Below are 144,179 nucleotides of genomic sequence, written 5' to 3'. Positions count from 1 at the left end.
TGTGTGTGTGTGTGTGTGTGTGTGTGTGTGTGTGTGTGTGTGACTAAACAAATTCTTACCATAACCATTTTTGTCACCTATTCACAAAATCCATCACTTGCATTCTTTGCATATTGTAAGCATATACACAAATATAACCAATATATTGTATTGCTATTAAAATAATGATAATTCTAAAACAACAACAACAGCAATAATACTACTACTACTGTGTGTGTGTGTGTGTGTGTGTGTGTGTGTGTGTGTGTGTGTGTGTGTGTGTGTGTGTGTGTGTGTGTGTGTGTGTGTGTGTGTGTGTGTGCGTGTGTGTGTTTCAGGCTTTATATGGTTAAATATTATTTTTTGTCTATTTATTTATTTGGTTATTTATCTTCCTCTTTCCAATTCCTAATATTTACTTGTTTGTAAAACACAAATAGTTAAAATCTTAACTGAATGGAGATTTATATAGTTTATTAGTAGTATTATTGCTGTTGTTGTTGTTTTAGAATTATCATTATTTTAATAGCAATACAATACATTGGTTATATTTGTGTCTATGCTTACAATATGGAAAGAATGCAAGTGATGGATTTTGTGAATAGGTGCAAAAAAAATGGTTATGGTAAGAATTTGATATATTTTGACCATATGCAATTGCTGTCACATATAGTTTTCCAATTGGGGTATAGATGTTGTTATATCCTCCCCGCCTCGTCTTAAAATCAGAGGGAGGTTTTAGGGGTTTTATGATAACCACATCTTGTTAACCACAACCTTGCAATTAGTATCATAATACCGTTATATAAATACACTAAGAATGTGAACCACACCTTAAAACACTTTGCAGTTATCCAATAGAGATATGTTCAACTCATAGGACACTTTGATGCTGCCTAAACCTACATCAATCATTATTTCAATGTAATCGCTATTAAAACAAGTTTAGCAAACATTTGGGCACAGTAACGCTGAGTGCAAGTGGGTTTAATGAACTGGCTTTCTCATGAGGTCAACCTTTCAACAAAAGCTGAAGAAAAGTTGTTAGTGTTCTGTTAATGCCTACTATGGTATTTTTGTGTTGTATCTCATTATGCTAGTAAGGTAATGGCTAAAATCTGAACAATACATTGATTTTTAGATACAAGCAGAGGGTGGCACTATTTATGATGCAGTCCCATGATAAAAAAATGACTTTGGGAGGAATCATGCAAAATTTCACGTATTCTTGCTCTACACAACCAATAGATCTGGGACTGTTTTGTCTGCTGTGTTTTTATGTGTTTCATTTCTCATTGCTGTAAACTCTTAAACTCAGACTCTTGTATATTTCCGGGACCAATCTCTCTTTGCCATCTATGTACTCAAATATGAGTGATGCTTGTTTAATGCAATGAGAAAAGCTGGTGAGCAGATAACCAGGCTTCTTTTGTAGTTCCACTGTGGGAGCGTAAATCAGATGTGGTGATTTCGTAGGTCAATGCTATCAGCTTTGGACACACAGGGACTTGGCCCAAAGTCATGAACCCAGCGATCACAGATTGCAACAAAACAGAGCACCATAGGACGTCAGCTGACCTTTATCAGCAAAAGAGTTTGCATGGTCAGGCATGACCCTAAGGTCAAAGCAGGGCTCACCCAAACATATGGGAGAGAAGGGAGTAGAGATTTATTGCTTTCTGTCACTGATTTTGACTTCTGTTATGAGTCTGGATACATTTTTGGTAACACTTTACAGTGTCCATGTAACACATTTTACATGTAAAAGTGAACTACACAAGTATATCAAAGGGGCCGTTCAGATAGAACACATTCTTCAAATTAGACGCAGAGCAACAAATGGAACAGAATGCAGGTGTCTTGAGATGCATTTTTAAAAGTATAAGTACTTTTAAATTGGCACAGCCTCTTAAAATCTTGCTGCCCCTGCATAGATGCTGAAAAAACAGCAAGATGCAGTGCAACAGCCAAAGACATCCCATCTAGCACAAGTTTACATGGAAAAACATTTAAAAACTGCACAGCTAGAGGCACAAATGATTTCAGTGTGAACAGCACCAATGGAAAATAATGGCGCTTGACCAAAATAACAAGGAAAAATCAGTGGGAGCAACAGTAAGCTGACTCTTTTTAAAACAAGACTGCTTTCTATTTATTTAATGTATTCATTTGAATGCATACTTGTTTTATATAAATGTGATAAGATGAACAAATACGATGAATGAAACAAATAAACTAAGCGAACACACAAGGAAAGTCATATTTTGAATGCATCTCTAGTTAAATATAGCTCAAACTGATCTCACAGTGAAATCTGAAACAGTAGGTTGACTTTTCTTTAGCTAAAATCGGTCTGTGCTTACCGAAATGTGAAACAGTGCCTCAAGAGGTGAAAGCGGTAAGTGTTGGGTGTATGAGCTAAATTTTCCAGGGAAATGTCCACAGAAGGGCGCCAAAAGCGAGTACAGGCTGTAATACAGTTTAGAGGAATGCTTGTTTTATAAAACTATATTCCCTGACCCAAACACCACATCTAAATCTAACTATCAGTGGAGTAAGATTTTAATGCTAGAGGGAAAATGCAACCTCCAAATTGCGCTAATTACTGCTTATGTGAATGCGATTACATCCTGGTTTCAACACAGGATCAGAACCCGGTTTTCTCAAGCTGCTGAGGCACCCTGCTTCCGGACGCACCACTGGGGAAGGTAAGCACACTGGAGACAATGCAAAAATGTCTGATAGGAGATGCCACTTATCGATGTGTCAGCATAATATGGCCAATCCTAATGTACCAGAACTCTCGGAAACAATATACCGACTTCCTGTGTGAGCATGTTGCAATAGTAGTAGGCTAGCAATTTTAGAGAAAGAGAGGAAGCACACACTTTGATGTAACAGTAATAGAAAGTATCACTACTTTCCATAAAAAGTAACAATATAACATAATGCATTAATTAAATGTTAGTTTTAAACATTCCCCAACACTGCTAACAAAATCCACAAAATAATAGCATATTATGTAACATGTTATACTGTATGTATATTATACAATGTAAAGTTTCCATTCCTTTTTTCTTCTAAGCCTCTTCAGCTGCAAATGTGAATATCACAGCTGCCTTCTGACAGAGATATAGGATTTTGCATTGTAGGTACATTTTCACTCAGGCAACTGGAGAGTTATGTTTGTGTTATTTTAAGTGCTGTTTATCTTGGGGAAGAGTGAGCTTTAATTTAAGCTTCTATACTTAATGATATTACATTCTTAAGTGAACGTTTGTAGACTCTGCGACTTCTAGTTAATGCTTCGTTACCGATGTGGTGTCCATGCTGTAATTGTCAGACCCCCAAAATTAGAAAGTAAAGCTACAGTCAGCCACTGAAAACTCTTCATATGATGGGGCAGCCATCTTCGAGGGGAGAGAGTCTCCAATGTTTATGTTTGCCACAAAACGAGGGGAACGATTTTGTGGTTTGCACAGCTATTTGGAAAATGTTAAATACATGAGGGAGGGTATTTCTCAACTTCACTCGGGAGTGTGTGTACGTGAGTGATGAATGATGTGTGGATTGCTTCTCGACAAACTTCTTCGTTGTTCGTGCATTAACAACATTAAACTTTTTTTTTTTTTTTTAAGTTCACACTTTGGATATGCCCAATAAAAAGCCATTGTAAAATGATTATAAATGCACACCTGTGACTGTAAGTAGCTATGTTGCTTGGCAACTGCAAACAACCTACAGTTAGGCTAATTAACTATTTTAGTTAGCGGTATAATGGTTTATTTTGATTCACTATATTATTAATAATTGCTATTATTATTATTCATAAATTTAACTGTTGATTGAGCATTAGTGTCATTTGTCATATTGCTGTTGTCACCAACAGGGGGGTTTATGTTTCAAGTTGTTTCGTGCAAAATAGGCTTTGGCAGAAGTCATGATTTTTCACAATAAATTGGTTACATTTTGGCCATCATATGGCTTCAGATAACTTGGAATATGATGAAATGATTTGATGGACTACTTTTATGACACTTTTTAAGCTTTAAAGTGAGCCACTATTAACTTTGTATTGTAATCGGCGAACGGACATCCTTTAAAAATTTTTACTTTTGTGTTTTGCAAAAGAAAGCACAACATTCAGGTATGAAACGGCATGACCGTGGGTAAATAATGACAGAATTTTAATATTTGGGTGAACTATTTCTTTAGGAATACCAATTACCAGTGATAAAATCACTGTAATATATGGCTTCTTGTAGCATATTGCTTTCCTATAAGATCTGTAAGTGACTGCAATTGTGAAATGGTTTTAGAGTAAGCAGAATATATGAGTCTATTTTAAGTGTGTGTGTGTGTGTGTGTGTGTTTGTGTATACTTTGGTTTGGTAACGGACAAGCCACATGGCTCCAGAGGGGGGTAAACAAAGCGTCTCCCCAACAATTAGCTTTAAATATAGACCTTAACTGGCACAGCTAACACTCATGCTGTCCTGGAGCAGTGTTAACACACTAACAGATATAGACACACACTTGTGAAATTAGGCTTTAAACATAGAGAGGGTACCATCACACACAGACACAACTGGGTGCACACAAAAATACTGGTCATGCACTGTTTGGGGACTTTGCTGTGCTGGCCAGTGGCTGGTTTGTTTGGTTGTGGGGACATCAGGGCAGAGAAAGTGCAGAGGGGCCACACACATTCACAGGAGGCCTTTGCAACCATGAAAGCACATAGACACCAAACACTGCTGAGTCAGCAGTTCAGTACAGCAGGGAAAATGCATTTGCGTAGTAAAACTACACTCACAAACAAAAAAGCACACAGTCACCACAGAGAAGAGAATAAAGCCACTGTGGATGAGTGTTTGGCGTGTTAAAAGAGCCCATTAGACATTGGGAATGGCCTCTTGCGGGCCTATACATTGGGAATGGCCTCTTGTGGGCCTATATGTGTGCGTGTTTATGTGTGAGCACGGACCTGGCACCCGGCATGCCTTCTCTCTGGAGAGAGAGGTCGAACTATGCTCTGAGATGTTTCTGGGAATTGTGCTGATGCTGGTATGGCTGTGCATGTGTGTGTGTGTGTGTGTGTGTGTGTTTGTGTGCCTGTGTAATAACATTGTTTTCCTGGACGATAAATGCAGACTTTTAGCTGTCACTTAACAGAATTTACTGAACAGTTGCCCCACTTTTGCTCATGTTTTTTAAAGTGATAACTAAAATGCAACAGGGTCATGCACAGTATGCAAATATTCTATATACAGTATTTGCAATAAACTTTTTACAGAAATTGCTTAATTTTACTGGTATATTACTGCATCATGCTAATTTAAATTAAGTAATTGTCTTTCTTTTCAGCATAAACACACCTCCTGCCTATGTAAATTAGTCTTATTTTATATAATAATGTAAATAAAACTTAAAAAAATTGTAGGTATAAGGTGAGGTTGTGATTTCCGTAGCCTCAAACAACTGTCAAGTCAGGCCAACCAGGATAGGGATTTCCCCTTGTGTGTTTCACCATCCGAATAAAAGGGGGGTGATATGGCTGATGATTATATCTTGATACTTTCAACCTGTTGACGATATTCCATATATATCGTGATAAATTTTAGAGTAATAAAAATTCATTTTTAGAAAACACATTTTTTTATTTAATATGTGCTTAAGTGTCCTAAAATATAATGTTACAATGCAGAAAATATTAATGGTCCTAAATGTAAGCTTTTTTTTTCATAATTCAAAATATAGCTGCATTTGTTTTGATAGGTGTGGGTGAGAAACAGATCAATACAAAGACGAATTTACTTTACATTCTCCTCCCTGCCCAGTAGGTAACAATATGCATGAAGAATGTGAATTGCCAAAAACAAGAGAAGTATATGAAAATGTACTTTTGTAATTTTTTGAAACAGTAATTTTATTTATAATAAAAAATGAATTCAATATTGATCTGTTTCTCACCCACGGCCATCATTTCGCATCTGAAGATATAGATTTAACCACTGGAGTTTTATGTTAACTTTATGCGATTTTTGGAGCTTCAAAGTTTTGGCCACCATTCACTTGCACTGTATGATCCTACAGATCTGAAAAATCCATCTAAAAATCTTTATTTGTGTTCAGTAAAAGAAAGAAAGTCATACACATCTGGGATGGAATAAGGGTGAGTAAATGATGAGAGAAATGTCATTTTTGGGTGAATGACCCCTGTATGTATTACCAGGACATTTCTAGACAGGTTTCATAAGAATTTTCCAGTCATATATCCAGACATGCAGCGTAGTCAAGCACACTCTCAGCATTTTGCGAGAGTCCTTTTTGGCATGCTTTTTCAGCCTGTAAAGACATCACATGACATGTCACATGACCTCATTACACTGCATATGATTGCATCAAGTTATCGTCTACAGCATCCCTCTCAAATTATCAGAATTTCACCAGCAAGTTCTTCTCGCTTGGAAAATGTGTTACTCTCACAATTTCTCTCCTCACACCTCCTTCTTTTGGAACAATTCTAATATAACTATTGCAAATAAATCTTTATTTTTAAGAAATGGTTTAACAGAGACATTATTCATATTATAAAAATGTTTGACAATTATGGTAATCTTTTAACTTACGAACAATTCATGATTAATCACAGTTTCCCTGTACATTTTAACACTGTAATATCTATATATGTATAAAATATTCATGTGCTATGCTATTTTTGGTTCTATATGCTAATAAAAAATAATAATAATAATAATAAACATAATGAAAAAAAAAAGTTTTTCAGTTTTAATGACATTTTATGTTAAAATGACCTAATTTAGCAGTCTGATCAAATAATTAATTGAAACAGTGATATTAAAAATTGGGACTTCCATTTCATTCATTACACTTGAAATGAAAGGTCAAGATTCAAGGTCAAACTACATAGCCTACTATATACTGCAGACAAGTGTGAGTAGTATGTTAGTATGCTATTGAGAACACATTGATGTTACCTCAAGGATCTATTTCTACTTGATCTAATCCATATAAATGTCTTTCATTGGTGCAACCTAATTTGTCATGTAAATTTAGTCAGAATAATTATTTTTTTTTTTATTAAATTAAACCAGTAAATGTATATGTTACCAAATGAAGCATATTTTTAGGTTATCTGATTAAAATGTTTTTGCAGTACCATAGCCAAATACACAAACACGCACTTAAGCATATTCGAAGATCCAGTTAAGGCCATGGCCTTAATCCAACCAGCGCACGAATAACGTCACACAAGCTCACACACTCCCAGGAGGCCTTTCAAAAACAATACCATAGTGACATGCCACAAGACCTCGAACAATGTGTGCAGGCATGCTGAAATATATAACGGCCACATGTCTCCGGGCTTCGCTCCTTGCAGCATCTGTCAGTTACTCCAAAAACCCTCCCAGAGTCAGACTGAATCAAAGTGCAGTGAGATCACGAGATACATCATTCGAAATATTTCACACAGTGCTGAGAGTTCCCATACTTTGAGATTCTTGTGAGCAGATCTGGTCGTTGGTGAATCCAGAAAGGCTGATGGATGAATCTCTGTGGTGTTGATCAGTATGGGTGGAGATGAATGCAAAGAATAAGTGCCTTCACTTAAGTAAAAATAAAACAGCATGGGGTTGGATGTGGATCATAAACAATATGAAAACAATTCATAACGAGATGGATTACAGATTTATCTTCCCAGTTACCTTTCCAAGATATGAATGTGCCATGGCACCAGATCTAGAACAGATAAAGAATACGAACTAGGTTTAGGTGGGTTTTTAAGAGTAAATAGGACAATTTGGTAATATTTTAATGAAACCTGTATAAATATTGCATTATAAAGGTAATCATAATTAATTCATCAGTGAGCATGTTTAAATGCACGTTCTTACTTAATGCTTAATAAGCCGACATAGCTTGTGGTCATAAACGCAATAAACGGCGTTCCTTTATCGGTGTAATGTCATAAACGGCGTAAGAATAAACCGGTCAACCGTTTTTCCTAAACCGGTAGATTTTTGCCCATCACGCCAATTTCGCGTGGCATGCAAACACCTTTACCAGTGTTCTCAAGCTTATCCAATGTTTTTTCACAGTTTAACGTCAAAAGCAGAAAATAACGTGTTTATTTAATATTCTTTTTGTATAATACTCCAAAAAACTAATCCACTACAAATTACTAATTAAATCTCTAAAATTGTAACCAGATTACTGACTTTACTGATTATTTTATTGAAAAAGTACTCGCGTTGATAAATACTTGTAAGTTATTTTCTAAAAGAGACTTTTTTTCTACTCAACTACAGTAATCAAAATAATGTCTATATTTCCTCCATGTTCATTGTCGCATGCAAGTCATACACACATTACAATGAACTCTGAACCTCTCTTACAATAACTCATTATGGGGCACATACTCTTCAGCTGTCACAGAAACACAAACAGACATCATTTCAATTGTGAAGAATTTATACATCACAGAAATGTAAGCGCAGCGTAGTTCTAGCGGAAAGACTATCAGCTGTAGTCTTCGCACCATTAACTGGGTAATTCCCACCAATCACATGTAAGCCGTTGCTTTATAAGTCTGCTCAAAATCTATCACATTGCTGTTTCAGTGTGCAAGGCACACAGTAACCTCCACCACCCCACCACCACCAGTTGAGTCCCGTCCTGCACGGGGATAGGCTCCTCGCCCCTGTCTCCTATCTCCGGCAGGATATGACGGTTCCAAGTACAAGTTCTTCGGACCACCAGACGTGGCCTACGCCAAAGAGAGACATTCATTTTCTGTTTTATATTCATCAAATAAATGTCATCTTAAATTTCACTCAAGTCTGCAGATCTCCCTGATTGAAATACTCCCTTGGTACTGATGTTAATTTTTGCTGACTTTGTACTGCAGCATTGTTTTAACTATATTAAATTGAAAAATTACTGTGTTGAGGTAATTAAAATGATCATTGAAAACAATGGGAATAATACAAGTAAAACATTGTGACTTGCTGCGTTAATGAGAAATATGTGTATCTCTAATAATGTACTAAAATGGGCTTAATTTAAATATAATGTTTTACACAATTTTTTGTAAGGGGTGGCATGGTGGCTCAGTGAATACTGTGTAGCAGTGTTGCCACACAGCAAGAAGGTCCCCAGATTGCTGTGTGGAGTTTCAAGTTCTTCTTGTGTTCTTGTGGGTTTCCTCCTGGTGTTCTGGTTTCCTCCACAGTCCAAAAAAATGCAGGTCAAGTGAATTGGGTACTCTCTTTTTTTAATTGTTTGTAGGAAAGAGTGAGAGTGTGAATGTATCTGTGTGTGTTAGCCCTGTAATGGACTGGCCACCTGCCCAGGGTCTTTCCTTGCCTTTGGCCCGAGACATCTGGGATAGGCTCCTGCACTACCCATGACACAACAGAGGACAATGGCTATAGAAAATGGATGGATGGATAGATTTATGTAATTAATTACTTTATAATTAAATTTGAAATTAATCCTTTCATTCATACCTTCACACATATGCATTTCTGCACCAGCTTATTATGTTACAAGCGGCATTCACACCGACACAGGCTGCGCTGTTCAAGCATCTGTAATTTATATTCGCTCAAACAGCTACTCATACAGTCTTTTAAACCACAGAATACGTTTATTTTATATACATATATCCCCAACTCATCACCAAAGTACCAGGATAAAAAGTTTACAGCTCTTATACACACAGTCAATACATCAAACGTGATCTTCCTCTGATGCGTGCTGCCATTTGTTTACATTAGTAGCGACATTTGTCAAACAAACAGCTACTCAAAGAGTCTTTTCAGGCATATAATATGTTTGTTTTCCTGAAAAATGTTGTGATTTTCAGCAAAAATCACAAAATCACCACGATAATAGTTTAAAACATGTATACTCAAAGTGAAAACATGCTGATCGAACGTGATTATCTGATGCACGCAGCCAAGTCTGTTTACATTAGCTCGTCACACACACACACACACACACACACACACACACACATGTAGTGTTTCCATGTTTTATGGGGACTTTCCATAGACATAATGGTTTTTATACTGTACAAACTTTATATTCTATCCCCTAAACCTAACCCTACCCCTAAACCTAAACCTCACAGAAAACTTTCTGCATTTTTACCTTTTCAAAAAACATAATTTAGTATGATTTATAAGCTGTTTTCCTCATGGGGACCGACAAAATGTTCCCATAAGGTCAAAAATTTCAGGTTTTACTATCCTTATGGGGACATTTGGTCCCCACAAAGTGATAAATACACGCTCACACACACACACTGTCTGAGAAGTCAAACAGAGCATATAAGAAAACCAGACAGCTGATCGTTACGGACTCAATACACAAGCTTTGTTTTGAAACCAGGTGTGAGATAGTTTAATGAAAGCACACAGGATAAACAGGGTATGTATGGTGAGATGAAGACACAGATGAGATGACACAAGTAATCGGTACAATGGAGGATACATACAGGTAGGTAAACAGGTAAGTTACGGTAAGTAGACTTCTCTGGGTAATGAGGGAACAACAAAGGTGAGTATCCAGGTAAATATAATCCACAATACTTAGGAGGAAGAATCAAGCAGAGAAACTGGTCACAATAAAACAAGCAATAAGGTAAAACTTTGAAGCACTGCATATATGAGCAATGCAGTCAAACAATAGTCCTAAGTAAGACTTGACCTTGAAATGAAGTGAAAGTGACATATTTAAGCAGTCCTTGATGAGTGAGCTGATTGTGTACAGGTGTGGTGAATTGGAAGTCAGGAGAAGAGGAGCGGGACACTGAGGGGGATGGAGAGCCTGAGGGAGGCGTGACACTGATATTATTTGTTCATTTGTTTTTACATCTATAAAAATGAAATAAATAAAACAAATACAGTACATCAGACATAACCCATTTGTTCACATGTTTACTATATCATATACAGTATATTTTTTTTTATGACAAGAAATCACAAATTTAAATAAAATATATAATACAGTACACTCTGCCCACCCCTACCGGATGTGCAGCGTCACGTGCAAAAATTACTCACCCCCAGAAGGCAGAGGAGAGGAAACCCTACTCATGAAAACGTTAAATTACACTGTTCATAATGCCTTACAATACACCCTATAATCAGTTCTCATATATACATGCAGTAGCAGTTATAATACACAACAATATTTTCCTACTCATGAAGAAAACCTAATTTTATTCTTGAATCATGTATTTCAATGGCTATGTTTACGTGCATTAATTTTCGTCAATCTGAATAAATTCAGTCTGATTGCAGATTCCGAATGTACTGTTTATATGCCCCCTAAACTTTGTAATCCGATACAAATATTCCTTTACATGTGCAAGCGGAGAAAGGCTGAGAAAGTGAGAATGGCTCTAAAAAACGTAATTGGTGTATTTGCTTTGTTGAAATATGTAAAAAAAACAAATATGCCAGAAGAGCTTTCTTCTTATGTTACTCACTCTACTTTGCAAATGAAGAATTAGAAGCAGCGTCTAATATACCCTGTCTGACTTGACCATGTATTCCTCCAATGATCGGCAGGCATCTCTGGATGCAAGTCCGAAGTTAAGACAGGTGGGTGAGAGTTGTCCTTAGAGTTTACAGATGTGGAATGGAAGCAAAATAATAGGAACTTCAAGTAACATCAGCAGACAGGATGCAACAAAAAATCACTAAGCAATAATGATGATACAAACATACATTCGCACCACATATGTGCGCATGAGCACAAGGTATTTTCAATACGATTGAGAAAGTATTCCTATCAATTATAATGTATTATACATGTTTATAAAGAACTTTAATAAAACTATGCAAGTATAAAGAATTATATGAAAAATATGAAGAATTTGCCCAAGCAAGAACTCGCTACCACAGTGAGGTGTTGTTGGTTGCCAGCCTGTTGCTATGCAGTTGCTAAGGTGTTTTGAGTGTTTTTTATTGCATTGCTAAATTGTTTTTAGTGTGTTCTGTGTGGTTGCTTGGTGGATGCTTATTGGCCCAAGTCAAAAGAGCCCACCCCTATGTTTCTATGATACTCTAGTCCCTTTATATAAATGAACTCAATTATATCTTTTTTTTTACTCCATTTTTGTTTGTTTTGTTGTTCCTCCCGGTGGAAAATGTTATGTCTGATCAAAAGTAATAGCACAACTAAGTAAGGCACTAATAATTAAGACCAGTGTCGATTGGTATGGCTATCCTTATGAGGACACTACACAGACTTAATTATTTTTATACTGTATGAACTAGATTCTGTCCCCTAACCTCACAAAAAACGTTCTGCATTTTTACATTAAAAAAAAACATTGTTCAGTAGTAAGTGATTTCAATTATGAGGACACTAGAAAGGTCCTCATAAACCACATTTATAGCATAATACCCTTATAATAACCAGTTTGTAACCTAAATAAATGTCCTCGTAAACCACCCAAACCCGCCACCACACACACACACACACACACACACACTAGCACACTAAAACTCAGTTACTGATATAAAGCAATTTCTCCAAATTTCATAAACGCAGATCAATTGTCATCTTGTTAATATTTTAAACTCATTTATAATTTAATATAATCTATTTTCATTACAAATTATATTATCAGCATAACAATTTCAGTACAAATTTTGTCTTGCAGAAATGTACCTCTGAAAACTCAATTTAACCCCAGCCTCCAAAATCCCAAGACCTTAAATTCCACATAATCATATTGCCAAAACACCTTTCTTTTTCTTTAACCCCAAACAGCCCCTATTGCCCCCAATCCAGTAGCAAAACAACTCTCATCCTCTGTGTTTAATCTTTCACCTCTTTTCTACTGCCATGCCACCCCCTTAAACACCCACCCTAATCTCTTCTCCTCCCACAAGAATCAGCTAAAACACTCCCTCTCTCTTATCTAACCGCACCAGGCGCGAGGCCACATAAGGGCCAGAGTGGCACAAGTCCACCCAGATTGATGGCTGGTCCACCCAATAAGAACTGCAGAAACAGTTTGCAAGTAAAAAAAAAACTACATTTTTTCGCACACAAAATAGCTCACATGCAAGATAATCATCATATTCCTGTTATAAATATTGTTAGAATTGTATTTTTAATTTTTAAATAAGAAGTTTGATTTGAATATGGTGAACTGAAATGGGTTGCACATGTTATCTGCACTGCGCTTTCTACAGTCATGCCTGTAAACAGATCCACTTACTGCGCTTAGGAACAAGATAACATATCCACGCTTTGTCTCTCTTAATTTATTATTATTATTATTTTGTGTGGGAGTGTGGTAGATGTTTCTGTAGATGGCATGGCAGGGTATAAAATTAGCAGATAATTTTGCTCGTCATCTTCCCGCAATTGTGTGGCAGGCGACATTTACGACTTCTCGGAGTGACAAATGACAAGAAACGCTGTTAGACACAAATACGCATGTTTGAAGAAACACATCTGTTCATATTTTAGAAAACAGACAAAAGAGAAGCCGTAGGAACTGATTTGCTGTGTGTTTAGAGGTTTATTGCCATTTTTCCGCTCACGGTTGCTGAACGCACATATGACGAGTTTTCACTATTTCTTCCCTGTTCGTAATTTGGGAACAATTTGCAGGAATGGAAGCGCAACGTAGTTCTAGCAGGAAGACTAGCATCTGTACATCATCACATCATTAGCTGGGTAATTCCTAGCCAATCACATGTAAGCCAATGCTTTATAAGTCTGCTCACAATCTATCACATTGCTGTTTCAGTGTGCTAACACAGGCAACCTCCACCACCCCACCACCACCAGTTGAGCCCTGTCCCGCACGGGGGTAGGCTCCTTGCCCCTGCCTCCTATCTCCGGCGGGACATGGCGGTTCCGGGTACAACTCCCTCGGGCCGCCGGACGGGGCCTACGCCAAAGATAGAGACATTACTTCCTGTTTTACATTTATCAAATAAATGGCATCTTAAACTTCACTTAAGCCTGCGTGTATTCCCGATAGAAATAGTGTCCTTTATGAGAACACTGAATATGATCTCAGACCATCTCAGAATGCAAGGACATTGGGACGACAGGTGAATTGTCATTTGTGTCATAATTCAGTAGCTACATTCCCAGAAATGGTTCTTGAACAATAAGTTTCTCTTCTGTGCTTGTCTACTCTTTAGCCTCCATCTGAATGTAAAATTCCTCAACTCTATAGGACAACAGTTAAATAGAACGTCGGATTCACTCGCTTTTTTCACCAGACCTCTTATTTTACATAGACTACTAATCAAAAGAAATATTTGGCGACATTGCAGCAGCTCCAGGAAGCCCAGAACAGCTAAAGGAGAGTTGTTAGGTTTTAAAGATTCGATCTTTGGGGAAATAGCCAACTCTGGGTTTCCCGATAATTGCGAGTTTACACTACACGATTTTAGCCCTGATTTTCCACTCGCCCACATTTAATGGAGATTAAAGTTTCTATCATCAGAATAAATTTGCATACACATAAGCTTTTCAGTTGTTTGAATCCAAATCAAGTCCTTGTCTAGCCACAACACCAGCAGGCAGCTACCTGGTTTTTGCTGCAAATCAGCATACAAACAACTTGAATCTCAAGCATCTTGCGGACCACCATTTTTGAGGGAAGAACTCCTGTCTTGCGTGAGAACTCCTGTCTCACTCGTGATCTTACGTTATTTCCCGTATTGTGTGCGTTTTGTTGTGAAATGTAGCCTGTGTTGTTTCTTTGGCTGGAAACTGAACAGATACATAAAGAACAGGTTTAAAATGACAGACATCTGTACTGAACTACTAATAGACCTTTCTACACAGAATGAAGGGAATCTCTCATTGCACACTCACTCTAACCTCCTATGAGAAACTTATTTTATTAATTTATTTAGGCCTATTTCTTTACGTTTTATACTACAGGGTTTACTCTCATATGTCTAAAGAAATCTGTTATGATTATCAAATAATGTCAATAACACTTTATACTGTATTAAGTGTTTAGACCTAATTTATACCCATCACATTGCATGCACAGAGTGTGGCGTCTTCCAGCTGATTTCAATGTGAATTTTTTATCCTATAAAACAGTGTACATTGGCTTTCCAAAGATCAATATGTATGACAATAATTTATTTAATGTCCCTTTGTCTCTGATAAACTGTGAAAGATGCAAGAAAGATACATTTAAGTTGCACTTAATGGACTTAAGAGTGGTTAAATGCACTCGTTAATTTACAAAAGTTTTTTTTATATAGAAGCTACACTCTCCACCCATTGGCTGGTGCTGTGTAGTGAACTGGTTCCGGCTGGGTCATTAAGATTCGTGCCAGCCAAGAGTGTTGTGGTGGGTAAGTGGTCCCTGAAAAACTATTGTACTTAATTTTATCTTATTTTTGGGGGGTTAATATCAACATATATTTTGTTTTGCCATGTATTGTATGCTTTCTTCTCAAGCTACCATGTTTTATTTGTAGTAATGTTTTATTTAATTTCATCCTCATTATACAACATACGTGAGCATGATTATTGGGACTGACCACCGCTTTTTAATGTGTTTAAACAGGTTCATACTTTATATTTTAAATAATATGTGTAATTATTGTATACCTGTCCTATATACATACATAAAGATTAAGATTTGCACCAGCCGAGAGAGTGGTTGTGGTGGAACATGTGTGAGCATGATTATTGGGACTGGCCACCGCTTTTTAATGTGTTTAAACAGAATAAAACCCACCAAAGGTGTGAGATGGTGTCAATTGAGTGCTTTATACAACACTATGCAGATACAAACCCATTACAATTGCATCAATATGACCTATTAAGGTAAATTTCTAATAATAAGATTAATAATTGTAAAAAACACAACAAATAGTTATTGTTATTGTTATTGTTTTAGGTAAATGAGCGAATATTCATAAAGGCTGAGGAAATGGGTGTGGTTCATTATATTTATGATATGAAATTAGGCACAGAAAAGAGGTCCACCCTGTTTTCAACAAGGTCCACTCATTTGGAGATTTCATGTCGATTCTGATTCACAAGCACTTTATGCGATTAGATTCGAAACGTTATCGATTTATATGGGTATACACTCACCTAAAGGATTATTAGGAACACCATACTAATACTGTGTTTGACCCCCTTTTGCCTTCAGAACTGCCTTAATTCTACGTGGAATTGATTCAACAAGGTGCTGAAAGCATTCTTTAGAAATGTTGGCCCATATTGATAGGATAGCATCTTGCAGTTGATGGAGATTTGTGGGATGCACATCCAGGGCACGAAGCTCCCGTTCCATCACATCCCAAAGATGCTCTATTGGGTTGAGATCTGGTGACTGTGGGGGCCATTTTAGTACAGTGAACTCATTGTCATGTTCAAGAAACCAATTTGAAATGATTCGAGCTTTGTGACATGGTGCATTATCCTGCTGGAAGTAGCCATCAGAGGATGGGTACATGGTGGCCATAAAGGGATGGATATGGTCAGAAACAATGCTCAGGTAGGCCGTGGCATATAAACGATGCCCAATTGGCACTAAGGGGCCTAAAGTGTGCCAAGAAAACATCCCCCACACCATTACACCACCACCAGCCTGCACAGTGGTAACAAGGCATGATGGATCCATGTTCTCATTCTGTTTACGCCAAATTCTGACTCTACCATCTGAATGTCTCAACAGAAATCGAGACTCAGACCAGGCAACATTTTTCCAGTCTTCAACTGTCCAATTTTGTTGAGCGCTTGCAAATTGTAGCCTCTTTTTCCTATTTGTAGTGGAGATGAGTGGTACCCGGTGGGGTCTTCTGCTGTTGTAGCCCATCCGCCTCAAGGTTGTGCGTGTTGTGGCTTCACAAATGCTTTGCTGCATACCTCGGTTGTAACGAGTGGTTATTTCAGGCAAAGTTGCTCTTCTATCAGCTTGAATCAGTCGGCCCATTCTCCTCTGACCTCTAGCATCAACAAGGCATTTTCGCCCACAGGACTGCCGCATACTGGATGTTTTTCCCTTTTCACACCATTCTTTGTAAACCCTAGAAATGGTTGTGCGTGAAAATCCCAGTAACTGAGCAGATTGTGAAATACTCAGACTGGCCCGTCTGGCACCAACAACCATGCCACGCTCAAAATTGCTTAAATCACCTTTCTTTCCCATTCTGACATTCAGTTTGGAGTTCAGGAGATTGTCTTGACCAGGACCACACCCCTAAATGCATTGAAGCAACTGCCATGTGATTGGTTGATTAGAAAATTGCATTAATGAGAAATTGAACAGGTGTTCCTAATAATCCTTTAGGTGAGTGTATTTCAGTTATAATGTCCATTTTGCATACATATGAAAGAAATTAACTCCGAGTTAAAGCTGATAATCATATAGGGAACCTTCTAACTTGGTACATTACGAAAATAATAATATAAAAAAATATATAAATTATAATTGTTTTTTATTATTTTGGTAAAATTTTAGCTTTTTTTAAATGTACAAATCCATGTATTTAATCAATAAATGTGATATTATATTCCATATGTTACATTTTGTTACATGTTTTTGTGTTTAATAAATCATTTAAACTTTTTAAAATATTTATATTGATTTGTATAACACTTGCTAAAAATCTGTACTGTCACTTTAAGAAAACAATCAGTTCTTTGTAAAGAGCATCTGAAAATATGGGCATATTAAAAACAGAGGACTCTTTACCTCAACATACTACTTGAATTACATTTTTATGTTTCTTCTTTTGTTTTTGATCAACAATTGACTAAAAACAAAATGGATGTTAAAAGAGATTTGCGTGGATCTTGTCTTTGGACACATTAAAGGTGCTGTGAGCAATTTTTTCATGGAAAGGTATGCAACAAATTTTCCTACTCCCTGAAAGATATTACTGAAATAAGTGTCATGAGATATCTCACCGGTCTCTATGACATCTCTAGACTTTGTAAACAGCAATCAAAAATGTGTCCCCGGTCTCTGACGCTTTCTGCCTGTCGATCATTTTGCGCATTCTCATAGTGTTGTAGTTGCAGCGAATTATTGATTCTTAATGCCATGTTCTGATTTATAATTATTTCAGATGAGGATGCCATTTTGCAACTGTTGTGTTTGACAACCATGGGAACATGCTTTGTGTCTGTCTCAGCGGTATCAGTGCTGTGTTTTGGAAAGAGGGGTCGTGGCTAAATCAACATCTCAGTCTTGTGGAAGTTAGAACGGCTAAAATCGCTTACAGCACCTTTAAATGGAACGAGTCAAACTTAACTTTTACTCTCAACACGCTGTGAAAGGATGCTGAACTTCTTTGTCATTATACTACTGAATCATTACTGAACTAAATCTAAACATTTGTGGCTAATCCCATGATTTTAAGTTGCATAGTGCGAAATTTAGTTGCAAAACGTGTGAGGGTTTTATTTGCATTGTAGAGAGTCGTGCATTTAATAAAAGATCAATCTTGGGATTTAAGAATCGAGATTGTTCAAATGAATATTGTGATATTCTCACACAGTCCTAGCACTGACACCTCCAATCCCCTTCCCATTTATCCAAAGCCCTTTTACTATCACACCACCTTCAAATCACTGACCCATTTCAGCTTAAGACACCCCCCACCCTTCCCCACCATCAAGACCACCAACAGCCTCCATCTGAAGAGCCCCTCCCCTCTCTCTCTTGCCCAGCCTTGACCTGCACTGTCAGGGGAATTGAGTGCTTCCCCTCAGCCTGTCTCAGCAGGGTTACCATGCTGCTGTGCGGCAGGGCGCTGTGTGGGAAGCCATCAGCTCTTTCACTCTCACACGCACCTCAGCGCTCTTCCCGTTGAGCATTTCCTCCTGCTGCCTGCCTGCCATCGCACTCACACATGCATTTATTGTTTTTTTTGTTGTTGGTTTTTTTGCGCTTGTTTTGTTCTGTTCTCTTTTTTCATGTCTCTTGCTCACTCCTCTCTCCTGTGGGATTGGCAAAAGAATAGGGGGGACAGTAAACCTGAGATGTGCGCATTTCCTCTGCTAGCGCTGGCAAAATTAGGCCTTCGGTTGTTTCAGCATCACACCCTGTGTCCCAATCTGCACCCAATCCACCTTATCTGAGATTAGAATTAGGGTGTCCCAAATCATAGTACAGTTGCTCAGATGGTCTACTGTTTCCACAGATGGTCTATCTGTAAACACTTTTTCGGCTAATATTGCTCACAATCCCTTGCTCAACAGAAAAGGAGTTTGAGTGGTTGCATCAGAACTAAAATTGTCATCCGTGAAAAACTACAAACATGGCAGTGAGACCGACAGCGCATCATCAGTACATCATGTTTTTACAATATAAAATCAACATTAAATGTTATGTAAGTCTGGTTGAACACAGTGAAGAGAAACTACTTTGTTCTCGCTGTAGGGCGAAGATGCTGATCGGCTCATTGAATTGCGAATGCTCAAGCGACTCCATTTACAGTGATCGGAAAAGGGTGTTTAATAATCCTCACCTTACCATCATGCATTTTTTATGTCCATCTTCTTTATTTTTACTGCTTATTATGGATGTTCTTTTGTTTCCTTAAGAGCTTCTTTCTTCAAAATAATCTTTAAGGAAAAATGTCAGCTACATATCGATTTAAAATGGGATTATGACAAACAGAAAATGAACCAAATTAACACAATTGTCAGTTCTCATTTTTTTTCGGTTTAACATTCAAGTTAAGTAGATAATCCTAGATTTTTACTTTAGTTGATGATGACTCATGAGATCACATCTTTAAATTAAAATTTAAATGTTATCTGTGTTTTATTTAATCTGCAACACATTGTGAAGATTGCATATTAAATAGAGATAACGATAGGAAAAGAGATAAGGGGCCCTGTTTTAAGAGTGCAAGTGTTACGTGCAATGCCTTAAGTCATAAGTGCAAAGTCAATGGGCATGGCCATGAAGTTTCGGTATTTTCGTGCAAGCGTGCGCTAGGTCTAAGCGCAAGTGGGTTTGGTGAAATCATGTGTGCAACTAGCAAAAGGCTGGACCAAGTGCAATTTAATTGTGAGGCTTTATTTCAGCATCTGCGTCCTATTATAAAGTCCATTCCCTAAAGGACCAAAGATTTAAACAAAGACAGCACATTCATAATAAGTAGGTAGTGTAAATGGACTGTATACAATTAAGTAAAATAATAGAAATATGGATTTTTGTTCTTCTGTGGATTAACTGCATCCTTGATGAATGTCAGGCATATTTCTATGACAGTTACACACATGCTCCTTTTATATTAATTGAAAATGTGATTCTCATTAGAATTTGGATGTATGCACCATTAAATTATAGAGAATTTAAATATTACTTTTTTTCTTTCCCCTTTTCTCCACAATTTGTAAATGCCTAATTCCCAATGCACTCTTAAATCCTTGTGGTGGCGTAGTGACTCGCCTCAATCTGGGTGGTGGAGGATGAATCTCAGTTGCCTCCGCATCTGAGACCGTCAATCCACACATCTTATCACGTGGCTTGTTGAGCACCTATAGGTTCACGCTATTCTCCGCGGCATCCATGTACAACTCACCACACGCCCCACCGAGAACCACATTATGGAGACCACGAGGAGGTTAAACCAACTTGACTCTAGTCACTCAGCACGCCTGGATTCAAACTTAAGACTCCAGGTGTGGTAGTCAGCATCTTAACTTGCTGAGCTACCCGAGTACTATCATTTTAAAAAGAATGTTATTAACTGTCCTTTTATTTTGTTCTAACCAGTAGCCATTTAAAAAGTAGATAAAAGTAGACACTCAAAAGTAGACACTTTTCCATTACAAACGAGTACACTTTTTTAAAAGCATAGTAAAAGTAGGCGAATTGGGTCTGCTGTTACACTCGCTGTTGGCATGATGTCACAGACATGATCTAATTGACGATCTAATTGACATGATAATGATAATGTTTTCATAATGCTTTGCATACACATTGTAATTAGTGCTTATACATTTGTTTCCAGAACACCTCAGTAACCACCAGACAATGCCCTAGCAACCACCATGAACACCCTTGCTACCACATAGCAACAGACCAAAAACATTCATAGTACATTAGCAACCCACCCTGGCAACACACCCAAAAACACTCAGAACCCCTTAGCAACCACATAGAAACACACAAAACCCACTCAGAACACCTTAGTACAGTAACTGCAGTGAATCACACTAAAAACCACTCAAAACAATTTAGCAACACACCCTAGCAACACACTAAAAACACTCAGAACTCCTTAGCAACTGCATAGCAACACACCAAAAACCAAAAAATGTTAATTACATTAACATTTACAATTACAATTAAGCTATTACAGGCAAGCACCAATAATTTTTTTTTTCTTTTAAAAACAAACAAGAAATTCATGGGAGGCTTTTCTTTTCTAACTCTAAACTGTCATCATTTTATATTATAATTGAAGCAATTAATTATTTTCTAAAAATCTTATTTTGTGCTCTGCAGAAAAAAAGAAAGTCATACACATCTGGGATGGCATGAGGGTGAGTAAGTGATGAGAGAATTTTTATTGTTTTGATCAACTATGCTTTTTTAAAAAAACTTAACAACTCCTTCATGCCAGTTTAATAAAACAATACAAAAATAAACATTTCACAATGAAACTTAGCCAGAGATATTATTCATACACTAAAAGTGGTTAATGTAAATATATTATTGTATCATTAATAATGTTTTATTTAAAGCTACTTATCCATTATTACATTAGCTATTATTTTAGTTCATATTATTATTAACTACACTGTAGCATTTGGTTACATTAGATTTTGTGTTTTCTCAGACCTGATTAACTTAATATACATACAGTATAACATTCATCCTTCCCACTCTTTTGGCTTCTAGCTGGTGAGGAGGCATTTCAAACAGAAAGATACATGAGATGAGCCGATGGCAGGGAACTAGTACAGGGAGCGACAGTGTTACTCACTAGGACAGTATATTTTTAATAAAAGGAGCAAGATCTGCCACTGACTTGGCAACATCTGCACAACGGGTGGCATGAAACAACTAATGTTCAGCGAAAATTCAAATGAAGATTGTGATGTGTGTATTTGGACTAGGCCTATATCAGATTCTATTAATTAACAGTAACAGCAACTCTTTGCGGGTGCTTTTTTTGCCAACATATTTAGACACACTTTGATTTCTGTTGACCTATCAGAATTCATGCAAACAGGTGTACGAAAGATTTCAATTCGGTATGCAAATATATCAAATCATTAATAAAATGTCATGTTTTGGGTGGTGGCCAGGGTGTTACTATGCAGTTACTAGGTGGTTTCTAGGGTGTTCTGAATGATTACTGGTTGGCCAGTCCAAGCCAAAAGATATCATTCAAGTCTGTAGCGTAAAGGTGCGGCACAAGTTATGCATCAACTTTTATTATTTAGGGTTAGGGTTTTGAAAAAGAGAATCAACTCCACTCTTTTGCTTTGATAGTATTTCAGGATGAAACTGATCGGAGCAGACCAGCAGAACTCTGACTGCTTATACGGTGTTCTGCAGATCACCGCTGGCCTCAGTTCCCTTTCCCAGCACATAAAGAGCATGCCTGGGGCTGTTCCTGCAGTCCTACAGACACTGTTTTATGTGTTCAGATACATGTGTTAAAAATCATGAACATGCATTTTCCTTGCAGACAGAGAGGACCCCTGACAGAGAAAAGGAGAATGCTTCTTTGTCTCTAACAAGATCTTGGATGATATTCAGTCCCCCTCTCCCTTTTATGTAACTCATCATTCGCTTCTACCAGGCTCACATGTTTTACAGTATCTCACTGAATGAGGGACTGCCTGAGAGTGGAACACACCATGAAAAATTACTCCATACGTTAAATATGGCATAGACTAGAGTTTGTTATCTTATTGAGGATGGCCAGAAAAAGATACATTTGTTACAATAGTCATACGAGAGCACAGTTCAGCAACAACAATGCAAAAATGCTACAGGGAGAAAAGGAAACAAATGGAAAACACAGCACAGAGCTAAATAAACACAATTAGCTCTCATTTAGGTCAAGCAGATATGCTGCATCTTGCCATTCGAGTTGGAGCCTGAGATACTCTTTCATGTCTGACTCTGCCAGGGCGATCTTGCATCAATTGTTCATAATAAACACATGCCAACATGCTTACAGAAACAGTGCAGCACATACAGGTATGATCTTACAAGACCTGTCCTTTTGCCAGAGCTGTGCAATTACACAAAGGCTTGTTGTAAAGGACACTTGACTACATTGGACAGGTCACACTCACTCTTGTGTTTTTAAATATACCATGTGACTGTAAAAGAGGATGTAGGTTTAGGACTAGAAGTGGTCAGCATCTGATTTCAATTTTAAAGTACTTACTGACAGAATGATCTGTTTAAACTCAACACACATGATATTGCCTGCATGAGATGTCATGTCACTCTCTCTCTCTCTCTCTCTCTCTCTCTCTCTCTCTCTCTCTCTCTCTATTACAAAAAATTCAGCCCTGTTCCCCTGTGTGCAATAGACAGAGCGAAACAAATGTACACTGTATGAAAAGGAGTCTAGGAAGAAGTGTATTACTTGCATGTCAATGTCCAAGGAAGTACATAAACATACATTTACTATATTATTTCCATGGTGTAGGCTGCTCAAATAAGGTATATTTGAAGTTAAATGATAAAACCACATCAGTTACATTGATAATATACTCTTATCTTTGTATGTTCGAAAATGAAATGAACTTCAAAAAATGAAAACACTTGAATTTATTTCTTAAAGGGATAGTTTACACAAAAACAAAAATGATGTCATGTTGTTCCAAACCTTAATGACTTTCTTTCTTTGCATCAAACACAAAGGGAAATATTATGCAGAATGTTAACATCAGTCACCATCAGTGTTGGGTAAGTTACTCAAAGAAAGAATTCCACTACAAATTACTGTTTATTTCTCTGAAATTTTTATAAGATTACACCACTTATTACTTTATAGAAAAAAGTAATTTCATTACTAATGACTTTACTTTTAACCTACTCTAAATCTTGTTTCGCAGAAGAGAAAAATTCTGCTTAACAAATTCTAATTAATGTCTATTTATTTGTCACATGTTAGGGGGGACACACTCTCCAGCAGTCATAGAAACGCAAATATACATACATATTAAATTCAAGTTTAAATCTGTATTACATTATTATTATTATTTAGAAATACGTCCAACCTAAATAATGTACTTAAAAGTAATTAACCTCCATACAATGAATGTGAATAACGTTTGACTTCTTTAACAGCAAGACAGAATTTTTAGAGCATCTTGTTTGATTGGCAAAAATGTACTTGTTGAGAAATATAAAACAAATGTTTATAATAATAGTCAAAATTGTTAAAATAATGTTGTTGATAACAGCTGCTTAAAGAGATAGTTCACCCAAAAATGAAAACTCTTTCATCATTTCCTCTCTCTCATGTCATCCGAGATGTGTATAACTTTCTTTCTTCTCCTGAACACAAACAAAGATTTTTAGGAGAATGTCTCAGCTCTGTAGGTTCATACAATTCAAGTGAATGGTGGCCAGAACTTTGAAGGTTCAAAAAGCACATATAGGCAGAATAAAAGTAATCCATAACACTCAAATGGTTAAATCTGCATCTTCAGAAGCGATATGATAGGTGTGGGTGAGTGCTTTTTTACTATACATTTTCATTCCAGCCCATTAGGTGGCGATATGCACAAATAATGTGAATCGCCAAAAACAAAAGAATGTGAAAGTGGAGATTTATTGTAAAAAAAAAAAAGTACTTATATATTGATCAGTTTCTCATCCTCATCATATTGCTCAATTTGTATGCTTTTGGGATATTCAAAGTTCTGGCAACCATTCACATTCACTTAAGAAAAAACTTGAAATTGTAAAAAAAACTTTTACAATTTACAATTTTAAAAAATGTTAGTATGTAAATTCCCATTTAAAATCAGTTTGACACAATGTCTTTTAATAATAGATTAATGTAGGACCACAGCCTCACACTGATAAACAGAGTGAAATAAATCACATCATACACACTTATGTCAATCAGCACAATTTTGAACCAGACTAAAAGTCTAAACTATAGTAAGAATGGCAACGCCTCTATAAAGGGAATGTATGGCAGGAACAGGGAATGTTTAGCGAGCCGTCCGGGCTGACTCAGCCTGGTCCAGTTATAATCAGAGATGACCTCAGCAAGGTATTGAAGATGGAGTTTCCTGCCTGAGTGAGTGAGACCTGAGCTGGCCATTTAGGGGACTTTCCCCCCTTCCTAATGCATTCACTTATGGCTGAGGTGGGGTTTCCTAAGAACAAGCCATGCTGTCACCCTCACTCACATGTACGAGCTTCACTTCCTGCATGTGCAGATGCTGTGTGTATTTGGGGGTCTGTTTACGGGTCAATTAGGGGTCATATATTCTCAGAGATGATTGGATAATTTAGCACATCACTGTTGTCTGCATGTCACGTGACATGATTGAATCTGAATCAAACGGATGAGCATTAAATAATATATGAAGGACAAAATTCTGCATACTATGCACAGCAGTCCAAAGAATACGGGAGTGTAGTATTTCTTGTATTTGTATACAGTTTTTCTTGTCTTACATTACATTTTTGTCTGTCAAAAGTCTGTCAAAACAAGTATTGTAAACTCACTGATAAAGAAAAACAAATATACTCACCTTGAACCATACTCAAAAATGTACAGAAGAATAAGTTCAGGATTTTGATCATTTGGAACCAATCTGATAGAAACAAATTAGAACCTTTAAGAATCAAATGAGCTATTTAAATTGAAAATAGATTATTCTTATTATGAATCATGTACTTTTAGTTCATATTCCTTTTAGATTATATGAATAGGAGCATTTCTTCCTATGTTTACTTGTATACTTCATTGTCATTCAATAAGCCTTTACTATGTGTTGAACGCGATAAATATATTAACACTCTTTAAGGTGTGTTACAATGATGCCCTCTACTGATTGATCCAGTAAAACACCTCACAACAAAATGCTGCCAAATAATCTCAGCATCAGTATCTGCCAACTGTCTGTCCCCATTTAGCAGTTTCATAGAGTGAACAGATTGATGTTTGACTGTCGTTATCTCCACATGTAGGCCTATGCCTTACATTTACTTTACATTTACTAAGTGAAAGGGAATTCAAATCATTAGCTAAACATATGTGGTTGATATTAAATCGTTTTTCCCTTATAGGGATGAAACTGATCCAGAAAAGTTTTATATCTTTGGGATGTCATAATTTTTCTATCACTAAACATGGTGAGGAGAAATATTAAAGGTAAACAAAATGCTTAGTTGGAATATTGCAAAACTTGATCTAAAACAGCTGGAAGGCTAGTTGTGGCTTTTGCATTCAGGGTGATTAAAATTGTTAATATTTTCCTGCCAAAATATGTATTATGATACATTGCAGACTGTGAGCTGCTGCTGTATGTCATTTTTACCAATATTTACCCAAAATAAAAAAGGTATTATTATTGCTATAAACCACTGTCACAATTTTAGCATTGTGTTTTTCCTGAGGGTTAAAGGAAAAGTCCATCTAAAGATGAAAAATAAAAAATTTAAATCAAATTAATAATTTCTTAATTAAACTTAATTTCTTAAGTTAATTTCTCATAATTAACTTTCTTTCCTATGTGGAACAAAAAATATACTGGTGAATCTTCATGCAGGTCTTCTACACACAATTCGATTAAGGCTGTTAAAGCTTAAATATGTCATTTCTGCGCCACCAGCGCCACCAAACGGAATTGCAAAAATGTTATATTTTTTCAAACCAGTTTTCTGAATAAACTCGTCAGCCATTGATCAAACAAAGATATCGTCCTGCCCCCGACTCACGCCATTGATTGAGTAACGCTATTGGGGCGGGTCTAAGCAGGTCACTCAAAACAAAAAATACTTTTTATAGCGCCACAGAGACACAGTGTTTACAGTTTTAGAGAAAATGTACCTATGAATGGATTACTTTCAGTTGCCTCTGCATATTAAGCTGGGATAGAAGAAAGTGATTTTACACCTAAAAAGTAGGCACTTTTTTTTTTTTTTTTTACATACTTCAGCTTTAAGCTCCAAAATGACAGAAAATGTTTTGTTAACATTTCATGTGTCCCGCCTCTGCGGTGGGACACATGAACTTCACTTCCCATAATGCCGTGCTTCACAACAGTCCAGAGTGTACAGAAAGGCAGTGGATTCTCTCTCACACTGCCTGTGAAAGAGACAGACGCGTTTTCACGCATAAATGGAGGCTCGATCTTAGGGCTCAACCAAACAGCCCTAAAGCCCAGAACATGGTGAAGGACCAAGAAGTGGAGCGCATTGCTAAGAAGCTGGACAAAATGGTGCATAAGAAAAACACAGTAAGTGTGATGCTATATCCTATAACATCGGGGGGGGAAACAGCTAGTAGGGAAATGCAACACTCCGTTATGGAGGAAAATTCCAGAAATGAATGCATGCATGTGTTAATTTGTCATGCACTAAAACACAAATCGCCATCTGTTGCCTAGAAATCGTATGTGCACCAATGCACTGCTGTCCCATCAGTAAAATGCAACATGTAATGTAAACAGATATGTTTGGGTGATAACATCAAAAGTGACTTTATTCCTGTAACTCTTTTATGGCAGATCGTTTAATGACAGCTTAAGACTTATTTCACGCTTTTAAATATTGATGTATTACTACTTAGGAGCGCGAGGCCGATTTATTTTTATTTTTTTATCCACACGCAGTTCTTTTCATTAAACAATCATGAGTTGTAGTAACTCGACATCATTATCGCCTGTTTCATGCAGACGGGCAACCTGCTTGGCTGCACAATCACATGTGACTTTTGCTCTCGTGTTTGAAGCGTTTGTGTGCTGTGATGATGAGCTAGCAGCTGGTTATTCTCCAAATTTCTCCAGCGCTAACAAAAGACTCTTTTATCTAACACTTTGCACGAGTCAGTCCCTGTTTTGTACCCAAAACACAACATTCAGGTGCAATTAGGCTGTATTTTTCCTCTCAACCGAACCTAATGTTTAGCAGTGCATTTGATAAGTTGTTTGCCTGTGACCTTTTTCTAATTAAAGTGTTTTAATCTTTAGGATGGTGCCATTGACCTGCTTCAGGAGCTGAAGAACATGAAAATGTCTTTGGAGACCCTACAGGTAGCTCAGTTGGACTGGACACTGGTTCTGCTGGCTGAGCGTGTGTTGAATTGCATAATAGTTTTTGTTTTTATTTTCATTTTCGAGACCACAGGTTGGCACTCACAGCATTAAACATGCAATATAGTGAGGGAATGTGACCAATGGAGCATACTGCTGTTTAAAATTGAATTGCATACTGTTTCCCATACTTTTGAAAATAGAAGCCTGTATGCATTGGACACTATGCAATAAGCCAAATTCTAATATTCCATTCCGAGCATAGACAGTGTCTTACTTGAGATGTGTTCATGTGGAGACATCAAAATGGAAATGTGCTCCGACTGAAATGGTGTAATCAGTGGGCCTGATGGAAAGCATCATAACTGACATTTACGACAAATCGTTGTTTCTTGCCTGGGCATAACAGTATCACTGATGCACCACTGCTTATGCTACTGTGCTATGAGGTGTGATGGAAAACCCATATGAAAGATTCTCTGTCAATCTTTCCCTTTTAATAAGTCATAGTCTGGCTCAAAATTGATTTCTGACTGTATCTAGATGGCTCGTTTAGCAGATATTTTTTCTTTGGAAAATTAGAATGCACAGACATTTATTTCAAATGCTTTGTGTACATTTATTCATAATAACTGTGTTATTTACATTGACATGTGATGTGTCTGTATTGATATTGTAGTTGGGTGGATTCAGTCATTATGGGTGGAGAAGATGGACAAACAGACAGTCTTTCTTGATACCTGAGGGGAATTTCAGACACAATAGAACAGAAGAAAAAGTAATACATGTAGAGCAAGACAGGACATATCCCAGAGATCAATGCCTGAGCATATTCAACATGAGTAAATGGTTTAAAAAATCTGTCAAGCACTGGAGATCATTAAGAATTGGGCTGCATACAGTAAATAAAATAAAATAGGTGAACTTCTGAACTTCCTAATTTCTTCCCCTCCCTTTATTCATGTATTGTGATAATTTTTAGTGCAGAAGAGTGAATAGTTAGTGAAGTCAGTGCTTAGTTGTCGGGTTGCTCTGGGGATAGTGTACTGGTGCAAATCCATTACAATTGTGTCTGACATTGCAGTTTCATGCTCATAGTTCGTCTAAGGTAGGGCTGCACGTTAATGACGAAAATCACAATTGACAATTATGCTTGTTGTAAATGCGATTATTCATTTAGATTAAAATACTTTTTGTGGGGAAACTGCTTTCCATATTCTTTATGTAGGCTACATGTCCAAAAAAAGCTGAGAATTGTTCCTGAATTGCTTTATTGCATAAAAAAATAAGTTTTTTCACATTTAGTTTGTTTTGAATAAATTATACACCGAAAGTGTATATACAATACTATAAAATACAGTACAATACTAGAATACTAGGTTGTTGTTTCTGAGATGCTGATATCCTAATTTAAACAGATTTTCTGATCATCTAATATTGTATTCATGCACACAATGGACCAAAAACGTTTGTAAATAAAAATATTGACACAACAGATGCTGCAATAGATTAGACATTACAACAGATCTAAATTACCCTTTTTTGTAATTTACCCTTTTTTACAATTTCTTGATTGCAACAGCTGTCATTTTAATATTGATAATTTTTTCGATTAACTGTACAGCCCTAGTCGATGGGCTTTGCCTTCAGACAGTATCATGGGAAAAGTTTGTCCAATTTGTGTCATAAGTCGCATTTTTCCGATGGTAAATTCAGAATTATTGTGTGAGTAGTGCAGTGTAGCACTTATTTGTAATGAATATGTTTTATCCCTTGTTCCCATCCTCTGTACGGTGCAGTCCACACGGATCGGGATGTCTGTAAACGCCGTGCGGAAACAGAGTTCTGATGAGGAGGTGCAAATTCTGGCAAAATCACTCATCAAGGCCTGGAAGAAATTACTGGGTACAGTTCGTACATTCCCATTTGCAATAGGATAGCTTAAAAAAACCTAATAATTTTATTGTTTATTCCTTAATATTGAATGGTGAAGAATCGTATAAATGTTGTATTATAAAAGACAAGGCAGCTGTTTCTGTTCCTGCCATTATTGACTTTAGGGTGTTATGAGTGGACTTTATGATAGTGAATTTATCCCTGTATTTCTGCATGAATATGAAGTGAAAGTGGAATTAGGAATAAACCGGTACCGTTTTTTAAAACTGATTACGAGTACTGATACTTACTTTTTGCTACTCGCCAATACAGATACCTGTATTGTAGTAATGCCGTCATTTCCAAGTATAGTAAAATTATAACCATATATTGGGTATAATGATGTGTAACGCTGCTGCTTGGAGGTGGAGAATTGTATCGAGTACATGAGTGAAGAATCAGATCCTATACCAAACCAGTAGTGAAAAGGAGTATGTGCTGGAGTGATAAAGCTGGACTTAAATGTTCTTGTTTCTATAGATGGTGCTGAGGGTAAGTCAGAGGACAAGAAGAAAGTAGGATCTCCTCTCCAGTCTTCCTCTAAAGACTGCCCTGGATCCAGTGACACCAGGTTTGTGGGATCTAACCATTGATATATATGTTACAAAAACAGTGGCTAATTGTTTAATTAAAAACAATTCCGGGTTGAATACAAATTTAGCTTAATCAACAGCATTTGAGATATAAAGGTGATTACCACAAAAAAAATTATAATAATTTTAACTCATCCCTCCCTTGTTTGAAAAAAGCAGAAATATTGGTTACAGTGAGGCACTGACAATGGAATTGAATGGGGCCAATTTTTTTGAGGGTTTTAAGGCAGAAATCTGAACTTGTAATTTTATTGCATTAATTCTTCTGTTAACACTTGTGTATTATTTGAAATGTAAAGTTGTTAAAATAGTCATTTTTGCGATTGTTTTAGGGCTTACGGCATTACGTCTTCACGGCAACAGTTATATCCAATTTTACAACTTTACGCAGAAAAGGTTAGTAAGTGACTTTATCACACTAAAATCATGTTAACGTGCATGTTGTTTAGTCTTGGGGCTATAATTTTGAAACGGTAAGGATTTAACATTTATGAGTTTCCCCCATTCACTTTCATATTAAGTGCTTCACTGTAATCCAGATTTTTTCTTAAAGAAAAAAAAAAAGGGACAAATTAAAATTAGTTTTTGGGGTAATCAACATTATGCCACAAATGCTGTTGATTAAGCTTAACTTTTTTTGAACCCAGTATACTCCTTTAAATAGTTGTTATTTTTGTTGTTGTCTAGTAACAAACCGGAGATACCAAAAACTCCCACCACCCCTGTAACCCCCAAATTGACCACCTTCCCACCTGCACCCATCACAACTGATAGCGTGCGTACTAAATGCAGAGAGCTGCTGGTGTCAGCCCTACAGACTGATGGTAAGCATTGAGCAGATTTAAAGTTAGAAAAGAAAATAGAAAATGGTAATAATACACCGCTCAGCCACAGCATTAAAACCAACTGCCTAATATTGTGTAGGGCCCCCTTGTGCCACCAAATCAGCGCTAACCCACTATTCTTGCTATTGATATTCTTCTCACCACTATTTTACAGACCGTTTATCTGAGTTACCATAGACTGGCACCAACAATCATGCCAGGGTCCAAATCACGGAGATCACATTTTTTCCCAATTTTGATGGTTGATGTGAATTAATTGATTAACAGAAGCTCCTGACCCGTATCTGCATTATTTTATGCACTGCACATCTGCCACACAATTGGCTGATTAGATAATCGCATGGATGATTGTTGATGCCAGATGGGCTGGTTTGAGTATTTCTGAAACTGCTGATCTCCTGGGATTTTCACACACAACAGTCTCTAGAGTTTACTCAGAATGGTGCCAAAAACATCAAGTGAGCTGCAGTTCTTTGGATGGAAACGCCTTGTTGTTGAGAGAGGTCAACAGATAATGACCAGACTGGTTCAAACTGACAAAGTCTACGGTAACTCAGATAACCGATCAGTACAATTGTGGGGAGAAGAATTTCACCTCATAATGATATTCTGAGATGCGGGTTGGTGCTGTTTTGGTGGCACGAGGGGGACCTACACACTATTAGGCAGGTAGTTTTATTGTAGTGGCTGATCAGTGTGTAATATTAATAACATAATAATTAGAAGTGTGCAATCTTTGCACCACCAAAATGATTGTTTTAAAACAGGGTTCCTAACATCACCTTCCTACACTTCAGTACCGCCCCTGTCTGCCATTATTTGCAAAACAATTAAATTCTCCGCAAAACAATTAAATTCTCCACAAAACAGATTACAAGTACGGTGCCTATAGAAAATCATCATACCCCTTAGGAATAGTCACTTTTTTGTCTTACAGCCTGAAACCAAAACCAAGTTTTGTTGTTGTTTTTAAATATTTTCTTTTATTTAAAAATGTTGCCTTACAATATTCAAGTAACGAAAAAAAAAAAGCCAAAAGGTTCCAAAAAAGTTGAAAAACTAGAATAACATTGTTCGAAAAGTGATCATACCCTTGGATTAAATACTTGGTAGAGGAACCTTTTGCTTAAATGACAGCCATCAGTCTCTACAACCTTCACACACCCAGATTGGGAGATGTATGCCCATTCATCCTTGCAGAATTGAATGAATTCAGTGATCGGTGATTGATTGCTCATTCCATCCACTGGTTTTCTATTGGATTTAGATCAGGGCTCTGACTTGGTCTCTCAAGGACTTTGACCTACCTATCCTGAACCCACTGTGTGATTTTTGGTGGTGTGTATAGGGTCATCATTATGCTGAAAGGTAAAACACCTGCCCATCTTCAGTTGTCGAGCATAGGGCCACAAAGATTCCCAAAAATGTGGGTGTACATGGGAGCATCCTTTTTCCTTTCAATCCTGAGCAATTTCCCAGTCCCAGCTGAAGAGAAACACCCCCATAACATGATGTTGCCACCACCATGCATCACTATAGGTATTGTATGTTCTGGGTGGTGTGCTGTTTGGTTTTCTCCAAAATTTCACTTGGTAGTTCATTTTACGATCTCATCTGACTAAAATAAAACCTTTTTCCTTTGTGGCATCTGAATCCTCCAAGTGTTTTTTGCAAATGAGACTTGGTGTGGCACTTTTTCAGAAGAGGCTTCTTTCTTGCCACCCTGCCATACAGGCCAGCTTTGTGTAAAGCTTGGGAGATTGTTGTCATATGCACAGGCCAATCTCATCCTTAAGGGCTTGTAAATCCTTCAAAGTTGCCTTTGACCTCTTGATAGCTTCCCTGAACAATATACTCCTGGCACAGTCATCTAGTTTGGAGAATGGCCCGATCTAGGCATGGTTTTGGTGGTTTCATGCATTTTCCACTTCTAAATAACGGTACTCACAGGGATAGAAACCTTTGAAATCTTTTTGTATCCACAATTTTATCCCGGAGCCCTTTTGAAAGCACCTTTCCAACCATTGTGAATTCTTGAATTCATTACCATGCACTACAAGTAATGGAATCCTCATGGAGCAGCCGGTTTTATTCTTACATAATCAAAACCACTACAATTGATGTCAGGTGGGGTCAATTAGCCAGGTATGTGATTTTTTTTTTTTTTTTTAAATGTTTTTATGTTTTATTACCTTCTTTGTGTTGTATTGTTTGTGCACTGGAAGCTTCTGTCACCAAGAAAAAAAAAATCCAAGCATACTTGGCAATAAAGCTCTTTCTGATTCTGAAATGCGAGTGGTTTCACCTGAGCAGGTTGTAATGGTTACTCTTTAGGGGTCTGATCTTTTTTACATGTTATTTTCACTTTGATGTAGAAGGTTATAATGTGTACATACAGCTGGAAAAGATTATATTGAATGTATTTACATTGCCAGGGTGTAATGTGACAAATAAGGATTTTTACATGGTATGATGACTTTTTAAAGGCACTTTAGTCCCACCCAAATGCATGCTATTTGTTAAGCTTTAAGTTGACATGCGAGACTGCTGAAATAAACAGAGCACTATTTGTATAGCACCAGTGTTTACACACTTCAGTAAAGTCGACCTACAGTAGGAAGGGCTTACTTGCAGTTGTCTGCATATTATAACTAAAATGAGAAAGTATAACATGAAAACATTTTACACAGTTTATACTGAATAGGTTGGATTTTCCTTTCTTTATTTGTACTCTTTTGAAGGAAATTACCCTCTTGTGTATTTTTCAGGTGATTTTCAAACAATCGGTGCAGACTGTGAACACTTGGCAGCACAGATTGAAGATTATATCCTTCTCATCACCAAATACTACATTTTGTTAGCTTTGCTTACATTCTGGTGCTGAACTAAATTAAACCTGATCTTGTGCTCTGTAACATCGTGCCTTTCCTTAGTTATTTATACTGTAGTATATTTGTTCTAATCACGTTTGAAGAGTAAGTATGTAGGATTGCAGATTTGTCACTTGGACTGTGTATTTTCTTACCATTCCATTTGTGGTTTAAATGAGAATATACAATGATAAATTTGAGTCTTATTGGTTGAGTCGATGCTTTTACATCCTTGACTGGACTGCATGATACACGTATCTACCAAGAATTCAAGTCCACTGACATGAAGTATAAATCCAGACTGAGGAGTCGCATCTCCAACCTAAAGGACCAGAAAAACCCAGACTTGCGCCGGAACGTTTTGTGCGGCAACATCTCGGCAGACCGCATTTCCAACATGACTGCAGAAGTATGTGGGTTAAGTGGGTCAAAAATAAAACTGTATAAATGCATATTTTGTATAAAATGTATACTTTTTACATGAGAATCATGGCAAAATCACTTTGTAGTTTACAGTATTTTATGATAGTCTGAAATTTGATTGGATTTGGTCAGAGATGTTTAAAGTGGTAGATTCTCTACAAGATGTGAAGTGTGTTTGTGTTAATTGGAATGTGTTGCAGGAGATGGCTAGTGCGGAGCTGAAAGAGATCAGGAAAGCACTGACCAAGGAGTCAATTCGAGAGCACCAGTTGTCTAAAGTGGGTGGCACAGAGACTGACATGTTCATCTGTGGGAAGTGCAAGGGCAAGAACTGTACCTACACTCAGGTACATGCAAGCTCTTATAAAATCTTATCTGCACTAACAGATTTTAATAATCAGTTTAGACATGACTGTTCTATCTATGCCCCTTTTTACAAGATGTAATGTAAGTCTTAGTGTCCTCAGAAAGTGTCTGTGAAGTTTCAGCTGAAGTTTATTATACCATGTTTTAAATGCCTCTTTTTTTTCTTTTTTTTTTTTCTTTTTTTTGGGTGGAATCAAAAACATGCTGTTTTCTTGTGTCTCTTTAAATGCAAATGAGCTGTTACTTCCCACCCCGACATAGCTCTGGTCTCCGTGAATACAATCAGAGACAATGGTAACTTTAGCTGTATTAGCCATGGAATCAGCTGGAAGCACATTCGGAAAGGCAATTTGGAAACATTCACAAAATATAAAGTGCGATACTTACATCTTCAGGATATACAGCTGGAACACGAACTGTTGGTACTGATCCATGCTTGAGAATAAAAAAAATTGAAATTCCTTTATATTGACACATTCACAAAGCAGTCCTGTGTAAAATGATTTGCACAAACATACACACATTTTTGTATGTTTTGGGGGCACATTTCCTTCAAAAGCCAAACTTGTCCACAGCATCTTCAGTGGCTCTGATGCCCGGGAGTACACGAAGACTAATATGTTCACTTTTACAGCCAACAACAGAACACTTATGACGCTTACGAAGCTGAGACATTATTCTACTCACTGTATCTGTTCCAGCATGGGGAAAAAATGGCGGACTGTGTGTAGATCACTCGAGAGGATCTATGATAATAGGGTGGAGTCCGTTACCAGTTGTGGTTGAGGCCTGCTCTAATATGACGTCACTTTAGAGCAGAAATGTAAAACATTCATTTTGACACACAATTTTTTATTAATAGAAATATAAGAAAGAAGAGTGGGAGGACTTTTGTAGGGTGGTAATTTACACACACTGCCAACACCCATTTATGTACAAACTTCATGTAAAAGTGAATTTTGCATAAAATATTATAATGGATGTAATGTTATAAAGTGGGTATGTTTGGTCATAGAGGACTAGATCTGCTACACTGCTGCAGTTGAGTATGTAAGTCATGCTACTTCTGCTGCTGTTGAACAATTGGAGCTGCATACAGTCCCCTTGAAGCAGATCTAGACAAGTGTTGCTGAGGTGGAGGATGGTTTCAGAGGAAAATCACTTGTAGCATGCTGCATTGAAAGTGGTGTATCTGCAAAAAAACTAAGGCAATTTAAATGATAGACAAAGAGAGAGTACGCAAGTGAATTGTCTAACAGATTACAATGGACCTATCAGATGCACCATGCAAGCTGATTGGCTTAAAAACTACATGTCAAGGACATATTAGCTTGGACAATGGAGTGTGTCAGCTTACTGGCATGCAAATTACATGTGCAAAGTAGCTGTCAGCATGCACAATGTAGAGTTTCATGACTGAACCTAATATCATTTATGGAAGTGTTTATGCTTGCCATCATTATAAAAAACATTTTTTTTTTGTATTTTAGTGTGAGACAGCAATTATTTACACATACAGTGGGCCCAAAAACTTTTTGGCACTTAAATGGCACATACAATGTATGAATTATTAGCATTATATGCAAAATATCAAACCAAGTGGCATCTGCAAACAATAGATGCTTTTCACAACTGCCTTTTCTGAGCCATTTTTACAATTACTTTAAAGCAACTAGGGTCAAGGTGAGTTTTAGTGAATGTATGAAGTATGTTCCCTTCAATTCTATGGACATGTGCCAATAACATATAACAACCAGAAAGTGTCCAAATACTTTTTTTATTTTTTTCTTTTTTTTTTTTTTATTTTGAACAGTATAGAGTCTACATTATTTAAATAAACTCAGCAAAAAATAAACATCCTCTTTCTTTCAACTGCTTTTATGTTCAGCAAACATAACGTGTAAATATTTGTATGAACATAAAAAAGATTCAACAAATTTCACAGACGTGTGACTAATAGAAATGGATTAATGTGTCCCTGAACAAAGGGGGTTCAAAATCAAAAGCAACAGTCAGTATCTGGTGGGGCCACCAGCTGCATTCAGTACTGCAGTGCATCTCCTCCTCATGGACTGCACCAGATTTGCCAGTTCTTGTTGTGAGATGTTATCCCACTCTTCCACCAAGGCACTTGAAAGTTCCCAGACATTTCTGGGAGGTAATGGCCCTAGTCCTCACCCTCTGATCCAACAGGTCCCAGATGTGCTCAATGGGATTGAGATCCGGGCTCTTTGCTGGCCATGGCAGAACACTGACATTCCTTTCTTGCAGGAAATCATGCACAGAACGAGCAGTATGGCTGGTGGCATTGTCATGCTGGAGGGTCATGTCAGGATGAACCTGCAGGAAGGGTACCACATGAGGGAGGAGTATGTCTCCCCTATAAGACACAGCATTGAGATTGCCTGCAATGACAACAAGCTCAGTCCGATGATGCTGGGACACATCGCCCCAGACCATGACGGACCCTCCACCTACAAATCGATCCCGCTCCAGAGTACAGGCCTCATTCCTTCGATGCTAAATGCGAGTCCGACCATCACCCCTGGTGAGACAAAACCTCGACTTGTCAGTGAAGAGCACTTTTTGCCAGTCCTGTCTGGTCCAGAGAATGTGGGTTTGTGCCCATAGGTGACAATGTTGCCAGAAAGGACCTGCCTTACAACAGGCCTACAAGCCCTCAGTCCAGCCTCTCTCAGCCTATTGTGGACAGTCTGAGCACTGATGGAGGGATTGTGCATTCCTGGTGTATCTTGGGCAGTTGTTGTTGCCATCCTGTACCTGTCCCGCAGGTGTGATATTTGGATGTACCGATCATGTTCAGGTGTTGTTACACGTAGTCTGACACTGAGGAAGATCAGCTGTCCTTCCTACAGTCTCCCTGTAGCACTGTCTTAGGCAACTCGCAGTATGGATATTGCAACTTATAACCCTGGTCACATCTGCAGTTCTCATGCCTCCGTGTGGCATGCCTAAGACATGTTCACGGAGATGAGGTGTTTTTCTGAGTCAGTAGGTCTCTATAGTGTCGTACGTTTTTATAACTGTGACCTTAAAATGTAGAAAACATTTCCTGTCTTACGTCAGTTAGGATACTACTTTATTTTAAGGTTGTGACATGTCAGAATAATAGTAGAGATAATTTGATATTTCAGCTTTTATTTCTTTAATCACATTCCAAGTGGGTCACAAGTTTACACACTTTGTTAGTATTTGGTAGCATTGCCATTAAATTGTGAAACTTTGAGTAGCCTTCCACAAGCTTCTCACAATAAGTTGCTGGAATTTTGGCCCATTCCCTCCAGACAGAACTGGTGTAACTGAGTCAGGTTTGTAGGCCTCCTTGCTCGCACATGTCTTTTCAGTTCTGCCCACAACTTTTCTATTGGATTGAGGTTAGGGCTTTGTGATGGCCACTCCAATACCCTGACTTTGTTGTGCTTAAGCCATTTTGCCAAAACTTTGGAGGTATGCTTGGGGTCATTGTCCATTTTGAAGACCAGTTTTTGACTTTAACTTCCTGACTGATGTCTTGTGATGTTGCTTCAATATATCCACATAATTTCCTTTCCTCATGATGCCATCTATTTTGTGAAGTGCACAAGTCCCTCCAGCAGCAAAGCACCCTCACAACATGATGCTGCCACCCCATTCTTCACAGTTTTGATTGTGATATTCAGCTTGCAACCTCACCCTTTTTCCTCCAAACATAACAATAGTCATTATGCCAAACAGTTAAATGTTTGTTTCATCAGACCAGAGGACATTTTTCCAAAAAGTAAGATCTTTGTTCCCATGTGCACTTGCAAACTGTAGTCTGGCTTTTTTATGGCCGTTTTGTAGCGGTGGATTCTTCCTTGCTGAGCAGCCTTTCAGGTTATGACGATATAGGTCTCGTTTTACTGTGGATATAGATACTTGTCTACCTGTTTCATCCAGTATCTTTACAAGTTCCCTTTCTGTGTTCTGGGATTGATTTGCATTTTTCGTACCAAACTACATTCATCTCTAGGAGACTGAATGCGTCTCCTTGAGCGGTATGATGGCTGCATGGTCCCATGGTGTTTATACTTGTGTACTATTGTTTGTACAGATAAACATGGTACCTTCAGGCATTTGGAAATTGCTACCAAGAATGAACCAGACTCATAATTTTTTTTCTGATGTCTTGGCATGTTTTTTTTATTTTTATTTTCCCATGACGTCATGCAAAGAGGCACTGAGTTTGAAGGTAGGCCTTAAAATACATCCACAGATACACCTCCAGTAGACTCCAATTAGCCTTGCCTAAAGGCTTGACATAATTTTCTGGAATTTTGCAAGCTGCATAAAGGCACTGATAACTTGGTGTATGTTAACTACTGACCCATTGTAATTGTGATTGTAGTCAATTGAATGTGAAACAATTTGTCTGTAAACAATTGTTGGAAAAAGTACTCATGTCATGCACAAAGTAGGTGTCCTAAACAACTTGCCAAAACTATAGTTTGCTAATATGAAATCTGTGCAGTGGTTAAGTCTTTCTTTAGAATAAATGCCGCTTGGTTTATAGTTTATTTAATGCAGTGACATTCATACATTTTAAAGTGTTTTAAATTTTTATAGTGGATTAAATTTTTTTACCCCATACTCTAATTGTGCTCAGTACAAATTTTGCCCAAGTCCTGAACACACTTGTGTCATAACCATGACTGTCTGGAGGGTGAAATGGAGTTTGAAACGAGCAGGAATGTTGTGTTTGTAATGCACAATCTCTCTGCAGGTCCAGACACGCAGCGCTGATGAACCTATGACCACCTTTGTGCTGTGCAACGAGTGTGGAAACCGTTGGAAGGTAAGATTTCTTTCACATACCTACCAGCAAAAAAGCCATTGGTTGACTTCAGTAATTGCAGGGTTACAGACAACCTTCGTTAGGAATCTCAAATCCATTATATGACCGTGATACATGTACATTGTGTCTTCATGCCATAATGAAGCCACACGGGGGCAATATTTACTTACTGTACTTGAACATCAGAGGAGTTTATTAGAAAAGTTTACCAGCATGACAGACTGTACTGCAAAAAAATTAGTAAATAATTGTTGTACATTGAGCTAAATCTCATTATAATTGTTAGCATTGGTTTAATTAGTTGGTTTTAAACAGCTTCTCGGGTAAATGTATTTTGGTTTGGAGACAAAACAAGTTTCTTAAAGAGAACTTTGCTAGTTGTTAAGAAATGTTGCTTGATTTATTTTTGTTGTTTCTCCTTTTTCTGCATAGTTTTGTTAAAGACTCAATTGACCAGGATTCTTCATATTAAGAGATGACCTGAAATCATGGTGTAAGAAAGTACTTTTGTTTTTTTCTTTTGAGGAAAAAAAAGTCAGACTTTTTATATACATTAATTTTCATAGCTTTGCAATGTATAATGTAGTGTTGCTACTTCAAAAAGCAGTTTCTGTAATTTTTTTTTCTTTTTTACTTGTGTTATATCTTTGCCTTTCATACACTGCAGATAACTTAGTAAGTCAGCTCGCTTGTTCTTGCTTTTGCCTTTGATATAGCGCTTGTGCCTTTAAATTGCTATATGAGTGCTGAGTTATTGCTGAAAGAATTTTTACACATCCATACTGATTTTCTTTGAACATGTGCTTTCATATATGTATATGTGGTTGATGCATTTCGCAGGTGATTTATTTAACCAAATTGTGATGGGTTGGTTGAATTGCCAGAGTTTAAACAGTCTTAAAGGATTTATAGATAGTCTTTGATAGGTGTTATATTTCTTCCTTTAGACAGTTAGATAAGGAAAAATAACAATGTGGTACATAATTGAAGGTTCATATGTATTATATGAATATCTGGACTGTTTTGTCTCAGTAAATTTGAAACAAACAAAAAATTGTGGTTTGAGTTTTTTACCTTGTGTAATAGAATTGTAAAATCAATAGATGGGACAATTGCTAGTTTAAAAGTATATTCCAGGTTCAATGCAAGTTAAGCTCAATCGACAGCATTTGTGGCATAGTATTGAATACAACAAAAAATTTATTTTGATTTGTCCCTCCTTTTCTTAATAAAGCAAAACAAATCTGTGTTCCAGTGAGGCATTTAAAATGAAAGTTCATCTGGCCAATCTGTAAGTGTTAAAATACTCACCATTTAAAAAAATATAGCCACAAGACAAACAATATGTGTGGTAACAGATTTTAGTGTGATACAATCGCAAATGAACCTTTTCTGTTTAAAGTTATAGCCAATTTTACAATTTCATGTCAAAAAACACTAAATGACTAAAGATTATGATTTAAACAACTTTACAGGTCAGTTTTAACAGAAGAATTAATGTAAGTGCCTTTCTAAAATTATAAGCTTCCCATTTCTGCCTTTTTAAACCCTCCAAAAATTGGCCCAAATCACATCCATTGTACAGCAAACGCGTTACTGCAACTTTGACTTTATACTGCCAAAAAGTTTGTGGACACCATATGTGCTTCATGAACATTTGATTTCAAAACCTTTGGCATCAATTTCCCCCATTGCTGTAACAGGTTCCACTCTTTTGGGAAGGCTTTCCACTATACTGTATGTAGTAACATGGCTGCAAGGATTTGCTCTCATTCAGAAACAAGGCTATCAGTGATGTCAGGAACTGCTGTTGGTTGATGGGGCCTGACTTACCAGTTGCTGTTCCAATTCACCTCAAAAGTGATCAGTGGGGTTCAGGTATGGGCTTTGTGCAGGCCAGTACATTTCTTTATAGACCTCACTTAGTTCACAGGGGCATTTTCATGCTGGAACAGAAAAGAGCTATCCCCAAACAGTTGCCACAAATTTGGAAGCACACAATGCCCAAACCAAAAATGTAATGTTATGCAGAGTGTCAGTCTCAGTCATACAAGTGAATGATGACTGAGTGTAAAATTTTGTAACTGTAAAAAAAACAAAAAGGTTACATGGTTTAGAATCACTCGGGTATGAATAAAAGACATTTTAATGGCCACATTTGCCATTTCTTTGTGTTTCACATGTTTTCCACTAGAGGGAGCAATAAGCCAATCAGCCAATTGTCACTCACCTCACTTATGTAAGAGAACTCCTAGGGGACAACTGTGTTTTAGTTACATAATTTGAGTTAATTGTTAGCTAAACATAATATGGTGTTGTACTGCTACCCCACAAGAGCTGATGTTTGACCCCCCCTTTTTTTTTTCTTCCATGGAGCAATTACGCAGAACTGGACATATCTTCTGTTTCATAACCTCATATTCCAAAGCTAAACTTAATCAAATCTGAGAATAGATCTGACCCTTTTTGACTCGCGTACGACACAGGTGCTAAAATGTGTCAGGCTTTTGCCTGAGCAGTAATTTGCTCTGAGCTGTCACAACATTACTTAATTGTGGCCCAAAAATAAATGCTGTCAAATCTGGTTTTGGATTTAGGACACCACTGCAGGCATTCTTGGATGCTCCTAAAGAACACCACCTTTGAGTTCAGCACCCACCAGATCATTGAGAAATAAAGGGCTTTGAACCTATGATGGATTGAAGAGAATATGGTGGGAATCTCCCAAACAACTGTCTCCAAGACTTCATAGAGTTAGTTAAGAGGACAAAACAGCCCCCAGTCATTGGGGAAATAAAGGGTCACTAAGCAAAGTGTTTTGATCTGGTGATTTCAAATGATTGACTGGGTTATTTATAAATGTTCCAGGACCTTCAAAGGAATAAACCACTGAGCTAAGACCCTCAGGTAAAGAAGAAAGTCAAGGAGGATTGTTGTAATATTTTTTTTTTTTTTTTTTTTTTAGTGGTTGATACATCACTGAAAAATACCCACAGGTCAACTGAGATGAGATAGCCATCTAAAATGTAATTTTCACTATAACTGTATAACTTTTTTCACTATATTAATACTAAATATATACCTTAGTTCTTGGTAATCTTGTTTAGTCTGTCCCATTGCAGCATTGTCTGGCCAAGACTGGAAGAGACAGACATGACTCATGATAAATAAACAAGTTTATTTTGTAGGAAAGAAGTTCAACCAAAAATAAAAATTATGTTGTTTATGATTTTTTGCAGGGGTTTTCAAAGTCTTAAACAATAAACCCCTCCCCCACTAGATAGCCTACGATAAATATTAAAAAATATATATATTTCTTGCACTAACAACAGCAGTACATTCTGGCCACTTATTTGAAGTTTTATCAGGCATTGTCCTCTAGTGTTGTATGATCAAAATACATAATATTTCAAGCATTGGAGCATTTCACCAGTATTATCAATAAACTTACATTAAGTTTGAAAGACTAATTTGGCAATGCATCATTCAATGGTGCAATATTAATGGCTATAAATGTTAATATAATTTTTTTTTTATTCATATTATTGCCACATTTGTATTAAAAATAAGTTTTTCCTAATGACCATAGGAATAATGAACTGATTTTAGCCTATATTTGTGATAAACACACATGAGCACATGAATACATGAAGACACGTCGACCCGATATAATGTTACATTCGTTATAATGGACACATTGTGATTTTGTGTTTGTGCTGCCACATGAGTTCTGGAAAATCTTTTATGCTTCTAGATTAACTTGTGCAGTTGTTTTCCACTGAGGTGAAAGTCGTAAGAAGACTTAAGTCGCAACAGATGTTCTTAATTGACGGTTTATATGTCATTTGATATGCTCACATCTCTTACATCGTTAGAGAGCATCAGAATATCATTCTTTCAAAGCAAATTTAAACATGTATTATACTGCAGTTCCTAAAAAAAGTTTCTGGCCAAATGGCATGGCCCATCATTTTTCCTCTGTCAGAAACGCTCGGTTTTGGTGCTGCTTCTCCTTAAAGACCTGACAGTAAACACCCACTGTTATGATTGGCTCTCTGCTCTTGACTGACCTGGTCTCTCTTTGCCATCTCACTGCTCATCATTACTGGGCAGGCTACGGAAGTGATAAGGTGAAGTATGTGTTGCTGTGGAGGTGGACAGATGCAAATGTCTACCACAGCGTGACATCACAATGTGGAGGAAGTAGAGAACGAGTCGTGTTGGCAGCTTGGTTTCAACAAATGCTCTTTTTGCAGTGGAGGAAGTTTTGAGTTCTGAAACTTACAGTATGTTTTTATAGTACAATGACCTCTTAAATGTCAAAAGATCAAGGAAAATGTTAAATATTTTGTCAGCCAATTTGATTTTTCATGTCATGAACCCTTTATGATATTCATTTTCATAAATCTTCACAATACATTTTATTGTATCTTTTGGTTTTACGTGGTGAATTTATCACCATTTTATGCACCTCCCCTGACATGCTCTGGCACCCTCCAGTTTGAAAACTGCAGCTTTAGTTAATATGGCAGACTGTCTTTTCAAGGCTTTGTTTCCAGATGAACCGAATATGTGCGCTCTTCTGGAAATTGCATAAAGCCAGCCAATCAGATTAAAATGGCAATTTTCAACCAGTTCTTGCCATTGTTCTGTACAATATGCATCTTGAGAATGACTTTCTTAAATGTATTGGTCTAATAAGGGGTCTGTTGTGATCTCTTTTGTTGTGATATCACTCAGACTGTTTCTGTTAATAATATCTGCCCAGGTAAGGGGTCACTCAGCCTTTATCACTGCAACCATCTACCTCCAAATTCTTGTTGGAATGGCAACATCAACTGAGCCTCTTGTTCGATTCTAGGAATGTGTGTGAAGGGGGGATGGGAGAAAAGTCTCTCTGTTAGTGGTATTTTTATCTCACATTTTTTGCCATTTGTTTTTTTTCCTTCATACATTCAAACTTTATGCAACACAGATGTTGTAACAGTGGTTGTCAGATGCTAATACACAGAGCTTTGCTAATGTACAGTGTTCACTGTTCACGGCGTAGAACCGCCTGACTGGTGCCGTGTTTGTTTTGGCAATATGGAGTATTTCCATCCAAGTTCTCAGCGATGGCATTGAGAATGATAAAACTGGAGACAATCCCTCAGGGTTTCCCTGTTGAAAGGTTGGTCAACTCAATCCTAGTAGTCCTATCTGAAGTGGTCTTGGCCCAGGATGTTTATGACTTAACAAAAAATAAATTCAGTTTTTTTAACTGTAGTACAAGTGTGGTAAATTGGACGCAGTATTACTGAAATACTGGAAACTACAGAATTGATGCGTCCAAATAACACACTTGTACTGCAATACAGGAAACTGCAGGAATACTGCATCCAAATTACAACACTTGTACCTCAGTTCTACTGTTGTTCTCTAGAACTGTACTATGAACTCCCACACTTAATATATTTGCTGTACTACCCTAAATAATTAAAAAGTTTGACCTGACCAATGACTGCAAATACAATTCAGGTTATTATCAATCAGCAATTTATTGACATTCAAATGTTTAAAATGTTTTAACCGCTTTTAAAGACGTGCCTGGCCATTAAACATTCACTAGCAAATATAAAAGCATAAAATAAACATGAAAAAATGGCAATGTTAAAGGTATCCATTTTCACAAAATATCAGAGCAAGTGTCATGAACATGTGATGCAGTACATGCAGCACACAGTACAGTACATTACCTCTAAAGTGCAGTACTGTAATGTATAGAACAATAGCAATGTTAATTGCATGATTAAATATTTAGAAAATGCTGACATATGACTTATATATATATATATATATATATATATATATATATATATATATATTTATTTTCCTGTCAAAATGCATTTAGTACTTAAAAAGAAAAGAAAACAGGGGGTCTGGGTAGCTCAATGAGTATTGATGCTGACTACCACCCCTGGAGTCGTGAGTTCAAATCCAGGGTGTGCTGAGTGACTCCAGCCAGGTCTCCTAAGCAACCAAATTGGCCCGGTTGCTAGGGAGGGTAGAGTCACATGGGGTAACCTCCTAGTGGTCGCGATTAGTGGTTCTCACTATCAATGGGGAATGTAGTAAGTTGTGCATGGATCACGGAGAGTAGCATGAGCCTCTGCATGCTGGGAGTCTCTGTGGTGTCATGCACAACAAGGCACATGATAAGATGCACTGATTGATTGTCTCAGAAGCGTATGCAACTGAGGCTTGTCCTCCACCACCTGGATTGTGAGAGTAACTGTGCCACCATGAGGACCTACTAAGTAGTAGGAGTTGGGCATACCAAAGTGGGAGAAAAGGGGATTACATTTTATAAATATATATGCAACAATGTTTTATTAATATTTTCCAAACAAAGCCTTTCACAGTATTAAGATAAAAAAGTACTAAAATAGTAACATTATAGTAGCATTAAAGGTTTCCAAATGTCTAATTGGAAGGTTGACTGATTGAAAGAATTAGACCCTCATTCTCCAAAACATTAATCATCTGACAGGGTGTGGTGGTCCACTTTGCTACTGCAGATGTGAAGTCACTCGCATTCAAATGATTCACGCTGCTTTGAACTCCACATGAAAAGTGCTGCATCTTGAGCCTTATTTCGGCAGTAATTGTTTTACAGTGGGATGTAAGGTAATTCCAGCATTTACAGGGGCTAGTCAGTGATTTTATTGCCACCCGAATCCAAAACGTCTGTGTTTTTCTCCTATCATCCGCAAGAAAATTCCCAGCCTTATTACCTAATGTTTTTTTTTTATTTAATTTCCATCCAAATCCACACTTCTGTTTAAAAGCAGAAATCAATCCAAAAGCCTTTTTAGAAAACCTTTTTGGACCTCTGCCAAGTGCCAATGGTTAGTAATTGTCAAGATGTATGGTAATGTGCATGTGTAGAAATGTTGTAAATTATTTACATTTATAAAGTTATGTCCCCACCCCACTATACTGAGTATGTGGTTGTGAGAGGTTGTGCTAACCTTTTTTTCCAGACATTTTCCACATCTTCTTTACTGTACGTGGAATATGTGCAGCTTTTCTCTCTCTCCTTACGCACATGTGTGTGTGTGTGTGTGCATAGAGAGAAACACTAACAGCACTTGCCCCTACAGTCTGTTAAGGCTAAATGGGGGATCTTTGTTGTGCATAGAGAGAGAGAGTGGACATGAAACTTATGACCACTCCATGTTCACTCTCTTTACACTTTAGCGTAATTCAAAATAAATTTTCATAGATTTGAACATTTATTTTCACAAAATACACAGAACGTAGTTTGTGGTCAAAGGAATTTTCCTCTCACTATCACCATATGTAACAATTGCAACTGAATTCATGTGATCCTCGACTAGTAAACACCAACCCAACATGTTGACTAGTAGGAGAACTAACAGTCTAGTCAACTAAACTGTACACCCTGTGACAACCCTGAGATCGCGTTGCAGTTTGTGCTCCCCTTGTCGTTGCGATTGGTTTCGTCCAAATTGCTTCATTGCACACACCTGGATAATGTAATTTAGGCCCTTTAAAAAGACTGTGAGACTGCTTGGAAGGGGGCTGCTCTTGGTGTTTTTTTTTTTTTTTTTGACCTTTTCTTTGTTGTTTATTTTGTGCATCCGTTTTTAATTGAAGCTCCATTTATTCTGCATACAGCTGTTTAACTTCACTGAACTGCAGGTGAACTACACAAGCTACAGCTCTACTGCAGTGATTTTAAATTGTACTACACTGAACTAATATTATTTTGCAACGTATGGCATTTATACCAGTGTGGAATGCAGGTATATTTGACTGAACTGTAGTACTACACTGACCTCCAATTTTACTACAGTGAACTATATCAGTACTGCAGTTAAAAGGCATTGTACTGTACAGTGACATACATTTTGTGTTTTGCAGTTTGCTGCCTCAGTATTTGTAGATTCTTTTTTCACATGTTTCTATGGTATACAATGATGAGTGTTTCATAAGTTTTAAAGGCTTGTATTGGCAAAAACACTCAATTTATGAAAAGAGTCAGTATTTAGTGTTGACCCTTGTTCTTCATAACCTCTGCAATTCACTCTGGCATGCTGGATATCAGCTTCTGGGCCAAATCCTGACTGATGGCGATCCATTCTTGACTTATTAGTGCTCGGGAGTTGATCACAATTTGTGGGCTTCTGTTTGTCCACTCGCCTTTTGAGGATTGACCACAGGTTCTCTATGGGATTAAGATCTGGGGAGTTGCCTGGACACAGATCCAAAATTTCAATGTAATGATCTCCGAGCCACTTTATTATCACTCTTGCCTTGTGACATGGTGCCCCATCATGCTGGAAAATGCACAGATCACCAAATTGCTCCTGGATCGTTGGGAGAAGTTGCTCTTGCAGGATGTTTTGATGCCATTCTTTAATCATGGCAGTGTTTTGGGCAGAATTGTGAGAGAGTCCACTCCCTTGGATGAAAAGCAACCCCACACGGATGGTCTCAGGATGTTTCACTCTTGGCACAACACAGGATTCTTGGTAGCGTTCACCTTTTCTTCTCTGGACTATCGATTTTCCAGATGTCCCAAAAAGTCGGAAGGGGGCTTCATCAGAGAAAATATCTTTGCACCAGTCTTCTGCTGTCCAATCCTTGTACTTCCTGCAGAATTTCAGTCTATACTTTATGTTTTTCTTGGAGGGAAGTGGCTTCTTTGCTGCCATTCTTGTCACCAGGCCATTGTCCAAGTCTTCGACTCACTGTGCGTGCAAATGCACTCACACCAACCTGCTGCCAATATTGAGCAATCTCTGCACTGGTGGTGACACGATTCCATTGCTGACTCCTCAGGAGGAGAAGGTACTGGCACTTGCTGGACACTCTGGGACATCCTGAAGCCGTCTTCACTGCAGTTGAACCTCTCTCCTTGAAGTTCTTGATGATCCGGTAAATGGTTCTTTCAGGTGCAATATTCTTTGCAGCAATTTACTTGCATGTGAGGCCATTTTGATGCAAATCGATGATGGCTGAATGTCTTTCTTTAGAGGTAACCGTTGCTAACAAGAACACAATGATTGGAAGCTCTTATTCCCTAATTTATAGCAATCAGTCTGCTCTTATAATCCAATCAGAATGAGAGAGTGATTTCACTAGACTAGTACTCTTCACATTTTTCCAGGTGCTGCTGATATGATTAATGAAATTATGTTGGCTGGTCATTTTCTGCCAGGACCAAAAAAACAGTGAAATTTGGGTTTTTGTGAAAGTTGGCCAATGAGCTTCAAAGGCCAATTAAGCATTTTGCAATTATTTAAAATGTTTCTGATCACTCTGCACAATAATCTAGAAACAATGTGAATCAACACCACAACAAATGAAGCAGAAAAAGTTGCAAAACACAATTTATGTCACTGCCAGTACTTTTAGCCACGGCTGTAGGTGCAGTACAGCATCACTGTACTACATAAAACTGCACTTTTTACTACATAGATTGCAGTAATACTGCTTTCAGACAGCAGTTCATTTTTGTAAGGGGAGTGAGCTGAAATCAGTGCCTTAACTACACATACTGTACAGGATTAAGGCGGACCACACGTTTAAGAATTGGTCATTGGAAAATCCTATATCGGTTGAGTAATAATCTGAATCTAAAGATGTGTATGGTTACGTACTTAGGTGAAATCAAGAAAGTAATATGAAGACAATTTTGAACAAAAAAAATTCAGTACTAGCAAAACAAAAAGACAAAAGCTCCTTGCATTTCAGATAACTATTGCTCAAAGTAAAGCCAGATTTAGTTATAGAATTTGGGGTATTTAGGTTTTGAGATTTCACACTGTACATTTGTAAAGCCTAGTTTAACGTTCTTATTTGCATATTTACAAGAGCAGCAACATTGATTGAACAAGTACAGCACGCAACCTTTAAATTCGAAAGTTATACAAGTTATATAACTTTACACAGGAAAGGTTAGTAAGTGACTTTATCACACTAAAATCATGTTAACACACATATTGTTTGTCTTGTGGCTATACTTTTGAAATGATTTACAGATTGGCCACATTCACTTCAATAGTAAGTGCCCCACTGTAACCCTGATTTTTGCTTTTTTAAAGAAAAGTCGAGTCAACTCGAAATAATTTTCTTTTGGTAATCAGTATTATATCACAAATGCTAAAAAGCTAAACTTGTCTTGAACTTGTCTGGAATATTCCTTTAATGCAGGGTTTAAAATGTATCCTTAGCATGGGGTTTAAAAATATGTTAAGCGTAGTGTAGAAAGTTCTTTTGAAGGATTTACAGTAAATATCTTTAAAAGTTGTGAATGAATAACACAAACATCTTTATTATTATCATTATAGACATGTTCTCTTAAAAAAAATTCTGCAACCAAGTCAGAGGTTATGGAATTTTACAGATGAGTTCATGAATAAATCCTCTTTGAATTCCAGTAGTGAGCTGGCCTGTGTTAAAGGGGACCTTAAGTCCATCCCAACCACAACCTGAAGAGGGCGCCCTGCTATGGCACCTAAATGTGAAGAGAGGTTACACAGTAATGGTCACAGACTTCAGGAAACAAAAAATTGGTCCAGACAGCCAGAAGCATACTCCTTTTAAAACACAACTTGATTTATTTTAATACAAAATATAATGATAATGTCAATAAATAAATGTCCATAGAAGTCCATGAGTCAGGGATCGATCTCACTGCTGTATGGCACGACACTGCAAATCTCATGAGAATATGTGACTAAGAGAGGAGGATCTCACAAAGTGACCAGAGAGAAAATAAGAATGAAATAAAATGATGGACGGTAAATGAGTGAAAATGAGACGGCTAGAAATTGAGGCTGGCACGTGATGTGCACACTTAGATATATTGATTTGTTTTAAACACTAAAACCAAAATATTATACAAAAAGGGAAAAAGTTGGACTATTTGGTGACAGTATGTTGCGATATGTTGAAACTATGATTCCATGGAAACACATCACACACTGAGACAGACTAGCTCTTGCATTTATGCATCCACACAAATGTCCTTAGTTTGAGACTGTAAGAAGGCTAGATCAATTTGGCACCTTAAAGAAATCTATGTAAACATAAGCAGCACTAGGTCACAGTCCCTGTCTCCGATCAATTACAAGTTAGAAGTCTGTCTGTTATTTCAGTTGACAGAGAATGTGGATAATATGGGAAACGATGCCTCCTACAGTTCGACAGTTTCTACACTGCGATAAATTCGAACACACCCATTATAATTAACAAAGCGGTCCACACTGAAAGAGATGTATACATTTTAAACGTTTCGCACTTGGAGCGTAGACAGGTCTGTTGGGACAAATCAGAATGCAACTATTATAAATAACAAAGCTGTCCATAATGCAAGAATGCTTTTGCCTTCTCAAAGCTTGCAGCGTACACAGCTTCATTTATTATAATAAGTGTCCGAATTGTATGTTCCACTGACAGCGATTTGCAGCGATAAAGCAACATGAAGTCATTGATTTTTGATGAGTTGGCAATTTGAGGTCACATGAGCGATGGTAACCATTGAGGATGTGACAGAGTTTAACAGAGTTTAACATTATATAAAGTACCTATTATAGTCAGCAAAACTATTCACATTGCAAGCGTGCTTTTCAATGTACCGTTTTTGCTTACTAAATTTTTCACATTGCCGTATAGACAGCTTTGTAGATTATAATATATTGTCATTTACAGTGTAATGCATTCACAGTGACAGTGATTTGCAGCAACAAATCCATAGGAAGTCATTCATTTTGACGAGTTTGCAATTTGAGGCAACCGTTACCATTGAGGATGCGACAAATTTTAACGTTATGCAATTGAGCAGTGACTACCAATGGGAGTGGAGACAGTGTGACCATGTGATCCGCCTTCTGATACAATTGGATGCTATGGTTGTACAGTACAGTGACTTGGCGACCCTCCAGCAATTTAATTGCGTTCCGTGTGAACGCAAATTGCACATGCAATGTGAAATGCTGAGAGGTCCACCAGCACACTTCCCTCTTGTACGTGTTTTAAAGTGTATATTATTTAAAGAATTGGATTGTATTTAACTGTGCGTATCCTTGTGTAATATCATATTGAGAGTGTGCTTCCAAAGGCCCTAATGATACTGACATCTCTCTCCCATTTTCTTACTACAGTTAACTTAACCTTATACATAACTGTTTGACCAGACACGCATTTCCACACATTCAGAAATCTGGCTTAAGTTAGACTGGTCACATCGTGTCAGACAACAAGAGCAATACTAAATATATGTTCATGTACATATATACCCATATACACACATATATTACACAAATATTCAAAAATGTACATATTCATGCATACTGCAACCAATGAAATAAAAAAATAAAATAAAGGCAACACACTTATTTTTTTTTAGGTACTACAGTACGTAAAGTTCCTCTAAATTATGTTTGGCAAAAATGCCAAATAACTAAATCTCATACATTGTCACTGTCTGAAAGTCTGTGTTTTAAGCTTCCTTATTTGAATATAGATTTGTATATTTTGCTCTAATGTGTATATTTACAAATAACTAAATCCTGAAAGTACCAGGCAGATGTGGATGCTTTTATCCCATTTCAATGTGAAATGAGAGTTCTCCCAACTACTGGTCTCAGATCAGTTTGCTCAAACTACATGGAGCATGAAACCACCACTGTTTAAGGATCAATGCTCATAGCAAATACTAACCTCCAGTGAATGAGGACACGAGATTCTTCACACATACTATTCATTAATCAATATTTAGATAAGTGCTAACATAAGACAAATGATATAATAAAATCCACACTGGAAATTCTCTGCTATTGTGTGGACCCACTTACAGAACTGATTGGGTTTCAGATTCACATTATGAAATGTTTAGAAAAAAATATTTGAGAGGTAACGCAGCTCACAGTGTTAACACAAATTCAACCAATTCCACTATCATTTCCCTCTCACTATATTCTTAATATCTAGCTGGTTAAAAGGAATAGTTAACCCAAAAATGAAAATTGTTATAAACTAAGCCTCATGTTGTTCCAAACCTTGATTTCCTTGCATTCGTGGAACACAAAATGAGATGTAAGGCAGAATGACACTCTCAGTCACCATTAATTTTTAAACAATGAAAGTTAATGGTGACTGATGGTAACTTTCAGCAAATTTCTTCTTGTGTGTTCCATGGAAAAAAGGAAGTCATACAGGTTTGTTTTTATTCTGGGATGAACAATCCCTTTAAAAGTCACTGAATGTCAACTTTGAAGTCATTCTATTAAGGAAACAAGTTTTAGCATGAATGCATGTGTAACACTGAAATTGTTTCACAAACTGAGCATTAAACTTGAAATGTTTGGACCTTTGTGACATCACATAAATGAAATGTTCCTAAGTGAAATTGATACGTGCTTTGTATTTTGCCCAGAAAACATTTAAAATCAGCATTTTCATAATGCAGCATAATACCAGTAACTGTGTGAATAAACGAACAAAGACTATTTTGATTTCTTGTCTTAAAATTGGGTTTTTATAGTAGTTAATGGCTTCTTTGTAAGGGTACCTATATAATACTGTATATAAAACTCAAACAGTGCTTTTTCTTATTTGCTAATGCTGACAACTATTGTAGGAGAAAGTCCCCTTAAAAACACATACAGAGTTTAAAGAAAAAGGTGTAGAAAAAACAACTTTCTTATGTATTTTACCATGATAAAAAGATGTATATTAATGGTATACCTGTGACGCAGGAGGAAATCAGGATCACATTATGGACATATATCTTGTCAAATTGAACAGACAGTGAAATGAAAGAGCCTGGCTACATTCTGTATACATCAGAAATAGTAAGTGTATTATGGTAGCATGCGATTTCAAATTTAGCCCTTCTCTCTATCTGAGCAGGGCATTTCCGACATTTTCGACATTTAAATGACATTTCGGTGCTGATGTGAGAATGGTAGCAAAACAAATAAAATATGAAAAGCTATTGCATGTGTAAATGGCAGGTATGATACATTTATCGGTAAAGGTAAATCCAGCAAATTTACTGCAAATCATCAGGTGTCCTGTATAAAAGTGGCTATAGATTCTCTTGTGTTTCAGAGAACTGCTCTTTTTATTTAGCCAAAAAACATTATAATGTGCATAATCTTTTACAGGTGCACTCAGTAACTTTTGTCTATGTGTTATCTTGGACTTACACCGACACCTAGCGGCTTGGTAACAGCATTATTTAAAATCAATATTTTTCAGTTTCAGATGCCTTTGTAGAAATTTTGTAATTTACAGTCAGCCATGATTACTTTAATCAATGAGTGAAAGTGTCAAATAACAGTACGGCTAGCAGTATTTGGCTGGTCATGTGATTCTAACATGACAGACCCCATATGCAGACCCTCTCCATGTAGAATAAAACATCTTTTATATATATATATATATATATGAGTGGTTTTCCTACATAAATTGCAAAATGACAATTCATGTCTTTAGGAGTTAAACTTTTTTAATGAGGAAAAATTACTAAGTGCACCTTTAAATTGTACATCTTGTGCCTGTGATTCCTAAAAACTATTGATACTTTAGTGTCTCACAAATACAGCTAAGATTTTGTGTCTCTGATTTTGCTGCTCAAAAATCTCTAAGTATTTCTGAGATAAACAGACATAAACACAGAAATCACAATTTAATAAAAAAATAAATAACATTAAAAATACTCATTTTGAAATGTATTTGAGTGACCAGTCTAATTAAGACCTTGGCATTCTCTCATGTTTCTTTTTTTAAATTATTATTATTTATTTATCTAAATTTGGTGGTCCTCCCCTTTCTCATCTTATTGATATCAATTATTAGAAATTATCGGAACGTCCATCATGTATAAAATTTTACACATCTGCTGCCCATACATTTTTGTTTGTTAAATTATTTAGCTAATATGAAATGCATTCAGCTACCAATAAGAATATAGTACTCTATTTAACACATTTTACCATTTTTTAATTCAATAAAGAAAATACAAAAAAGGTCATCAGATTCTGCCTGGGTCTGTAAATTTATTAGTATTCTAACTATTATTTTATAGCTAATTGTTTTGCACCTGGAAAAAGTGCTGTTCCTCTCTTTACAATCAGCCAGCCAATCACCACTCAGCCCCTCACCTCAGAGACCCAATCAGAGCACAGAGATAGTGGACAGGATTGAGGAGAGAGGAGCAGATTGGTCAGGCCACTCCAGTGTTTCTTATTGCAGATGCTCTTTCAGCTCTCTTCAACTAGAGATGCCAGAAGACAAGTAAAATGTGTTTGACGGAAAAAATAAAGTCAAAAGATGGCTGGGTAAATCAGTAGTTGATGCTGTTGCCACATACACTTGAAATGATGGTACAGGGAAAAAGGAGGAAAAAAACAAACCCAAAAAACTGCATTTTCAACCCTGTGTCTTCAAGTTTCAGTCTGTGCAGATTCAGGAGAAACACCAAAAAATTAGGGATTCCCTCAAAAATGAAAGAGGACAATTGACTAACGGAAAAAAAAGATCCAACCATAATGACACACAAAAAAGGAGTACTTTCTCCTTGAGTGATTGTGCAATGGAGAGAGATCGAGAGAAATGGGGAGAAATGTATGGACAGTTGAAGAGAATGTGAGACAGAGGGAGAGAAGGATGGGAAAGCGAGGGGGTCTATGACTCAGACGAAGAGCGTGACCCCCCCTGCACCAGTGATCTGTAGATGGAGGAGTTGAGAAAACGTGGGTAGGAGTCTCTGTGCATAAGGGTGTAGATCTGCAGCTGTGCATCCTCAAATATGTGAGGGGTTGGATCCTGCATCCTCCTGTTGATCACTTCCCTCACTCGAGAGTCCAGACTCACCTTAAAGACAGAGGGAGAAAAAGAACTGTGAATACTGAGCAACATAGTCAGGTAGTCATTAGGGCTGGGTAAAACAATACATTTTCTGATTAATCGCAAACTTCATTTGACAGTAACAAGTTGCACTTACATGATGACTTTGAATTCCTAGACATTAGTATGATATCCATTAAGGCTTCAAGATTGATTGAGTTAAGACTGAAATCGCAATATGGACTTGTGCGATTAATGAACCTTGAAAGCTTAAAATTAGACTGCATTCAGCAAATCAGTCAGCATTGTGTAAGCAAGTGGAGCCCTCAATTATTTTTCCATGATGTAGTTGAACATATGCATAATAAGAATTTGTGACGTTCTATTATATACAGTGCAAACATGTCAAATGTGAATTCTGTTGTTTTGATCAGCAAAAATAGAAGTACACATTTTTTTTTAGAAATACAAATAATCTTTTTCCACATCATTTATCTTATCATATATACGTTAGTTATTTTTCAAAATAAATATTTTTTAATCTTTTTATCTTCTATTTATCTTTCATTGTGTCTCTCTTTAAATTTTGAGTTCAACAGATCCAATCCATGTTTAATGGGAATTATTTATTTTTAGAATAATAAAAAGCTTTTGTACCTCTTAATGCATTTTGAAAAAAATAATTTCTGAGCAAAAAAGTGATCTAATGACAAAATATGGTAAGTAGCAAAATATTGGTATCGGTATGGACCAATAGTTTTTTGTTGTTGTTAAAAAGGTATTAGAAGAGGCCCAACATTTTCAATTTGGTGCTTCCTTAATCTTATTAATTGAGTTTCAATGAAAATTGTTGATTTGAGGCAACAAGCCTGACAGCGACCACTGGCGATGCGATAAAGTTGAACTTTATGCAAATGAGTCTTCAGTGACGCAGTGCAGGAAGTGTTCTTCCTTAGAAGTACTCCTTGTAGTGATGGGAGGTCGATTCTTTTCTGCGAACCGATTCTTTCGGACAGTTCGTTTCAATTAACCGATTTACCAGTTCATTTACGTTATCACGTAATTACATTACTGTACATAATGCTAATACACCAGCGTCGTAGAATACACACTCAAACACATTCAATAAAGCCATATGTAAGCGCATATTGCCGATCATTACATTTTATTTAATTAAGTTATACTAATAAGTATACTTTTTTTCATCAGTGTTACATTCAGTGATCTTACAATACATTACATTAAAGTTTTACACCTAAAACACTCAATACTGACTCTGATATACAAATGTGGATGTTCTACACATGTCTAAAGCATTTCAAGTGATTAATGTAGTTTTAGTCAACTCACCCTTTTTTACAGAAAACCATGATCCAGCTCATAACAAATACAAATATTATCTGCAAACACAATACTCAATAGTAAAATTCATTTTCATCCCTCGATTGAAAAGTTTCAACCCTTGTTCACGTCCTCAGTTCAGCAGCTCACTGATCAGCAGTTCTTAGTATCATATCCGAAAGAGGCGATTCTCAGTTCAGTTTACTGGTGACTGAAGAACTGCTGTAATCGACTCGATGTACTGTTGACTCGAGAACTGCTGTGCTGTCCCTGGATCAGTGTACTGTTGAATTGAGTACTGTAGACTGGATCGTCTTCATACATTGATAAAATGGTAATACAATCAAGTCATAAACATATGTCCAGTAAGTTTTATTTGTTATACTTTCTGCTGTTCAGCAAAATACACCTGAAACATACATCCATCCATCCATCCATCCTCCATCCATCCATGTATGAAACATACATTTCGCCCCTTAATCACACGCACGCTCAATGTCAGCAGCTCATCAGTTCTCAGTATTCTCAGTTCAGTGTACTGTTGACTCGAGAACTGTTACGAGCGGAACATTCAGTCCGATTTGTGAACCTTTTTGAGTGGTTCATTGCAAAGAAGAGTTAGGAAAAGTGGTTATCACCAGTTCTAGGATTATACAGTATTACTTCCGGTTATCTGCTCATTTCGTGTCGGAGTGTCATACATGTCCAAGAAACATGTTAAGACATCAGTGTTGAAATCGAAATGCTAACGATTCAGTCCGAATTGGTGAATTGGTTCAACAAAGTTCACTAAAAAGTACCGGTTAAAAAGAATGCATCGTTCGTGAACTGGACATCACTAACTCATTGTAGCAGCTGACTTGTAAACATAACTTTTCTGCTTAGCAGACTAATAAAAACATGTGCATCCCAACTCACGGAAGTTGTGTAGCAATCAGAATGGAAATAATGAATTTTGCAAACTCTTGCCATTTTAGGGCCCGTTAACACCGAACGCATGTCCAGGACCACAAATAGAGCAGAGCGCAGGTGTCTTTTAAACAGTTTTTAACTTGACACAGTGTCTAAACTTGCCACTCCTGGCAAAATGCTGAAAAAAAACAGCAAGAGGCACAACGGTCAAAAATGTCTGCATAATCCATGTTTATATATGAAAACAATTGAAAAACACTACGGAGAGATGAAAAAACATGTTTGGTGTCAACGGTTCGTTAGATGGTTCAGGGCACTGACCTCACTGGTTTACTTCAAAGACTTCTTTTACAGATTCCTTTTGAAAACATTTTCGTATTAGATCCACAAGTGTGTAAGAGTACTGCGAGCTGAGTGGCTCACAGCAACATAAATCAAACACTGGGCTGATAGAGGGGCCCATCCATCTAAACCTTATTCACTCCCTCTCTCACACTACAGCCTATTTATATAAATGCCCTATGTAAGGAAGGCCAGCTGGGATCAATTTATAGTTTCCTGTGGTCAACCTTAGTTCCTTAATTTAATCCAAGAAACTAAAGTAGTTTGAAGATTCGAGAGTGGTGTACACACAGATCAAAAAGGGGCATTCAACATGCCAATACAATAAATAAAACACACCTGCATACAGAGAAAACAGACAGACAGTAGCATGCAATGAAAGTGTATACAATACATGTGCCCCCCACTGCCTGACACTGATAGGAGACGAAACATAAACAGCTCATAATAGAAAGCAGGATAAACCTGCTTTATGCTGTTACACTCTGTGACACATGTACACAAGGCCTGTATGAGTGTCTCAGAAAATGAGCCTTACAAAATATAATGTTTGTCATTACGGAAATAAATGACAAACAAACTATTAGGCTAGTAGAATCCAATGGGTCAAGTACTACAAATCACACTACACCATACTGAAGTGTATTGGTATGTCTGTATGTTATGTATTTAAAGATAAAGCCCCATTGGCTTGCCATTGGTCAGACCGCAGCCAGTCACAGACCTGAACATACTATGGAATCTGCATTTCACAAAGGAGTGAGAGGACAATGGGAGATAAAAACAACCTCAAAAGGTTCCCCTTTCAGGAAAAGCCACCAATCTGTCCATTCCAATTACAATCATAAGGTTTATAACACATGCAAACACAACCCCACTTTAAACACATACAGAGGTACAAACATGAACACTATAACATATAAACTGGACACAGTACATATAAACTGTAGATACAGTGTGCTTCTCATTTTTGAAATTGGGCATCCTAGTTTCCTTTCCTTGCATCCTAGATCCACCATCTTAGGAAATGAGGAATAGATGCAAGGAAAGGAAATGAGGACGGAGGAATCGAAATAAAAATTATTTATAATATGGAATGTCCTGCTCACTCGAGTGACTCATCAAACTGCTGCATAACCTTTGTGTGCTTGCTGTTATGTTGTTTAAACTTGTTTTATTAATATATTCATATTAAAAACCAATAATTACAACTAAATATTCATGCGATTATCTAATCAGTTAATTGTGTTGAAGCAGTGCAATGCATAAAATAATGCAGATACAGTTCAGGAGCTTCAGTTAATATTCACATCAACCATAAGAATGTGAAATAAAATGGTATTGTTCTGATTTTGAATGTGGCATAACCTTTGTTACCAGACAGGCTGGTTGATTATTTCTGTAACTGCTGATCTCCTGGGATGTTCAGGCTCAACAGTCTCTAGAGTTTACTCCGAATGGTGCCAAAAACAAAAAACATCCAGTGAACTGCATTTCTGCAGACGTAAACGCCTTGTTAATGAGAGAGGTCAACAGAGAATGACCAGACTGACAGAAAAGCTGCAGTAACTCAGCATAATAGCATCTCAGAATGCACAACACGTTGAACCTTGAGGCAAATGGGCTACAACAGCAGAAGACCATGTTGGGTCCTTTATTAGGACCATAGCGTTCCTAATAAAGTGCTCAGTGAGTGAAGGAATTAGTTATTTGTGGCAGTTGTAATTGCTTTCTCTTTTCTCTTGATTATTTATTAGATTAATCAGAATTGGTTGTTGCTGCTCATGTTGCTGGAAATCGCCAAATCCATACCTAAATCTATATCTATATATCTATATCACCAAAGCTTTCACCTAAGATTGCTACAGTATAAATGGCTAATGAGAACATACATCACCACAGCTAAATTAAATAAATATAATAGCTATATTCCAGACTTATGCACAAAGTGCACTTAGGCAGAGGGGACACTATTTCATTGTTCTTGGCAATGCAGTAAGATAAAATCCTTTTGGGAGGAGTTTAAAAAAGCAATTAAAAAATTGTCTCAATTTCTAAAAGATCCATACGTTTCACGAAAGCAGTGAATGGTCCCCAGATCTTTTCAAACATATTATGTTTCCCTTTTCTTATATATGTCACTCTTTCTAAGGGGAGCGATTAGCATTTGCCTAACCCAGTGTGTAATACTTGGTTTATTAATCTTTTTGCAATACATTGCAATCAATCTTTTGGCATGCAGGATACACATTTCTATCATTATTAGTTCACTTTTGGCATACTTGTAGTCTTTTGGATAAAGCCCTAAAATAAAAAGCCCAGGGTCCATTGGAATGTCTTTTGAGACAATTTCTTCAATTGCTTTTTTAAACTCCTCCCAAAAGGACTTTATCTTACAGCATTGCCAAGAACAATGAAATAGTGTCCCCTTCGCCTCAGTGCATTTTGTGCATAAGTCTGGAATATTGCTATTGTATTTATTTACTTTAGCTGGGGTGATGTATGTTCTCATTAGCCATTTATACTGTAGCAATCTTAGTCAAGTATTAACTGATTGAGTGTGAGCTGCAGTACATGCTGATTCCCAGTTTTCTAATGATATATCCGTTTCTAGGTATTTCCTCCACACATTCAGTTTGTTATTTGAATACTCAGGTGAATTGGACAGTAATAAATTGTATAAATCTGATTAACTTAAAAGCACCTTAACTTAAACTATTCTTAGAATATATTTTGAGGGTTTGGTTAGAGCATTGGGTTTGGTTAGAGCATTGTTTTGTATCGTTCTAATAAAGCTTCTCAATTGAAGGTAAATATTTTCTATCTATGTCATATTTGTGTCTATTTTCTTCAAATTACATCATATAGTCTGTGTTAGGTAGGTACAGATCTTAAATTTGTTCTAATCCTTTTGTTTCCCATGTTCTAAATACAGCATTTGCTCTTCCAGGAGTAAAACACTGATTTCCCCATATGGGACTGTACTGTGATAACAAGTTTGATCCATTTATATTAGAATAAAAAGCTGTTCTACCTTACATTGTCACTGCGTGTGTTGATTAGAGAGGTGTGTCTACCTCTTTGGGCGATAGGATGGAGACGTAGTCTTCGTAGATCACACACGCTTTCTCCTCGATGGCACTCTTGTTGATCTCCTTCTTCAGGTCCTCGCAGGCCAGCCAGAAGAGCATGTTCTCCTCACTGTACTCTGTCCGCAGGAACTCACGGAACTTGTTCCGCCCTGCCGGGTTCTTCATCAGCTTATCAAAAGACTGTGACCACTGTTTTATTTCTTCCACCGTTGGTTTGGTGCTGAGAGAGAGAGATCCACCCACATTAGGCAACTTTTAAATAAATACACTAAATTATAAACAAGATCAACCTGTCATTACAAAAGTAACTCGATATTAATCCCAACACTCTTATATTCAATACATCGACAGTATTCTTCCATTTTTTTATCTTATATATAGGCTATAAAAGGCTTAATTTAGTAAATACTTAAATATTGAGCATTGTAACAATTCTCCATAATTTCAAAATAAGAGGGCCCGGTGCTTGTTTATATTTAAAAGTCCCGCGTAATGCGGGTAGCCGTTTATGTCTGTGCCATAGTAAAGAAAGACTAAGAATTTATTTTTAAATGATTGACCTATTAGTCGGCTAGTAGCCATTCCCAACATATTAGTTCCCTATCTGTTACTCACTCAATGTTGTGTCGATGTTGTGACACTAGGGGTCACTCTTGAGAGCCTGAGACACCTCTGATCTTTGATAAAAGGCCAATGGGAATTAGCAAATGGAATTTGCATGCTCCTCCCCAGATATATGGGTATAAAAGGAGGGGACATGCATAGTTAAATCCCTGCGGACCTCCCATTCCCCACCACGGTCGTGGCATTCGGATGAGTGCACCGGCTCGTCCCAGAGCGAATTCGACTTCTTATTCGGTGCCCGTGAAGGCGATGAGCTCTCGAGCACAGCATCGGAGAGCAGGCTCGTCCTGTCTGATGCGGAAACCTCCGCTGTGTTTCCCGATCGGGTGGTTGCCCAGTCTCAGAGGAACGCTGAGATGACAGACATGCTTTCCCAGGCCACCCTCCGCTCTCCCCTGAACCCTCACGGCTTGATGATTGGTATCTGGGCTTGACGCCGCTCACAGCCACGCCCTGCCCCAGCGCCTTTCTTCCCGGAAGTGTACGAGGAGCTAACGAGTTCGTGGGATGCACCTTTCACTGCACCGGTCCCCGGACCTCTGGAATCTCAATATCTGGCCCTGGAAAGGAGGCGGAAGACCTCAGTGGCCTACTACCTGCCATGGTAGACACCATCACTCAGGCTAGGGCCCCCTCTACAAGGCGCCTGTATGCCTTGAAGTGGCATCTGTTCGCTAAGTGGGGTTCATCCCCACACAAAGACCCCCAGAGATGCGCAGTCGGCTCAGTACTTTCCTTTCTGCAGGAGAGGTTGGAGGGTTGGCTGTCCCCCTCCACCTTGAAGGTGTACGTAGCTGCCATAGCTGCACACCACGACACAGTGGACGTAAAGTCTTTAGGGAAGCAGGACCTGATTATCAGGTTCCTGAGAGGCGCTAGGAGGTTGAATCCCTCCAGACCATGCCTCATTCCCTCACGGGACCTCTCCGTAGTCCTGCAAGGCTGGCCCTTAGAGTCAGTAGAGCTGAAGGCTCTCTCCTTGAAGACTGCCCTCCTGACGACGCTCACCTCCATCAAGAGGGTTGGGGACCTGCAAGCGTTCTCTGTCAGCGAAACGTGCCTGCAGTTCAGTCTGGGCTACTCTCAGGTGATCCTGAAACCCCGACCGGCTATGTGCCCAAGGTTCCCACGACCGCTTTCAGGGACCAAGTGGTGAACCTGCAAGCGCTGCCGCAGGAGGAGGCAGACCCAGCCTTAGTGTTGCTCTTTATCTGCTTTGGTGGACAGCGGAAAGGAAGCGCTGTCTCCAAACAGAGGATCGCCCACTGAATCATCGACTCCATAGCTGTTGCCTACCCGGCTCAGCATGTGCCGCCCCCTGCAGGGCTACGAGCTCATTCCACCAGGAGTGTGGCGGCCTCCTGGGCTCTGACCAGTAGCGTATCTCTAGCTGACATTTGCAGAGCAGCGGGCTGGGCTACACCCAACACCTTTGCGAGATTCTACAATCTCCGGGTAGAACTGGTCTCATCCTGTGTCTTAACAGGAACGAACGGGTAAGTCCGGGTCGACCAGCCAGGTATATCGCTTGCGCCTAGCACCTTTCACCTCCCTTGAGCTGAAGATGTGCGTTGTTGATTCCCAGTAGTGTTCACAAATGTGTTCCCTGGTTGATTTCCTCCTAGCCCTGGGGCAGATGAGTTTGCGGAGAAACTCACTGCCAACACAGTACTTGTGCTAACTACGCCCGTACTGGGACTGGTGGTCCGCATTCGCCGGTTCCCCATAGGCAACCCCTTGTGAAGTATATTCGTGTGAAAAACGTTTCCCTGTTGGCAATCTGCGACTTCATTGGGCAGAGGCCCCTCTTCCCCAGTCTCCATGCTTGCAGAGCCTCCTCCCCATTGGGTAGGAGCTACCATGGGACTTCTCCACATGACATACTTCCAACTAGACTTGGCAAGACCATGTGATGTATTTCCACTTAATACCCCCTCTGGGCGTGACACCCCCCTTGGGAGTGACATCCCCCCGACGCGGACACTGGCGTCCCTGTCGGTTAGCGAATTCTATCTTTTTCTGGGGAGAAAAAGAAAAAAGAGGGAAAAGAGGCATAACTAGGACAAGCCTGTCCCTATCCTTTTGGGTAGTCGACTCATCCCCAAAAGGACTGTTCAACACTCACACTAGCGTCAGGGGAGGTTACGGGCCGGCCCGATGTGCTGGCTATGCGGCACACAGCAGTCTGCCAATCTCGCACCACCGATCCACGTAACCCAGTTATGCTAGTTGTGGCATTTTTGTATGGGACCACTAGTGTCACTACATCGACACAACGTTGAGTGCGTGACAGATAGGGAATGTCCTGGTTACTTCCGTAACCTCCATTCCCTGATGGAGGGAACGAGACGTTGTGTCCCTCCTGCCACAACACTGAACAACCCGCTGAAATGGTCGGGACCTTATTCTCGTCTCCTAAGCACAAAACCTAATGAGCAGTATGCATGTCCCCTCCTTTTAGGAGGAGCATGCAAATACCACTCCCCAATTCCCATTGGCATTTTATCAATGATCAGAGGTGTCTCTGGCTCTCAAGGGTGACCCCTAATGTCACTACATCGACACAACATCTCGTTCCCTCCATCAAGAATGGAGGTTATGGAAGTTACCAGGACATTATCAGTATAGGCAAAATTCACTATCAGTTGACCTCTATGGGAAATCAAATGACAATGGCCAATTATACAGTTTATCAGTCATTATAAATTACACACAAAATATTTGACTGCAGAATGCCATTATTGACCAATTAAAATCAAGTATTCCAGAGAGCTGTTTTATAAACATAATGAAATTTGATCTAATTTCTCACTTCCAGTAATGTTACAGAAACAGCTAAACATTTTGAAATTAGGCTCTATCAATATATGCACCATATGTGAATCTGTGACTGTGAGTAAGTGTGTATGTGTGTGTGCTCTCACCAAGTTTCACATGGAAAGGGCTCCAGCCTTGTTTCCTGGGCTTTCCTCCGCCCGCGCTTGGCATCTTCACTCCTAACAGTGAGACTAGAAGGTGGTAAAATGGCATTGAGAAATAACAGCAGTGCTTGAACAAAACAATATGACCTAGACACATACTATGTGCTCACACACTAACACAAAATGCCCTACAACTTCAAATTCAGTTTAATTCATATACAGAAATATAAGATAGCCCTTTCATAGATTAGGGTATCATTTCATATATCAAATTAAATGTGTCCAGGATGTTTCTCCTGAAATTAATTGGGACACACAAAAATTTAATCATATGAGACAGCTGCTGACTGTGTTGGGCAATTACATGAATATGGATAGCATAGCTTGTACTTGGAAGCATTTGGTGAGAAATGAGAGTTAATGCTGAAATCTCTGACTTGTCAATGCAGAATTTGGAGTCTTTGCAAATCTTTGTTTTTGAGTTTGTGAACCTCTTCTGAAACAATTAAGAAGATACATGCAAGATTTCCTTTTTTTGGTTTCTGTTTTTTTGTCAGGAGAAAATTCGGAAGCAAAAGTCTTACATCTACAGTTGCACTTACAGTTAATCATATTGCAGACTGGAAGAAACAATTGATTTCTTATAACAACTCTTTAAGAGATCTCAATTTTTATTTAGCATTTGGAGCTACAATGGGCATGTCAGCTATATTACCTGGTAACCAATCATAAATGTTTAACTACCAAACCCTGGACAAAACTTTAGATTTAATCATAGCTGGTTAAATACTAGTCAATCCTTCAGACTCATTATGCTGTTTAATTTAGAAGGATCGTGATACTAGAGCTGGTTGCAGATTTACAGTACTTTAAAGTACTGTCATCAAGAGGTCATTAGAGTTTGGACCTCAACGGTCATTGTAAATCACTGCTTACAGCAGGTGTGATTAAAGAATGTGTGTCAGTGAGTGAGTTAGTGTGTGGGAGTGTGACTATGGCTCCCATTTCCTCCAGGGCCTTTGGTGAAACGAGAGCAATCTTAACCACAATTAATCTCCTGACTCACAGTAGAATTTCACTTACACATAAAATTGCAGAAGCAAAACAATGCAGAATTGAGAGAATTAATATAACATGAATATTTAGATGATTATTTCTTTGGAATTATGTATCATGTGGAGGAGCGGATGTGAATGGAATTTAACACTGGCAGAGGTGATGAGTGGACTGTACCATGTGGAGACTGACACACAGGTGAGTGTGGGTCGTACCATGAGCAGCTACAGCAGCAGCACCAGCAGAAGCAGCAGGTGTTGGGTTTCTGTGTGGGGGAGGGATGCTGGGCATGGCTGGGGGATGTCTCGCTCCCCGCCATCGGAGACTCGCGGTCTGCCGGGACAGGGCCTGTGTACTGATACACACCCAGTAAATATACAAGCCCATGCACACACACCCATAATAAACATTGTCCCAGGGTCATGCTTAACATAGGACATCCACTTGATCTTGAAATTAACATGCACATGGTCATGAGGTCATAATCTGTCCATTTAAACAACTCCACTTGTTCATAATCCTCTGACAGACAAATATTAGCAATCAAATATTTCAATCAAATTCACCCTAATCCCACCCTTTAAAAGGGACAAGGCTCAACCTAGGGACCTAAAGCAGTCCAGTTTTTTGATAGGTCCCATACCTCGGGACCTATCAGAAAGACTGGAGAATAATTTTGAGCATGTGACCTGATCCCTCCAATCAGCAGTCTAGATGTCTGTGAATCGGGCAGGTAAATGATGCAGATGCAGGGAACAGAAAAAAAGAGCACCAGGAAACAAGACATTGTGATACATCAGGTGATATGGGAGTAGCTCGATTTCTGTGAACAAACGGAAACCCACAAAAGTCTTTGTACTTAAACAATGTTTGCAATAAATCCATAATTTCTGACTTACCTGAAAGCTCTAAAAAAAAAAAAAAAAAAATATATATATATATATATATATATATATATATATATATACATATATATACATATACATATATATATATATATATATATATATATATATATATATATATATATATATATATATATATATATATATATATATATATATATATATACACACAAAAAGCTGTTTCTATAGTGAATGACATTTGCGCACCAGCTACCCCAAAATAGAGAGGAATACCCTGCCTGGATGTCTAAATTCCACTGAGAAAGCTGACCTTCCGAAAGCTGTAAGCATCTCTGATTGGGTATGGCAACAGGTGATCGCACACACTCCATCTCTCTCTCTCTCTCTCACACACAGACAAACACACACATCCATCCGTCTATCCTTGTTTATCCAATAACTTGTTAGAAACAGCACAAGCCGTGATACTATTTCTGAAGTGAACATTTTGAATTACTAACGGAGGCTTGGACGCATCATTTGTTTTGAACCGGCAACAGCAGATTCTGATCGGTCGTGTAATAAAGTAGTTCCATGCACAAATACCGTACTCAGTTTTTCCTAATTTTATTTAATTTACTTGTTCATTGAACTGTTGTATATAAGCAATATCACACTCGCAATCATGCTATATGGCCATACATCAGCACTGCTGTGATTACCTAAAGCACTCGGCCTGCGGCCGATTCACAGCAGTGCTGATGTAGGGTATGCAATAGACTGGCATGTCTTAAGGTCAATATTAGGTCAAAAATGGCAAAAAAGAAACAGCTTTCTCTAGAAACTCATCAGTCAATCATTGTTTTGAGGAATGAAGGCTATTCAGTGCTAGAAATTGCCAAAAAAAAAGATTTCATACAAAAGTGTACACTGCAGTCTTCAAAGACAAAGGACAACTGGCTCTAACAAGGACAGAAAGAGATGTGGAAGGCCAGATGTTCAACTAAACAAGAGGATAAGTACATCAGAGTCTCTAGATTGAGAAATAGATGCCTCACATGTCCTCAGCTGACAGCTTCATTGAACTGTAAATGCTCAACATCAGTTTCATTGGACAACAGATAATTGGAAAAGAGTGTTATGGATTTTAACCACATTGAGCTTTTGTGGGACCATCTAGACTGTAAGGTGCGTGAGAAGTGCCCGACAAGACAGCCACATCTATGGCAAGTGCTACAGGAAGTGTGGGGTGATATGTCACCTGAGAATCTGGACAAACTGGATGTTTTTTATGAGAACTCTGTGAAGTAGTTTAAGAAGTTCGGAACATTTGTTTCAAATTGTAATAGTAATTTTTCACGTTATTAATGTCCAGACTATACATTGTGATCAGTTGAATGCCACTTTGGTGAATAAAAGTACACATTTCTTCCCATAAACGCACAATTTGTACATTATTCCAAACTTTTGGCCACCAGGGTATATATATATATATATATACACTACCAGTCAAAAGTTTTGAAACACTTGATTGAAATATTTCTCATGATCTTTAAAATCTTTTGATCTGAAGGTATATGCTTAAATGTTTTAAATTAGTTTTATAGACAAAAATATAATTGTGCCACCATATTAATGTATTTAATTATAAAACTAAAATTTTATAAAAAAAAAAAAAAAAAAAGGTTTTTGAAATTGATGACTTGGACCAAATAATAAAGAAAAGTAGCCAATAATTGAACAACATAGATGGGAACTCCTTCAATACTGTTTAAATCCAAGTTGGTTGAGAGAATGTCAAGAGCACATTTCTGCAAAATCTAGGCAAAGGGTGACCCATTTTCAAGATGCTAAAATATAACAGTTTTGATTTATTTTGGATTTTGTTTAGTCACAACATAATTTATGTTATTCCATAGTTTTGATGACTTTACTATTATTCTAAAATGGGTAAGAAAAAAAAACAATTCTAATAAAGAATAAGTGTTTCAAAACTTTTGAACTGTAGTGTGTGTATATATATATATATATATATATACAGTATATATATATATAAATTAACAACCATCTAAAATGCACAGACGTCCATACTACAACATTCTGAGTTTGTAAAATCAAGCATATATTGCTTTTAAAGCAAAGGAAAAACATACTCTACAAAAGAACGTGAATGAAGACGATTTTAGCAATGCAAGCTCAATATCGTGTGTTGTTGTGTTCCAATCTGCATCAGACCGCAATTCATAACACAACGCTAATATGTATTGCATATAAACATTTCATGTTTTTTTTTGTGTGTGTGTCTGTATATTGATTAGGGTTAAATATGACCAGGGCTGTGTTTCCCAAAAGTATCGTAAGCCTAAGTAGATGGTAGAAATTGGCGACAATGGTCTCTAAGTTCAACTTAAGCTTGCAACAATGTATTGGGAAATGCAGCCCAGGACATTTTCTTAACAGGTTTCGTGAAAATCACCCAAGTGCATTATTGTAACCATGATTTTTGTTTTTTAACAAACTGAAGAACTATAAACTAGTCAAAATATATATATTGTTTTCCTTTCAGAAATTGACAGAATCCACAGCAGTTATATTGTATTGAACCTGGAACATTCCTTTAAAGTAAAACAGAGAACGTGGTGATGTGTTTAAACTCCCCTCTCCTCCCCATATGACCTTCTCAGTTCTGAGGTTATTTTTAATTTGCTAAAAGGCCTAAGCCATAATTCTTTTCCAATTACATTTGGGCCAGCTGTCCTGAGAGAGACCCTGTCTCTCTGCATACCAAACATCACTAATACCATCACAATAGACTCAAGCCACAAACATACTATGAAAGCGTGTAAATGAGTGTGTGTGTGTTGAGGAAGGGAAAGAGATCTTTGGGCCTTGTGATTTCTGCACCGTGGAAAACACAGACAGAATCGCGGAATATAGTCATACAAACAAAATTATAATATATTGATATATTTAAATCGCAGCCTTTTGTGGTTTAATAAGACATTTAAGCCATATAGTGAACTGCTTATCTGGAGACAATTGCTTAATTCGGCTTTCTGCCAAAATAAAAGTGTGAAATTGAAGAAATTGCTAAAGAAATATACTACAACTGTATAGTCAAATGTAATGTTCAGTTTAGTAATCAATAATAATACAAATTTAAATAATTTAAAATGTAAAAATAAATAAATAAAAACACATTATATTTAAGCAACATCAAACAAGCAAGAATGCTGTTGGACTGAATAAAAGATTTCATCACTGCTTTCATTAATACTGTGATGGTGTGCAGCAATGTATTTGTCTAAAAAAATAATCCAGTATTGTGTTTTGTATGTTTCTGTAAGGATTTGTTTAGGAGCACTTCATTTGATACAGATAATGTAATGAAAACTGGAGTGGTGGTGTAGTGGTCTAAAGCACTGAACTGTTAAGTAGACGTTTGTTGGTTCGATCCCCACAGCCACCACCATTGTGTCCTTGAGCAAGGCACTTAACTCCAGGTTGTCCCTGTAATAAGGGCTCTGTAAGTTGCTTTGGATAAAATGTCTGCCAAATGCATAAATGTAAATGTGATGGTATGTTGAAAAATAATTGTATTATTTTTCAATTGATTACAATTCTTCATTCTTTATTAATTTATTGTAATTAGACAGTTTTTATTGTAATTAGACAGTTTTTATTGTAATTAGACAGTTTTGTTTCATAGGGCCCTAAGAAACACAGCATTAAAACAAAAGTTTTTGTGATGTTTAATGACAAGTTAATAGTGCAGTCATATTCAGACAGATAGAGAGCATTTATAAAACCAAACTTCAATACATTCTGTATACACACAACAGTTCCTTAGTCTTACAAACTTCCACAGCCTCTGGCAAAACCAACAACAAAACCCTGAATGTCTCTGGATTAAAACAAGCTCCAGCCTGCAAGGAAGAAATAGCTGTTCCCTTATCAAAAGCTACATTTAATGCTGCGCTTGATTCAGCGCTTTGGGAACATCCTTTAGGAGTGACCAGCTGTGAATATGTGTGCAACACGTCAATAAAATTGACTAGAATTTAAAGCCTCTGTTGGTGACATCATCAGAATGTGCCAGTACCAGGGCTATAAATAGATGTGCCACAGGTGCATCGTTAGGTCTTTTGTCTTCAGACCACTCTGTGAGGTGTTGTGCTTCTCAAGCCTCTCAAACTCTGTATTTTCCTCTTATAGGAGTTAGATTTGTCAGGCAGTTAGCAGAAATCTTTTTCTTCTTTCTTCTATCACTTAAAGGGTAACTAAACACCTGCTCAGTGTCTGACTCCACCTACTAGAAATATTTGAAAATGCAGGAAAAGAGGGAACGAACCGAGTGCGGGGCTGAGCGGGGGGTCTTCAGACCTGAGTAGTGACGGATTAATTGACAGCTGCTGTCAGACTCTATGTTATTATTATTCCTCACACGGTCGCAAGACGACATGTACATGAATCTGGCGTGGTGAGCTGGAACCTGCTTACGTCAGCTGTCACCGCTTACGTCACGAAGTACCGCAACAGCCAATAGGAAAATTCAACTGCAGTAGCCACCGTTCAACCTGAAGAGGGCAGCACTCAGACGTTTTACACCATATATTGTAGAATTAAAACACTTTATACACAAATGTCAAAAAAATTACTTGAATCAATGACCAGTACTAATAAAGCCCCATGCTTACAGATCATTAACTAAAAAAAGTTGGTCTAGGGTTTAGTTACCCTTTAAGTGTGAAAGACAAAGACAAAATGAGCGATAAACAAAGCAAACGGTGTGTGTTTCCCTGTTTACGCCATATGGCTGAATTGGACACACTCCAGTTTTGTTGTTTGTTTGGGGGAAGAGCACGCTGCTCTTGTGTTGGAGCGAGGCAGGTGTGAGCATTTTGAGCTGCTCACAGTGAAGATGTTGTGGGGCTCATGTATGAAACTGGCTGAGGGGCGAGAGACGTCCCTATCACTCGCGCTCGCTCCAGTTCCAACCGGTTCCTCCCATGATCTCGAAGCGTGCCTCGGCGCCTCTTCAGTTCATGAGAGGGACGATGAAATTAGTTTTATTCTCTCCTAAATTATGTATTCTTTTTTTTTTTACAAATTCAGTGTTGTCTGATCCATCCATCTATAGAGTCAAAGTTTGCAAATTTTGTAACACTGAAATATATTTAAAGAGTTCCTTTTGTGGAAAGCAAACAAGATTATACAGTATATTCTAACAAATCTTCTGTTCACATATTTTTCACTAATTTCTTTGGAAACCTTCCTAAGTAACTGCTGCATTCTTATTTGCAAGTGCAACCACTTTGTTGAATGCAGTCTATTATGGTGGTCTCATTGATTTCATATTTGCCAGCCCTTAAACACCAATATATATATATATATATATATATATATATATTATTATTATTACTTTTTTTTTTACTGTGGTTGGTCGTTTTACATGTCAGTCAGAATGCTCCTTCATGTCTAACTGTGCAGATCTTAGCAATAATATAAGCTCCAAAGATGACCAGACTTTATGCTGATAGTCAAACGTCTGGTTCTGCGAGACTACCGGCATCTATAAAACATAAAACTACTGTCTTTGTAGTTTGTACTTGGTCTGGTTTCCAGTCAATTTGCCCCCAGCCTCTAATGGACTGTAAATGAGGATAGAAGAGTTATCCCTTCAACTCCTTCTCCAAGTCTATTTTCTTTTCCTTACCTCTTTTTCATTATCGTCTGCTTTTCCACAAAGTTTTTATCTTAACAACTCTCTTAACAACTTCTCTCCTCATTCCCCCTTGTGTGTGAAATGCTCTCCTCTGAATAGCTGGCCACAGCCTGTTGAGGTATTTTTAGCTCTTGGCAAACCCCCATTCATCCTCCCCTCTCCAGCGTTTTTCTCTGCCGGAGAGCTATTTTCTGTACTGGGGTCAGTGGTGGCCAGAAATGTTGACAACACACTTTGCAAATACTGTCGAAGCAAACAAGGGATAAATCCTCCCCCATCCCTTCATTCTCACAGCACATGGTGTTGTATTTCCCTTAGAAAAATCTCTATCTATATGAAATGTTTGCTGTTAAACGATTGCATAAAGACAGTCTCTAATGAGGTCCTGTAAACAACTGTTTTAGCTTAGTTTGCATCTTTTTCTTCTTCCTCTTCTGTTTTGGTTCCCCACTGCAGTCAATGGCTCGTGAGTTTCACGATTACAGTCTACACAGAGAATTTACAGATGTAGACAGCTGTATTATTAAAAGTATAGTTCTGCCCCAGAATGAACATTTTCAACATTTACTCACTCTAATGTTGTTCTAAACCAGTATGACTTTCTTTCCTCCGTTAAACACAAAAGGAGGTGCAAAGCAATATATTAGTCTCAGTCACTTTGCATATTTGTTTTCCATACCTTGCAAGGGAATGGTCACTGAAACTTTCAGTCCCTAACATTTGCAAAGCTATTCCTTTAAGTGCTGAAAAGTACACCACATACACTTTTTAAACGAGCAGTATTTAAGTGTCTAATATCTGATTCAGCCAAATTTAAAGATGTTTGTGTGAGAATGTGTGTGTGTATATGTCCAGTGCGGATGCATAGCGGCTGCCAAGTCCTTTCTAATCTTGTTAACCCTCCCACCAATCCTGTTAGGAGGGATTTGGACAAGATTTGGAGACCCAAAATACTGTTCCATTTGACCCAAAGAGTGAGAGAGGGAGCGTGAAACAAAGAGAGAGAGAGAGAGAGAGAGAGAGAGAGAGAGAGAGAGAGAGAGAGTAGAAGAGAGCGAAAGACCATATGCTGGGTTCAAAAATTCCAATACTAGCTTCACAATACATGTTGCACAATAATTCTCTATGGGTAACAGGGCCCAAATTATCAGTCTTTGGCACACAAATTGGAATGATACCTTAAATTGTGCAATTTGTTTTGGTGAGGTGTGCTATTACCAATTCGAAAAATAATCTATTACCAATTTCGAATTTTCAATAAAAAGGTTAAAAAATCCCAAGAGAGGATTGTGACTTATCTCTTTTCACATAAAGATCACATCATGAGTAAAATGTTGCACTGTTCCTCACACAATGCTACCTTATGACATCAAAACACTTTTATAATAGCGCATGCCTTCAGGCAATACAATTTAACGTTTGCATGACATAACCAAATACATTTATAGGCTTGTCCAAGTGCATTTGAATTACGCAGCAGCTCAACTGAAAGAGCATTGCACTTGCGATGCAAAGAAATGGAGAACAAGTCCTGAAGAGCAACCAAGGCGACATAAAGAGTCCACAGTGACATAGAAGCACAACTAAATGATGTGGTTGCTTTAGCAATTGCGTTTTTCATCTTACATTTGATTTTATGAAACTATTGGTTAGGTATAAGGTTTATGGTAGGGATGCAGGTTTTGTTGATTTAAAACTAAATACAGCATTAAACCTCTGTGGTCTGAGGGTGTTTTGTGCCCTGGAGAAGTTTTGACATGCCTTGACATTTGTGCTTTTTTCAGTTGCTTAAAAACATATTAATGGCTAAAGTCTGATAACACTGTATTCAACACAAACTGAACTACAATAATATGTGAGCAACATGTGTGTACATGTTTGTATTTTTGAGAAAATAACATTTATGCGTGGTTTTTGAAAAAACACAAATTGAAACAAGGCCATATACCACATACTCAACATTTGTCCACAAGCCTTTTGAGAACTGGATCTTGTAGCCTAGATTTTTTTGCTACAAAATTATGTGAAAACCATCCTGATCACAAAACAATATAGTAATGTAACTTTTGTAAGACACTTTTAGTGTTAGAAAGTTCATATGCGAGGAGCCATGAACAATCATGAATATTGATGTGTTTCACACCTGAGAAAAGCCTCCGTGGTTTTCTGGATGTGACAAAAACAGGTTTATACCAGTTTTAATTATAAAAGTCTCTCCACATCAGTCTGCGCATGAATACTGATGTCGTTTTAGTTCTAATCCATCCAGACACTTATTTTTATAGGTGTTTCACACCTATAAAATACAGTAAAAACAGTTATATTATATGGGCATATTTAAAGTGCAAAGTACATTTGACCTGGACACATATTTGAAAGCACAAGCTTTGTTGATGATAATGAGGCAGCATAAACACTAGATAAAATATAATCTAAACATTCACATTATTTTTACATCATATTACATATCATATTTATATCATACAATTGAAATGCATACAATATGCATACAATTGAAATGCCTGATTTAGCCGAAACAGCATTTAAATGTAACTAAAACTTGCTTATTAGGACATATTTCAAATGTCAATACTCTGAATCCTGGCTGGCAAGTCTGGAAACAGACCCACTAGTAAAATATGTACATGTTTATATAAAATAGCATGTCAACTAATGAAAACTAAATGACTTTGTAAATTAACAAAATTGTATCCTCAGCTGGATCAAGACTCTCTTGAAAATACAAATGTTAATCGGATTCCCGAGCTTCTTCTGAGGAAAACTGTAACTCTTCGTCACTATCCAGGAGGTTCCTCACCTGTGTATCGTGCATCTTCCAAATGCGCAGAAAAGTGAATGAACTTGTTGTTTTTAAGACACAGTCTGGGGCGTTTAACATTTGCATTGATTGCCTCAGCACATTACCGTATGAATAGCGCCTTCTGTCCGTGGGTGTGATCACATTAGGGATAATTAGTTGAGCCAGGAGAAATTGTACATCACTTTGTTTCATACAGATTACATTGCAGGAGAATATTTGTTTTAAATTTGAATTGTTTTATTTAAAAGTAGACATTTTAAGCTTTCTTTAGACACGTTTCATATTTGTGTGATAAGTATTCGCAGAGTTTCAGTTCATTTTTGTGACTCGTTTCAGATATATGCTAGTGAACATAGAGACTGTTGTAAGCTCACCCTTTTTATTTTCTTTATTTTACAAAAGCACAAGGATTTGTTGTTATTGTGAGGGTACACAAATAAAAGTAGACCATTTATAGTCTCTAAAGATGACTTACACTTATCTGTATGCCCCAAAATGACGGAGTATTTTATGTTGTTTCCGCTGTAATGAGGGAAAAAATCCAGCAGAACGTGCCGCGTGTCCGTTGACCCCAGAGGGTTAACATTAAAATCTTCATCTGTTTGGGAGAAGAGTTATCTTACTTTTAGTGCCACACAGTGGACATTTCACCAAGGAACTTCCACAATATGTGTAAGGAACCACGTAACATAATTTCGCAAACTTTTGCCACATACACGTAATTTTCATGAGATCATGCTGCATATCTAGGGACTGGATTAAGCAATCACCTAACAACCCCCAAGGACACCCTAGCAACTGCATAGCAACAGCCTGGCTACCAACAACAACGCCCTGGCATTGTGAAGGCAAGTTTTGACCAGCAAAGACTCACTCACATTTTCCTTAGAAAATGCAACTTGAATAATAGCTATTTGTCATGAATGTCAAGCTGAACAGAACAATATTTTAATGAAATACTGTAATACAATACGGAAATAACAACCCAGAGGAGATCTATTTCTGCAGAAGAGAAATAGAAGAGAGGCGCAATGTGTGTGAGAGAGAGACAGGATAGAGTGTGACAGTGATACAGGCCCCTGGAAGCTCCAGTGTCATCGGGTCCTTGTATAGCACATTGCAAAGGGAGAAATTATGGGAACCAGAATAAAAGCATGCTGGGACATGCAGCTTTGGGTGGTGCTGGAGGATTGAATACGGCTCTGCTTTTCATGCTCTGGGGCTTAAAGCAATAAGAGCTCATTTGAGAATTAATCTGTGTGATTATTCCCTCATAGTATCACACACAGATCAGTATTAGAGTAAACAGTCATAGAGAGAGAGAGAGAAAGAGAAGGGTGGGGAATTCAAGCACTAATGGCAACAAATGCAAACAAGTCCTAAAATACTGTGAACACGTATCAGTGATTAAATCACCAGAAAGGTAAAAAAAAAATATATATCCCAGGGTACTAATGATAGGCCGTTATATCGGCCAGGCCAATTAATCGGTCAATATTTGGCCATTTTGTTGATTACTGGCATCGGCAAGATTACCCGCTCCTTTTCCAGCTGTCATAGTTCCAGAAGTATTTTTCCCATTATTTTTTTCCATAGGGATTCAAAAGAATTTGCCCATAAAGTTCTAAGCCATGAACCAAACCGACCAGCTCTGAGGTGAATCACAACATTACAAACTTTGATTTGAACCAAAACTGAAAAAAAAAAGAACTGTGGTTCTTAAACGTCATTCATGACAGATTCAACTATAATCCCATGAAGCATTATGAATGGGGAAAAAAATTATTTAGGGGCTGTTCAGACCGTATTCTTGTGCTAAAAAAGCACAATGAGTAGAACAGAATACAGTTCTTAACTGTGAAGTTCTTTTTAACTTGACATGGCATCTAAAAAAACCACTGCACTCCTAAACGAGACGTTGAAAAAACAGCATCCATCTAACACTTTACAAAGGAAAACAATTGAAAAATTGCATTGAAAAAATCAATTCCCTTTATGGAGAAAATTAATGGTACTTTTACTTCCGGAACCCGAATGTTGTGCTCTACAACTGTGCCTCAGTGCTGTTACAGTATATGAAATATCAGTCAGTGCTGAAGACTGCGACTACAATGGTAGCAAATGGAAACAAATATAAATCATTGCGACTATAATTTAAAATCTAGTCACCATTGGCGATGAGAAGAGTCTTAGTAGACCAAGTTCATCTGTCACTCTCTCGAAGTTGTGTCGATGTAGTGACATTAGGGGTCGAACTTGGGAGTCCCAAACACCTCTGATATTTGAGAAAAGGTCAATGAGAATTGGCGAGTGGAGTTTTCATGCCACTTCCCCGGATATACGGGTATAAAAGGAGACGGCTTGCAACCACCCATTCAGATTTGATCTTTGGATCCGAGAAGTGTAGAGAAATCCACTAGCGTTCCATTCACCTCTGAAAGCGGAAGTGTAAAAACGGCTGTTGGATATATGCCGCATTACAGTGAGTTCTCCCTTTCTCGCACAGATAAGTGCAGAGCACCTCTGAGCACTTCAGCAGCCACACTTGAGAGAAATAAAAGGGTATATTTTTTCTGAAACAATAAGCAATGACGGAGAGCGTCTTTTTAAATATGCCTTTCCGTCTACGTGCAGTTCCTGATTGCGGTCTGTGTATTTCATCCTCTGATGGCCACGATCGCTGGTTCACGTGTATCGGCCGTAGTCATGCTAAGACATCGTTCATGGGTGGCTTATGTTCTCACTGCGAGAGTGTGACCATGGCAACATTACGATTGCGGCTTTCTATCTTTCATACAGAGAAAGCCATTCCAGTTGCTCCCCGTCCTGGTACTTCTGCTTACATCCACAGGGCCACAGCATTTAGCACTGGGGGTGATTTAGGGGCTTTAATGGGAGCATTTCCGCCGGGTTAATCCCCACGGACCTCCCATTCCCCAGCATGTTTGTTTCCACTGGTCCAGTTCATGGATGAGTCAGACGGCTTGCTTTAGTTCGGGCTTAATGTCTCATTAGGGGCACGCGATGAAAATTAAGTATCGTTCACAGCATCGGAGAGCGCACCCAGTCAGAGGCCGATGTCGCACTGACAGCCATGCTTGTCCGGGCCGCCGCGGGCGTATTGCTGGAGTGGAACCCCTCACCTCGCCCTGAGCATTCACAGCTGGACGATTGGTTCCTTGGCTCAGAGCACCACTCTGCCCCAGTTCCTTTCTTCCCCGAGGTGATGGGCACCTTTTACTGCCCGGTCCCCTTTCTTGGGTTCTTCTGCACTCACTACCCTCAATGGTGGGGTGGCCAGGGGGTACACGGAGGTTACTCGGGTGAAGCAGGTAACTGCGGTGCACCTGTGCCTGCAAAATGCCGCCACCTCGTCCTAGTCTCCCGTCCAGGGCCTGTAAGTTCAATTCACCCTCACAGCTCATGCTCTGCCCTGCCGAGAGGCCCCATCCACAGGTATGTCAAAGGTGATTGTCCCCTTGGTTCCCTTGCACGGAGTCTGGAGGCGTGGCTAGCCCTCTCCAACCCGTCGTGCTGGCTCAGGACGATCCGACAAGGCTATGCAATTCAGTTCACCAGGTGTCTGCCCAGACCTGCAAGCTTTGAATCGGGACCTGCACAAGCTCCCGTTATAAATGCTTCAAAGTTGCAAAGGCAGCCCTTGCCCCGCTAAGGGAAGTGGGCATCCGAATCCTAAATTATCTCAACGATTGGCTGATTCTAGCTCACTCTTGAGATTTATGGTGTCACAACAGGCACGTCCAGGTCTGGCTGGGGCACCGTTTGCAATGGGCATACAGCCTCGAGCTCTTGGACAGAGCCTCGACTGCATTAGCATATCAATTGCCTCGAGTTGCTGGCGGTATTGCTGGCTATGCTGAGGTTTCAGCCGTTGATCCAAGGCAAGCACGTGTTAGTCCGGACTGAAAACATAATGACGGTAGCATATATAAATCACCAAGGCGGTTTATGCTAACATCACATGTAACAACTTGCTGGCCAGATGTACCGCTTGCACTCCCTGAGGGGATAACGTGCGCTTCTTTGTCCAAGTGAGTTCCCGGGACTGGCGAACCCTAGATTTCTTTCTTCCCCCAGCACCCTGCGGCAGGCAAATTTGGTGGAGGAATTTGATGCCAGGCCCAGTACTTGTGAAGTATGCCCTGTCAGATCAGCCCTTGTACATGGGATAGGAGCTCCATATGTGGTGGTTCCCTGTCGGTAACATCATATGAGGTATTTTCCATGGTACAGTTTCCCTGACGGTAAACCCGTGTCTTCCTTTGGGCAGAGTTCTGCTCAGCCACCAGTCGCTGACAGAAACAAAGAGTGGGAACCTTTTACATGAGCATGTTCCACGAGACTGTACGCCTATATTTATACACTACCGTTCAAAAGTTAAGGGTCACTTACTAATATTTTATTTTATTTTTTCAAATTTTGGAATAATAGTGAAGCCATCACAACTATGGAATAATAGAAATGGAAATTTTATCAAAACTATGTTATATTTAAGCATCTTCAAAGTGGTCACAATTTGCTTAGATTTTGCAGAAATGTACTCTTGGCATTTTCTCAACCAACTTCTTGAGGTGTCACACTGGGATGCATTTTAAAACAGTATTGAAGGAGTTCCCATCTATATGCTGGGCACTTAGTGGCTGCTTTTATTAATTATTCAGTCCAAGTCATCCATTTCAAAAACTTTATTTGTTTGTATAAAATTTTAGTTTGTAATTAAATAAATGAATATGTTGGCACAATTCTATTTTTGTCACAAAACTAATTTTAAACATTTAAACATACGCCTTTAGATCAAAAGGTTTTTAAGATCATGAGAAACATTTCAGGCAAGTGACCCCAAACTTGTGAACGGTTGTGTGTGTGTGTATGTATCATATATAAAATCTATTTAATATATGCACTATTTAATATATGCACTCCCATATACATAAATAAATTATATATATAATATATTTATTTGTGATGTGAGATACAGCTTTTGATACGTAGGACCATTGAGGGAAAGTTGCAAACATTCACTGATGCTCAAGAAGGCAACACAGTACAATATGCATATTATACTTTAAGTAAAGACCTGTTATGTAGATTCTGAAGGGCAGTACTAAATAAAGAAAAATATATTTGATCTCTTATATTTGTATAAATTCTGAAAGGGGTGTGAAAACTTATGAGACAAAAGGGGAATGCACATTTGTGCACTCTATACAGTATATACACCTGTCTTTTCTTTGGCTTTCTATTTTGTTTTTGAATAAAAATCTAACTTGAGCAATTCTGTGATGTGGCAACTAAAACGGCAACTAAAACAGCAATTTGGCTCCTAACTGTTTCAGTTTTTTAGTTAGAAGCCCTGTCAGTACTCCTGGAACACAGCTTAGCCATTCAATTGAGAGGTCTGGACCTAAATGTTGTGTTATATCATACTGTATCAGTATTATATCAGCAATTGGCCATCCAGCCATTAAAGAGGGTTGACAGTACACCAACAAATATGAGACAATGACCTTCAAATTCAACTGTAGCTTTAGGTCATTCTTATGCCTGCGTTGAGGTTTTGAATGAATTAGCAGTTTGCTATAAAATGTGCAGTGCTGGCACAGTTCTGCAGACAGGCTAAGACATGTGGTTTATGTACAAAACAAGTTAAAACACACACTCTCTGATATTGGAGTGTAGAATCTAATTTTGACATAAAAGCGGTACTTTCTTTTGGTGTGAGTCAGCACTGCCGCACCTTGGGGTTGGGGGTTTGGTGTCTGGTACAAAAAGGGAGGTCAAAGGTTAAATGTGTGAGTTCAAACGACAGACGACTATTCCACTGGTGCTAAATGTTTACTCTGGTTTGGATTTAATTACTTCAGATTGATGAGGAACTCCCTCTCCATGGATGTTTTTAACTGCGAGGTTGAACTGTATAAATTCACATGTTATACACTCAAACCCTGTAAAAAACAAAAAACTAGTGCTCGACCAATATGGGTTTGATGCTGATATCTAGAGAGCAGAGTGGCCAATTAAGGATATACTGCTGATATTAAAAAAAATACCAGTCAAACTTTCGATGAACTTGACTGAAATGTTTTGTGTTTCATGATCTTAACACATTTTTTATCTGAAAGCTTATGATTAATGCTTGAAATTAGTTTGTAGAGAAGTGTCCTGCACATACCATATGGGAACTACTTAATTATATTTTAAAAAGCATACAAGGTGAAGTTGATTGAGTAAATCTCTAGAGTGTGCAGAGCTGTAACCTACACATCTAGGGTGGCTATTTTTAAGGAGCTAAAATGTAGGCTGTGTTTTGATCTGACCAAACATTTTTGTTGACGGTCAAGATTTATTAAATTATACAAAAATGCATTACAAATGCAATTCACGGCACTCAAAATTATATGATAAACACTATGATAAACATGCTTTCAATTATTGATTTCAAATTAATTTCAAAGTCATGTAGGTAGCCATTTTGTTGTCATATGACAAAATATAAAACACTAGGTAGACTCCCAAGATTGTTTATGAAAAAAAAAGAAAGAAAAAGACGATTTTTTTTTCTTATCATTAAATATCAATATTGTGACATTTTATGAAAAGGCAGATTTTCTTCAGGTCATATGGTGTAACCCTAAGAAAACGTATTGATATTCTTGACTTGAAAAACTACTTTTTTATCTTGAAATATATGTTTGAAAACGTATACACTGTCATGTATTGCACTGTCGGCTGTAGCTCAGGTGGTAGAGCGGGTCGGCTGCTAATAGGGTTGGCAGTTCGATTCCAGGCCCACACGACTCCACATGCCGACACTGAACCCCAAGTTGCTCCCAATGGCAGGCTAGCACCTTGTATGGCAGCTCTGCCGCCACTGGTGTGTGAATGTGAGTGTGAATGTGTGTGTGAATGGGTGAATGGGACACAGGGTAAAGCGCTTTAGTAACCTCTAATAGGGCTGGGATAAACGATTATTTTTTAAACGATTAATCTAGCGATTATTTTGTCGGTGCATCGATTAATCTAACGATTCATTTTTCCAGTCCGGTTCGATTTCGATTCGATTATCTCCCCATTAATTGACTAATAGCAATTTATACATGTTGATTTACATATCTGAATGAAAAAAAAAATAATTCCTTAACATTGCAATATATGTTTATTGTTCTTAAAAAGTAATGCATTATTAGTCAGAGGTAACATTCAATAAAAACTTGAAGCCTTGAAAACACATTGGCCTAGCTTACTGAAAAAAGTGCATCTTGTAATTCTTCTTTCAGAATAAAATAACAACAACTAGCATTCAATAAAAAATAAAAAGGTCACCCAGCCACACTTTCTTAGAGCTACTGAAAGAATACAGTAATTATTGTAAACTTGGGGGCTTTATGCTAATACAGAAAGTGCTTTTCCAACAAAACATAAATAATGAAAATAAACATTCAGAATTCAGCATTTATGTTGAACATACTGAAAAAAGCATCTTCATTCACATGCAAATAACAACTTACACTCTGACACTTTCCTTTCACCTTAAGAATACTGTGTGTGTGTGTGTGTGTGTGCGTGCGTGCGTGCGTAGCGCCTCTTCAGGTGCTGGTGCATTGCCGTGGTGCTACAATGGAAGGCCATCTCCATTTTGCAAAGACGACATATCACGGAATTGTTTCCTTTAATTTAAAATAATTCCCATACTTTAGAGGAATGAGTGCCTTGCACTTCCGATAGTCTGAGGAGCCACCCGTGTTGCTACTACTCTCCGGCGCCGCCATCTTTGTTTTGGGTCTGACGAATCGACATGCATATTTTGCGTCGACATCGCGTTGTCCCAGCCCTAACCTCTAAGGTTAAAAAAAGGTGCTATATTAGTGCAGATCATTGACCATGTATTCAAGGTGCAAGAAAAATGTATTTTTTATTAAAAAAAATTACTTACACCACATGACATTAGGTGACACATGACGATTGTTTTGATAATCGATTAATCTAACGATTATTAGAACGATTGTTTTTCTATTTAGTAATTATTGCAACAATTAATCATTAGCTCTTAGCCATTTATTCAGCTTGTGCCCTGACTTCAAAGTTTGTATAAAACGTGCTTAAAAAAAATAAAGAGGACAAAATCATCTTTTAAAAATACCTCTAAATGACATTATGAATTATTATTACATTTACTTGAGAAGAAACTTATAAGATATTTACATCAAGATGTAAATTTTATGTAAATTCTTTTAACTTAAAACTTGATTTTGATCATCAATTCTCCTCACATTCATTCTCTTTCTATCACATTCCTCATTGATAGGCCCAGGGGAGGGGTCTTTGTGTCCTCAGGTGTGAATTACCACAATATTCATGTGAATTACCTCAATATTCATGATAGTTCACGCCTCCTCGCATATGAGCTTTCAACACGAAAAGTGTCTTACAAAAGTTCAAGTACTATATTGTTTTGTATGAATGAGTGATCAGGATGGTGATCAGGATGTTTTCACATCATTTTGTAGCAAAAACTCTAGACTACAATATCCAGTTCTCAAAAGGCTTGTGGACAAATGTTTAGTATGTTTTATATGGCCTTATTTCAATGACTTAAACATTTAGTTTTTTCAAAAACCATGCATAAACATTATTTTCTCAATACAAAATACAAACATGTACACACATGTTGCTCACATATTATTGTAGCCCAGTTTGTGCTGAATACAGGGTAATCAGACTTTAGCCATTAATGTGTTTTTAAGCAACTGAAAAAAGCACAAATGTCAAGGCATGTCAAAACTTCTCCAGGGCCCAAAACACCCTCAGACCCCAGAGGGTTAAAGTACAACATGAAAACAAGCATTGAAGATCAGCCGGCCTCGTATCATCCACACCGATATCACATCAGTTTTTGCCACAAGAACATGCAGGTACATTTACCTGAAATCTTACAGTCACCAGTGTAGAGGTATGTTATTAAATGTATTTACACAGCATGTTATTTGACTTAAAGTCAGCATGAAACAGAAATTGTGACTGACTTTTCTTCCGTATTGTGATGTATTTCCAAGTGAACGGCTTATCGAACAAGAACAAAAATGTAGGGCGAGGACTTGATTTTATCCATCGGTTGTTTATTGGATTGTGAAAAGTGGGTGTTGCATACCACAATGGAAGAAGACCTGAATACGAGTTTGCAGTCGACACACAGACACACACACATACTCCTTTCCACCGTACCCCACTGATCAGAGAACCGAATGATGATCTAACTAAAATCAACCCATAACCAGCCCACAAGCGCACATTGCAGTCTTTGCTTTTGACGAGGTTAGAGCCCAGATGAATCAGAAACAAGCGAGTAAAAGATCACAATATATCAACGTTTCTCACAATACACTAAATATAAAGAATAATGAACACTTGTGTTGTACATCCCAAGATAACTGCATTAATAAATATGAAAATAAATCCAGATGCATCCGACTCGCATTGTGTTCAGTAGTGATCACCTCTGGAAGCATCTTCGCTGTTATTCCTCCTCCTTCGAAATGTAAATTCAAGCCAGCAGGCCCGTAACCAAGGTAGTTTGGGGTATGGATTCTGAGAGGGGAACAGTCAAAAATACACATCCTAATCTCAGCATTAGCTGCTTTGATGCCAGGTTTGTCTTCATGACATTTGAAGGCGCAGAGTTAAAACTGACTACAACTTGGCTTTACTGCAGCACTGCCATGCGTACGTCAGCAGAGAATAGTCAATCAAATCATTTATTTTATAAAATAGCAAATTTATATGGATGAATCGTTCACAATAAGACCAGTAATAGCCATGTTTTCATGTTTCCTTCTACAGTTAGAAATGTTTCTCCGATGTTGACATTTTAAAGTTTGCAGTAGAATGGTTGGTCTGTCAAAAATAAAATAACGCTTTGATTGAAGAACAATATGAGACCTGGGGGCTTTGGTAAAGAATTTCTAAAAAGGAACTTATTGTTTTTGTTTATTTTTTTGGAAAACACAAAAAGAGGCAGAAGAATTTAACTGGGTCTTAAAGGGATAGTTCAACAAAAATATAAAATGCAGTCATTTACTAACCATCACATAGTTTCAAATCCATATGATTACTTTCCTCCTTGCAACACAAAAGGAGATGTTAGGCAGGATGTTAGCCTCAGTCACCATTCACTTTTATTGTACTTTTATTTTATTGTATTGTAGTGCAATAAAAATTAATGGTGTCTGAGGCTAACATGAGGCTAACATGAGGCTGAACATTCTGCCTAACATCATCTTTTGTGTTCTGTGTAAAAAAAAAAAATAATAATTCAGGTTTGAAACAACATATATGACATCATTTTCACTTTTGGGGTGAACTATGGGAGGCAGATTTATTTGCTTGTTATCACAGATGGACACACACAGAGTAAAATCACACAAAATCAAAAAACACTTATGGAATCCAGAAAATTCCATGGAAAAGAAGGGATGGAGTCATGAAGAGAAGAGACGAGGCAAGAAGAGAAGAGCATTTGCTCACTCCGAACTTGTTCTAACAAGTTTGGAAACTCAAGCTTCCAGTTCAACAAAGAGAACAAGTTTTCAAATCTTCACGCATATCTGCACATATACTAATCTACGTCAGCGCAGGGATTTGCAAGCTGAAGTATATTTACACTCTCCCTTAAATCACATCAATCATCAACTCTCCTAGGAAAAAGCAAAAGCCTGTGTATGAAATAACAACCAGATAGTACTATTGCAGTGCTTTTAACCCAGGTGATGAATTACAGGTAATGAACCAGTCTTGATATGCCTTAAAACAGTCCTGATAAGCAGAACATTTCAGAACATATACTCCCAATAGGAACACAATCATCAATATAAACATTTATTTAAAGGTGAGGTGCACAATTCAAATACTTTCTCCTATCCCAGGCCCAGCTTAATATACAGAAACTGCTTTAAGTAAGCCATTAGTATGCTGATATTTGGCTGATGTGGTTCCAGTTTGAGATGGTTTCAGGGCAAATGTTGAAACTGTCATCATCAGGGCTATTATTGCATTGTTAAATCTAACATTTGTTGATCTTGTAAAAGTGTTTTTGTGCCTTGCAAATATTATATTATATCATATCACTTTATATTATATTACAGTGCATCCGGAAAGTATTCACAGCGCTTCACTTTTTCCACATTTTGTTATGTTACAGCCTTATTCCAAAATTGATTCAATTGATTCTTTTCCTCAAAATTCCACAAACAATACCCCATAATGACAACGTGAAAGAAGTTTGTTTGAAATCTTAGCAAATTTATTAAAAATAAAAACCGAAAAGAATCACATGTATATTCACAGCCTTTGCTCAATACTTTGTTGAAGCACCTTTGGCACCAATTACAGCCTCAAGTCTTTTTGTGTATGATGCTACAAGCTTGGCACACCTATTTTTGGGCAGTTTCTCCCATTCTTCTTTGCAGGACCTCTCAAACGCCATCAGGTTGGATGGGGAGCGTCGGTGCACAGCCATTTTCAGATCTCTCCAGAGATGTTCAATCAGGTTCAAGTCTGGGCCTCTCAAGGACATTCACAGAGTTGTCCCGTAACCACTCCTTTGTTATCTTGGCTGTGTCCTTTTGGTCGTTTTCCTGTTGGAAGATGAAGTTTTGCCCCATTCTGAGGTCCAGAGCGGTCTGGAGCAGGTTTTCATCAAGGATGTCTCTGCAAATTTATGGATTCATCTTTCCCTCGATCCTGACTAGTCTCCCAGGTCCTGCCGCTGAAAAACATCCCCAGAGCATAATGCTGCCACCACCATGCTTTCACTGTAGAGATGGTATTGGCCAGGTGATGAGAGGTGCCTGGTTTCCTCCAGACATGACACTTGACATTCAGGCCAAAGAGTTCAATCTTTGTTTCATCAGACCATTTTGTTTTCTTGGTCTGAGAGTCCTTCAGGGGCCTTTTGGCAAACTCCAGGTGGGCTGTCATGTGCCTTTTACTGAGGAGTGGCTCCCGTCTGGCCACTCTACCATACAGGCCTGATTGGTGGAGTGCTGCAGAGATGGTTGTTCTTCTGGAAGTTTCTCCTCTCTCCACAGAGAAATGCTGGAGATCTGTCAGAGTGACCATCGGGTTCTTGGTCACCTCCCTGAATAACTTGGACTCCAATCAAGGTTTAGAAACATCTCAAGGATGATCAGTGGAAACAGGATGCACCTGAGCTCAATTTTGATTGTCATGGCAAAGGCTGTGAATACTGCTGTGATTTTTTTCATTTCATATTTTTAATATATTTGCAAAGATTTCAAACAAACTTAATTCATGTTGTCATAATGGGGTATTGTTTGTAGAATTTTGAGGAAAATAATGAATTTAATCCATTTTGGATTAAGGCTGTAACATAACAAAATGTGGAAAAAGTGAAGTGCTGTGAATACCTTCCGGATGCACTATATATTATAATGCAATCATAAAATCTATCTGTCTTAAACTCTTCACTTTCACACGTTATTTTAAGGCACTCCTATTAAAGTCGTCATGAAACAACAATTTTGACTGGATTTTCTTTAGTATTGTGAACAATTTCTGAGTGAAACAGCTTATAAAACAAGAAACAAATGTAGGGGGAACTTGATTTTATCTATCGGTTGTGGATTAGATTGTGAAAAGTGCCCGTTGCATGCTGACAAGTCTGGAGATGTTGTACAAGTCCAAACGAAAAACAAGTAAGTAAAGATCACAAATTTCAGCGTTTTGAACCACAATACAGTAAATATAAATGGGAAAAAAGAACACTTACTTGTGCTGTACATCCCAAGATAACTGCATTAACAAATATGAATACAAATCGTTCTCTGTCTGAATTTCTCAGCACGGTTAGCTAATGCTTAAGCATGCTGGAGGAATGGCTTTAGTGAGTGGCAACTCATGATTGTCAATTTGCCAATACGAAGGTAACTAATTTGTTTCTAGATAGCTGGCAAAGTTAGCTTTGGCTGATGATTGTTAAACTAATACTTTATTTTTCTACACACATTGTTCGTCAGAAGGTAGATTACTCTAGCTAGCTCATTAAACAATTATATCATTATATTGTATTAATCTTATAATATTTGGAACACAGTTCAGCCCGATGTTGGATGCCACTCTCCATAAAAATGTATGTGAATGGTGACATCTCTTTTCATGTTCCACAGAAGAAAGTTGTATATGTTTGGATGTGTGTGAATTTGCTTTTTTTTGGTTAACTAAACCTTTAAGACTTTCTTTGAGTGTAATTTAACCTTAAATGTCTCTATTTACCATCCAACATTTGGTACAGCATGAGTGACAATCAGAGAGACTCAGACAGACATATTCAGAAAGACAGAAGGAGGGAGAGAGAGAGAGAGAGAGAGAGAGAGAGCAAGAGGAAGTGTTGTAACTCTTCAAGTGTTGTAAGTGGCACAGGGTGCTTGAAACCTAATGAGTCAGCCATCGTCTCTTCCTCTTTCTACACACTCACCCTAACCAGATCAAACCAAACAACCAGCACTAGATCAGAGATAGGGATCAGAGCTGACAAACAACAAGAGCATCACTACAACTGCTTATGCTAACATATGCGTACAATCCCATGTGCCCCCTTCATCAGATATCACGCCCACACTCAACACTGCCTAATGAGTAAGTTATTTGTTAATGTAACACAATCTATGTTCTCTAGCAGAAGCCTCTGTCAGTTCCGTTGAAGATTTTGAAATCTCAAATTCACTTTAAGAGAAAAATTATAAGCTGAGTAGAATTCAATAGGGACAGCAACATAATGGCAAACAAATTAAATGCATTTTTTTAATTAATGAAAACTACTATGAGTAGTAAATCCAGATTCCAACTACATTTCTGTAAGTTTTTTGCTGCTTGTCCAAGCAAAGCTTGCTGCTGTGATGCTATGGTTTTGTGAATGCCAGGAGCACTGCATTGGTGTTCTAGGTGATTGCCTACAGGACCAAGTCAGAAGAACCCACCCTCAAGTCTCTATGATATTTTTTGTTCCTAGAAATGCCAGACTGGCCTGAGATCAGGACTATATATTTGAGAAACTTTACACAATTTACTTATGTTTATGTGAAGAGAAGCTGAGGTTTTTGTCATGCGTTGACACATGACACTTGAGGAATTTCTGAGCTAACATGCACCACCTCAAGACCTGCAGGGCCCCCGAAAAGCAGAAGCAGCCCGGTGCCCATGGAGAGAGCCAGTGTGATGTGCCAGCTTCCTCCGTGAGTCAATAAAACAGTCCCTCTACTCGCAGCTCATTAGGGATCATAAAAAGGTCATGACCCCTGAAGATAACAGAGTACAGTATATGTGAACCTTTACTTTAAATACACAGCTGTAAGCTAATTACAAAAGCATTATTAAACAAGTCTACTGTAAGTATATGAGCTGGCAAATGAATAAAGAACATGTTGTTATTAGATTTCCACAAATGGAAGTTCTCATCATTACTAATCGTAATAACAAAACATTAATTATGGCAGTCAAATAATGCTGACTTTGAATATACTGCACATTCCTCACTTACATAGAATGAATTGAAAATAAGCACGTTTACATGCATTACAATTACACCAATAATGTTTAATAAGCCAAACAATATGTAATGTCATGTAAACACCTTAAACTGATTTCCTCATTGGGTTTAGGTTCGAAAGTGGAGCTTTATAGTAAAAACAGACTTAAATATTGATCTGCTTCTCACTCACACCTATCAAATCAATTCTGAAGATATGGATTTAACCACTGGAGTCTTATGGATTATTTTTATGCTGCCTTAATTTGCTTTTTATGTGCTCAGACCCCGTTTCCACCTGGTATTACAATGCGTCTTGCATGATCTAATGACATGTGGTCAGGTGAGTTATCTCCTGTAACCATTTGTCTTCGGATTTGGAGGGGAGGTTCTCTGTTTCATGACGACATACATAAATCACTATGCCAGTGTGTTACTGTATGAGAATAAAGCACAATTAACTCAGAAAAGACAATGAAAACGTGAAAAAAATGGTGTGCTGAAATGTAATCTAAGCACAAACGCAACATGTCAAGCAGAATTATTATTTTCAGAGTTGTGCATTACCTGATTTCAAATGCAAAAAAGATCAGTGAAGCTCTTGTGATTGTGTATGATTCTTTTTTTTTCCCGATCAGAATTATTTCCTTTTAATGGCAAAGTTTAAACTCTTGTTTTAATGCAGTGGTTGATTGACTGGTGAGGGGCGGTGCTTCACTGCTGCCGGGACACATAACGGGATAAGCATTTACACCTCAAATGCGATCTGGTTACATGCGTTTTGACCACATTCATATGTAGTTTCTGTGATCCAATCACAAAATGCTTTAGACCACGTTTAGACCTGTATTTAGGGCTGACCACATGTGATCAGATCACCCAAAATGCAAATGTAAATTTTCAATTGTTATGCTATGTAAACGCGTTGAACGGACATCTCTGAACATTTCACCACATCTCGCATTTTTAGATACCATGTCATGTTAACATTTGACAGTCGGGTGACAAATATTACACACTTTACCTTTACCTCTATTTTCCTCTTTTCACAATAAGAGTTATGAGTCACTTTTAGAGATTTGAAATGGGGAGTAGAAAAAGAGACAATTACAAGATAGCTCTGTGACAAAAAAGCCAGATGAATTCTCCCTTAACAAATGTGATGCAGACTTAATGTAACAGCAGCTATGTATAGGATGAACATGTGAAGTGAACTGAAATTCAATTTAGGTGGGAGTGCTGTAGTTCTAGTGGTAAACCAATCCAGGAAAACGTTTCAGGTAAAAACACAAAGAAAAATTTAACAAAAGTACAGAAACAAAGTCTAAGAAAGGATGAAAGAGTGGAAGAAACAGAAAATCATTAGTGGTCCATGAAAGTAAGAGTTTGAAACACAGGGAGATGCCTCAAAGAAACAACAAGAAGAGGAAGTGGTTTTACTAAAGAGAAACCACAGCAGAGCAGCGGCCCACCAGGAACTTTGGCTTTAAATCACAGCAAACCCATATACCAGCCCATAAAAGCAAAATTGAGCTTCAACTGTAGCTTCTCTTCTGCTCAGTCACTGACATATTGACTTGCAAGCTACATCTTAAAACATCCAGACTGATAATCCAGATCAACACTACTAAACTTCACATTCTTGAAATGAAGATAAAGCCTTAATCTCAGTGTTGCCACCCTACCTGTACCTGTGGAATACACAGAATGTGAATTGCCCAGTCATCTACTGTACTGCCAGTGGAGAGGACACAACAAGCTAAACAGAGCTAACCTTTCCAGCTCACACTTTATCCACACCCAACAACAGATTGGGTCACATCATTAACTTAAATATCGCAAATGTCTTCAAAAAGGACATTTAAATAAATTTAACAGAGTACTATTTTCTGGGTGCATGGAATAAGTATTACTGTATCCAGCAAAGCGATGTGCTCGACTTGAGCTTCAATTTCCAGAGAGAGATTACCTGAAAGTAATATATTTTGTTTATTTCAAAGAGATGTTAAAGATATCTCTTTTTGGCTCAGTATTTTCTTGGACTGAGTTTTTGTTTGGACTAAATTTACAACAAATTGGTTTCAAAATGCAAAATAATAATTTCTGAGGCCATGTAATTTGAAAATGCATTGATTTTGCTAGGTTTACACCTCTCATCCATACTGGAACAGGCAACAAAAACAGAGATTTTTGAAAATGCTCTCTAGTGCTGTATACTTTGGAAAACGATGATATTAGAAAACTGAAACTGAGTTTTCAAAATGAAAATGGATTAGTGTGGATGTGGCCTGAGATAATAACTGAACACCACTTGCAGAATAGAGACCAGTCTGCTTCCAGACTCGCAAAAGGGTGATTCTCACCAAATCCAGATTTAGAAGGTGTCCAGCATCAGAATTTTTAAAATGCCCTTAAAGCCAATTTTCTTTTTGCACATATAAGATTAAGGTCTGAACTTACTATAACCATTATTTTTACAAGATTTAAAAAAATATTTCCTATATAATTATTTACATTTTTAGATGAAGTCCATAAAAAATTATCATTACCGCAACATGACATTACATTAAATATATGGTTAAAAATGTGTATTTTTGGCTAATGTTAAAGTAGACTCTTATTACTCGTGCTCAAAGCTATGTAAAACTCTGGAGAGATTACTTTTTCATATTTATTATTTTTTGTAATTTCCTTATTTTCTCTCATTACCGAAACATACGTGATGATTTACAATTTCTTTTATTTAATTGTTTTACTAAAAGATAACATACACATGTGTTATGTAGCAGACCTTAAATAAGTAGTGTTGTGTAGTATATACATTTTAAAACAAAATATGATTATCTAATTATTACTTAATTTGTAAAAAAGATACATGTTGCGGTAATGAAAATGCCATTTCGGTAATGAGAATCAATGTTTCGGAAATGAGATTTAGCTCACACATTAACTGTTGACAAAGGGGTTTGATGCCTAACCCTATTTTACATATTTAAAACGCATACAATTTTTAAAATAATATTTATTTCATGAACAGAGTTTCATTTTCTCATTTATCGTAATCATCACAGTACCATGCCTTGTGTTAACAAGTGTTGTGTATATAAGTTACAATGTTATGCTCATAAAGAATCATGTCATGTAGCCTACACTGTAGTACTAACAAATATACAACCATTAGTATAAATAGTATAATTCTAGTATAACATAATCATGTGTTCATGAGAACTTTTTCAATGTAACATATTATCATGTGGTCCTGAGAAACATTTAAATGTAACAGCATCATGTGCTCTTGTAAAAAGATTTTAGTTTAGCTAAAACACTTTGGTCCTGACATTCAACCACACAACCTTTTTCTGAGAATAATTTCATGTGAAGAACTTGAATAGCAGCAACTCGATTTATGAGTTGGTCAAACAACTAAAACAAACAACTGGAACGACTGCTTTGTACTAGAGATGCACCGATCGACCGGCCAGGGACCGGAATTAGCCGATGTTCCGCATGCTCGGCCCGGACCAGTAACCGGCCGGTCAGCCTCACGTCTTACTGATTACAAGCCGGTCCGTTTTGTTGCCAGCGGCGCAGGCAATAACGTCACAGCCGCATGTAAACATGTCATTGGCGTGGGAGATCTTCACTGTGTGAGTGAAGTATATATAAAGTTTGAAATGTGTAATAATTGTAAGGCCAAAGTAAACCATGGGGGAACCACCACAATAACTTTCGGAACAACAAACCTAATTAGACACTTATAACACCATCACCCAGCTGAAAATGCCCATTTTAAAAAAGAAGCTAAAAAGTGAAAGCGGCTAAAGCTAGCCAGAGCTCAGAGCCAGCCACAAGTCAGCAGCCTCTCCTATCATTCCTTGGAATGAGCAGCGAAAAGACCAAAGCAATTACGAGGAAAATTATGCAATTCATGGCCCTGGATGACCAGCTGTTCTCCATAGTTGAGGACAAAGGGTTCAGAAATCTGATAAATTTCCTCGATACAGAGTATGAGGTACTTAACGACGTCACGTTGCCCGAGTTGTTTAATCTCGTGTCATGTCACACACGCAGCCTGTTATCTGTCAACATTTGGGTACACAAATCCAGGAGAGGGGAAGGGGGGTGCTGGATGGCAGAGGCAGGCTAAATACATACAAATTGTGCCGTTGTGATTTAACGTAATTTTTCCCACCATGTCCGATATTAAAATCAGTGCGACACACATTACAAAAGGCGTGGGCATTGTCGATATGGCTTCGGGATCCAGCTGTTGTTAAATTTACATGTATATTTCATTTTTTCACCGGACCACCAGCTGATTCTTCTCCTCCCATCTACCACTGATGCTTGATTTAACATCCCGCGTCTACTGCCTGCGCAGATATCAACAGCGCAAATGGGTTGTAGGTTGCCAGATTGTGGTCATGGCAACTGGACCACCTTGGAATAATATATTGATGTGATTATTCATATAACGTGGTTTGGGCCATACAAATTACGGGAGTTTTTTTGGGAGAAATAACAAAACGGGAGACTCCCGGGAAAAACGGGAGTGTTGACAGGTATGCAAGCCATTCCTGAAGCAGTGCTCTGTTTTACAACTGATATTTGTACATCTAACATAAGTTGAGCGTATTGGACACTTCAGTTTTTCAGATCTTTGGAATTGTTTTGTTAGACGAGTAATAAAGAGAAAAATGTCCATTTATAAAAATAGTGGAAAATGACATCTGTTATATAAAGCAACTCATTTGCAGTTAATTGTTATTTCTACCTCTTTCTAGTCACAGAGCACTTTATTTTGAGAGTTGTTAAGTGAGAGAAGATCCTGTAACTTAGTGCAGTTTGGGGGAAATTGTAATGTTTAATAATTTATTTTAATATGAAAATAATATTTAGCATTGAAGCAAGGTAGATTTTGTTTGTATATGTGGTCAATAATAGCTCTTGGAAAGAAAATCGGAAAAAATCGGTATCGGCAGGTCACACTTGCAAAAAATCGGAAATCGAGATCGGCCAAGAAAATTGCAATCGGTGCATCTCTACTTTGTACCAATCACGTTTTCCCCCAACTGTAACTCATTCATGAGCGTTTTTTATGTTTTGCCCATATGTCAGGTAAAATGCAGAAATGTCTAGCAGAGGAGGTGACATTTCTGCAAGGTTTACGCAATTTGTTCAAGAAGTGTTTAAGGCAAATATCAAGTTATATTGAAATGAGCAAGAGTTATAGTGCATGTCCCTCCTTCATAAGTCTGTTTCTCATTACCGAACCATTGAGTATCTCCACCGCAACAGGCCTTCAATTGTTGCGGTGAATGATAATGGTGTTGCGGAGGATGAGCGACCTTAAACATTCTTGCTAACTGTGGAAGCTAAATGAGGGTTAGCTAAACTTTCCCTCTCTTTTTATATTTAGACCATAATGGGGTATATAGTAATCAAAAAATTAAAACGGCAACATTTTTTAAAACTTCACAAACTCATGTTTCAGTAATGAGAACTAAAAAGTTGTGTAGGTACTATGACAAACAAAATTTTAACTTTTATTTGGAGAGAAAAAATAAGAACTGCTTACCTGGTAGCCATCTTGAGTGTCACAGTCAATTATGTCCCTTCCAACAAAATTTCTTGAAAATGTTAGTTCCTTGAGGACTTAAACAATGATTGAAAATTGTTGCGGAGGATGAGAAAATTGGTCTTGGACACATTTATAGTCCTTATTATTGTCACTACATTTACCAATGATCAACAAATACCACATGTTTCTTTACTGTAAATGTTTATAGTATAACATGCACTGAAGCTTTTTATTTTTTATATTTTTTAATTATAAATATTTCCATCTCAAAGAACACAAATCCAGTCATGGACACGTTGCGGTAATGAAAAATGTCCCCTTAAATGTGGAAAAAACAACAAAATTGGTATTTATGATGTCATTTGAAATCATGTGCAAAATAGTACATGAAGAGATGTTTATAACTGTATCCTTATTTTGATAGCATTTACTTTTATCATCAAAATGTTTCATGACACCTCATATGTCTAATTTCGCGAGAATCACCCAATTAACTCAGAAAAGACAATGAAAACGTGAAAAAAATGGTGTGCTGAAATGTAATCTAAGCACAAACGCAACATGTCAAGCAGAATTATTATTTTCAGAGTTGTGCATTACCTGATTTCAAATGCAAAAAAGATCAGTGACGCTCTTGTGATTGTGTATGATTCTTTTTTTTTCCCGATCAGAATTATTTCCTTTTAATGGCAAAGTTTAAACTCTTGTTTTAATGCAGTGGTTGATTGACTGGTGAGGGGCGGTGCTTCACTGCTGCCGGGACACATAACGGGATAAGCATTTACACCTCAAATGCGATCTGGTTACATGCGTTTTGACCACATTCGTATGTAGTTTCTGTGATCCAATCACAAAATGCTTTAGACCACGTTTAGACCTGTATTTAGGGCTGACCACATGTGATCAGATCACCCAAAACGCAAATGTAAATTTTCAATTGTTATGCTATGTAAACGCGTTGAACGGACATCTCTGAACATTTCACCACATCTCGCATTTTTAGATACCATGTCATGATAACATTTGACAGTCGGGTGACAAATATTACACACTTTACCTTTACCTCTATTTTCCTCTTTTCACAATAAGAGTTATGAGTCACTTTTAGAGATTTGAAATGGGGGGGGGGAGTAGAAAAAAGAGACAATTACAAGATAGCTCTGTGACAAAAAAGCCAGATGAATTCTCCCTTAACAAATGTGATGCAGACTTAATGTAACAGCAGCTATGTATAGGATGAACATGTGAAGTGAACTGAAATTCAATTTAGGTGGGAGTGCTGTAGTTCTAGTGGTAAACCAATCCAGGAAAACGTTTCAGGTAAAAACACAAAGAAAAATTTAACAAAAGTACAGAAACAAAATCTAAGAAAGGATGAAAGAGTGGAAGAAACAGAAAAACATTAGTGGTCCATGAAAGTAAGAGTTTGAAACACAGGGAGATGCCTCAAAGAAACAACAAGAAGAGGAAGTGGTTTTACTAAAGAGAAACCACAGCAGAGCAGCGGCCCACCAGGAACTTTGGCTTTAAATCACAGCAAACCCATATACCAGCCCATAAAAGCAAAATTGAGCTTCAACTGTAGCTTCTCTTCTGCTCAGTCACTGACATATTGACTTGCAAGCTACATCTTAAAACATCCAGACTGATAATCCAGATCAACACTACTAAACTTCACATTTAGAAATTAAAGGATAAGGCTGAGCAGAAATGCTTGAAATGAAGATAAAGCCTTAATCTCAGTGTTGCCACCCTACCTGTACCTGTGGAATACACAGAATGTGAATTGCCCAGTCATCTACTGTACTGCCAGTGGAGAGGACACAACAAGCTAAACAGAGCTAACCTTTCCAGCTCACACTTTATCCACACCCAACAACAGATTGGGTCACATCATTAACTTAAATATCGCAAATGTCTTCAAAAAGGACATTTAAATAAATTTAACAGAGTATTATTTTCTGGGTGCATGGAATAAGTATTACTGTATCCAGCAAAGCGATGTGCTCGACTTGAGCTTCAATTTCCAGAGAGAGATTACCTGAAAGTAATATATTTTGTTTATTTCAAAGAGATGTTAAAGATATCTCTTTTTTGGCTCAGTATTTTCTTGGACTGAGTTTTTGTTTGGACTAAATTTACAACAAATTGGTTTCAAAATGCAAAATAATAATTTCTGAGGCCATGTAATTTGAAAATGCATTGATTTTGCTAGGTTTACACCTCTCATCCATACTGGAACAGGCAACGAAAACAGAGATTTCTGAAAATGCTCTCTAGTGCTGTATACTTTGGAAAACGATGATATTAGAAAACTGAAACTGAGTTTTCAAAATGAAAATGGATTAGTGTGGATGTGGCCTGAGATAATAACTGAACACCACTTGCAGAATAGAGACCAGTCTGCTTCCAGAAGCAAAAATCCCATAAATTTGTTCCATATGGCACTTGAATTTTTACGATAACTTATAAACCTTTAAATACAGACCTACCATGACGTCCGATAATCGCTGATACTGTATATACTCCAGTTAAAGCCATTGCCGTTATTTTAACTTAAAAGTGTTAAAAAGCAGAATTCCTAATGAAGAATTACATTATCTTTGATTCTGATGAGTAACGTTCCACCAAACAGAGAATCACAGAAAGCGTGCTCTGCAGTGACCGCGACTTCCGCAAGTTTCCGCAACTTTCATGCCACTTTTCAACGCCACAATGATGATGTTCATGTATCAGCTCTTTTGGGATTTGAATCTACAGCCTTCTGGTTATCAGCCAAGATCTTTAACCACTCTGCCATTCCTTAAAAAAGGAAAAAAGAAAATAAAGTACTCATAGTAGACTCAACCACTGCATTTCTAAAAGCAATTGCAAAATCAACAAGCTTGTGAGTAGTAACATAGCTGCCATAAACTCAGAACAGCTATGACCTGGCATCAAGCGTGAGAAACTCTGGGATCTCCTAAGGGCAAGAAACTAAACACAGTAGAGGGGGAGGGAGAAAAAATATAGAGAACATGCAATGATGTTTGGGTTTATATATAAATATATGATTCAAACTGACAGGCAGTAGTAGTCTATGGAGCTGGGTGGAGTTATAAAGATACGCAGCCTTACAAACTGCTGGAGATATGAGTGTGTTGGTACTTTGCTAAAAAAGACGAGAGGAAACTCACGTGTGTAAATTTCCCTTCCACAAACACATACAAGCAGAATGAATGTCTGTCCGCTTGTCTGTTTTTAGCTCTAAATCTTGCTTTCCTCTAACTTTATCCAGATGCCTTGGCTGATTGTCCATGAATTATGTGACTTTTCACTCCCTCTCTCCACTGCACTGCTTCTCTGATTCTTTTGCCATACTTTAGGCTTACCAACAGTATTTGTTTTATGATGAAACTCTCTGGATCTATTGTTTTGTCCTTTTCTGCAGTTGTAATGTATGTGTGTGTGTGGTTCAGGGTTTGCCTGCATTGTGAGGGCACAAGAATTGTAAAACCTAAAACCTCTGACATGGTGGGAACAATATATGTTTACTTAAAATCTTAAAAAAGCACCCAAAAGTACCGTATCATAAAAGTAGCTCATGCAAGTCATTTCTCAGTGACACTTGCATGTTTCTGAAAGCATGAATTTCTCCTTTTATGTTCTGCATAAGAAAGAAAGTCATATGGGTTTGGAAAGACTTGAGAAAATTAAGAAAATCGATTTTTTTTGGGTGAACAAAATCCCCTTGGAACAAAAAAGTGTTCCCCAAGAGGTTTGGGTTAATCTATAATTATAATCAGCTTTATATAAAACAAAAAAATATCCATAAATATCTTTGAGGACATCACTAGCGCTCTTCAATCCACTACAACAACAAACACACACAAATAATTCACCACCAAAACAAACAAACAAACACCAATGCAATGAGAGAGAAAAGCCAGTTACCAGAATGTCCATCATGGCTTGGCGGAGGGCAGCCTGCTAGTCTTAAAATCCTCAATGATGTTAAATGCCTGGACACATGCATGTCATCCCCCTGCAGATCGCGGACCTCTCCTTCACACACACACACAAACACACACACACACACCGAGCACAAGCAGGAATGTACAAAAATGCAAAAACAGACACATAGGCAGATATAAGAAACAATAAAACACATGCGCACACGCACACAGACACACACACAAATAGGGAGATAAAAGAGAGAAAAGAGAGATTTTATATTAGTTGCTTTAAGCAAATGCTCTTAATTAAGTCTATCTTTGTGTTTTATGAATTAGGCAAATTTATTCAGGTATGTTACATTCAATCATCTTTGAAAATGAGCATATGGCATTAGGATGTGAAATGTTTGATTTTCTTTTTTTTATAATAGTTAATAGAGATATTACAATGAAAACAGTGGTAAACAAAATTCTAAATAGTGTGGCATTTAGTATTTTATACACATAAACTTATGAAACAATTTCAACACCAAAAATGTTGCCCTTGTACAACTTGCTGGGCTCCCACACTTTGTGCTACAGACACTATTCAGGGTGAATGGCATGTTTAATTTGACACGATCAAATACAAGACTGTGAAGGACAGAAGTACAATCCGTTCAATAGGTTGAACAGTTTTAATGTCTTAAGTCACACCTAATTTTCACAACCAATGTTTTCTGGACTTATTTTATCTACTGACAAGGTACACTGCCTGGCCAAAAAAAGGTGCATTCTCTTATATTTTGTTGGACCGCTTTTAGCTTTGATTACGGCTTGCATTTGTTGTGGCATTTTTTTCCACAAACTTATGCAACGTCACAACATTTATTTCTGTCCAGAATTGCATTTATTTTCTCAGAGATCTTGCATTGATGACGGGATAGTCGAACCACTCTGTAAAGTTTTCAACAGCACATCCCACATACTTTCAATGGGGTTAAGGTCAGGACTCTGTGGTGGCCAAATCATGCGTGAAAATGATTCCTTATGCTCCCTGAACCACTCTTTCACAATTTGAGCCCAATGAATTTTGACATTGTTGTCCTGGAATATGCTTGTGCCTTCAGGAAGAAAAAATCCATTGATGGGATAACCTGGTCATACAGTACATTGCCTCATAACATTGCTGAGCCTAGACCTGACCAATTGAAGCAACCCTGGATCATAACACTGCCTCCAGAGGCTTGTACAGTGGGCATTATGCATGACGGATGCATCACTTCATGCACTTCCCTTCTTACCCTGACACGCCCATTGCTTTGGAATAGGGTAAATCTGGACGCACATGACCCTTTCATATTGCTCCAAAGTCCACTCTTTAAACTCCCTAGCAAATTGAAGTCGTTTTTTCCAATTAGCCTAACTAACAATTGGCTTTCTTGTGACCAAACAGCTGTTTAGTCCCAATCCTGTAAGTTCTTGTCACATTGTGCATGTGGAAATGCTCTTACTTTCACTATTAAACATAGCCGTGAGTTCTACCAAGCGTTTTAGTGATCTCCAATCACGATCATTCAAGATTTTTTTCCGACCACATTTCTTCCACGAAGCTGACAGTTCACCACTATCCTTCCAGGTTTTAACAATGCACTGGACAGTTCTTAACCCAATTCTAGTTATTTCAGCAATCTCCTTAGTTGTTTTCTTTGCTTGATGCAGGCCAGTATTTTGCCTCATCTGAAACACAGTAACATATTTTTCCCGACCACAGGATACATCTTCAAACATGGTTGTTTAAGAAATGAGAAGCTACACACTACATCGGTTAGGGTTAAAACACTTGTTGCCAGCTGAAACATATAAATCACTGCAATAATGATCCAATCAATGGCTTAATAAATTGCTTATTTAAATCAAAAAGCAATGTACTTTTGGCCAGACAGTGCACACAACAGTACAACCTTTTGAACGGACTATACTTCAGTCTCTCAAATTAACTATGATGTCTACTGTGACTAAGGTCCATTACTGTGTTATATCATATTACCATATTACCAAAATGCCCATATTACACATACACTCACTGAGCATTTTATAAGGAACACTATGGTCCTAATAAAGTGCATGATGTGGTCTTCTGCTGTTGTAGCCCATCCGCCTCAAGGTTCGATGTGTTGTGAATTCTGAGATGCTATTCTGCTCACTACAGTTGAACTGTGTGGTTTAGGGTTGCAACGGTATGAGATTTTCACGGTATGATAACCGTCTCAGAATATATTATGGTTTCATGGTATCACGGTATACGGTATTACACAATTACTATTATCAGTGAAAACACAGTGGGTTATTTATTTATTTTTGAGCAAACTCTTTATTATAATTGAAACTTGAAACCATTTATTTTATTGAAGTATGTGTAAAAAAATTCTCCCTTTTGAAAATAAAATAAATAGAAAAAATAAGAAAGCTAACAGAATTATAATAAACAGAATTATAAACATGATAAAAATAGCATGTAACAAAATAACATCAGCTGTGTGAGCTTTTAAAGTAATGTCCTATCATTATTAACAGTTAATATATACTGTAGGTGAATGACACTGAGGCCAGACTGCTCCTGTCTGTACCCTTAACTCAGTGGTTCTCAACTGGTTTTGCTTCAGGACAGATTTTACATTGGAAATCAAGTGTCGACCTGTCATAGATCAAACATAACCTGTATTTAATGTATCCTGGGTCACATTTCCTTTTATGTTGCAAAGTTTTGTTCATGGTTTTCCAGTACAAGGACATGCATCAAGTGACATTATTTTTGTTGTTGATGTCAAAATATACAGGAATTGTCTCTACCCCTTTAAAATTGAAGAGCATATTTACATATATGGGCCCATTATTATGCCATTTATTACCTATATTACATATTTATACACATATTACACAGAAGGAAAGGCTTCTCATTACCATGGTCAGTGTGCTAGTCTTAAATAATAGTAATAATAATAATAAATTAATCTATTTATGAAAAATATACACTACCTGAAACACATCTTGAAACTTTAACTAAAACTGCCACTGTTGAGGTCTAATAGATTCTACTTTTAGATTATTTCATATGAAACTGAAACATTTTGTCAAAATATAACTGTTACTTTTACTCATGTAAAATCCTGAAACAAACTTGTAAAGGTCATGGTGTGTAATTATTAATATTTTTAACTATTTTGGAAAAGGGGCCACATCAAGTAGTGCGTGGGGTGGTCACATTGTATTACTTTTGAGATATAATGTTCTGCATTGATTTGGTTTTTGAATCTTTTAAGCCCAAAAATAGTTGTGTACTACATTTTCTGAAGTTTATCTGTGACTAATGGGACTATTCTGCAATTGCCTAAAATATTGTATTGCTCTACAAAGATAGATACTTTTCAATCAGGCATTAAAAAACGGAATAAAGGCGGAGATTATACATTTATTTTGCCATCACTACTTCCCTGGTGATTTATTATTCAGTTTAAATAATATTAATAAAAAATTAATTTATAGAACTTTTAATGTTTGTCGCAAAGCGGCAAGTTTACTTTTTTTCCCTAAAACATTACATGTTTACATGCTAAAAGGGTCATGATGCGGGTCTCCTCGATGATTTTTCAACACTCAACAGAATAACACAGACTGCATGAATATGATAAATGATTACTTCAAGAGTTAGATTAACATACAGGTGAAAAATACTTTTACATATTCATCTCTGGCTTGCTTTTGCCATGTGTCAATGATGCCGAGATCTACTTTTATATTTAATTTAATCACTGAGAAGGTTTACCTGCAAAATTAGTAGCACCAAACATCACAAGCAGCCTCAAGAATGGACACAGAGTAGCCGTATAACACTTTTCCTTGAGCAGAATATTGCACTACAGATCGCTAAGTTTGATCAAAGGAGAAAGCGAGACGTGCATGGTTGCCAGATTGCACAAAATAAGTATAACATTTGGCGGAATATTTCCAATTTGCGCAAGTATAAATCACAAACTGGGGGTGTTTTGTCTCTTATCTGGCAACCCTGAGTATGTTAAACGCATGTGGAGACGCGTTAGGACCCAATGCAAGTTAACGGATATATCCAATGAAAAATAAAAACGCTTTTGTGATAAATGAGCCGCGGGCCCTATGTTGCCCATGTCTGCTTCAGCTGTTTGCGAGATTATCATAAAATTTGCGTCGGCAGTCCTAAATAGTCTATCACTTGGGCGGCCACCGAAATATCTTCAATGGGAGAACCATGGCATTGTTCTTTCCCTGCTGTCCATGACCCAGTCCGAATAGACCAGTTGAGAAACGCTGCTTTAACTCACACACAAACTCATGTCAGAACCCCTCACCTCTCACCCCCTCTTGCGTGTCGCAATTTGACGAGTCTGACAGGCAGACAAGGAGGAAAGGAGATGCGCACACGCACATGAGATTCTCCGTCTGGTTGCATTTTTTTCTCAATACCGTAGATAAGCAAATGTATATGGTATGATAACCGTCAATTTTCAAACCGTGGTATACCGTGAAACCGGTATACCGCTGCAACCCTAGTGTGGTTATCTGAGTTACTGTAGCTTTTCTGTCAGCTCGAACCAGTCTGGCCATTCTCTGTTGACCTCTCTCATCAACAAGACGTTTCCGTTCACAGAACTGCCACTCACTGGATGTTTTTGTTTTTGGCTATTACTATTCTGAGTAAATTCTAGAGACTGTTGTGCATAAAAATCCCAGGGGATCAGCAGTTACAGAAATACTCAAACTAGCCCATCTGGCACCAACAATCAATCCATGATCACTGAGATCACATTTTCCCCATTCTGATGGTTGATGTGAACATTAACTGATGCTCCTGACCTGTATCTGCTTGATTTTATGCACAGTACTGCTGCCACATGATTGGCTGATTAGATAATTGGGTGAATAGCAGTTGTACAGGTGTTTCCAATAAAGTGCTCAGTGAGTGTCTGAAATGCACTCAAATCTTCAGTGTAAGCAAGTACTTAACCAATACTGAGATTTACTACATCAACATGCATAACTTTTGTCAACTTTTGTCCTTTAGCTAGTGCGTTAAATAAAGATCTGCCAAAAATCGCCTGCAAATCAAGTAAAATCAAACTGAAATCCAGATGTTGAGCCAACTGTGCCACAGATGTTCACAGATGTCCACCTATAGGTCCGTTAATCCATGACCCACTGAACAAAAAATGGCATGTGACCTTGAATGTGCACTCTTACTATACTATAACTAATTTGTCATTTAGCTGACAATTTTGTTCAAAGAGATTACATTTATTAAAGGTACAGCCACCTAGAGAATCCAAGTGAACAATGATGATAGTATTTTATCTGAACTTTTGTAATTGGAAACTACAACAGCTTGATTTCAAGCTTAGAGCTTTAACCATTTGGCTACACAATCTCATGTTGATAAAAAGACAACTTAACCCATTCCTTATCGGTAGGACCACATTAAATCGGGGCCCACGGAAAGCTATGCAGATTTCTGAAAAATGTGACGATTTGAACAGACGTCAGTTAAAAATTTTAATTCTGTACAACAGTGTTTTCTACAGCATTCTGTTTTCGTAATAGGGGAGTTGACAACATTCTAAACAAAACTGTCCTATTTTTGTGTTCTTAAATTGTTGACATTTAAATACCATTTATTACAATAAAACTTGTTAAAACACATGAATGTGTATCTTTAGTTACACTTTGTCATATACATATCCAGTCAGTGACACATAATCTTAAATATAATTGAATAACAAAGCCTCCATCTTTTCTAATAATTGTTATATTTCAATAATAATGCATATTAATATTTATTATCTAAAACCACTAAATCTGTTAATAAATGTATTAATTTAGCAGACGCTTTTATTCAAAGCAACATACAAATGAGAAAATCAACGATTAGCTATTCATCTTAAGGAGACAGAAAAAATGAGAAGTGCTGTAAAACAAAGTTGCAAACTGCTCAGAGAAGTACAAGTAGAGGGGAAAGAGAGAGATAGTGGTAAAAGATTAGATTATAATTTTTATTAAAAAAATGTAAGAAGAAGAAGAAAGATGACTGTTATTGCATTAGTAGGATTGCATAAAGTGCTCACAAAAGAAATGCGTCTTTAGATGATTCTTAAAGGTGTCTAGAGAATCAGCTGCTTGGGTGCAGTTTGGCAGGTCGTTTCACCAGCGAGGAACAGTTGAAGTGAAAGTAATATTTTATTTTCACTTCAATAATTTATTCAACCAATATTATATTTTATTTTCACTAAAATTAATACTTTGAGGAAATACATAGGCTAACATACAACCAACAAACGTGTTAAAACGATGAACATGCAATGGCATTACAGATTCGGTAGACTATTACTTACATTCCAAGTTTGGAGAGGTAAACATTCCTGGACTGTCGGCTAACTTCTATGGAGCTTTTGGAGAAAGTTTTGTGACTTAGTAGGGAACAAAAGGCACTGCTGAGTCTGCTATGACCAAAATCTCTACTTCCTTTTTATCTCTCTGAAGGAGAGGAGAGGATGTGAAGCTAAACATGAAAAGAGGAAGCAGTCAACAGACGACAAGGAAGAAAAGAGGACATTGGCGAGGAAATGCAAAAGAAAAGAAGATATGGAGGGCAAACATGAGCACTCGAGGGTTTGGAAAAGTTGGAGGGAGTGTTAACCAGCCTCTCAATGGACACAACTTGATATTTCAGTGATATAGGAATTATTTAATGACATTTGGACACCTGGAAAGTTCATAACCAAACTAATTTTCTATATCTGTTAATATCTGAGTTTGAAGACTGTGGCAACTAGTTTCACTTTTTTGTTTTTTTACAGAGACATGATGGATTGAAATTACATTCATATCAATGTAAATTAAGTGTAAAGAAAAAAAGAGAGAAAAGGAAGAAAGCAATAAGGTGTGTTAAAAAGAGATAGAGCAAAATGGCTGCAGAATGACATGAGTGGCTCATGCTTCCTCCTTAAAATCTGTCTATTCAAGCAGTGACAGTGACACCAGGATAAACTTTTGGTGACTTGCACTTCAGCCTTCTCCTTTAACTCAAACCCCAATGGAGCAAACAACTATTTTAATGCAAGTTGTTTATATACACTTGCATCTGTTCTAGCAAACAGGCAACCTGTGTATCCCTGGAAAACATCTACAATGTTTCTCTCATGTATGTGTCTTGATTAAACTCCTGATTTAAGGTCTGTAAAACTATTTGAACTTGTGGGGCATAACAGTTTGTTCCCCAAATTGTTCTTTACACATTGACGTCATTGTCAGAATGTCAAGTTTTACTCTAACACTTTTTCAGTTATAAATCTAAAGAAAAAAATGACAAATGAAAACAATCTGAAGTGAATACAATGCTTCTTGTAATTATTTTGACAAGATGTACAAGTCGGGGCATGGTTTTGTCATGCAATGATACTGGCATTGTGTTTCAGTACTGGATGAAACAAGCAGCATCATGAAAAACATTCTTTGGCTTTACTGGGTAAATTGCCAAGGAATTTGAACACCCATCATTTATAAAGGTCAGCATATCAATATTTACTAAATAATTACATATTTTCACTGAAAGCCCCCCTCAAAGTCACCTAATTGGTACTAACTACATACTGAACAAATCAATACTATTTTTGTAACATATTTTAATGTTAAAATAACCTTTATTACAACAAAACTCTTTTGTGAAATTAAATACACATTTTCATATAAGCATCCAGTCAGTAAACAAATCAGATGTTACTTCAGTAGCCGCACTGACAGAGTTATTTGTTATAATAATTTAAAATAAAACAAAAACTCACTTTAATTTCTGAGTTTTTTTGACAGAATATTAATGGGTCATAAAAGTCATTTGTTGACAACATGTATGTTTGTTTTTGCATGCAGCCAGAAAAGAACACAATAGAAAATAAAATTATATTTATTTGTACTGTATATGCAAATAATATGTCTTTTTATCTCACCACATTCAATGCAACTGCAAACTCTGGAAAAATCGAGTTTATTTTGCCGTGGCTTTATAGATTAGCGGTGCAGAAACCACTCCTTCACATCCTCTTGCCCTTGTGTGTTCATCTATTAAATATTTGGGCTAATTTATTTAGGCTTTCAGCTACCCATCAAGGTTAGGGTACACTTGTTTTTTTTTTCCGTGTGCCTTTATGGTTGTAAACAGAGTAAACAAATCTCTTTTGACCATGACCCAGTACGGATGCATTCAATGCATTTGCACTATGACATCTTTGTGATACTCTTTATGACGCTCACAGATGTGGACTCTCCGCGTGTCTAGATATATTGGGCTGCTTCCAGACAGGGCACATGATGAAATTTACATCATGCACACTGTAGGCGTGACGTTGTGGCACGTGGACAACTGTTGAATACTTTGGCCTAAGGAATGTAGTACTCTAAGCAACATTTAACAAGTTTTACCATATATAAATTCACTTTGGCCCAAAACCAGAGCAGAATATGCAAATTCTGGCTTGCAGGCATCTGTACAAGCAATCAGCCATAGCGACAACTTCTCACTGAAGCTATGATAAAGTCAGTAGTCATTACCTTACGCAATGTAAAAGCCGGCAGTTTTAACTTGCAATGGGAAAACACTTTTGTAAGGAAATCATTTATTCAAGATTCTGCCCCAGTGACTGGTCACATTTCTTTTCTATTTTCTCTGATTTTGTTCATTCAGGAACTACTGTTGAATAATGCCTATACAGCAGATAGAATGAGTTTGATTTTCATGTGGTTTGAGATATCATATACACTGCCTTATTCTATCTCTCTAAACCTTAATGATGTAGCTCATTATGCTTTTGGCATTATACTGTATCTTATGAAGTCAGTAAAAACAAAATGTAAATGAAATGGATAAATGTGTATGCAGCCCTTTATCCACCAGTTCGGCACTACTATGATCACTACGGAGAAACATATCAGACCAAACCAGATTATCAAAATTAACTGGCACCACCAAAGACTGTTGTACCAGTAATGTGTAAGGTATCACTTAAATTTTAGTGTAAAGTTCAATCTAGGGTCTAGTAACTACTAGAGAAAGGCATTTTGGTAATTTTGTCTACTCGAGTACTCAGACTAATTACTCGAGTCAAGTACTCGAGGGGCAATGACATACATTTAAGCAATATCACAGCAAGAGTGTGATATGGCCCTACATCAGCACTGCTGTGATTCGGCCACAGGCATTTATGCATGGAACTACTTTCTTACACGACAGATCAGAATCTGCCGTTGCTGGTTCAAAACAAATGTGCGTCCAAGACTTCCCTAGTAATTCAAAAAGTTCACTTCAGAAATAGTATCATGGCTTCTCAAGTTATTGGATAAACAAGGATAGACGGCTGGATGTGTGTGTGTGTGTGTGTGTGTGAGAGAGAGAGAGAGAGAGAGAGCATGTGCAATCACATGTTGCCACACCCAAACAGAGATGCTGTCAGCTTTAACAGTGGAAAATAGACATCCAAGAGGGGGTATTCCTCTCAATTTCGTGGTAGCTGGTCCGCAAGAGTCATTCACTATAGAAACAGCGATGTCCTCCACCATTTTAAACAGTATGTACCCAATGTGGAAACTCCGATAAAAGGTAAGCACTTGAGTTCTGTAATAAATCAGTCTGTTGTGTCTCTCAGCATGAGCCTTAATCCTGAAGTTGTCCATTTAAAGCAATTTCCTAGTTTTGGTAATGTATTAGTAATACAGCGATCACGGAGCGCAGTTCTATGTAAACAATGACTTTCAAAAATGTAAAGCCAGTAACTCCTAACAGATACACTTTAGTTTAAAACAGCATGAACGCGGAGTGATACACACACACAGTGAAGCGTCGGTGTGCTGATGGTGTCACACCATCAGTGCTTATGGAACGTCTCTCGTCCAATCAGATTCGAGGACCGGAACTAACTAAGGTATATAACTGTATATATAAAAACACCTCTGAAAAAATGTCTATGACTGCTGCATTGCATCTTGTTGTTCCAGTGTATTGTCTATTCATTATTATAGGCTGTTACAAAATAATCTGTTACAAAATGTACAAAAGATTATTGAATTACAAAATGCATAGTCAATATATAATGCATCATATTTTGTCATAGTGTTGTCAAAAATACCGGTACTCTGTTACCAAGTCGCTACTCAAACAAAAAACTTTTTTACGATACCATAAATTCTGAAGGTACGGAGTACAGAGTGCCGGGTCTACCCGGTTCCCAATTAGACTAGGGAACTTTCGAACGCTCACAACAAGCAAAAGATGACGAAAAGCAAAGTAGCTGCTGCTGTGGAATCTCAACTTAATCTTGTCGAAAAGAAAAGGAGGAAAAGCCAGGTTTGGAAATTCTTTGGATTTGAGGCTGATGAAAAGGGAAACATCATAGATCAGCAAAAACCTATTTGTAAACGGTGCTTTCACAATTTTCTGATGAAAGGAGGAAACACATCAAACTTAATAAAGCACCTGAAAGACAGATGCCCGGATTTATTCAAGCACATAAAGCTGGTGAGTTTAAAAGCATATTATCATTTACATTAAGGCTGAAACGACGTTAGTCGACGTTATCGACAACGTCGGAAAAAAGAATTGTCGAGAAAATGTTTCATTGTTTATAGTCGTTTGATCTCATTTAACGTAACATGAAACAAGAGCAGCACTGCGGTTCACGCCTGACGGAGGAGAAGAATTACACAGATCACAGTCCAGATGCACTCTAAACTTTCACAGCTTCATCTTATGTAGATCCCAAAGTATTAGGGAATAAAAACAAAATAAAAAAATGTATAATAAATTCAGAAGCACTCTCGTAGTGGAATAAGCGGAGCTGGAGCTCTTTAAAGGAAACATGCGTTATATCTTAAATGCAGTTAAATTTTATGTGCTATAGCTTTATTTAAGTTCAAATAATACCGAAGCAGCTCATGTTAATAACTATAAACTCAGAAACTGGCATTTCTCTGTGTGGTCGGTGCCTCTTCTATGAGTTGCGCGAATGTCCCGATCTAAGGGGGAGAGATTGAAACTGCACCAGGCTGATAGAGACTCTGCCTCGGGGACGCTCATCCCTCGAGTGGAGAAGCTTTATGCAGCTAGATTAGAACGAGATGGCTCGTGACTTATTTAATCATAATATACGTCACTGTGCATTTCTTATCGTGAAGAAAATTGGCAATATGCAGCTTTATTAATATGAGAGCACTTTGAGCATTCGTTTGGAAATAGTTTTTTATTCATTCTATTGTATGCTTGTTTATTTAGTTTTTTATTTAGTATTTGGTAAAAACTTAAAGTAAAAGTTGAAGTAAATCTTATATAAGTGTTAAAAATTTTTACATTGTACAGTTTTGTTATAACTGAAAAATAATATATTTAACTTGAAGTGTTGATCAATGTTATATTTTTGTTCTTAGTTCAGCTGTTAATTTGTTAACTTTGTTAATAAAAGAGTGTTGTTCAGTAACCTGTTTTTGTGTTTTGCTTTGGTACCGAAAATGGTATCGAGTACAGTGAAATTTCACTGGTATTGGTACCGACTACTGAAATTTTGGTACCGTGACAACACTATTTTGTCATTATGTGAAGATTCACTGACTCAATGAAAGAATGTGCACAACACCCATTTGTCTGTTCTTCCCTCAGGTTACCGTAGTAATCTTAGTAAGCGTGCACCAGGTTTTTTAGTGGCTGTCTGATCCATCTATTTTCAAATCGAGGTCGGTGTGGCGCGGAGGGGGGCGGTGCTGGGCTAGAATGTCACACACCCGGTCCCCAGTCGGCCTGATGGGGCGCGCGAGGGATAAAGGCGGTTCGAGAGAGAGATAATTACGATTGGGGACCGGGCGTGCGACATTCTAGCCCGGCCCCACCCCCCTCCGCTCCACACTCGGCTTAACAGGAGACGCCATAACCATTATGTTTTTAATATGCGTGTTAAGTTGAGGTTCAGTTTTGAAGACGCTGCATTCTGTCTAGCTGTTGTGTAGCTAAAAATGTAAACATAACATACTATGAGATAGTGTTCTATGCACATAGCAGTTATTGAGGTAGCAGACAGTTATAAAGTGACAGTAATTAAAGTGCAACTCAGGACACGTGTGTGTCAAACCAGTCTCTGAGTATTGAGGAGTCTGATGGCTTGGGGGAAGAAGCTGTTACACAGTCTGGCCGTGAGGGCCCGAATGCTTCGGTACCTCTTGCCAGACGGGAGGAGGGTAAAGAGTTTGTGTGAGGGGTGTGTGGGGTCATCCACAATGCTGGTTGCTTTGCGGATACAGTGTTTTTTGTAAATGTCTTTGATGGAGGGAAGAGAGACCCCAATGATCTTCTCAGCTGTCCTCACTATCCTCTGCAGGGCTTTGCGGTCCGAAACGGTGCAAGTCCCAAACCAGGCAGTGATGCAGCTGCTCAGGATGCTCTCAATAGTCCCTCTATAGAATGTAGTGAGGATGGGGGTTGGGAGATGTGCTTTCCTCAGCCTTCGAAGAAAGTAGAGACGCTGCTGGGCTTTCTTGGTGATAGAGCTGGTGTTGAGGGACCAGGTGAGGTTCTCCGCCAAGTGAACACCAAGGAATTTGGTGCTTTGACGATCTCCACAGAGGAGCCGTCGATGTTCAGCAGAGTGTGTTCACCTTGTGCTCTCCTAAAGTCAACAACCATCTCTTTTGTTTTGTCGACATTCAGGGACAGGTTGTTGGCTCTACACCAGTTCGTCAGCCGCTGCACCTCCTCTCTGTATGCTGACTCGTCGTTCTTGCTGATGAGACCCACCACGGTCGTGTCATCGGTGAACTTGATGATGTGATTCGAGCTGTGCATTGCTGCACAGTCGTGAGTCAGCAGAGTGAACAGCAGTGGACTGAGCACACAGCCCTGGGGGGCCCCAGTGCTCAGTGTGGTGGTGGTGGAGATGGTTCCCGATCCGGACTGACTGAGGTCTCCCAGTCAGGAAGTCCAGGATCCAGTTGCAGAGGGAGGTGTCCAGGCCCAGCAGGTTCAGCTTTCCAATCAGGTGCTGGGGAATGATTGTGTTGAATGCTGAGCTGAAATCTATGAACAGCATTCAAACGTATGAGTCCTTATTGTCTAGGTGGGTGAGGGCCAGATGGAGGGTTGTGGTGATGGCATCGTCCGTTGAACGGTTTGAACGATACGCAAACTGCAGTGGGTCTAGTGAGGGGGGCAGCTGGGTCTTAATCTGCCTCATGACGAGCCTCTCGAAGCACTTCTTGATGATGGGTGTAAGTGCGACGGGACGGTAGTCGTTGAGGCAGGACACTGAAGACTTCTTTGGCATGGGGAAGATGGTGGTGGCCTTGAAGCACGTTGGAACGACGGCGCTGCTCAGAGAGATGTTGAAGATGTCGGTAAGAACATCTACTAGCTGGTCTGCACATCCTCTAAGCACTCTGCCAGGAATGTTGTCTGGTCCAGCAGCCTTCCGTGGGTTGACTCTACATAGAGTTTTCCTCACATCTGCCGTGGTAAGACAGAGCACCTGGTCGTTGGGAGGAGGGGTGGACTTTCTCGCCATCACGTCGTTCTGCACTTCAAACCGAGCGTAGAAGTCGTTCAGCTCATCTGGAAGTGAGGCATCTTTGTCACAGGCAACTGATGTTGTCCTATAGTTGGTGATGGCCTGGATGCCCTGCCACATGCGCCGCATGTCACCGCTGTCCTGGAAGTGACTGTAGATTCTCTGGGCGTGTGCGCGCTTTGCCTCTCTGATTGCCCGTGACAGTTTGGCCCTAGCAGTTTTTAGGGCTGCCTTATCGCCTGCTCTGAAGGCGGAGTCTCGGGACCTCAGCAGCGTGCGCACCTCCGCAGTCTCAGTACACTCAAAACAGTCCTGAAGAGCAGAGATGGCTCCTGCTGGCCAGGTTTTCACCTGCTTCTGAAGCGGTTTTGTGCGTCTGACAAGCGGTCTGTATGCTGGAATTAACATAACAGAGATGTGGTCTGAGTAGCCGAGGTGTGGGCGGGCTCCGCCCGTGCACGCCTGGGATGTTTGTGTAAACAAGATCAAGCTGCTTCAGCCCTCTCGTTGCAAAGTCCACATACTGATGAAATTTAGGAGCACTGTCTTGAGATTTGCATGGTTGAAATTTCCGCGACAATAAACAGTCCGTCGGGGTGAGCGTTCTGCAGTTCAGCTCATGGCCCCATACAGTTCACAGAGCTTCCTTAGCGTTAGCGCTGGGGAATGTAAACTCGGTTATGTAAACAGTGGTGAATTCCCGTGGTAGATAAAAAGGTCTGCATCTAACAGTCACAAGCTTCAACAGCGATGAACAGTAACTAGAGACTATCATAGAGTTCTTACACCATTCCGTGTTGATGTAAACACACAAGCCACCACCGCGAGTCTTACCGCAGAGAGCTGTATTTCTGTCAGCACGAAACGAGGCGAGCCCGTCTAGCTGAATGACGGCATCCGGAACTCTGTCGCTGAGCCACGTCTCCGTGAAAACAAAGACGCAGCAGTCTCTAAACTCACGCTGCGTAGCCTGCTGGAGTCGGCTATAGTCCAGTTTATTGTCTAGGGAGCAAACATTTGAGAGCAGGATAGACGGGAGAGCCGGCCGGCTAGGGTTTGTTTTTAGCCTAGCACGCCCTCTTTCTGCGCTTCCGCTTTCTCGCACACCACTTACGACGTCCTCTCCCCCGGCCACCGGCATCAGGCGACGCCAAGGGCTGGAGGCCTGGTCTCCGCAGCAAGCCGAGTACGCGTAGCGCCTCCTGCAGGTCATCATGCAGCTTGGTTTTTGCATGAGTCTTATATTTCAGTAGTGTCTGGCAATGGTAGACACGAACACCGGTTGCTCCGATGTCCATGTGTTGCAAAAGTCGGGCTTTTTTAACAAAAATAGCACCATTGTGGATCCGGAGTGGCCGCTGCGTGCTACCGCGCCGTCATCTTGTGAAAGTGCAATAGAATGACACTTTATGTCAGACTTTATGTCAGACTTCTAACTTGCAAACTCATGCGGAAATCTTCAGATCCCATTTTGTTGAGATGCAGATCTGTGTTACATCAAGCAAAAATTTCGCCACCCAGAGCAAGGGGGTTAACAGACAGTGACAAACATTCACTTTTATTAAATATTATCCATTAGGGGTCTGGGTAGCTCAGCGAGTATTGACTCTGACTATCACCCCTGGAGTCGCGAGTTCGAATCCAGGGCATGCTGAGTGACTCCAGCCAGGTCTCCTAAGCAACCAAATTGGCCCAGTTGCTAGGAAGGGTAGAGTCACATGGAGTAACCTCCTTGTGGTCGCGATTAGTGGTTCTCGCTCTCAATGGGGCACGTGGTAAGTTGTGCGTGGAGAGTAGCACGAGCCTCCACATGCTGTGAGTCTCCACGGTGTCATGCACAGCAAGCCACATGATAAGATACGCGGATTGACCCTCTCAGAAGCTGAGTCAACTGAGGCTTGTCCTCCACAACCCGGATTCAGGTGAGTAACCGCGCCACCACGAGGACCTACTAAGTAGTGGGAACTGTGCATTCCAAATTGGGAGAATATATATAATTCAAAATATATCAGTTTATTTGTGATGAGACGTTGCTGACAATCTGTGTACCCCTCAAAATCACAATGTAATCAATCTCAAAATTAAAACTAAGCTCCCTCTTTGACACATTTGTGTTTAGTTGACAAATTAAGTGAGAAGTCACATCATGCATGATCACCATCGATCATCGTTTTCATGATCGATCATTGCAGCCACGTCCGAGTACCTGAGTCCTTGTGCCCATCCCTAGTAACTACTAGCCTAATTAGTTTGTAACTAAGACTATTTTCCCGATTTGATTGGATTCTGATTCACAAGCTCTCAATTTGATTCGATATCGATTCATTTGGGTACATTTCTGTTACAATGTCCATTTTGGTTACATATAAAATAAATTCTCTCTCAGCTAACCTTCTAGGTACAATTCGAAAAAGTAAATTTGACTATTTATATTTTGTCATTAGTTTTTCATCAAATTGGTCACATTTTAGCTTTTGAACATTTTTCAAAGTCTGTCTATTCCATCAATGAATGTCTTGAAATTGAATATATTCTGTTTAAATATATTTTTGTAAAATTTTTTTTTTTATATATATTTTAAATATTTACATTGATATGTAGAACACATGCTTAAGCAGTACTGTCTTTTTAACACTAGCGGCATCAGCCATTGAGCACAAATAATGAGAGAAGACATGCATGGTTTCTTTAGTAATCCATGTGTGGTTAGAATTAAATGTTACTTTTTTTTAATCAACAACTGACTGTAAAAAACAGAATGGGTATTAAGAGACATTATTCAATGACAAATGGATCTGTGGATCTCATCTTTGGACACACAGAACTAGATAAACAAACATATACTCTCAACACGCAGCGAAAGGACCTCTGTGCTAATAACTTCTTCACTATACTACAATCATTGATGAGTGAAATCTGAACATTTACTAGCCAGTGGCTAATCATAGACATTTTTAGTTGCATAGCACAAGATTTACTTGCATTATAGAGGGTTGCCACATAGAGCAAAAGATCGATCTTGGGATTTAAGAAATATATCGAAATCAATGATCGCTGCATCGGAAAATCTATATTTTTACCCAGCCCTATAAGTCAGTCCTTATTGGGTTGCACCACCTGTTTTTAATGCAAGACCTATGCTACCCTGTGGCCCAAATCGTGTACTGTCAGAGTATGTACTGTTCTTGATGAGGGACACACTTCTCTGCTGGTAAAACAGTATATTCTATCGATCACCACAGGAGCTAATTAGGGTCTAATGTGGCCGCACCAGTTGCAACAGCCTAAGGACAGCCCTGTATATATGACTTACAGTTGAAAAGAGCCATCCGACTCATTCGTTGTTTTAAATTTATAATTTTGAAACTTAGTCGATCTGCACTCGGAAATAGTACATTATTCTGGTATTTCTCGCTTACTGTTTTATGACTACTAAGGATTCGGACATACTACTCCATTGACTGCTCATGTGCATCTCTGTTCTGAGCACACATGGGGCGATTCTGTGCTGGCTCCACAATTTTCACCTAGTGAACAGAATAACAGATGTGCTGTGTTTAATTCAGTTTGGTAACATGCCATAGTCCATAGATTTCTAGAGCTTATTAAAATAAATCTAGTATCACTGTTCATCAAAATTTTTATTCTTATATGTCAATTTCACATTGCGTTAATGATAATATCATAATGCCCAACTTTTTCCACTTGCGGTGATATAAATTAGGCGGTAAAATGTGAGTAACTGTCAAGTGAATGATTTCACAATGCAACAAATCTTAACTGGCCTACAATAGGCTTTGTATTCTGTAGGCAAAATATAATTTGTCATTTGTTTATTTTGAAATTTGACCAGGGCACTTATCTGACAGGTTTCGTAAGAATCACCCAAGTATGGGCAAACAACAGTAAGGACATCCCAGTTCAGCTTTTTAGAAGATAAAGATCTGGTTTGATTCATAACCATTACAACATATTCAGTGCAAACAGAATGTTATTTGGCAATGCCTATATGGCATTTGTGAGTTTAAGAGTGCACATTTGTGCACCAAATGACCTAAGCTCACTAAAACCTCTTCCTAGCAGTACTGCAGAGATGCAGAATATTTCAAATCAGGTGAGCTTTGGTTGGTATGCCCACGTGAAAGCTTACTTAGTGCTTCAAACATGCCATTCTTCATGCTAAATATAGGCCTCGTTGTTGTCACTACAAACTAAGAAGCCTACATATTTACACTATGACGGGATATTAATTATGTCAAGTAACAGACACGTATTTTAGTCAACAATCCAAAAGCCATTCTTGACTTCCTCGGAGAAACAAAAAGGTTACATGTATCCATCGATTGGACATAAAAATATCTCTTAACCTCGGGGATTCTCTCTGTGACGTCAGAAATGCACGAGTGCTGTGTCTCCCCTCCGTTCCCGAAGCGCGTGCCCTACGCAGCGACACGCGCGAACGCGTTCAAAGCTTTGCGCCGCCACGAGACCTCTTACGCGACGGGTACGCGCGCACAAATTTCATTCACCCGAAGGTCCCGCGCGTGAAGCGCGAGCGCGCTTTACTACACGGCCAGCTAAAGGGAGCGAGAATAACATCATTCGACAGAAAAAAGGCACGCGAACACAGAAATAGCAAGGCGTCCGGGATTTATTATCACCGACTACGTAAAATACGCGCATGTATTGCATATAAAAAAAGAAATGACAGGTGAGAAATGATAACCTGAGTTTTATCCTCCCCCACTTCCTAGATGTTTCATTTGAAAATACCCCCCTTCTTCAACGCTATAATCCATGCATTAGCTTTGACTCTTCGAAATATTAAAGATACCCAAAACCAACAATTAATTCGCTCAATCGAGATGTGTTGCACACAGAACAGGATTTAAAACTACGTTACAAAACAACACCCTTCCCCAGGTCACTTCGATATGCTTATATGTTGTAACCAAAAATGTGTTATGCACATATAGTTTTCTGTTGTTGGTTTGTAATCCCCGTGACACACACACACACACACCGGGTGCACTCGTTCTTCCTGTAATAATACCCATCACTCCCGCAGCACGACTACTGCTGCATGGGCTTCACAAAATACACACGATAAACAACACACAACATAGACAGATGACAACTCAGTTTAGTTCCCCAACCACATATATATCCCGTCCTGACAAAGCGAAACAGGCAGTAACAGAGACGGGGAAATAAACGGTACTCCCTGCTCGAGTGCGAATAACCACTGTCTCTCGAAGACATTTCAACCCCTTTATTTCTAGGAAAGATTCATTCTCTCCAACCAATAGAAGTAAGTTGCCATCCATTGACTGTCCTAAAAACAATGTTTCGGGTTGAAATGTATGAAGAGATGATTATAATTTACGGAGGACGACCCATTCTATGGGAATCACGGACCTTTTTTTGAAAACGGGGGGAAAATAACACCATCCACAGGCAAACTCAACGTTTATGCTCTTCAAAAAAATGCTACCGATGACAATACTTACAATTTGTGCATTAAAATCAGGAGGGCGGTAGCCGTTTCGTTTTCCGAAGCACATCCGTTTCTTTATGCCTGTTTTATGTGTAAAAAAAAAAAAAAAAAAGAGAAAAAAATTTCCTCCAATGTTCCAGCTTGAGAATCGCCACCCTTACGGAGGCAGACTGGGGATGAATTGCGCATGCGCTGATTTAGACCGTTTTACTCAGTCGATTGACGAAAGACTTCCTCCGTAATGGTCATTTCCACTGGAACTTTTCAAAAGTGGGTCTTTTCCCATCAGCAAGCGAATCTGTTGATTCGAACGATAAAAACAAAACTGTACTCATGCTGAAAAATCCCACATTTTTTTTTAGTGTGGGATTAGGCATAACAAAATAAGATAATGTTGACGAGGCATGCCATTGCCTGCCATTTATTTACAATTTGCCCTCTCATATACACAATAAAAAAATAAAAAAGAATAGACGCTAGCCCCTTATTAAAATAAGTCGATTTGTTTACGTGCAATATTTTAATGTCCACAAAACAGACTAGCTTAAAGATATACATTGCACTGAAATTTCTTATTTAACATGCTATTGCATTTCTACACAGTAATAAAGACAGAAGGGAAAGTGGAAATTATGTGCTTTCGTTTAGATACATTCTGGGAATAGCCAGCAGGGGGAGCCACACACCAAGGAGAACAACGAACCAACAGCATTTCCAACTCGTGAGAGATAATGTTAAAATGACAACATATCGGATTCTGGTCAATAAATGTGGTTAATATGCACGTTTTTGTAGTTTAAACACCTGCATTTGTTTTAATAGCAATCTGCCGCTATTAAAAGCAAGGTGATTTTATTTTAGCATCGCTGACAGACATTGGGTGACTCATCTGAGGTGCACCTACTTATAAAAATCCTCGTTTTACTCCAACAGTGAGTCGGGAGAAAAACTAAAGCAGACGGCTGGAGGTTACAAGGGACATCTCTGTGACTACCACTTGGTGTCAGTAAAGCTCTATTACTTATTGAAGGGCTGAACCCCAACTACTGCACCATTAAAGGTGCTACTTAAAGAAATTGTTCACCCAAAAATTTTAATTCATTTTATCATTTACGATGTTCAACGTTCTCTCTTCTGCTGAACACAAATTAAGATTTTTTGTTTTGTTTGAATATTTCAGCTCTGTAGGTTCATGTAATGCAAGTGAATGTTGAACAAAGAATGCAAATTGCAAAAAAAGATAAAGAAGAAGAGGAGGAGGAATGTGGAAGTGAAACAAAGTTTTTAACAAAGTTAAAATATTGATCTGTTTCTCACCCACACCTATCATATCACTTCTGAAGACATGGATTTAACCACTGGAGTCATATAGACTACTTTCATGTTGCCTTTATATGCTTTTGGACCTTAAAAGTTCTGGCCACCATTCACCAGGGGTGTAAAATAATGAATTACTAATATTCATGTTACTGTAATTAAGAAGTTTTTCCCAGGAATTGTACTTTTTAAGTAGTTTAAAAATGTAATACTTTTACTTGAGTACATTTTAAGGGCTATAACTGTACTTTTAATGCGCTATTTTCCCACCGTCTGTGTTCGCTACTTCCCTGTCCTGATTTTATTTTTATCTATCAACATGATTGGCTAATGAGATTCTCGTGACTCCCGTCAAATTAAATCACACGTAAAAAACTTGAACGGCAGCTGCAGATCTGGCACCAGCTATTATGGATGTGAGGATGCCTCAAACACATTTTAACACCTGAACATCACGGCCGCACCTTAAAGGGCTTTTCGCAGTGAAAAAGGCCAATTGCTTGACTGTGTCATGTGAGTTTATCTTGCTCAAGCCAGATATCAGCATTAATCCTGTCTCTAATTTGAAGAAACATATCGATGTAAATTTTATATTTCTGCTTACTAGAGTAGTGTGTCTACTGTGTGTCTATAATGTAGACTGTAAATTACCTGTCTATCATTGAGATTATTGGGCTGCTGTGAGAGATTAAGGCAATGTTATCAATAGGGCTGAGCAATAAAATTATCTAGATGTCCTCGATATCGATGATACATTTTTAGTAATTTTCTATACTTAGCCTATATTCTACATCTAGAACAGGGGTGTTCATTACATCAATTGTGATAACAAGACAACCACTGTTTGGTTGATCTAGTTAAAATATAAAAGATTGACTTTTTATTTCCTGACATCTGTAGCATTTTGCTGTTTGCTTGACAGGTGGCTAATGTTTGTGCGCTAATGTGGCACATGCCAAATTATCAAATACACTTTATAATTCTGCCAATGCCCGTCTTGGTGAGGCATTAATGTAAACACGGTCGATTTACTCTAAAGTGAAAGTAACAGTGGGACAAAAAGCATATTTGCAACAAAATGTTGGACTTGAAGTGTACATATAACGAATTGAGCACTGTCTAGTAGGCAATGTCAAAAAAAGGCTATTAATCAAACAACAATAACAAGGGAATGAGAAAATCACTCACTACTTTTGGCCGAATAACTTTAGAAGCTTTAAAAGTATTAATGTAATAGAATCAATTATTATTGACATTTCTAATAATAATATTTTTGTTGTTTTTAATAATACCGACCCATGATATAGAGATTGTGTTAATTTGTTTAAAAAATTACCAGGAAAGAAGAGATGAAATTTTTTTTTATAATTATGATTAGCCTTTATCAAGTTTTTTTAATACCTGATAGAAAAGTATCAACATTTGCAGAGCAATACTTCAGCAGAACATTCCACCAGTCACAAACTTCAGCAAGTTGTGCATCATGCATGAGAATGAGAACACAAATATTTCTGGGCTTAAAAGATACAAGATCTAAATCAATGTTGAACATTGTATCTCAAAAGGAGGACAATGTGGCCCCCCATGTGCTACTTAAAGAAATATTTCACCCAAAAATGAAAATTCTCTCATCATTTACTCACCCTCTTGCCGTCATAAGTGTCTATGACTTTCTTCAGCAGAGCACAAATTAAGATATTAGAAGAATATTTCAGCTTTATAGGTCCATACAATACAAGTGAATGGAAGTGAAATGATAGGTGTGGGTGAGAAAAAGATCAATATTTAAGTCTAGACTAGAAAATTCTCCCTGCCCAGTAGATGGCGATATGCATGAAGAATGTAAATCACCAAAAACAAAAGAAGAAGAACGTGAAAGTTAAAGTGGAGATTGACTGAGCAGGGAGGAGAATTTATAGTAAAATTGACTTTGATATTGATCTGTTTCTCACACAACCTATCATATCTCTTCTGAAGACATGGATTTAACCACTGGAGTCACATGGATTAGGCTACTTTTATGCTGAATTTGGATTTTTGGAGCTTCACCCATTCACTTTCATTGTATGAAACAAAAGAGCTGAGATAGTAAGGATCTTAAAATCCTAACGTGTGTTCTGCTGAAGAAAGAAAGTCATACACATCTGGGATGGCATAAGAGGTGAGTAAATGATGAGAGAATTTTCATTTTTGTGTGAATTATTAGTTTGAAGGCTGATGTGGCCCCTGTACCAAACAACTGCTCTACCCCCGTTTATGGTGCTCAGTGTGACCCTGCTTTTTTTTTGTGTTGTTTTTGTTTTTTGCATTCCTTGCATTGTTTTGAACATGTTTTATGTGCAACAGTAACTCTCTCTGTCAACAGTAAGGGAAATTTAGACCCAACACATGAACTGATTTTAATATATTTGTTTCATACATTACGACATAAAATGGGGATCGTTGTATTGAAAATAACTTTTTCATCTTTTAATTTTTTTTATCATGTCAGCCTTTTATTTATATTGTTCAATAAGATTCATGTAGTGTTTACAGTATCATAGATAAGTGATATATTTTATAAGCTGTCAATCACAAACACCTAAAAAAATACCTATATTTTTTATTCTTTCTGACAAACAGCCATAAAAGGGAATGTAAATTACGGGATGTGTGCTACATTTTTAAATTGCAGCATCGAGTTTTTATTTTAAAGGGGCATAGATTTCGAAACTCAGTACTTAATACTCACAACTCATGAGTACTTTTAAATGAGCTACTTTTTTACTCTTACTTGAGTAGATTTTAGGACAGATACTTTAATCAAACTGCATTTTTTTAAGAAGGAACAGTACTTGTGTATTATTTTTCAGTACTCTTTCCACCCCTGCCATTCACTTGCATTGAAAGGACCTACAGAGCAGAGATATTCTTCTGAAAATCTTTGTTTGTATTATGCAGAAGAAAGAAAGTAATTCACATCTGGGATGGCATTATAGTGAGTAAATGATGAGAGGACTTTCATTTTTGGATGAACTATCCCTTTAAGGAACTTGTAGTTTAATTCATTATTAGGTGAAATGCTTTTCGCTGAGCATTTAGTTGTGAGAGTTATAAGAATGTCATTAAAAAGCATTGGGTAGTTAAATTACTTTTAGGTATAATTGATGATACGTTGTTTAGGGATGCCGACAAATAATTGTGTTATCTGCTTCCTGCCATCTTCAGCCTTACCCCCGTCTTTAGGAGACAATCAAATTGGCCAATCATTTCCCCTCCCTCCCCTCTTATTACAACACTGACATAATTAAGTCATAATTTGGTTGGGTCCAAACATTGTTTACCTGCCTCTGAAGTAGAGTGAAGAACATGACTGTAATTCTCAAACAGCAACACTTCAAGAACTTTGATCTCATTGGGTTAGCCTATTTGTGTCATGCTGCTCCTACTCCGCCTGTGAGATCCCCTTCTGTCATAACTTCAGCAGTCTGCAAGGTGATCAGAGGGCAGTCTTATGACTCAGGCATCTACATGAACACCTTGGGAACTCATCATAGGCTCAGTGACCTACCTTCTGCTGCCAGACTCACCCTGTGATGTCAACAGACATTTCACAAACAAAAAAAGCCTTGTTGCTAGCAATCTGTTTTTGCCTGCTACTGACTTGGCAATCTACCAGTGTCAGTGTTTTGGAAAAAAAAAGCTTTAAGAAGATCATAATCTACTGAGATGGGATTCCTGAACATTTGGTATTCCCCTTAGATTTCCACATAGAATAAAGCCAGGTTGGAGACATAACAGATAACTTTTCAAATGTTTTAATCAGAGCAGAGACAATGAAATATTACATCCAATTGCCACACAATCAAGTATACAGTATGAAAATTATTGCTTTACTAGTTTGTAATAATGGGGTCATACAATATTCTTGGACTCAGAAAGGCTGTCTGTTATGACTGCTGGTAAAAATAAAGTGTTTGTTAGATCTGCACCTTTCTATATTCAAGTGATATTCAAAACTTTTGGGCCCATTGACCAGGGTCCCTTGACTAGATACTTAACTCTCCATGCTTGGGTCCTTTTCGACCTCTTCGACCTCTTTAATGGTTAAAAACAGAAGAAAACCTGATCTTAGTCCTGTATTTGGTAAAAATGCCTTTGAATTCTCAACAACAATGAATAATGAATAAATACAAAATATTTATATGTTTACATAATGCAGTGTTTAGATGTTTTACATTTACATTTATGCATTTGGCAGACGCTTTTATCCAAAGCGACTTACAGTGCACTTATTACAGGGACAATCCCCCCGGAGCAACCTGGAGTTAAGGGCCTTGGCTCAAGGACACAATGGTGGTGGCTGTGGGGCTCGAACCAAGGTGGTTGCTAGGGTGTTGCTAGGGTATTGCTAGAGCATTACTAAATGGTTGCAAGATGAGCATTATTTAGCTGATGAGATATTTTTAAAGCAGAGGAACACTAGAAAAAATAATATTCACTATAGAACGTCCATGACATTTCTATGACTTTAAGATGGAATTAATTTCCATGACTTTTCCAGTCCTGGAAATCACTATTTTAAAATTCCCTGACTCTTGCAGGTTTTCCACGACCATGGGAACTTTGCATCTGTTTGAAACAAATACTGAATCTAGGTTCAATGTAAGCATTGTATATCTACTGTAAAATAATTGTAAAACCACTAACAGATAGGTAGCGCTCTTTCCAGATGAAAAACTATAAAAGCTTGTGTTCAGTGTAAAAAAACAAGCCTATATCAATGTTCATGTTTACAATCAAAAGGGAGGTGACCTGAACTGAAAAATGTTAATAAATTTTCTCACTAAACAGAAGGATTAAACATCTCTAATTGACAATATTCAGTATTTTACTGTAGTTTCAGAGCCCTCAGCAAATACAGTATGTTCTATTGTGTCTTTACTCAACTGCTGTGGAAGTTCAGACCCCTCTCATTCTCTAAGTAGAAATAGAACATCTTGAGACAAAAGATTTGAGACTAAAATGGAAATAACTTTTGTCATTTCTCAAAAGAGGTTAGCTGCACAGTTTGAAGTGATTGTATCCTTTTTTGTATTTGAAAACCAATAGTTGTATTTGTAAAGCTAATTTTCTTAAAAATGTTCCAGAATGTATCTATTTACATTTAGTCATCAAGCAGATGTTTTATCCAAAGCAACACTCAGATGAAACAGGAGATGTAAAACAGGTGAGGCAATCATGTCATAGTATATAAGGAGCCTTCAAAAACAGCCTAGCCTTCAAGAGCAAGGATCATTTGAGACTTGTCAATTTGCGAACAGATGCTTCAGCAAATAATCCAGCACATTGAGAACAATGTTACCCAAAGACAAATTGGAAGGATTTGGGGAATTTCACCCCTACAGTCCACAATATAGTTAAAAGATTCAAGGAATCTGGTCAAATCTCGGTGAGTAAAGGGCAAGACAAAAAACACTTCAAAATGCGTGTGATCTCTGATCCCTCAGACATCACTGTTTTAAAAAACATCATTCATCTTTAATAGATATCATGAACATGGGCTTGGGATTACTTTAGTAAACCTTTGTTAGTCAACACCACTCGCCGCTGCATCCACAGATGCAAGTTTAGACTTTACTATGCGAAGAAGAAGCCCTACATCAACACTGTCCAAAAGAGCTGCCGACTTCTCTTGACTCGGTCTCATTTTAGATGGAAAGTAGAACAGTGGAACCGTGTATTTGTGGTCCAATAAGTCCACATTTCAAATAGTTTTTGAGAAACACAGCCATTGTATTCTCTGTGCCGAAGAGGAAAAGGAACATCCAAGATGTTATCATCATCCTGTATCAAGTCCAAAAGCCTGTGTCTGAATAGGCCAGGGGTGTGTCAGTGCCCATGGCATGGGTAACTCGCATATCTGGGAGGACACCATTAATACAGACAGATATGTACACATTTTGAGCAGCATATACTGCCATCCAGCACTGTCTTTTCCAGGGTCGTCCCAGAATTTTCAGCAGGACAACTTCAAACACATACTGGCCGAATAAGCAGAGAGTGCGGGTGCTAGATGGGTCTGCCTGCAGTCCTGACCATCTCCAATTGAGAATGTGTGGTGCATTATGAAGCGCACAAAGTGGCAACGAAGACCCAGCATAATGGATGAATGGGGAAAAATATAACTTTTTAAACATAACAAATTTGTGTCTTAAGTGCCTAAATGCTTAAAACGTGTTATTCGAAGAAATGATAACATTTCACAGTAGTAAACAGTCAAGTCAAGTCAACCTTTATTTATAGAGCACATTTAAAAACAACAGAAGTTGACCCAAAGTGTTTTACAGATCAAACAAACAAAATATATACAAACAGATTGATTTAAAATTAAATATAAAACATAACAAAATAAATAAAATCATTTAAATACAACTTCATGTATTAATCTACTTCAACCTATTCAATGATCTATTCAAAAGCCACAGAATAAAAATATGTTTTAAAGAAGATTTAAAAATGATGAAGCTGACCTCACATGTAAAGGGAGACTATTCCATAGATTAGGACTTGTCTCTGAAAAGTCACGGTCACCCTTAGATCTATAGCAGCAACAAGGAACCCTCAATAGAATTTGATCAGAAGACCTGAGCGCTCTGCTCGGAGAGTAATGGTGTAGAAGGTCACTGATAAATTGGGGCACGAGACCAGATAGTGCCTTGTAGACAATGATTGACCCAGAATTTCACAGGAAGCCGGTGTTGAGATGCTAAAACCGGGGAAATGTGATCCCTCTATAGTGTCTTGGTAACACTTTGACCAAATATGCCAATGTTACACAGATGACACTTGACACTGACATGTTCCTCCTACATATAAAATGACTTTGAAAGGACCGCCAGATTAGGATACTGTTGTTATGATTCCTTTTCCATCAGTTCAATTTCCATTTTTTGAAGAACCCTTTATATAATAAAAGCTGAGCAAAACAGAAGCAGTCACTTAAATATTCGCTTGCTGAGGAATATTTTAGATAATGGGAACACAACCCTCCACCTGTCAAAATATGTGGAGATCTGGAGCTCTCCCTTTCATAATGCTTATTTAGGAAATAGCATGAGGACTGTGATGGTCGATAAGAAATTGTCAGATGGGAGCTGCTTAATATTTCTAGAGTGCAAGGGCGTAGATTCCGGGCGGATGGGGGGAGGTAACACCCCCAATAATCAAAACAAGCCAGTACACCCCCCCCAGCATTATTTATACCATGGAAATATGGAAAAAAAATGATAAAGAATAAAAATAAGGAAGAGGAAATTCAGCAAAGATCAGACTCTTTCTTCTTCTGTATTAAAACAGGCATCAGAGAAAATCTGGGGCTGACTCAAACAATTGTGTCATTCGGTGTAGACTCAACCAGAGGACCCTGGCTCAAAATGTTGTTTTTGATATTATTTTTACTGGTTAAAGACAAACATAAATAATGATGATAAAAGACAAAATATTAAATGCTGGTCAATATTTAGATCAATATTTACCAAGTAATCGATTATTGTGTAGAGCATAGAGTAGGTGAAAATGAACATTTTTGCCCAGGGGTTGTGTTAACTGAAATTCTACATCATTTACCGATTTTTTTTTAAAAGATTGATGGAAAATTTGAAATGCTGTCCATCATTTTGACAGGTAAAAAATTAGAAAACATTTTCACCTAGTGCATCAGTTTTGACTTCACTGTCCCGCATACACACTCCCGCTGTGTGTGTGTGTGTGTGTGTGCGTGCCCTTATATTAAGATGAGGTTTACCAGGCTACATCACCATTAACACCTGGTAATGTGCGTCTCTTTTGACCAATTGTGTTCAGATTTCGAGGAGAGGTCTGAATAATTGACCCCTTGGGTCTACATTAGTCATGACGTTAGTGTGTATTGCATGATCAGTGTGCCACTTTATTAATAAAGCACAAAAAAGTATAGAAACAAAATGAAAGCACGAAAAAGCGGCTCATCATTTTATACAATTAATTGCATTTAATCTAAATGCAAACATTAGCCTACAGTCTTGGCCAAACATATTGGCAGTGACATATTTTTGGTGTTTTGCAAAATTTTCTGCTTCAGTTGTTGTGGTGTTGATTCACATTGTTTCTAGATTATTGTGCAGAGTGATCAGCTGCATTTTAAATAATTGCAAAAAGCTTCATAGGCTAAATAAATTATCACAAAAACCCAAATTTCAATGTTTTTTGGTCCAGGAACCAAATGACCAGCCAACATCTTTTCAGTAATCATATCAGCAGCTGGGAAAGTGTGAACGAGTACTAGTCAGGTGAAATCACTCTATCATCCTGTTTGGATTATAAGAGCAGACTGTTTGCTATAAAAGGAGGTAAGAAGTGCTTCCAATCATTGTGTTCTTGTTAGCAATGGTTTCTTCTAATGAAAGACGTGCAGCATCATCGCTTTGCATCTAAATAGCCTCACATGCAAGTAAATTGCTGCAAAGAATATTGCACCTGAAAGAACCATTTACCGGATCATCAAGAACTTCAAGGAGAGAGGTTCAACTGCAGTTAAGAAGGCTTCAGGACGTCCCAGAGTGTCCAGCAAGTGCCAGGACCGTCTCCTCCTGAGGAGTCAGCTACGGAATCGTGTCACCACCAGTGCAGAGCTTGCACGATATTGGCAGCAGGTTGGTGTGAGTGCATCTGCAAGCACAGTAAGGCGAAGACTTTTGGACAATGGCCTGGTGTCAAGAAGGGCAGCAAAGAAGCCACTACTCTCCAAGAAAAACATCAAGATCAGAGGATTGGACAGCAGAAGACTGGTGCAAAGATATTTTCTCTGATGAAGCCCCCTTCTGACTGTTTGGGACATCTGGAAAATCGATAGTCCGGAGAAGAAAAGGTGAACGCTACCATGAGTCCTGTGTCGTGCCTACAGTGAAGCATCCTGAGACCATCCATGTGTGGGGTTGCTTTTCATCCAAGGGAGTGGGCTCTCTCACAATTCTGCCCCAAAACACTTCCATGAATAAAGAATGGTATCAAATGTCTTGCAAGAACAACTTCTCCAAATGATCCAGGAGCAATTTGGTGATGATCAATGCATTTTCCAGCATGATGGAGCACCATGTTACAAGGCAAGAGTGATAATGAAGTGGCCAGGCAACTCCCCAGATCTTAATCCCATATAGAACCTGTGGTCAATCCTCAAAAGGTGAAAGGACAAACAGAAGCCCACAAATTGTGATCAACTCCGAGCACTAATAAGGCAAGAATGGATCGCCATCAGTCAGGACTTGGCCCAGAAGCTGATATCCAGCATGCCAGAGCCTATCCACTGTCATGTACAGTATGTCATTATAAGTAATGCTACCACCCTGAATGTAGTACTTTAAAATGAATACAAGTATGATGGATAAAAATAGGCCAAGATGGAAATTGTTCAACTTAGTCTGTCAAGGTGACGGATAAATATTTTTTCTAGCACAACCACTCGCCTCTGATTTTGGAGCAAAACTACTATTAAAAACCATAACCGTTAAAAAGTGATAAAACAAAATTATTTCAGCCGCCGGCATACTGTCGGTATAATGTCGCCGATCCTAATGAATGGGAACTATCGGAAAGAACATGCCGACCTCCTATGTGATCATGTTGATGCCGATGGTGTAAATAAAAACAACAAAATTAAACACTTTTTTGTGTTGGAGTTGGAGTGCTGGAAGTATTAATGGTATCTTAATATCCTTTTGGAATTTTTTTTTCAGAACAAACTTTTCTTTTTGTATCTTAATTTTGAAGGCCCTATAAATCCCAGAGATATGGTGCTCTCAATGTGGTTCCATCTAAATATTTTTACATTTGATCCATTTTCAAATATTAAAAAACAAATTTGGCTCACATGTTATGCAGCTAGTTTTCTTGTCCAACAAAACAAAGGTATATTTATAGTTATATTATATTTACAGTGGCCCCAAAAAGTATTTGGACAAGTGACCCTTTGCTAAACTCTGCCCCTCTTGGTTACCGTCGCTCACTCTGACAAGCTCTGCAGAACTTCACATAGGAATGAATGGGAGATTTGCCATAAAAAGCATGGTTTTTGGCAAAAAAATCTCATAACGGAACGGATAATATTCTTAAGTGGAATGGAATGCAGAGTGACATTGTAAGACATATTTTGATAAAAAAAACGTGGTGACAAGTGAACAGAACTACTTATAACATCTAATAACACACTCATTTTGATGCTGTGAACTCTTTATTTAATAGCCTATGGCATTTACTATTACATGAATCAATAAATAAATGAACGTTCTGTTATTAGCTTTAATTTACCTTGGAGGAAATGCAGGACATCGACTCGGGAGCAGGGCCATAACCACAATATATTTTGAGAGGGACAAGTCCCCTTCAATTATCAGATATGGACAGATTGTATCCCCCACACCCCACCCCACCCACCAATAATGGTAATCCTTGTTGTTGTTGTGCTGCAGTCCATTTTGCACCACTGTCTAATTGTCATTAAGTTGTTGCAGGAATAACATAATGGTTTAAAAAAAAAAATTTTTTTATCTCGCTCAGTAGTCTAACACCATTTGTCAATGTCATTTGAGATAGCCAATCAAATCGATGAAGGCAGGAGTCAAGTTTAAGACACTAAGCGGGTACCTCATAGATTATCCCAGCGTCACACATCAGCAAGCAGTTCAGGTTAAGAGTGCAAACAATTAACCATTTAGCAAAATTTGCCATTTAGCATTGAAAATATGTCATGTACAGAACATGATTTGTATGTCATTCATAACTGTGAATGTGAAAACATTAACAAAGCAGTTCCCTATCTGTCACTCACTCGCCATTGTGTCGATGTAGTGACACTAGGAGTCGCCCTTGGGAGCCCCAAACACCTCTGATCTTTGAAAAAAGCCCAATGGGAATTGGCAAGTGGAACTCATTTAGATTTTTTCATCGGAGCTGAGCTGTTGTGTTCAGCAAGCTGAATCCCTCTGCCATTCCATTCATCTCTGAAAAGCTGTTGGATTTATGGCACATTACAGGGGTTTCTTCCCCTCGCATACCGCTTTAGTGCAGAGAACCCCCCAGGGCGCTTCAACAGTCTAAGAGAGTATATTCTTTCTCTAAAAGAGTATATTTCCCTTCTAAAAGAGTGGCACTGACAGAGAGCATCTTTTTAAAGATGCTTTTCCATCTGCATTTAATGCAGTGTGGCAGCGGAGGTGTAAGTGCCCTTACCGCGTCCCTCTCTCGGGAAGGGCACTTGACCACACCCCCGCTGCCACATTCAGCCACCTGGCGGAAACTTAGAGGCTCCAGTCCAGGGCCTGTAAGCTTGCGCCATCACTGGCGGCTATCCAGGGGTGCCACCTATGGCTCAACTTGGTCAAGATGAGGGAGGCAGACAAGTTATGGTTCCTTGACACCCCCGTCTCCCAGGTTGGCCTATTTGGCTACACCATCGAGGACATTGCGCAGCTGTTCTTGGCTGTTAAGAAGTAGATGGAGGCTATTCATCATATCCTGCCCAGGCGAGGATCAATATCCTGCATCCCGTCTGCTCATCGCCAGGGGTGTCCCCCTGCAGCAACAACATCAGCTCTGCCTCAGCCCGGGCCAACGGCATAGCCCAGCATAGAGCCACCCGCAGGAAGCAGACGCCCCCCGGCCAAGAACCAGAGGAAGGCTTCTAGGTGCCCCTGAGATGGCCAACCCAGGGACATGGAGACCTGCTGCAGGCATGGAGCTGGTAAGAAGACCACTCCATCCGCCGGTGGAGGGCTGGGAGGAGAATCTTTTTAATTTCGCCGCATGCCCGAGGGGCTGCGGTATCCACATTTTCAGAAAAAGAGTGGTTTCCTCATTCACTGAGTCACACACCCGGTGTTTACGACCATTGTTATCAAGACCGCCGGACACAGCACATTTACAGCAGGCACGGTGTTGCGGATGCGAGTCCCAAGATGGGCATGGTACCGTGGCACACATTGTGTGTTCATAACGCTGATCTGCTGCCGCTTGTTCAGCCCTTGGATTTCTGTGGGCAGGGGTCCCCATAGTGCAAGTGTCCAGGCACATCATGGTTATGACAGATGTCTCCAAGCATGACTGGGGCACATTGTGCAATAGGCGCACAGCCGTGGGCTCCTGGACAGGGCTGCGACTGTGTTGGCATATCAACTGCTTTTGAGTTTGGCCATTGATACATGGCAAACAAGTGTTGGTCCGGATGGACAACATAGCGACGGTAGCATATATAAACCACCGTTGCGAGCCTCTCACATCCCGGGCGACCTCAACAGTGCAGCAGATGTGCTGATGTTGCAGGTCGCAATCAGGGGAGAGTGGAGACTCCACCCCCAGGTGGTCCAGCTGATTTGGAGTAGATTCGGTCAAGCGAAGGTAGACCGGTTTATTTCCCAGGAATCCTCCAACTGCCCACTCTGGTACGCCCTGACTATGTGTTCCCCCAAGTGAGCCTACTTGCACAGACCCTGTGCAAGGTCAGGGAGGACGAGGAGCAGGTCATCCTAGTAGCACCCTACTGGCCCACCCAGACTTGGTTCTCAGACCTGCACACTGCTCATGACTTGGCGAATTCCCCTGAGGAGGGATCTCCTATCTCATATCACCATCTGGCACCCCTGACCAGACCTCTGGAATCTCCACATCTGGCCCTTTGGCATGACATGGAAGACCTAAGTGGCCTACTACCCGCAGTGGTAGACACGATCCCTCAGGCTAGGGCTCACTCTATGAGGTGCCTCTATGCCTTGAAGTGGCATCTGATGTGGTGTTCTTCCTGACGGAAGATCCCCAGAGATGCGCAGTTGGGTCTGTGCTTTCCTTTCTGCAGGAGAGGCTGGAGGGGCGGCTGTCCACCTCCACCTTGAAGGTGTACGTGGCCGCTATAGCAGCACACCATGATGCAGTGGAGTTCGGTCTGGAATACTCTCACGTGGTCCTGAGACCCCGACCGGGCTATATTCCCAAGATCCCACGACCCCGTTTTGTGATCAAGTGGTGAACCCGCTACCCAAGGGGAAGGCAGACCCAGCCTTGTCATTGCTGTGTCCAGTGCATGCTTTACACATCTGTTTGGATTGCACACAGAGCTTTAGACGCTCTGAGCGTTCTTTGTCTGCTTCGAAGGACAGCAGAAAGGGAGTGCTGTCTCCAAACAGAGAATCATCCACTGGGTCATTGACACCATCGCTTTGGCATATCACGCCCAGGGTGTGCTGCCCCCCTTGGGTCTACGAGCAGAATTAACCAGGAGTGTGGCGGTGATCCCTGACTAATGGCGCCTCTTTAGCAGACATCTGCAAAGCAGCAGCCTGGGCAACATCCAATACCTTTGCAAGGTTCTACAATCTCTGGGTTGAGCCGGTTTCGTCCTGTGTGTTGTCAGGTATGTACAGCTAAGTTTGCGGGACAACTGGCCAGCTATACCACTTGCAAACAGGTCATGGACCCTGGATGTCCTTCCTCCTTAACCTTATGGCAGGTGAGTTCACTGTGAAAATCGATGCCGGCCCAGTACTGTGTTATAAGGCCCTGTACTGGGGTAAGTACACTGGTTGCCTATTTGTAACCCCATGTGATATATCTTCCGCGAGATGGTTTCACCATTGGTAAATCTGAGTTTGGGCAGAGTTTCCCTCAGCCACTGGTCGCAAATTCCACTCACCAATTCCCATTGGCCTTTTCTCAAAGATTAGAGGTGTTTGGGGCTCCCATGGGGGACCTCTAGTGTCACTACTTCGACACAAAGTCTCGTTCCCTCCATCATGCAATGGAGGTTACGAAAGTATCCAGGACGTTTTCAACAAATCAGGCTTAAGAAAAAAATGTGTGTATATTGTAAAGGAACTGAATGATTGTGGTAATCATTGTCTAAGAAAATTATCTTTATAAAAAAAAAAAAAAGTAAACAACCAAGGACAGGAATTCAATCATATAGTACACACACTTCCTGAAATTAACTGCTGTACACATGCCTGCAGCACTTTTTTTCTCATCTCCCCCTGTTGGTTTGTAATTGGTGTACTGCAGGCTCTGCTGGAGGGAAATTGGACTGGCTTCTCCTGTTTCCATGCGATTAACATTGATCTCCGAGTGCTGTGCAAAGTTCAAGGTTCTCCGTCGCTATGGATCACACAGTACCAAACCGAACTCCCTCTGTGCTACAATGCAGTCTAGTTTCCAATGGCATGGAAATTGTTTTAGTGATATCGAAACTGACAGTTCCGCCCTCCATTTCCCTTTGGATGTCAGACATTGTCTTACCAGCTACCAGCCCAGTGTCTGTTAAGATGTTATTGCTGTTAAAGTTCACCCAAAAATGAAAATTCTCTCATTGTTTACTCACGCTCATGCCATCCCAGATCTGTATGACTTTATTTCTTCTGCTGATCACAAACAAAGATTTTTCGAAGAATATCTCAGCTCTGTAGGTCCTTGTTATGCAAGTGAATGGTGTCCAGACATTTCCATCTCCAAAAATCACATAAAAGCAGCATAAAAGTAATTCATATGACTCCAGTGGTTTAATATATGTCTTCTGAACCAATGCAATCCATTTGGATTAGAAACAGATCAATATTTTTTTTAATATAAGTCTCAGATTTCACGTTCACTTTCAGAGGTAGAAAGCTTTATAGTAAAAAAGGATTTAAATATAAACCTGTTTCTCACCCAAAGGGATTGCATTGCTTCAGAATTAAAACAGTAAGTAAATATATATATTTTTGTTAACTAATCTAACTGGAAGAACTGAAATTACACTTAAATTATAATGACTCTAAAATGACAAATTCAAAAGTAATAACCATGAATTAAGTCAGACCATCATTTATCAAGGAATTAAAATCCATTCACCAATGAGATTCATTCAGATTTATTAACTCATGTGTTTAGTAACTTTATTGGCAGATTACATCTTTCCAGCAATAGGTTGCTAAAAATGTGTGCAGTGTGTAACAAGTAATTTGAGAGTCAATTTGTCATCAGTCAGTCTGATTCATCAAAAAACACAACACACATGAAAGATTTGTGCACTTAAAATATTTGTTCAAAAACAGATTCAATCATAAATAAAATAAAAAAATTGGGACAAAACTGTGAAAATGAAATGAAATTATCTCATGCGGATTCACATGTATTATGCTATAAATAAACTATGTCCACATTGTGTTGTACTGTATGATCTCGACTATAGTTATAAGGTTGTGGGTTTGATCCCCACCTAGACCACTATTACAGTTGATTTCATGTTGTACTAAAGGTTTTCTATTGTGCTTACTGAATAGTTGCAGGGCTTTTCCTGATAATTTCTGCTTGGAGGTATTCTTATTGTTAGGAGCCAAGTACCAGTCATGTTTATTCTGTTAACTCCCGTTTTTCATGTCTTTTATTTTGAAAAGTTTGTTCATGTTCCATGCCATGATTTGTTCCTGTTTCCTTGTCATGTGATCACCCTGATTCCCTCCATGTTCATGTGTCTTGTTTTCATTGGTTCATTGTTTGATTACTTTGTTATCAGTTCTAGTTTGTGATTGGTTTTAGTTAATTGTTTTGTTATCTTGTTTAGAGTTCTGTTTGTTCATTGGCATATGTTTCCCCATGTCCATGTATTTAAGCCCTCATGTTTGCCATTGTCTCTGATCTAGTATTGATGTTCGTTTGGTAGCACGTTCCAAGTTTGTGCCACGTTTACGGTCATGCCACTGTTTATGTCTAGTTTATTTCTCATTTAAAGTTAGGATTTTGGATTTCATGTTTATTTAATAAAACTGCAATTGGTTTCTACACATCGTCTTCGCCATTGCCAGCTACAACAAACGTTACAGAATACTAAACCAGAGACAATGGCAAACATGGCATGGAACATGAACAAACTTTTCAAAATAAAAGACATGAAAAACAGGAATTAACAGAATAAACATGACAGTACCGAAGGTGAGTAGCACCTATTGTTTTCGCTAATTTTCTTATAATTATTAGGGGGGCAATGCTTTGTCGACTTTGAAAGAAAAATGGTATGCATCATCAACATTATGTCCTGAAGGTTCCTAAGCAGTTTGGAGATACTGCAACCTATTGGTGAAAAGATAATTCATACTTGTGTTCTGACTCTAACCTTGGCATGTCTCTTTACCATTCCAACTGGGTGGCACAGTTTGTAGATTTCTGGTCTGTAGTTCTAAATGTTGTGGGTTTGATCCCCACCTGCACAAGTCATGCAGTTTAAATGTCTGTTGTTCTGGATATTTTGTATTGTGATTATGGAATTGTTGAATACAAATTTGATCATGGTAACTGCTGTGATTATTCTCAGCTTGGTATGTCCCTTTTGGTGACTGTCAAATTTGTGGCTGTGTGCAGTAGATGGTGCACTGAAATGTGGAATGGAAAGGCAAAGGTTAAAATCCACCCTTGCTTTTTTTTGCCCAGTAACTTTGAACCGTATCTCATTAAAATTACGAGGTTGCTCTCTCTGTATTCCTTCGGTCATGCAGATTCTGGTTATTCCACATTTTCCGACATTAAACATATTGCCTTCCTGCTATATTGAATTTTAAAGATAATGGAAGGATCCTCATAATGATGGTAAAACCAACATGTGTGCACCATGAGTGCAGTGCATAGTAAAGTGCTAAAAAGGGAATCAATTCCTGGTTAGGTGAATTGATAAAATTTCCCATATCCACTTTTGTGTCCTAATGACCTCTTAGAGTGAGGAGATAATTTGATGTGTATGTATGAGAACCAGATGTCTGCAGGAGAACAAGGCTTTTAATGGCCTGTCTCCCAAGAAAACCGTTGACCTTTAGGAAGAGAATAGTGCAGGGTAATGATGTATAGCCTAAACACAAGAGAAAAATAAATATTCCTCAGCATAAAATGATGGAGGTGGAAGACAATCATCTTAATGAGAAAGGTGTTTGGAAGTTCAGCATGATGTCGATTTTGTAAACTTGTTTGAGTTAACTTGTTCTCACTCTTGATGTTTACGAATATCACATTCTGACAAGTAGATTTCTCCATTTAAGGTCTTTTTTTATTTATTTGGCCTTAATTAACTTATCTTTTAAGCAGAAGCATTGCAAATGAATAATTTTTGCAAACTGATGGTTGTTAAAGTTAAATGTGTACATTGGTCACCTGGGGTGAAATGTGACCCTGAAAAGTAGTTCTTACCACTGAGCATTTGTAGATGAGGGAAATTTTGTTGATTGTGTGAAACAGGAAGCAGGATTTGCTACAGTAACTGTGTTCTCTGATGTGCAGCCTGTTGAAACCTATTCCTGCAGGCCAAAGGCTGAAAATTATCTGGCTGCAAAAGATGAAAAAATAAAGAGTGCAGAAAGATGGAGTGGAAAGGACACAATTAAAATTGCTGCCAACTACTTTTTGGCCTTGGCAGTTAAAAGCTAGAAGATGTCTAGTTTTCACATTTCATTTTCTTTTGAATGCAAGTGATGATAGATATGAGAACAGACAGATAAGGTCTGCAGTCACACATACTGGATCTGTCAGCCTCTCTCTCTCTCATCCTCTGCACTTTCTCTAAATAATGGACACAATGACTCAATCAGTTGCTCCAAGTAACATGAATTCTTCACATACATGCAAACCTTGAAATGTTTAGAAGATAGTATATGTCTCATATGTTTGTGTGATGTGTACTGTATCAAGGTGCAAATGTTTGCATAATGTGTAAAAGGAAATGTTAACTTTTTTTGAATGGTGATTGTCTGTGCAAAACCTGCCAGGGTGTTGTGAGAGGTTGCCAGGGTTTTACTGAGTGGTTGCTAAGGGTGTTGTGTGTGGTATTAGCACATTGCTATGCAGTTAATAGGATGTTCTAAGCTGCAAAAGGCAAAAAAAAAAAAGGGTGGTTGCTTACTGGCCCAAGTCAGAGAGCCCTCTCGCAAGTTTCTATGATATTTTGTTCTCAACATATGGCTTGGGTCCTTCATTTAATGAAAGTCAGTTTTATCATCTGCCAAGTGAAAATGGTAAATCGGATATTTTAGAACAAGATCAAAGTGTTAGTCTTAGAACAAACTGTGCAGCCTGAGGTGTCATTAGTCGCTTTTCCATCTGTGCCAATCCGGCATGGGAGGTAATACAACCATCAGAACAAGTGCGCTATAGAGGATGATCACATATTCCAGTTTTAGGACTATCCCCCACCCATAATTTTGACTCTGCTATAGTACAGGAAAGCAAGGCTCATATTGCAAAAAGGAAAGAAATGAGTGTTATTTGACATCATATGCTGAGAGTTTGTATGTCACTAGACATGAACATACAGAAAGGTAAAAGTTCCCAGACTAGCTAAAGGAAATCTATTGACATAATTACATATAACATTGATATTATATGAGTTTTAATGAAGTTTCTGCAGCATAATCTACCTTTGTGACGAAAAAGGCATGTCGAAAAAAAATCATGTGCTATGCTAGTAACATACACTAATTTTATTAACTTCTAACAAATATTAGCGAACTTGGCCAACTACCTAAAAAGAACAGAGTGCTAAACATGGTGACCAATCATGAGTCGACACATTCTAAAGCCATGTCACCAGAAAGGCTGAGCATGTAAGCTAACTGTGTTGAAACATCCATGCCAATATGGTTTGTAATCATATGATGATGAACCTCGCTCAAGTGTCAATGCTACTGCTATTCATCACCTTGCTCAGAACCGTTCGGCCCGATGGTGGAAAATAATTTCTAGATATCCATAGCACAAATGTTGCGGGACGAGTTTGGCCTATGCACCAGAAAGTTGAATATTTAGGGTTGGGGATTTGTTAAAATACCTAACCCTAAGAATGAGCAACAATAATAGTGATGGTTGCAATAGTAATAGCGATGCTTGCCAGATCTTTGCTGAGAAAAGTTTGAGTTAGCCAGGTGGATGAGAAATGGAGGAAGAATTTTCAGTAAAGTAAGTGTTTGTTAATATATCCTTTGTCTTCTAGCATGTAATGTCATATAATACCACCCTGCGAAAAAGATCAGCATGCAGATACTGTAGCATGCAAGTCCCATGCTGGTCTACACACTAATGGCCAAAGCTGAAAGTTTTGTTCAACTTATGGGCATGTGTAAGCTTAATTTTTCGGGTGAAATGTCCACAGAGTGACGGCAAAGGCGAGTTGTAATTTTAGTTGTAAATGACAATAATAACAAGACTGTGATAATATTAATTGTAAAATAATAATTTAATACAGTCAAATGGAATGCATATTTTATTAAAGGGTCATGAAACCCTGAAAGTGAAAGTGGTTGTCACTCCCGTAAATTATCGAACTGTGTGTGTTCAAAATGGGATTAAGTCCTCAAAGGTGAAATGAAAATCATATTTAACAAAAGTGTGTAAGTGGCCATTAAAAAACAATGATAACACTAATTTTGTTTAATATTAAATGTCAGAGGGGCCTTGGTAGTTCAGCGAGTATTGACGCTGACTACCACCCCAGGAGTCGTGAGTTTGAATCCAGGGTGTGCTGAGTGACTCCAGCCAGGACTCCTAAGCAACCAAATTGGCCTGGTTGCTAGGGAGGGTAGCATGAGCCTCCACATGCCGTGTCTCCGTGGTGTTATGCACAACGAGCCGCATGATAAGATGCATTGATTGACTGTCTCAGAAGAGGAGGCAACTGAGATTTGTCCTCTGCTACCCGGATTGAGGTGAGTAACCGTGCCACCACGAGGACCAACTAAGTAGTGGGAATTTGGCATTCCAAATTGGGGGGGGCATAAAAAATTATAATAATAATAATAATAATACTAAGGGTCAGCAATGGTTTATTTTTATTTTTTTGAGCCATTTAGTTTATTCTGGCTTAAAGTCAAAAGTTGAAGCAACATCACAATATGTGAGGTATATGCATAAAGTCTGAGATTTCATTGGTTTGAGAATGTGTCTACTGTAGGCTACTGGGGGGTTGAGACACTTTAAATCAACCCCCAAACACCAATCCTAAACCTAACCATCAGTGAAGTAAAAATTGTAAAATGCAAACTCATGCTTACCATTGTCTAAATGTACAATATTCCTTTCTGGTTTTCATGGGAACTGAACCCATGTCTCAGAGATTGCTCATGCAACACTCTATCAATGGCAATACAGGTAAAGGTAAACATATTTGAATCTATGCAAAAATATCTCATGGGGGGTGGCATTTGGTAGTAATTCGGCAGAATGGGTTTGATTCAGGGTACATTAATAACATGTACATGGTACATGTCATGTTTCATTGTTTGGACTTTTGCATCAATTGCATGTTTCTATGATTCTAAGATCTCTGTGTATTCTAAAAGCATCTTGATTGCTGGTTTGTAGAGAGGGTCAGCAGCGTCTTCACACACTTCAGCAATGACTTGGCTTTACTGTAATTGGAGATGCCCTTTTGAGTAACCATTTATGTGGATGGATACATCAGAACCGTGCAAGGCTTTAAAAGAAACAAAAACAAGGGTAATGGTAGCATGGTGTGTCTCAATGGCACACAGAGTATTTTAAGAATGAAATTTAATTGGGAAAGATGATGTGTGCTGTCCTCTCTACACCCTGTGCTGTCTGGACTTTAGATCTCTCTCTATCTGCCAGCTGCTTCTTGTGTATCTTTTAGCTTGTCAGTGTTTACCTGTATGTGTGTGTTAGAGATAGTGTGATTAATAGAGTGAGATAATTGCACGAAGATTAATATTGAATATCAGGAGAAGGATTTTCTGGTGCAGTTTTTGGTGTCATCTCAGACCAGATGATGCTTTTACAACCTCATAGACATACTGTATATAAAACTGTGGGCACATAATTATAGTGGTTATTTGTGTTAAAGAGGCTTTGTAATGATAGGGTGTGTGGTGATTAATGTGATGTGCCCAGCATGGAAGAGCAAAGTGCACATTTTGCTCAGGTGCGCCGTATTGTTGTTGGTGCTATTGTTAGGGTATCACTGTGCAAAGCATTAAACAACATCTACACATGATTGCTTTTGGCCTCTTAATCTGTCAGAAAGAAACAATAATCTAAACTAGATTTTTCCTTTTATTGAAAAACAAAATGTGCCTGTGTCCATAAAAAACTTTGAGGGTATTTTGGGTGGGCGTTATGCAGTTGCTAATGTGTTCTGGATTGTTTTTAAGGTGATGCTGTGTGGAAACTAGGGTCTTCTGGGTTATCACTAGGGCATCACTAGGTAATCGATAGGGTGTTCTTGGTAGTTATATTGCTTAAGTCAAAAGAGCCCATCCCTAAGTCTCTGGCCCAGTTTGGAATGGCATACTACCACACTACACTTACTATTTCAGCCATATATAGAGTAGTTTGGGTAGTATGCAATTTCCAAACTGATATTCTGGTCCCTAGATATGAATTGGGTTCCTCATTAAATGTTTTATCATCAAAAATCATGAGCCTGAATGCTTGTATAGGTCAAAGCACACCTCTTCTCAATGAGTCCCAAGATTTGAGGTATCATTAATACTTAGGGTTAGGAATTTAGACCAAATCTGTTACCATAAATTTGAGCAATAATAATAGTTGCAAACACCACTGATTCCATCAAGAAATGTGAGATTCACTTATACATTAATAGTAGGCTACCAACAAATGTGCTTCGGTGTCACTAAATTATTTTATAATAAAACTTTGAACTACAGTCACATAGAACTGCAAACATTATGAAATTTCTGAAGAGAAATCCAAATAATTGGTTGCCAGTGTATTACTATGATGTTGATGCTTAAAGAAATCTGAAAGAAACAAGAAGCTTAAGGCTGATTTAAGTGTCACATGCAACTATCCCATTGTACAACCCCAATACCAAAAAAGTTGGGACAGTATGAAAAATGCTAATAAAACCAAAAAGGAGTGAATTGTAAGTTATATTCACCCTTTGCTATAGTGAAAGCACTACAACTAAACATTATATAATGTTTTACCTTGTGAATTTAATTATTTTTATTTTTTTTAATGTACAGTGATTTCAAATCAGATGATTGTAACACGCTCCAAAAAGGTTGAGACAGGGCCAATTTAAGACTAATAACAATTTGACAAGTTAAAATAGCAAGGCAATGTGAAACAGGAGATGTTAAACAGGTGAGGCAACCGTGTCATCGTATCGTCTCTGTTACTGTCAGAACCTCCATTCCATGATGGAGGGAATGAGAAGTTGTGTCGATGAAGTGACACAACTTCTCTCTTGAGAGCCTCAGTTACCTCTTATCTTTGAGAATAGGCCAATAAGAATTGGCAAACAGAATTTGCATGCCCCTCCCCCAGACATATGGGTATAAAAGGAGGGAAGCAGAGAGTAAGGTCCCGGCCATTTCAGCGGATTAGTACAGTGTTGTGGAAAGAGGGACACAACATCTCGTTCCCTCCAAGGAACGGAGGTTACGACAGTAACTGAGACGTTCCCCTTCTGTCACTCACTCGACGTTGTTTCGATGTAGTGGCACTAGGGATCCTTATTTAAAAATGCCACAACACTGAACGTGTTACGTGGACTGCAAGCAAACTATTGCATGTGTAAATAGCAGGTGCATCAGACGTAACGCACCAGCCACAGCCTTTTCTCTCTCTCCGTTTTCTCTCCATAGTGTTAGATACGGCTGGGGCCATCTAACGCTATAACACGCATCGGGGAAAGCGTTCTTTTCCAATCCTATTCATTCAGGGGGAAATAACCTCATGGAGACCACATCCTGTCAAACATGGGAGGTTTACTAGTGGCAAATATGTTACATGGGCTTACCATCCACAGATGGAAGTGGCACAGTGGTAGGTCCAGTCTCGACAGGGAGGAGCTCTACAAACACAGTGACTGGGGAAAAGAGGGGGCTATGCCAAAGGGAGACGCGGGTCTGCCGACAGAGGGACCATACTGCGGAAAATGCATCACAGGAGATATTGGAATAATCAGAACCAGTTGAGCACCTCTTCCAGCGCAGGCAAGTCGTGCCTGCAGTGGGTCTGGCTGTGAACTTATTCCGCTGAGTTCAGAGCCAGAGGGCTAGGGAGGAAGAGAGAGGAGTAGAGCGCACGTCTTCACCTCAGGGGAGGGGAAAGGCGCTATGTTCAAGCGATACACACGGCCAGCTGTTGTCACCATATTACAGAATTCAACATGTTCAGACCTGTCAAAACATGGGACGAGACTGGCTCAACCCGAAGATTATAAAATCTTGCAATACTATTGGGTGTTGCCCAGCCCGCCACTCTGCTGATGTCTGCTAGAGAGGTGCCATTGGCCAGTGCCCACGAGGATGGTGGACAGCTGCCCCTCCAGCCTCTCCTGCAGGAATAAGAGCACTGACCCAACTGCACTGCTCTGTGGGTCTTCAGATCGGGAAGAACACCAATTTGCAAATAAGCACCACTTTAGGGTATAAAGCTGCCTGGTAGATGGATGTGTCTCGACGTCTGGTGGTTTTGATCTTCCGCATCCCGTCCAAGGGCCAGATGTGAAGGTTCCAGAGGTCTGGGCATGGATGCCAGAGAGTGACCGGCCCTGAGAAAGAAGGTACTTCCGCAGGGAAATTTGCCAGGGAGGTGCTGTCGCGAGGAGCGTGAGATCCGAAGGCCAAGTCCGAGTGGGCCAGTGGGGGGTCACGAGAATGACTTGTTCCTAGACCTCCCTGACCTTGCACAGGACTTGTGCAAGTAGGCTCACTGGGGAAAATTTGTATTTGCACAGCCCCCGGGGCCAGCTGTTTGCCAGCACGTCTGTGCCATGCGGGGCTTCTGTCAGAGAGCACCAGACTGGGCAGTGGGTGGAATCTTTGGAGGCCAACAGATCTACCTGTGCTCTGCTGAACCAAGCCCAAATCAGCTAGACCACCTTAGGGTGGAGTCTCTCTCCGCTGAGCATTACTTGACGTGACAGCACGTCCGCTGTGGTGTTTAGGTTGCCCCGGATATGAGTGGCGTTTAGTGACCTCAGCCACTGCTGACACCAATGGAGGAGATTGGAGGCGGGCGAGTTGCGACATGCGCCGAGACCAAA

The 144,179-nt window shown here is 38.4% G+C and overlaps 2 protein-coding genes across 4 annotated transcripts; one reads left to right on the top strand and one right to left on the bottom strand.

The window, feature by feature from the left end:
- The first annotated feature begins 27,264 nt into the window (after positions 1-27,264).
- LOC127618965 (transcription elongation factor A protein 2-like) lies at positions 27,265-41,148 on the top strand. Its single transcript, XM_052091671.1, has 10 exons — positions 27,265-27,444; positions 28,177-28,239; positions 30,039-30,144; positions 30,655-30,745; positions 31,455-31,591; positions 34,381-34,437; positions 34,737-34,891; positions 35,106-35,252; positions 40,034-40,105; positions 40,538-41,148. The coding sequence occupies exons 1-10, from the start codon at positions 27,376-27,378 to the stop codon at positions 40,544-40,546; spliced, it is 906 nt and encodes a 301-aa protein (XP_051947631.1). The 5' UTR covers positions 27,265-27,375; the 3' UTR covers positions 40,547-41,148.
- Positions 41,149-50,467: 9,319 nt separating this feature from the next.
- Positions 50,468-118,967, bottom strand: LOC127619265 (regulator of G-protein signaling 17-like). 3 transcript variants are annotated; one of them, XM_052092114.1, is made up of 6 exons: positions 118,833-118,967; positions 99,723-99,833; positions 66,473-66,612; positions 65,205-65,288; positions 61,642-61,876; positions 50,468-55,996 (listed from the first exon to the last, which is right to left on the bottom strand). In XM_052092114.1, the coding sequence occupies exons 2-6, from the start codon at positions 99,735-99,737 to the stop codon at positions 55,808-55,810; spliced, it is 663 nt and encodes a 220-aa protein (XP_051948074.1). In that variant the 5' UTR covers positions 99,738-99,833; positions 118,833-118,967; the 3' UTR covers positions 50,468-55,807. The 3 variants fall into 3 exon arrangements, with proteins under 3 accessions (XP_051948074.1, XP_051948073.1, XP_051948075.1); XM_052092113.1 differs by lacking the exon at positions 99,723-99,833 and having other exon boundaries at positions 65,205-65,276; positions 118,833-118,890; XM_052092115.1 differs by lacking the exons at positions 99,723-99,833; positions 118,833-118,967 and having other exon boundaries at positions 66,435-66,476.
- Positions 118,968-144,179: the final 25,212 nt, after the last annotated feature.

This window comes from Xyrauchen texanus, chromosome 25, assembly GCF_025860055.1.
Source record: "Xyrauchen texanus isolate HMW12.3.18 chromosome 25, RBS_HiC_50CHRs, whole genome shotgun sequence".
Lineage (NCBI taxonomy): Eukaryota > Metazoa > Chordata > Actinopteri > Cypriniformes > Catostomidae > Xyrauchen > Xyrauchen texanus.
The sequence above is the reverse complement of the archived record's forward strand: the minus strand, read 5'-3'. Positions and strand labels throughout refer to the sequence as shown.

What these genes read in the sequence shown, in the direction of transcription:
- LOC127618965 (XM_052091671.1), top strand. Translation starts at nt 27,376, where the DNA reads ATGGTGAAGGACCAAGAAGTGGAGCGCATTGCTAAGAAGCTGGACAAA. An exon ending in GTCAGCCCTACAGACTGATG is followed by an intron (nt 31,592 to 34,380) that starts GTAAGCATTGAG and finishes TGTATTTTTCAG; the next exon opens with GTGATTTTCAAACAATCGGT. An exon ending in AGAACTGTACCTACACTCAG is followed by an intron (nt 35,253 to 40,033) that starts GTACATGCAAGC and finishes ATCTCTCTGCAG; the next exon opens with GTCCAGACACGCAGCGCTGA.
- LOC127619265 (XM_052092113.1), bottom strand. Translation starts at nt 118,886, where the DNA reads ATGTGCTTCGGAAAACGAAACGGCTACCGCCCTCCTGATTTTAATGCA. An exon ending in CTGATTTTAATGCACAAATT is followed by an intron (nt 66,613 to 118,832) that starts GTAAGTATTGTC and finishes GGTGTGTATCAG; the next exon opens with TACACAGGCCCTGTCCCGGC. An exon ending in CCATCCTATCGCCCAAAGAG is followed by an intron (nt 55,997 to 61,641) that starts GTAGACACACCT and finishes TCTGTCTTTAAG; the next exon opens with GTGAGTCTGGACTCTCGAGT.